Source organism: Hemicordylus capensis, chromosome 7 (assembly GCF_027244095.1).
Source record: "Hemicordylus capensis ecotype Gifberg chromosome 7, rHemCap1.1.pri, whole genome shotgun sequence".
NCBI lineage: Eukaryota > Metazoa > Chordata > Lepidosauria > Squamata > Cordylidae > Hemicordylus > Hemicordylus capensis.
The window spans coordinates 12361461-12504780 of record NC_069663.1 but is presented as its reverse complement, the minus strand read 5'-3'; the positions used below and the strand labels follow the sequence as shown (position 1 = coordinate 12504780).

At 47.4% G+C, this 143320-nt stretch overlaps 2 protein-coding genes across 4 annotated transcripts; one reads left to right on the top strand and one right to left on the bottom strand.

Moving 5' to 3' along the window:
* The first annotated feature begins 48365 nt into the window (after window positions 1-48365).
* Window positions 48366-110696, top strand: WASF2 (WASP family member 2). 2 transcript variants are annotated; one of them, XM_053268390.1, is made up of 9 exons: window positions 48366-48515; window positions 81792-81945; window positions 93220-93354; window positions 96488-96641; window positions 99263-99380; window positions 100490-100620; window positions 102214-102369; window positions 104369-104871; window positions 105789-110696. In XM_053268390.1, the coding sequence occupies exons 2-9, from the start codon at window positions 81816-81818 to the stop codon at window positions 105944-105946; spliced, it is 1485 nt and encodes a 494-aa protein (XP_053124365.1). In that variant the 5' UTR covers window positions 48366-48515; window positions 81792-81815; the 3' UTR covers window positions 105947-110696. The 2 variants fall into 2 exon arrangements, with proteins under 2 accessions (XP_053124365.1, XP_053124364.1); XM_053268389.1 differs by having other exon boundaries at window positions 104366-104871.
* A 23531-nt stretch (window positions 110697-134227) lies between these two features.
* GPR3 (G protein-coupled receptor 3) lies at window positions 134228-137921 on the bottom strand. Of its 2 annotated transcripts, none has more exons than XM_053267930.1 (2): window positions 137630-137921; window positions 134228-136341 (listed from the first exon to the last, which is right to left on the bottom strand). In XM_053267930.1, exon 2 carries the CDS (start codon window positions 136323-136325, stop codon window positions 135342-135344), a length of 984 nt encoding a protein of 327 aa, XP_053123905.1. In that variant the 5' UTR covers window positions 136326-136341; window positions 137630-137921; the 3' UTR covers window positions 134228-135341. The 2 variants fall into 2 exon arrangements, with proteins under 2 accessions (XP_053123905.1, XP_053123906.1); XM_053267931.1 differs by lacking the exon at window positions 137630-137921 and adding an exon at window positions 137528-137576.
* Window positions 137922-143320: the final 5399 nt, after the last annotated feature.

The following is a 143320-nucleotide window of genomic DNA, read 5'->3' as shown; positions in this document are numbered from 1 at the left end:
AACCAAGAGGTTCACGTGGACGAGACAGTAAAGCTCTTCTGGAAAAGTTTGTATGGTTGTGTACAAAAAGATAAGTGTATCTCTTTTAAACAGCAATGGGACAAATTATAGAAATGGACGTTGGACATAACCCCCCCCCGATTACCTGATGTGCCTTGTAATCCCTCACCCCCTAGTACTGTATATGTACTGCCTGCATATCCTCTCTAATAAAACGCTTGGTGTCCGTCCGTGGACAGACACCAAGCATGTGTCCGTGCCTCCCTGCCCTGTTCTGGGCATGCGCGAAGCGCAGGCCCAGAACAGGGCAAGGGAGACACGCTCGCCGGTACCCGGCAGCCATCTTGGGCGGCCAGAAGCGGCCGCCCCGAAGAAGCCGGAAAACCGGCGCCGGGGTAAACTGAGCGAGGCAGCGGCAGAGCCGCTGCCTCGGCCAAAAGAGACGGAGGCCGGGGGCGGAGCGGAGGCCACTTAAATATATTAAAAAAGGCACCCGCAGCCGACGCCGCCGGCCCTCCCTCCCAGCTGACCACCCCCCCATTAAGGGCCAAATCGGCCCAGCCACTTGCCCCCGCGGCTTCTGCTGCCGACCAACCGCCCGCCCACCCAGCTGCCGATACCTCCTTACCGCCAGCACACGTCCTCCGCTTGATCCGCTGATCAATTAACAGAAGGAGAGAGGTGCTCACATGCAGAGCTCTACTCTCTTTAAAGTCTCTTCCCGAACTGGCGGTTTGGGCGGCAAGGACGCAAAGCGCCAGTTCGGGAAGAGACTTTAAAGAGAGTGGAGCTGTGCATGCGAGCACCTCTCTCCTTCTGTTAATTGATCAGCGGATCAAGCGGAGGACGTGTGCCAGCGGTAAGGAGCTATCGGCAGCTGGGTGGGCGGGCGGTTGGTCAGCGGCAGAAGCTGCAGGGGCAAGTGGCTGGGCCGATTTGGCCCTTAATGGGGGGGGTCAGCTGGGAGGGAGGGGGAATGGCAGTGGGGGGACAGGAGAGCCGTTACTAGGGCCCGTTGTTCAACGGGCCAAAATTAACTAGTACTTTATAACTCTGTGGGTTTCCAAATCCTTGTTTGTAAATATTTGTAGATATATGATGTACAAACAACCACTTTGTATATGTGTTCTTTGGCAACATACTGTATGCTTTGGTAGTTGTTTGGTTCAATAACAAAATCTTGTCCTATTAAAAAAAAAAATCTCGTCCTATCTTGGAGAAGCCAGGGAGGGAACTTGGAACCTTCTGCTCTTCCCAGAGCGGCTCCATCCCCTGAGGGGAATATCTTGCAGTGCTCACACTTTTAGTCTCCCATGCAAATGCAACCAGGGCAGACCCTGCTTAGCTATGGGGACAAGTCATGCTTGCTACCACAAGACCAGCAATCCTCTCCTACATTGAAATTCTCAGCTGTAAAACAAGAAGGTAGTCTGAGCATATGGCTAGGTGAGGCAGGGACCTCTTGCGTAACCTGCCATTAAAACCAGTCCTCTCTCTGAGCCAAGCACTGCCTGCATCTGATGGATGGGTGCTAATGGGTTCCAGCTGCAGTCTGTCTTGATCTTTTAAAGCTTTTACCCTGGTTTTGGGATGGCCTCTTGGTGCTACCCTAATAGCCAGAATTAACAGTATTGATTTTAATTCCGGCCCATACATTTCACATTTTTACGTTAAAGGCCAACCACAGCCTCCTCCTTCGTAGGAGTAGGGTGGCAAACTATTGGAATTAAAAATGATTAAGGCCTGGGGGAGGAGTCTAAAGCAGGTCCCGGGAATGGAGGTGGGTCTGGGGGAGGAGACTACTAGTTGGGGTGGGCTCAAGAGTGGCTCTGAGGGAGGAGTCTAAAGCAGTGTTTCTCAACCACCGGTCCGTGGACCGGTGCCGGTCCATGATTTGTGTCCATGAGGCATCACTAATAAAAATCACCCCCCCAAAAAAAGAATTTTGGGCCAGCAGGGGCCAGCGGGAGCTCTCCGGAGCTCATTTCCAGGCAGCCCTCGCTGCTGGATAACATTCATTTCATTTCCTCGAAATGAGCATGATCCAGCAGTGAGGACTGCCTGGAAATGAGCTCTAGAGAGTGGCCTGAAATTGTTTTTTGGGGGGTGCCTGAGGTGGGGTTGGGGTCGAGGCGGGTGGCCCCCTTACTAACTGCTGGTCCAGGAAACTGTGCATGAATAATGTACTGGTCCATGACTCCAAAAACGTTGAGAAGCACTGGTCTAAAGCCCTTTGGGGTGGGCCTGGGAGGGAGTCTCTAAAGCAGATCTGGGCTGGGTGGGGGTGTCTAGCAGAGGTAGCCCAAGATCTTCAAGCACTTAATGTGGGACATCGAATGCTGCCTAACGTCCCTGCTGCTGCTGCCTGGCTCAGCAGCATGTGACTCCAGTTACCCACCCCTGCTGCCCTGAGTGCCCACCCCATCACCTCCACCTTGCTTGCATTTCAAGAGGAGGAGAGAGACAGGCTGGAAAAGGAAGGAGGAGAACTGGGGGGCTAGAGCAGTTTCCCCCCCCTGCACCCCTCTTTTCTCCCCTCACCCACCCTGTCTCCTTCCACGCAGTGGGGTGGGTGTTCTCATCGTGGTAGTAGCAGGCAAGTGGGCCGATGCTTATTGCTCACTCAGACTGCCATTGAGTCAGGTGGTCACGCAATAATGACCGCCTTTACAGGGACCTCTGCCGCCCCTGATGATCCACCGCCTGAGGCAACTGCCTCCCTGTGCCTCATAAGAAGGCCAGCCCTGGACCGTCTTGGGGAAACCAGGGGACTGAGCCACCCCTAATTTATTTTGGAGGTCCAAGCAAGGGTAGAGCCCAGGGCAAAAGCAGTTATTGTCTTACAGCCAGCCGCTGAAAAGATAGCTGAAGGGGCAACTGTCTCTAAAACAAAACAGCTCCAAAAAGACAGTCAGGTCAGTTTGTTTTTCCCCCAGCCGGCTGGCAGCCTTACAGAGCAATGCTTCCCACAGGCGAGGTTCATACCACATGGGGAAACATGTCTCTGTTTTGTTTTGCTTTTTCCAGTGGCAGAGCCAGGATGTGATTTAGAGCGAGGAGGAAATGACTCAGCAGTGGTGTGGTGGGGGGGGTAAGGATCCTGGGATGTGGGAGAATGTCAGGGAGATCGTGACTTCCCTTTCTCCACTCCTTCAGTGGAAAGTGGCGCTCAAGGACAGCTGCGAAGCAACAAGGGAGCAGGAGTTGGACGTCCTACCATAGGCAGGCATTACACAGAGATGTCTGAATCCTCTGTGTGCATCTTAACGTTCTTCTGAGCCAGCAGTAGCTGCCTCCTCCAAGGGGGAAAAGGGAAAAAATCTGGAGGGCTGAAGGGTTGGAATCATAATTGGAATGGACCTTGGAAAACTTCCAGTCCAGAGGTGTGCAAGCTTGGCCCTCCCGCTGTTGTTGGGCTACAATTCCTATCATCCCCAGCTGGAATTTATTGAGTTGTGGTCCAGCAACAGCTGGAAGGCCAAAGTTATATAGTCCTGCTGTGCTCTGACTGGCAGCAGCTCTCCAGTGATTTCCCAGCCCTGAGCTGGGACTTTCTGCATGGTTAGTGGATGTTCTGCCACTGAGCTATGGCCCCATCCCCTGATTTGGTATAGGTTTCCTTATAACAAATCAGTTGCCAAAGATTAAAAGGGGAGATAAAAAGTTGGTCCTCAAAATCTTTGCCGACACCATGTCCACAAACAGGAGGGATGAAAACAATGGTAACATGGGCCCGATCTAGCAAGACAACAGCTGCATGTTCTTTATTCCAAATATGTTTCAATCAATGTACAACCCTTTTCAAGGGGAAAAAGCCCCAGATAAACAGCAAGTATAAACTCTCATTTCTCCAAATATGTATGTGTTATTCCTAAGGCATTGTAGGGAAGTGCTCAGAAATCCTCCCTGGCTGCATCTGACTTGGGAAAACTGGACTATACACCAAAACGCAGCGGGAATGAAGAAGCCCAGCTGCTACGCACACATCCACCAGAATAAATATCATAGGCTACCAGGTGGAATATAAAAAAGAGATACTGGATTCTGACCTTACAAGTGCAATAGTAAATCAATCATAAATAACAAAGTGAAATGTGAAGACAAGTCATCCAGCTTTAAATACTCTTGTACAGGAGCTCAGCCTTGGGTCCTCAGATGTGGTTGGACTACAACTCCCATCATCCGCAGTCACAATGGCCAAAGAGGTGTTCAACCTTGGGCTGCCTAAATTAGGGCTGCACAACATCGGCCCTCTTATCAACCCTGGATATTGACTGCTATGGCCAGGGATGATGGGCACTGTAATCCAGCAAAAGCTGGAAGGCTTGTGCAGCCCTGCCCTAAATCTTTATACTCCCTTCTTTTTGGTATTGAAATTTGTCACCCTGAACTACATTGGGTGTGTGTGTGTGTGTGTGAGTGAGAGAGAGAGAGAGAGAGAGAGAGATGAAGGAGACTTGTGCACAGCTGGGAGCAAAGCATGCTGAAAGGTCTCAGTTCGTCAGGATTTTGAAAATCTGTGATGGCACTGAGCTCAGCAGTGGTGCAGGAACCCTGGAACTATGGCAGAATAGAAGGAAGGCTCTTTGAAATTCCACTGATGAAAACTGACCAGGTGCCCTGTCCAACAGGGAGGGGGAAACGGGGAGTAACTGAGCGACAAAGCACATGCTGTGCATGCAGATGGTCCCGGCTTCAGTCTCTGGAATCTCCAGCTTAAAAAATGATCAGGTACCAGGCGACGAGGGAGATCTTATAGCAGGGCCAAACAACTTTGGCCCTCCTGCTGTTGTTGGACTACAACTCCCATCATCCCTAGCCACAGCGGCCAGTAGGGGTGGGCATTGTAGTCCAACAACAGCTGGGGGGCAGGGGCAGAGTTATGCAGCCCTCACTTAGTCTGGAGAGCTGCTGCCAGTCAGAGCAGGTAAACTAGACCAGGTGGACCAATGGTTTGACTCGGTATTAGACATAGGAAGCGGACTTATACTGAGTCAAACCATTAGTCCAGTATTGTCGACAATGACTGGCAGTGACTCTCCAAGGTAACAGGCAGAAGTCTCTCCCAGCCCTACCTGGAGATGCTGCTAAGGGGTGAACCTGAGACCTTCACTGAGCTATGGCCCCATTCCCAAAGTGGAATATCTTACAGCAGGCAGCACTCATTTGCAGTGCTCACATGTAGTCACCCATCCAAATGCAAGCCAAGGCAGACCCTGCTTAGCAAACAGGACCAGTCATGCTTGCTACCACAAGACCAGTTGCCCTCCCATATGAAGGCGGTTGCAGATCAGGGCCGTGGTGCTCAGGGCAGGTTTTTAGCCCTTTCGCCCATGCTGTTTTCTTGATCCAAGCACCCTCACAAATGCTATTTGCGAAGTGATACACAACAGACAGGTCCCAAATGGGCACTTGTAGGTTTCCCTCTTCAGGGCAAATAGCAGCAGGAGAGTCTGTGTAGACAGTACTGATGAGCTAGGTGGACCAAGGGTCCGACTCAGTAGAAGGCAGCCTCCTATGTTCCTAAGGAAAACAGGTGTCTCTTAGACAGAACTGCTTTATGCACATAAAAACAGCCCTGCTGGATCAGGCCCAAGGAAGCCCATCCTGCTTGGAGAAGCAGCATGCCGCCCAGCACCCCCTGCAGCGGGGGATAACCTCCGCCACTCACCTGGCGGCAGGTGGGGGATCGGCTCCGTAGAAGCCAGGTGCGTGGCGGAAGCGACCCCCCGCCGCAGAGGGTGCTGAGCAGCACGCTGCTTCTCCAAGCAGTGTTCAGATGCGGCGAGAGCAGAGGTAAGCACCGACTCCTTTACTCTCCAAGGTGCCTCTCGCCGCCCCTCCACTGGGACCCTCACTGGCCGCTGCTGAGCAAGAGCTGAGGGCCTGCTCTTTCTCCTGCCGTTGCTCCCCTGCAACTGGTATTTAGAGGCTTCTTGTCTCCAGAGCTGGAGGTGGTCTATAGCCCTTGGACTAGGATCCATTCATGGATGGACTAGTATCCATTCATAGACCTGTCCAGGGGCGGACCCACCATCGGGTGGACAGGTGCAAAGAACCCGGGCTGCGCCCAATCAGGGGCCGTGCTTCGCGGCCCCGACACGCCCCCCCCCGTCTGACGTCAGACGTCAGGGTGCTGGTTTAGCTCCCGAGTGGGGGCTGCACAGCCCCCGTTCAGGAGTTAAAGGGCTGCTGCATTCGCGGCGTGGCCAGGAACGGCTCTTCCTCCCCCCCACCCCAGCTTTCAGTGAATGCACGTAAGAAGAGGGGAGTATTCTGTTAGCGACTGTGCGTATGGCAGACTAGGTTATCCTGGTTTATAAATGAATGCAAAGCAAAGTAGTGTGATCTTGTGTTTGCAGTTTCAACGGCCTAGATTTCACTCTTGAATCTGAATGACAGCATGGACTCGATATCTGGGGAGGAGGCAGTCAGAGCTGGGAATCTGGCCGTTGATGGAATTGCTGGCATGCATCCATGTCTATGTGCCTGCCCAGATGGGGAATGTCGAACTAGAGTCATGGAACTAATTGGAATGTGGAACTAATTCAGCTCTGTAGACAGTGTGACCTGCCATTCTGAAGGCAGCCCACCAGGCAAGTCTAGTGACCACACACATCTGGGTTCCTGGGGAGGAGAGCTGCTCTTCTGGTAGTAAACATGACTTGTCCGCTTTGCTAAGCAGGGTCTACCCTGGTTTGCATTTGAACAGGAGACTGTGTGTGTGAGCACTGTAAGGTAGTCCCCTTAGGGCATAGGGCTGCTCTTGGAAGAGCATCTGTTCCTTCCACGTAAGGCTCTCTAAGGTTACAGGCTGGAGTCTCTCTCAGCCCTGTCTGGAGCTGCCATGGAGGGAACTTGGAACCTTCTGCATGCAAGCAGGCAGGTGTTCTTCCCAGAGTGGCCCCATCCCCTAAGGAGAATATCTTACAGTGCTCACACATGTCGTCTCCCATTCAAATGCAAACCAGGGTGGACCCTGCTTAGCAAAGGGGACAATTCACGCTTGCTACCACAAGACCAGCTCTCCTACATGTGTGAGCCACACCATTGTCAAAAGAACCAGGAAACTTGACGACAGCAAGCAAATATCTGGTAAAGACAAGGTCGGATGAGAAAATGGGCACCAGCGTACAAGACGGACTCATGGATTTCTTAAGGACTTGTGGGTATCCTTGCTGGGAGAAGCAAACACAGTTTGTTTCCTCTCTTGGAAGGTACTGGGGTGGCACATTCTGTGCCAACGAGCTTGACGGAGTGGGCGATGTCTGGGAAAGGGTAGGTAGGTGGCAGTGAAGTGAGAGTAGCCATCCAGGGCCAGAGCACATAATTGCTCTATGGAAACCGTACGAATGATTCAGCGGTGAGTGGGACAGGGCTATCGCTGGTTCAAGCCAGCTCCCTGGCATGTTGTCCTGCTGAGGCTAAGGAAGATGGGAGAAGGAGGAGGCAGAAAGCAACCCAATGCCATTCATTTGCCACGCACCCCCCCCCCCAATGTCCGAGTTATCAGCCGAGGCAGAAGCTCGCCACCATTTCCTGTCTGTGTGTGAAATGCAGGCTCCTAAGGGAAGGGATTAGGAGGATTATATTATTATTGGTTATCGCTGCACGGAGGTGGGGGACAGTGAAGAAGAAACCTCGGTTGCTGGGAATTCTGCCTAATCAGAGCAATTATTAGCTCTCCTCGCCCGGCTCGCTCGGCAGTGCTGGGAGGCTGTCGCGGGCAGGCACTCACAAGCCTGTCTGCCTCCCGTTTTCCTCTCTCTGCTGAGGGCTTATCAGCATGGGAGCGAGAAACCCCCGAAAAATCAGAGGTGGAGGATGTCTCCTAGCAGCTGCAGATACCATCAAGCGGCTGTCGATGTTGCAACCTGATTGATCCAATGTCATAAGTAATAGGATGGAAATCTGTGCTGCAGACCACACTGAGCTGGGCGTCTGGACCTATCCTGTAGCACTGTGGTGATGCCGTCATGAACATAAGAACAGCCCAGCTGGATCAGGCCCAAGGCCTGCCCTACTCCAGCATCCTGTTTCACACAGTGGCCCACCAGATGCCTCTGGGGAACCCACAGGCAAGAGGTGAGGGCATGCCCTCTCTCTCTCTCTCGCTGTTGCTCCCCTGCAACTGGGATTGAGGGGCATGTGGGTGGCTGACCAACAGGCATGTTATTGGACCCAGGCAATACCCTATTGCTGTTATGTGGGATCCCCATTTCTCCAAGCAGTGAAAAGCTCCAGGGGGACAAAGTTTCTAGGATTCAGACTTTCTTTGGAGGAGAGATCACAGGAGGCTTATGGTGCTTCTGTAATACTCAATTTATTTATGAACTATCCACAACAAAATATTGAAGTATATCCATAGTGTGCATGTGTTACCTGAGCCTGTGTGAGCACAGTGAAAGTTTTAGACACCTTGAAGCAGGGATAAACAACCTTGGCTCTCCATCTGTTACTGAACTACAACTCCAATCATCCCCAGCCACAATAAATTGTTATTCCCTGATGTTGTTGACTACAACTCCCAGAATCCCCAGCTGCAGTGGCCTTTGGGCATTATGGGAGTTGTAGTCAACAACATCTGGGAATCTGTGTTAGAGGGAACATTGCTGCCTCCCTCTGCTCTAAAGTGCCATACAATTTTTGCCTCAGTCCCTGTGCTCGTGCTTCTGTGGAAGAAGACACCCCTCATTACCTCTTTCACTGCACCATTTCTTCAGCAGCTGGTTTAAAACCTCTAACCTCCGTTTATGGAGGGGAAAGTCTTCTGATCCAACAGACAAAAGATAGACTTCCTAATGGCCCCTCATGATAAGGCCTCTAGTTTGTGGAGGGTGGCAGGCTTTGGCTAAGAGCAGAGTAAACTGCTTAAGTGATCTTGACGCTACTGAGTAAGGGCTTTTCTTTCGTAATATGTAATTCATTATTTTACTATCTCATATATGTATATATTCCATTTTGTTTGCCCTTAAACATATATATTTTATCTGTTGCAAGCATTTCAAAACCTTTTTTAGCCTACTTTCCTTAAGGAGATCACCCAGCTTATGAGATCGTGTGTGTGTGTGTGTGTGTGTGTGTGTGTGTGTGTGTGTGTGTGTGTGTGTCCCTATCAACTTTGCAATAGCCTGGACCAATTTGGACCAAATTTGGTACAGTTGTAGGGACACATGGGAAGATGGCAGGTGTGTGAACATTTGAGGCAGAAGTGGGCTATTTTGTGAAGATGGTAACTATCATTTTAGATTATAGTGAAAAGAAAGTAGGCAGATTAATTCAGGAGCGTAGCAAGGGGAGAGCCAGGCTGTGTTTACTCCACTCCCCGGCAGCCCCTCAGAGCGAGGGAGATAATGAAAAAAATAGGGAGGGGTGGAGCCAGAGGGCCCTCAGGAACTGCCCCCACCCCCCAGTTCTTTGAACCCATCCACTCAATTATAGCTACACCCCTGAATTAGTTCTTACCAGAATTTCTTGTTCTGGGGTGTGTGTGTGTGTGTGTGTGTATGCATTGTTTATTACCTATAAATTGTGGCTGGGGCAGCAGCAGCACGAGAGCCAAGGTTGCCTACCCCTGTTCTAAAAGTCCACCCACTCGAGTACGTTGCCAAAGAAGGGGTCATTTGGGACCAGATGGTAGTTGTTACAATCCTTGAGGGCCAAGGAAGGTTTCTTTAAGAGTAGACTCACATGTACCTCTTTCAAGGCAATTGGGACCACCTGCAGGGCAGTGTGGCCCGTAACAGGGATTCCTAGAAGTGGTTGACTACAACCCCCACCATCCCCAGTCAAAGGTCATTGCAGCTGGGGATGCTGGGAGTTGTAGTCAACCACATCTGGGGATCCCTGTTGTGGGCAGCACTGCCCCAGGGACAGTCAAAGACACTTTGCTGCCTGAAGTGAAGGACAGTATGGGGCTCCTGCCCCTTGTAGGTGGGTGCTCAGCATTCTTAGGCCATGCTGCTAAAGGGGAGGTACCTAAGCATGCTCAGACTATGCCTCCAAACCAGACAGTGATGGGAGGGGCATTCATTGTTTGTATCGGGCAGTGACGAAGGTAAAGAAGAGGTGCGCCCCAGAGGTGGGAGGAGGAGAAAATCAACAGTATGGCTCCGTTGGATAAGGAAAGGTATTGGCAGCAGGTGGCATGGAGTGGCACCTGTGGCGGTGGGTGTAATGTATAGTATAGTTAGAAGTTGCATTGCATTCTCTCAGGCTACCACAGGGGGCAGTAGAGTGCACCCTACACACTCTTTCCCTTTTCCAGACTCCAGAATGGAGGACGGAATAAAAGTTTTTTTGTTCTCAATATCAAATGGGTGTCTGCCTGTTCCTGAAAGGCCAGAACATCATAACAATGCCACCCCCTGTGCTCCTCCTCAGACCTGCACCTGAGATGACCACCTCACCCTGCCTCATGGAAGAACTCCCCTGTCCGTATGGCTCCCCTGCTACCTGGGTGTTTTCCCTTAGCTTCGTGGTGGGACTTGCCTTAGCAGATGACAGGGGCATAGCAATCATTGAGCAAGGAGGGACAATTGTCCCCAGGCCCCAAGGGTCTGGGGGGCAAGGCTTCCCCCTCACCCTCGGCACCCCCTCCCACACCCAGCCAGTGAGCAAAACACTCACTGGCTGGAAGCGTGTGGCATGCCCCTCTCCTCTCCAACCAGCATTTCAACACTGGCTGGGGAGGGATGGACCCCCCCCCATGGCTTTGAACCCTCCCCTGCATCTGATATCAGATGCAAGGGGGGGCGTGGCCAGTGCAGAGACCAGGGCTTCCACAGCCCTGGCATAGTTTCATTTCTCCTGTCAGCGATTGGTGGAATAACCCTGTTCTCTGCCCTGGCCCCACCCCCTTGCGCCTGATGTCAGATGCAGAGGCTGTGACTTGGGGCATGTGCTTTAAGCACATGAAAGAACACCCAGGGGCAGGGGAGCTGCCAATCAGACTTTGTCTCCCGGCCCCACAGATGAGATGGGAGATTGGAAGGTGATGATGGGGAGAGTCACTCCACCACTACCTCATTAAGGTTATGGGCACAGAGGTGGTTTCTGGGATCACCAGTGACCCTCAATAGCTGCCCAGCAATGCTGGTTCCTGATGCCAGCCCTGGAGAAGCTGCTTTCATACCACTGTATGTGTAGAGAGCCAGCGTAGAATAGGGGTTTAGAGTGTTGGACTGGAACTGAGGAGACCTGAGTTCAAATCCCCGTTTTGGCCCTGAAACTCACTGGGCAGGTTGCTTCTCTCTCCGCCTGTTCAGAGGGTTGTTGTGGGGATGAAGCTAAGCGTGTCTACCACTTTGAGCTCCTTGGACAAAGAGCAGGATATAAATCTAAAAAGACATAAAGGGAGTTTGCAAATGGCCTAGCGTATGGCCCAACGTCTTCTGATAACACTGCTTGCAAATACTGTGGTGCTTTGCTCCATGAGGTCTGCAAGCTCCATGAGGTGGCTTTTCATGGTGTTACTGACCACTCAAGATGGTGTCCACACATGCGCGGATGCCATTTACGTTCCGACGCCGCCCACAGGCTTCTGGAAACAGGGAACTTCCTGTTCCCAAGTGGCGTGGCTTTTCAAAACAGACCCTGGCTGTTTAATATGGACAGAACCATATGGGGGCGACAGAGCAGCAACAGAGGGGCAGGTAATATCTGCCTTCCTCCTTTTAAAATGTTCACTTGCCTCCTGCTGAAATGATTCAGCTGGTGCAGCACGAAGCGTTTCAGCACCTCGAATTGGAGGTACCAAAATGCTTCATGCACATCCATTCCGGACAGGACAGCGCATTTCTATCCAGCTCTCGTATCCAGCATTTTAACAAGGTAGGAGGAAAAGGCATCCTACCCAGCTCCATAGGAACATAGGAAGCTGCCATATACTGAGTCAGACCATTGGTCTATCTAGCTCAGGATTGTCTACACAGACTGGCAGCGGCTTTTCCAAGGTTGCAGGCAGGAATCTTTCTCAGCCCTATCATGGAGAAGCCAGGGAAGGAACTTGGAACCTTCTGCTCTTCCCAGAGCGGCTCCATCCCCTGAGAAGAATATCTTTCAGTGCTCACACTTCTAGTCTCCCTTTCATGTGCAACCAGGGCAGACCCTGCTTAGCTAAGGGGACAAGTCATGCTTGCTGCCACAAGACCAGCTCTCCTCTCCAATCTCATACATGATCAATTCTCCCACTCCTACCTAGTTTTTGCTTGCACATTATCAGAAACTGGAACTGTGCACAGCTCCCGAAGCTGGATAGGATGCTTGCCCTATCCCATTAACGGTCGTGTGAACAGCCTTAGTAGAGAACCAGTTCTGGGTAGAATCAGTTGGCCCTGCCTTCCCATCAGACTCAGAGTTGTCATGGTTTGGCCTGGTTTCTTCACGAAAGAGCTGCTGTCCTCATGTGTGATAGGCAGCATAACACAACAGGTGAAGCCTTCCCCATTGTTACATATCTCTGTGCCACAAAAACTTGGATTTCTGCACAGCTGTCAGGAGTGGAAGAGCTGTGCTGGGGCACATGAGAATCCTAAAAAGTGCAATTTCATCCTTCCTTTCTGGGAATACAGGGGAGAGAGCCATCTGCAGCCTGACATACAAGAAAGGAGAAATCAGTGCCAGTGAGATGAGGCATGAAATGGTTCTGTATTTGACAAAAAGGTGTGTCTGCAGCCAGAGAACAGAGCTAGAATTTCAACAGCTCTCTGTACCCCCAGAAGAACTCTGCAAATGTGAAGTAATTGCATAGGAAGCCTGTGGACAAAGGGCAGGCAAAGTCATCCTTGCAGAGATTGCTGCTGGAGTTAAGTATGATGTAATGAAAAGTGCCAGTAAAACATTTTCATTGTGCAGGAAAAGAACAGAATAAAATACATTTTTTAAAAAAATTATTTGATTGTTTATATCTATGTAAACTGCTTCAGGAACTTCTGTTGAGAAGTGGTATAGAGATATCCGCCGTATTCATATTTAGGTATTCCCCTCTCCCTTCCTTCAAACCCCACCTCAAAATCCACTCCTTTTGGGAAGCCTGTAGTTTTAATCCTCATCCCCCTATCCTACGTCCCCCTATATGAGGGAAATGAAACCTACATATGTGTAACTCAGGTGTAGGATCCCCTTGGGTCTCCAGATTTTCTTGGACAAGGATGCCTGTCATCCCATCTTTGGCCATTATGAAGAGCCAACATGGTGTCGTGATCGATGTGATGGGCTAGGATTGGGGAGACCCAGGTTTGAATATCCATTCAGCCATGGAAAAGCCCAGGTGACTCTGGGCCAGTCACATACCTTTCAGCCTAACCTACCTCTCAGGGTTGTTGTGAGGATAAACATAACCATGTACACTCCTCTGAGCACCTCAGAAGAAGTGTGGGATATAAATATCATAAACCAGGCCTGCTCAACTTAGGCCCCCCAGCTGTTTTTGGACTACAACTCCCATAATTCTCAGCCACAGCAGCCAATAGCCAGGGATTATGGGAATTGTAGGCCAACATCTGCAGGAGGGCCGAAGTTGAGCAGGCCTGTCATAAACCAATAAACATGATGGGTTGCCCCAAAACACAGCCTCTTGAATTTGCTCTCCAATACATTGCTGCCAAATGGAGAAGTTTCACAGTGCAAGTGTGGAGCTCTTGTATTAACCTGAGGTTCTGAACCTTGGCCCTCAGATGATGCTGGACTACAACTTTTATCATCCCCATCCCCAATGGCCAAAGGCTGGATGATGAGAGTTGTAGTCCAACAGCTAGGGACCCATGGTTGCGAACCCCTGGAGTAACTGAATTTGTAGCTCTTCCTGTCTCTCTCTGGTGTGTTGTTGTTTTTTTGCCCTGCTCTCCACCTGTTAACTTTTCCCTTCATCTCCTTCTAAATAAGATTGTACGTTTTGGGGGACTTAGGTTATTATTTATTTATTTATTTATTTATTTATTTATTTATTTATTTATTTAGTAACTATTATTATTATGTAGTAACTATTTAGAGTTTTAGAGTGTTTATCTCTTTTGTATACCTATACACTTTTATTTTATTTGTTTGTTTATTTATTTATTTACATTTATATCCCGCTCTTCCTCCAAGGAGCCCAGAGCAGTGTACTACATACTTAAGTTTCTCCTCACAACAACCCTATGAAGTAGTTTTATGTCACCTTTCTGCTTTAAAAAGGCAGCGGGGGGGGGGGCAAGGCAGCCTCAAACAGCCACGGGGTGGGGTGGAGGGACAGCTCAAAATGAAAATTGCATTAAAAGCACGCCAAACTGAAAATGGAAAAGAGAAGGGAGGGAGCAAAGAGGAAAGGGGAAACAAAACAAAACACCATTCAGCAAGTTTCACATGTGCTGTCACAGCAACCCCCTGCTAACTGAGCATGGAAGTTTTTCTCTTTGTTTGCATCTCCTCTGGAATGGAGGGCCGTTCACATATCGGCCAAATATACCCCAAAGTCCCTGCGAGATGTCAGGGAGCGATGCAAAAAGTGGATATTTTTTTACCCTGGACATTGGGCTACACCCTAAAGCGCAATGAAAAATCTGAATCGTGTCTGGAGTGCTCCCTGATAGCTCCCAGGGACTTCAGGGTAAATCTGGCTGATATGTGGATGCACACCCTCCATTCCAGAGGAGATGCGAGCTAAAAAACCCCACCACGTGAGGAAAAAAACACCCAAGTGAGGTTTCAAAATGCATATCTGCCTCTTCAGAGAGAGACGTCTACGTGCAAAGCTGCTGAATACTGAATCAGAGGGTCGATTTCATCTAGCCCACTGTTTTCTACTCTGGCTGGCAGTGGCTCTCCAGGGTCACAAACAGAAAACATTTCTTTTAGCTAGAGACGCCAGGGACTGGGTCTGTGCTGTCTCACTGAGTGGTGGTCCCTTCCTCACTTGGAGACGACTCTTTGGACTGATGGTGGGTGGGGAAAGACAAGCAGGCTAAGCACTCCTTTGTCTTTGCACCCAATCACCTTCTGCAGCAGGATAACGGAGATATAACGGAGATAAGGGATAACGGAGGGATGTCTTTGCCCTGAGAGGTGGCTGCTGCAGAGGTGATGTGTTTTAAGCCAGTGGTTTCCTGGTTCACATCTCAGTCCATCTCCGCGGCACTAAGACCCTGTATGCTGATGTGAATGAGAAGAAGTGAATAATAGTCATAAAATACCTCTTAAAGGTATTTCAATCAATCAATCAATCAATCAATCAAAGTTTATTACGGTCTATGACCAGCACAACAAGGGGGAAAAATACAATTAAAATATAAATAATTTTTAAAACAACAACAACAAAAGTCAACAGTCTAACCCATCAACAATGTTCTAACTGAAAGGTTATAGAGCAGCACTAGAACTGTTAATTAAAAACTGGCGCACTCTTCGAGCTGCTGCACAAAAACCCTCCACTTTCCGAGTGATGGCAGGTATGCTGTCCTCAAGCAGGAAAGCCACTTGTCGGCTAGGCGAATTTCCTGGGAAACGAGGCAGCCGTGGAGATATTCGTTCTAAACGTAAGTCCCTATAAAAGGAGCAATGAAGCAAAACATGTTCGATGGTTTCAACTTCCCCATCGCCACAGGGGCATAGACGCTCCGCATAAGGAGTCCCTAAAGGTATTTAAGAGAAGGAAGGTCTTCTTTGCCATGAGCCCCATCACCCATTGAGATCCGAGAGGTCCGTCTGCAGCTGCCACCGGCCCGTCTGTTCTCTGTTGCCTTCTCTGTTGCTGCCCCAAGTCTCTGGGATGCACTCTCTGTTGAGGTGAGAGCTTCCCCATCTCTGACAACTTTTAAAAAGTCCTCAAAGACTAACTTTTTTAATGGTGGTTTCAAATTGTTTTTAAGGTTTTTACTTTGGTGTGTTAACTTGTTTTATGTTGCTGTAAGCCACCCAGAGTCAAATGTTTGAGGCAGCGTACAAATCTGATAAATAACATAAAATAAATAATGGAGTGGACACACTGTGTGGGGCCGTAGCTCAGTGGGAGAGCATCTGCTTTGCATGCAGAAGGTCTCAGGTTCAATCCCTGGCAGCATTTCTAAGTAGGGCTGGGAAAGACTCCTGCCTGAAACCTTGGAGAGCTACTGCCAGTCAGTGTCGGCAATACTGAGCTAGATGGACCAGCTGACTTGCTATAAATCAGCTTTTGAAGGGTGCGCTCTCACAAGGATCTGGCTGACAGGAAAGCAGGAGTCCTAGATCTAAGCGATGTGCATGCTCCTGACTTTGCCTAGTGAGAACCTCAAAATGTAGGACTTGTAATCACACCCAGCCTGCATTGACCCGTGATCTAGGATTTGATCTGGGGTGGCTGTTCTGGGCTCAATGTGGGCTGGGCATGACTGCAACTGCAAGCCCTATGTTTCTAGGTTCTGATGTCGCAAGACGGGGAATGGGCATGCCATTCTCATCTAGGATTCCCACTTTCTCGTCAGCCTGGATCATTGTGAGAATGTGCCCTATGTTCCCCGTATCAGATGAGCTACTGTTCTGAGTGTTTGTGTGTGGCATTGTATGTGCATGGCTTGACACCCTCAAGGGAAGTGTCTACCTGAGATATCTGCTTAGCAGATGCTATGTTCTCCTCTGCAATCTACGGACTGCGATTTTGTGGGCTCAGCTCTAGGAGGAGCCATAGCTTAATGGCAGAGAGCACCTTGCATTGCGTGCAGAAGGCTCTGGGTTCCATCCCTGGCAGCATTTCCAGGTAGGGCTGGGAGAGACCCCTTCCTGAAACCAAGAGAGCTGCTGCCAGTCAGTGGAGACAATACTGAGCTAGATGGATCATGAGGCAGCCTCCTGTGTTTCTAAGCTGATTTTCACCTTCAGGAGTCATATAACCAGGAAAACAGAAGCTTGTGAGAACCTTGAAATGTGCATAGGAGACCGAGGGTTGCCTGTGTTTAGTCTGCAAGGCCTTTGAAGGCTGGGTGTGGAGTGGTTCTCTCTGCCAGGGAGGGCTTGTAAGGGGATGCATCTCCCTTCTGCCCCCTCCATCTGCATTGCCAGGCCAGGATCATCGGAATCTGCTCCCTCCCTCCCGCCCGAGCCCCTTTTCCTGACCTGTTTTCGACTGGGCTGCTCTGAAGCTGGCAATGTTGCTTCCGCCCGGGCTGGGGGGCCGCAGGGGGCCATTTGGTTTGTTTGTGCTTACAGCTGCCTCTGACCATAATGAATGACCTGCCTAGCCAGAGGACTTCCAGGGCGGCAGCAGGAATCTTGTGCTGCGTTCGCAAGCACGGGCCAGTCATACTGATCAGGCAAGGCAGGGGCGGCTTTGATGCTGCCCGAGAAGCCTCCTGCCTGTGCAGACAAAGGCGTTTTGGCTGCAAGGAAGGCACTGCCTGTCTCAAGCTCTCATCTGCTGGAGATTTTCCATGCGATCCATTTATTTGGGCAAAAAATCAGGACAAAAGAAAGCCCGACTTTCTGGAACATAGAGAGCTGCTTTCTACCGAGTCAGACCATTGGCTGAGCTAGCTCAGTGTTGTCTGCTCTGACTGGTAGCAGCTCTCCAAGGCTTCAGGCAGGGGTCTCTCCAGCCCTATCTGGAGATTCTACCAGGGATTGAACCTGGGACCTTCTGCATGCAAATGCAGTAGTAGCTCCCTACTGCTGAGTTCCAGCTCCATCTCTAAATTAGGAACATAGGAAGCTGCCTTATGCAGAGTCAGACTCTTGGTCCATCTAGCTCAGTATTGTCTGCACTAACTGGCAGCAGACTCAGGCAGGAGTCTCTCTCAGCCCTACCTGGAGATGCTGCCAGGGATTAAACCTGGGACCTTCTGCATTCCATGCAGATGCTCTAGCACTAAACTACCCCTAAGATTATCCTGGGGGGCTCAATCCTATTCCCTTAAGAGGGCTCAACTTTGGCCCTCCTGCAGATGTTGGCCTACAGCTCCCATAATCCCTGGCTATTGGCCACTGTGGCTAGGCATCATGGGAGTTGTAGTTCAAAGACAGCTGGGGGCACCTAAGTTGAACAGGCCTGTCTTAGGGCATGAGGTCTCAACCTGGGGTCCCCAGATGCTGTGCATTCATTCATTCAATTTCTATACCACCCTTCCAAAAATGGCTCAGGGCGGTTTACACAGGGAAATAACAAACAAATAAATAAGAAACAAAATGGATCCCTGTCCCCAAAGGGCTCACAATCTAAAAAGAAAAACAAGAGAGACACCAGCATCAGTTGCTGGAAGTACTATGCTGTTGGATGACAACTCCATATCTCGCAGCAGACAGTGCTCACACGTGGTAACTCATCCAAATGCAAACCAGGACATACTCTGCTTAGCAAAGGGGACAAGACCAGCTCTCCTCCCCATTTGGATTGAACCAAAGTTCCATTTAGCCCCACATTCTGTTTCCCTAGCCAAAAGCTTCCAAGAAGCTCACCAGCCACCTGGAGTGGTTGATAACTCGGGACAGGGGCAGAATGGAAGCTCATTTTGATTTCTCACCAGGCCTACACCCCTAGAGATGGAAAAGAGGTCAGACCCTGGCAATCCCTTCCAGATTCAGTGTGGTGCTTTGATTGCCCTGACCATCGGGCCTGTAGTGGCCAAATTTGCAATGGTGTTTTAAAAGGTTTTATTCCTTTTAAGAATTAAAAGAGTAAAATTCCATGACATTTAGAGGCCCGCAGAGAGTGGGAGGAAATCCTCAGCTCTGGGAGTTTGACAGCTGTATTGAAGACGAGTGTTCTATTCATTGGGGAAGATTCTGTGGGGAGTAGCAGTGGAGTCTGTGGGAAGCGTGGGCAGGGGAGGAGAAACAGGGACACTGGATCAGGATCCGGGTTCTAGAAGTGCCTTTCTCATTTTTATCAGTCCCTCTTAACATCACCATACGACTTCTGCATGACTCGAATGTTCAAACTGCACAAATGTTCTTTTGGAGCTGCTTTGAAAATGTTTAAAATGTTAGAAATGCTTTTAAAAAGGTTTTTTGTATTTTATAGTTTTGCTTTTGATGTGCTTTTAATTGTACGTTTTATTCCATTGTTCTTTGTCAGCCGCCCAGAGGACAATTTTTACGGGACAGCCAAGAAATAAGATGATTGTTATTATTAACTGCACTTTTAAAAAGTTTCGTGACTGAGTGCATGCTTTCAAAAATCCTGCCGTTTGGCAAATCTCGGGGGCAGAGTTCTCGCGCACTGGCCCTCTCTTCCCGGGCAATTAAACCCTTGGCTGTTTGGGAAGGCTTCTTAATGCATTGGCTTGCAGACCTCGGATGCTCTGTGGCTCCGGCTGCTGCTTCCCCCAGCATCCGTTAATGCCAGACGTACTGCGTACTTGGTTTTTTTTGCCAGTGACCTTAGAAAACCCCAGCAAGATGCACCCCCTCTGTAGCCCTGGGCCTATGACAGCCAGTCTCTGGAGCACTTGTGTACGTTTGCACCCTGCAGGTAGGACACACTTGGTGCAGTCTGCCTCTCCTTTCTCCAGCCAATCGCCAGCCAGAGAGCAAAATGTAGAGGGGGCATCGAGTGGATGTGGGGGAGAGCCTCCGGGAGAGAAATGGCCCAAAGAAAGAGCAGGGATGGCTGAACACAGACTGCCAAGGCCTACGAACTGGCGTGTCCCTCCCCGCTTTGATCTCCCCAGTTGCCTCCTTCCTCACCTGCCTTTTCCTTCCACTCGCTTGGCCAGAGCAGAAAGCCAAATGCCTGTCAACACAAATGCATGTGTGTGTGTGCGCGCACACACACACACACACACATCCTGCTTTGTCCCTGTGCTATGCTGGCCAGGCAGAGAGCAAGGAGAAGCTTCTAGCACTGGAACAAAAGCAGGCATTTCAACAGTAGACCTTCAAAGCAAGATCTTTAAATGGCATTTCAAAATGGGGTCTTAAAAAGCAAGGACTTTTAACAGATCTTGAAAAGCAAAGAGGGCACGATCTTTCAACGGATCTTAACCAGATCTTAAAAGCATCATAAAAGCTAAAAGATTTTAAAAGCAAGATCTTCCTACGGATCTTAAAAAGCAAGAGCTTGAAATGGCATTTAAACAGCAGATCCTAACTGGAGCTTTCCCCTGGAGATGGGTGGGGCCACCATTGGACAAGGTGGCACAGTTGTCCCTGGGCCACCAGAGTTGGGGGGCCGTCATGGTGCCCCTTGCCTCTTCCCAAGGGCACCCCCTTGTCCCCCTCCTGCACCCAGCCAGTGAACAAAGCATCTGCTGGCTGGGATCACAAGGCACAGCCCTTTCCTTCCCAGTCAATGCTTTGCTCCAAGCGAGGCAGAGAAAGAAGCACACAGCTGGTGCTTGGACAAAGCATTTGCTGAGAAGGCGAGGGAGAGGGGCTGCACAATCTCTCTTCTCACGCCTGGCCACACCTCCTGTGTATGATGTCATGGCCAGTGAATGCACACTAGCCTACACATGCGGATGTAATGGGGAGAAGTGGGCAGCCACCGGTGAGTTCCCTATGCCTTTCTTTTGGTACTGATGACATTCTTGCAAAACAGGTAGAAGCAATGGAAGATTTCGAATTCCGGAAATAAACAAACAAGCTTTTCCCACCCTGCTCCCTGAGATTTGTCTGCTGTTTGCTTCATCCTCCAAAAGGATGTCTTGTGTGAGAGAACGATATTCATCTTTTGTTGTTTTAGTTATTTATTTTTAAAGCGTGGCCTCTCCCAAGGGCTCGGAGAAGGAAATAATCACCCGCAACAAACACAGATAATAATTCAATTAAAACCAGACACACATGGCAAAATGCTGACATCCACAAACCGGGCCACTTGACCTTGCTCTCTGAGATGCCACTGGGAAGAGGCCATGCTTTACAGTGCTGCTGAAAGAGCCTCTCGTCTAGACCCGGGTTCCCAACCTTGACTCCCCAGACGTTGGCTGGGGCCATAGGGACTGGGGATGGGGCCGCAGCTCAGTGGAAGGGGGGCATCTGTTTTGTATGCAGAAAGTCCTAGGTTCAATCCCTGGCAGCATCTCCGGGTGGGGCTGGGAGAGACTTCTGCCTGAAACCTTGGAAAGCTGCTGCCAGTCAGTGTAGACCATACTGAGCTTGATGGGCCAAAGGTCTGACTCAGTATAAGGCAGCTTCCTGTGTTCCTATGGAGTTGTAATCCAACAACGAGTTTGGGAGACCCTGGTCTACAACAGGGATTCCCTACAGGGGGTCCTGAGAGCCCGCCTCCTGCCTCCCCACGCTGCAGCAGCCCTATTTATTTGCTCTCTGTCTGAGGATTGCTTGAAGGCTTGAAGACCCTCCTTTCTGCTCCTGATTGGCTGGCTACTTGTTGAACCTCAGCCTCACTGACAGACATCCAGAAATTAGCACTGAGTGCTCCCACTGAAATTAGCAGGGCAAGTAAACGTGTGCCATTAATTTCAGACTCATTCCGAGTAACTTAGTGTGGATGTGAGCCAGTGACTGTAGTAGCCCTCCACCCAATTTATTATTTATTTTTACATTTCTCTCCCGCTCTTTCTCTGAGGAGCTCAGAGTGGTGTACATGGTGATTTTTATCTCCACAACAACCCTGTGAGGTTGGTTAGGCTGAGACACACATGACTGGCCCAGAGTCACTCAGTGTGTTTCATGGTTGAATGGGGATCCGAACTCAGGTCTTCCTGTAGGAGCCCTCCAATAAGCCCTCCAGGTTAATTCAGGCTCCAGATTAGGGGCCTTTCCAGGTGGCAATAAAGTGTGGGGTGTTTGAAGTTTTTGTGCAAGTACCAAGTGTGATCTTACTTCTCCTATATACGCTACTACAAGCTTCTGCACCCCTTCCTAGCATGATCTTATCCTCTGTACACACACTGAGCAGGGACCTCACCCGATTTTCACACCTGCTGGCCAGCTGTCGCATTCTAAGAATAACCCACCCTTGTCCATTACCACTTTTGTGGTGACTTGGGGAAAGGGTGGGTTTTTCTCAGAATGTAAGAGCTAGCCAGCAGATGGCGCTGTGAAAATTGTGCATGGTCTTTGCTCAGCATGTGTACCAAGGGTTAGATCACGCTAGGAAATGATTCAGAAGCTCACAGTAATGGGTATATGAGAAGATCACTGTTGGATCTTGTATGAAAGCTTTGAACATCATGCACTTTTTTGCTGTCCGGAAAGACCCTAGGTCTAGAGGGTCTTTGCCATTACCCCTATTTTCTCTTTGCCATTACTCTCTTTGCCATTACCCCTATTTACAATAGTGGTTAGAGTGCTGGACTAGGACCGGGGAGACTCGAGTTCAAATCCCCATTCAGCCATAAAACTAGCTGGGTGACTCTGGGCCAGTCACTTCTCTCTCAGCATAACCTACTTCACAGGGTTGTTGTGAAAGATAAACTGAAGTATGTAGTACACCGCTCTGGGCTCTTTGGAGGAAGAGCGGGATATAAATGTAAAATAAATAAATAAATAAAAATTTGCACCCATGAAGGCTGACGCAGGGCGTGAAGCATGGTTGCACATATGGTGTGTGCCCAGGGAGTTTGGCATCATGAGAACTTGCCTCTCATGTTTCCTAGGTCCCCTGGACACATACAGCATATGAAAAGCCAGGTTTGGTGGAAATCACCAGCAATTCGACTTGTGTAGAAGATGAAATTTCAGCAGGTGCAGCTTTTCCGATTCCTGCTGCACTGCTGTGATAAACTGCTCTCATCAAAATTCCTTCTTCTGCACAACTGTTAAAGGGACAGAGGTCCCGTCCTCTGTTGTATCTGGCCCCTTGACTCGTGTGTGCATTGGATGCAAGCCATTTAGCTGTTTTAATCAGTCGATATATTGATTAACTGTTGTTGAAAAGGGGCAGACTCCGTTGACTCCAAATCTTTATTCAGCTGACAACCCAGAAAACTTTGCAGCTCGCTAAAGGGCAGGAGTGGAGGTTGCAGCAGAGTGTGAAACGGAGGGGAGGGGGACAACTACAAATCTATTTTCAGATGGGTGGGCTGGTTCTCCCCCTTGGAAACTCTCTCAGCCACATTGCGTGTGGGTGTATGTGTGTGTGTGTGGGGGGGTGTGCTCAGTGCAGGGTCATCAGCTCTGAATTGTGAGATGGGTCTGTTAGAATGGTGCTCATGAGAACATAGGAAGCTGCCTTATGCCGGGTCAGACCCTTGGTCCATCTAGCTCAGTACTGTCTACACAGACTGGCAGCAGCTCTCCAAGGTCTTAGGCAGGAGTCTCTCCCAGCCCTACCTAGAGATGCTGCCAGGGAGGGAACCTGGGACTTTCTGCATGCAAAGCAGATGCTCTATCACTATGCTAAGGTGCCATCCCCAAGAATTTACCAACATCTACTATCATTTAAATTCTTTGATTCATATTTACATTTCTCTGAAATCTCTCTCTGCCTCCCAAGGAGTAGAACCAACAGTTTGAAATTACAAGGAAGCAGATTCAGGCTAGACATCAGGAAGCATTTCCTCTGCAGGAGCGGTTTGACAGTGGGGCAGTCTGCCTTGTGAAGACGTAGGCTCTCTGTCCCTGGAGGATGCCCAACAGGGGTTGGACAGCCATCAGGACGCTGTAACAAACAGTGGCGCTCTTACCCATCGGCTTCAGGGCCAAAGTCCAGGGCCCCCACACCTCCTGAGGGCCCCCAAATCTGTCCTGGGTGATGTGGTTGTCACTGGCTCACACTGGGCCAGCTGGCCGGGTGAGATTGTGACCTGTGCCAGGTGCTTTAGAGACAGAAGGGGGAGTCAGGAAAGAAATATGTGGGGTGGGAATATGTTAAATTGCGTGTTGAGATGTTTCTGCTACTGCATATTTGCATAAGTAAACCTGTTTTATATTCTTACATTCTTGTGAGTCCGGTTGCTGCTTGTGCCTTCAAGAACCCATGTGTTTAAAATACTGTTTGTATCACCGTGTGTGTGCACATAGGGCAGGGTTTCTCAACGTGTGGGTCCTCAGATGTAATTGGACTTCAGCTCCCATAATTCCCAACCAAAGGCCACTGGGGCTGGGGATTATGGGAGTTGAAGTCGAATAACATCTGGGGACCCACATGTTGAGAAACCCTGGGGGGATAATGCTTAACTTGCAGTGGGGGGGGGGGCGGAATCCAGCAAGGGGGGATCCAATCCAAAGGCCTTTAGATCCAGGCTCCAAGATTATACATCCAGGCCCCAGACCGAACATGTGAGATTGGAAGAACTGGGGCCACTTTTATTAATTAAATTTCCAATTAACCTGCAACGAGGAATTGTGCAGGAGGCTCCAAGTTCCCTGGCAGCATCTCCAAAATAGGGCTGTGAGAGCCTACGACCTGCAACCTTGGAGAAGCCGCTGCCAGTCTGGGTAGACAGTACAGAGCAAGATGGACTGATGGTTGGACTCGGTATATGGCAGCTCCCGGTGTACCTTCAAGGCCCCTTCTGACTCCATGACCCTGGAGCTCCAGAAGGTGGCAGCTCATTCTGAAGATTGGCAGCACTTACGTTCCGGGGTCCAGAGGGGGATGGAAAGGGACTTCAGATGTTATGCCCGAGTGCCTTACTTTTGCTGGCATAGGGAGAAATGGTGGAGAAATTTATATAAGTCAGGCTGTGGTTGAAGGCATAGGAATGGAGCCTGTCACACCAAGGAGCCTATGGGATGACTGCATTCGGGAAGAATAGTTGGGATGGCCTGTCGCAACAGTGGAGGCACTAGAAAAAATGGAGGGCGGGTGCACCAAACATGTATTTCTAGGTGGACAAGCAAGCAGCTACACCCCACAAGTTAGAGTTTCTAAATAGAAAGGAGGGGGTAGGTGAGGGACAAGCCACTTGTCTGAGGCGGTGCTTGCTTCCCCCCCACCTTGCCTCCCCTCTGAAGCCACCTTTGTTGGTACAGCAGGAAAGCGGGGAGGTGGGGGGGGGGTGCTGGGGGAAAGAATTCAATGATGTTATTTGGGTTTCATTGGTAGGTTATAGATAGCAAAAGACAGGGCCGGACTGGGGACACCGAGAGGGTGGTGGAATGTAGGTGGGGAGGGAGCTGGGTTTTGAGCAGAATGGGTCCTTAAGGGTAGTGCTAGGAGTATTCATTGCCAAGTGCGACGGGGTGCAGAGGGGCCCCGCGGGTGGAGCACACCGGGAACATGCCCTGTGGCCCTGTGGGCCAGTTCGAGCCTGGCAAAAAACCATTGGAGGGGGCTCTGCCTCTGCTCCCTCCACGTGCTGATGGTGAGAGAGGCTCGGCTGTTGAGCACGTGGGAGAGGAGAGCTGGTCTTGTGGGTAGCAAGCATGACTTGTCCCCATAGCTAAGCAGGGTCTGCCCTGGTTGCATCTGAATGGGAGACCTGATGTGTGAGCACTGCAAGATATTCCCCTCAGGGGATGAAGCTGCTCTGGGAAGAGCAGAAGGTTTCAAGTTCCCTCCCTGGCTTCTCCAAGATAGGGCTGAGAGAGATTCCTGCCTGCAACCTTGGAGAAGCCGCTGCGAGTCTGTGAAGACAATCCTGAGCTAGATAGACCAATGGTCTGACTCAGTATATGGCAGTTTCCTATGTTCCTATGTTTCCTACGTGGGGCCGGGTCTTCTCAGTCATTGCCTCCAAGCTTTGGGATACTCTCCCGGCTGGCATCTGCTCTTCAGACTCCATCACAGTTTTTAGAAACCAAGTAAAAACATGGCTTTGATTAGGGATGTGCACGAAGCTGTTTGGCGTTCTATTCTTAGAATGCTGAACAGGTTTAGAACCCCCGCCTTCAAACTGGTTCAAGCACAGGGGTGGGAGTGGCTTTAAGGACGGGGGGAGGGTGCCCTTAGAGCCCTACCTCCAACCCAGCGCTCTGTGCATAAATAGTCCACATAAATTGAGCCACAGCAGAAATTCCGCGTTCAAACCACTTTTTAAAAACCACCAAACTATTGTCTGCCATCTCCAGCCTGTATGAAGTTACTTCACAGCATCCTCTGAAGTAGTTCTTGCGTATAAGAAAGTACAGAATAGCTCAGGCTGCAGTACATTGGGTGTGTACGAGGTCCTCCAGAATGACATAAACCCAGGGCTTTTGATAGCCAATATTATGGCTTGCCAATTCCTTGACTGCCACCCTGATCACTCTTCCCTTCTTTCAGCTGCTGGTTTCTTCCCGCTGGAGTCCATATTTCAAGCACCAGCTCTGGAGGAGTTTGAAGAGCGTACTTGGTAGATGGATCGCATGTCTAGCCTCTCCCCAGAGCCCTGCCTTGCTTATCTCTCCAGGTGAATACTGCTGAAAGGGGCACCTCTGGGTGAAACTTTGGCAGCTCTGATGGAAGGAAGCTTTGGTGCCAGAGAAATAACATCTTCTGTGGGTGAAAGGTGTGCATTCTCTCTCTTTCTCTCTCTCTCTCTCTCTCTCTCTCTCTCTCTCTCTCTCTCTCTCTCTCTCTCTCTCTCTCTTTCTTCCAAGGCCCAGAGGCCCAGATTCATGGCCAGATGCGGAGAAACAAAATTAAATGTAAAATGACACAATACATTTCCTAACAGAAATAAACAGCGTAGGTGAAAACTGCTTAATGGTGTCTGCTGAATGCCCTCACCTGGCAATTTATTGTACCCAGTCCTGTCTCTGTTTACTCAAAAGTAAATCTCATTTGTTACAGTGGGGTCTGCCGCTCCAAAATAGTAGTTCACGGGTCTGCAGTTTCAATGGCCCAGTGGAATGTGCTCAGGTTTGTCATTTGAAGATGTGCCTGGAGATAGAAAATGATTTGAATCACATTGTCATAAGCACATAGTGTTGGAAGTTAAGGACTTTGTGCTGTCTCGTCTCAGACAGTGGAGGACAGACTAGTGAGTCAGAGGGCTAGAGGGTCAAGACATTGGTCATCCCTTCTCTACTGCTCTGACACGATCCCTTTTGAAATGTAGATTGGTACTCTTAGGGATTAACTTCCTCCTTCTCTTCTCTTCCTGTTCCTTCTACCTTGCAACATGGCAAGCTCCTCTCCCTGCACCATGTGTGCAGAGAAGATGCAGAATCCATCTGCATCCAGCTAGATAGATAGATTAGAGAGCCCAACTCTTCACTTTCCTATCTAGAATGGAGTACCTTACTAAATGCCATATATTGATTTGAAACTATGAATTGGCTCCAAGTTACTTTACTCTCAGCATACACACATGCCTAAGTAAATTCCACTGTGTTGTGCCTCTGTGCACTCTGCTATAATGAAAAAGGGATTATCTCACCAAAGAGAATTCCCAACACATAGGAACCTACCTTATACCGAGTCAGATCACTCCCTGCCCCCCACCTCCATTGGCTGGCTACAGGGGCGTATCTAGGGTAGGGCAGGCAGGGCATGTGCCCTGGGCACCACTTTCTAAAATTATTTTTTTAAAAAAAAATGGCAGCCAAAAACAAAATGGCCACCGCGCATGCTCAAATGGCCTCTGTGAGGCCCTGGGCCATGCCAGGGCTCACAGAGGCCATTTGAGCATGCCTGGTGGCCTCCAAAATGGCCATCATGCTGATCTTTGCAGGACAGAACAGGCGCGAAAATCAGCCCGGGATGGGCTGCAGTGGTGAATTAAGAGGCCAGCGGGGAGATGGGGAACCTTTTCAGACCCCCCCATGGCCTTTAGGAAGCCCCCCGAAGGGGCTACAGTTATTTTTTAAAAAATTCAATATAATATAAGTCACTGTACACATATTCAGTTTAGCACTGTGTACAGAATCAGGGATTGTGAATACTGAGCTGAAGGGTGAGTTTGTCTTTGAATCAGTGTGAAATCCTTAGTATTAAGGCCCACTGGGAGTTTCTTGCTCTCTTTCTCTTATTTTAACTGTCTTTCTGAAATACTAGAATATATTCCAAGCAGTGACACAGTTTACTCTGCATATCCTTTAATTATTTTCAGAGTATCTGGGAAAAGTCAAATTCTCCGTTTATTTTTAAAACTTACATAATAGTGATGCTACAATGCATAGTAGAGAATTAGACAGGCACTTCTGTTTAGTTTTCCAAGTACACCTCCACATAGTATTTGGGTATTTCATGAGCCCCAACATACTGAAATTTGTAGTTTTCTAGCATTTTTGGTCTGGCTACGTCCACTGCTAAATAGTTTTTGAAAGATTAAAAGATTAATGAGCTTGACTTGTATTTTTCAGCTGATATTATGGTAAAGTTATCTGAAAGATGGGTGTCAGATGTTTGGACAGGGGGCGCAATTTCAGTGCTTGCCCTAGGCGCTATTTTCCCTAGATACGCCTCTGGCTGGCTACTCACTTGAGGGCTCTTGTTGCTCCACCGGCTGGCCAGCAACTCCTGCTGCTGCCACAAGGTGTTTCCGAGCCACCTTGAAGGCCTCAATGGTACAAAGGTGGGATCTAAATCTGTTAAGGAGGTACATCAATAGCTAGCTTGTGAGACATCAGGATAGATCAGACCCGCACAATACAAGGCTCGGGGTCCAGAGCACTTAATGGCTCCTTCTGTTGCGGTTGGGTTGCTGTAGGATTTTCTACTTGTGGGCCAGCAGAAAAGTCCCCAAAGGCGGGATCTGGACCCCAAAGGCCGGATCTGGGGACTTTTCTGCTGGCCCACAAGTAGACAACCCTACAGCAACCCTACCGCAACAGGCATTAAGTGTTCTCGACCTGTCCTTCTACGAGCAGCTCAGTGCAGCTGGCTGCTTAGGACCAGATTTCCCACCCAATCCCTGGCTGCACCACCCTCTTTCCCCTCTCCTTTCTCCTTGACTCCAAATGTCTACCCCCTCACTTTCATTCATATTTTTAATAATTCCTTCTAACTTCATAGTTCATAGGCACACCAAGTCATGGTTGGTTTCGGCCCACCAGGGCATTTGAGTTGTGCACCCCTGGAATAGATCCAGTTGCCAAATTTAGCACATAGTTGCAGCTAACAATCAAAGGGTTAGGAACATAGGAACATAGGAAACTGCCATATACTGAGTCAGACCATTGGTCTATCTAGCTCAGGATTGTCTTCACAGACTCGCAGCGGCTTCTCCAAGGTTGCAGGCAGGAATCTCTCTCAACCCTACCTTGGAGAGGCCAGGGAGGGAACTTGAAACCTTCTGCTCTTCCCAGAGCGGCTCCATCCCCTGAGGGGAATATCTTGCAGTGCTCACACATCGAGTCTCCCATTCAGATGCAACCAGGGCAGACCTTGCTTAGCCATGGGGACAAGTCATGCTTGCTACCACAAGACCAGCTCTCCTCTCCCAATGTTCCTGAAACAAATGTGTTTAAGAGCCCACCTCAAGGCAGAGAGCAGTAGGCTGGTGAGGTTGGCGGTGGCCTGTTTCCAAAATTTTGCGACAGGCTTCCACTCACCACCACTGCTGGGGTCCGCCACCAATGACAGCTGCCGCTCACGAGCAGCTGCTGCTGGCCTCTGGCTCTGCCAGGCCCCACGGCCCCCTCCCATCAGCCCCGCCAGCAACTTCCTGTCCCTCCCCACCAGATCAGAAGGCCGGCTTAAGATGGCTGGAGTGCTGGTCTTGTGTAAATGAGCATTTCTGCGAGATGAGCCTGAGTGGAGAGGCATGGAAAGGGTGTCTCCGTTTCCTCTCACTTGCCATGGACAAGGTGGCGAGAAGGGTCTTTAAATCTGGACAGTTCCTGGCCAACTGCACAGCTGCAGTTCCCTACAGACAGACAGGCTGCTGGCACACCGTGGTGGCAGCATAATCCCATTGCCAGTGGCTAGGCTGGTGCTCGAGAGACAGAGGAACCTGCCCAGGCAGCTATAGCCAATTATTTAGGATCGGGACCACCAGCAGGTAAATGTAGTGTAATGGTGGTGTTAACACCATTTACAGATCCCGCTGGGAAGCTGCCAGCTGCGGGGACCTTTAGGCTAGAGAATAGAAGTCTCCACTGATTAAATGAAATTCTGGGCAGCCTTTACTGGCCAGGGAAGACACCTCTGCAGCTTCTCCTTTGTTTGGATAGCCATTCTGAGTGTGCCAATAGAAAAGCAGAATATATCAAACCCATTTAAAAATGTGTGTGTGTGTGTGTGTGTGTGAGAAACTGCTTGGACAAATCTTCTTAACCCTCTGGCACAGGGATGGGCAACATTGACTCTCCAGCTGTTGTTGTACTACAACTCCCATCACCCCCAGCCACAATACATTGAAGAGGGCAAAGACTTGTCCCAGAGGGCAGAGCTAGATCTAATGATTTCAAGTTACAGGAAGAGAGATTTTGGTGGAACGTTAGGAGAAACTTCTTAACGGTAAGAACAGCTAGGCAGTGAAACCAGCCTGCCTGGGCAGTGGGGTGGGTTCTCCCTCACTGAAGGTCTTCAGATCGAGACTGTGGACCCCACCTGGGGGATGCTGTAGCTCTGGATCTCCTGCACTGAATAGGAGGCTGGACTAGATGGCCTTCAGGACCCCTTCGACCTCATGATTCAAATGGATACCTTTTTTGTTAGGAGAGAATGGGGCGTGTGAATGGCATCTTTTGTCACTTTCACCAGGAGGCTTTTCAGACAGCAGGCTTTACTGTGGTACCATGAGGCTTTGGTGCAAAAAGAAAATTGTTCTACCCCAGACAAAATTCAGGCTAGGTCCCAATACAGAGGGGGAAACTCAAATTGTGTGTGAAGTGCTCTCTGAAATATCGCACAGACTTTGGGGTAAATCTGGCCACTTTTTATGTTGTGATTTTTAGGGGCAACTTTGAACTTGCAATAAAGCCTTGCAGAAAACCCATGGCAAAGCCTGCTGTCTGGGAAAGCTCCCACCTTGTGGAACTGATTAACTGCATGCCTTCTCTTTATTTTCCAGGGCACTGCAGCAGGAAAGCACGCAGCTTTCAAAAAGCAAGGTGGGGGAATGAAGAGGTCATTAAAATTGTAGAGTTATTACTATGGTGGGTGGTGTTGCAGGTGTTGGCATTAATTTTTTTGTCCACAGGGCGTGATGACTATTCCGATGCTTGAACAGTGCAATAGGGCAAGCTCAGTCTCGGAATATCTTTTAAATATATATATTCAGCTAAGAGGCATGGTGACACTTATTTCTTGAGCTACCATGGGATGGGGCTGTAGCTCAGTGGTGGAGCATCTGCTTAGGAATGTCCAAGGTTCAATCTCTGGCAGCTTCTCCAGGTAGGGCTGAGAAAAAATCCTGTCTGGAGAGCTGCTGCCAGTCAGAGTAGACAATTCTGAGCTAGGTGGAGCAATGGTCTGACTCAGTAGATGGTGTGGTGTGTTTGGTTAATCTATTCCTTGATCCAGGCTAGGGATGTGCATGGAACCAATTCGCGCACTGGAGGGTGGTGGTGGTGTAGCTTTAAGCAACAGGGAAGGCGCTGCCTTCTTGACAGGACCCGCCCTGCTGCTTTCCCCCCGCCGGTGCCCTCCTAAAAAGCGGGCGTGTTCCTGCTTACAGTCCCGATCAGCACCACCATGCTCATGGCTGATGCGCACATGCATGGCCAGAAAGGGAGCACCAAACTGGTTCTGTGCACATCCTTCATCCAGGCCAGCTCTTGAATGGTGCTTTAGTTACTTGTATCCCAGTCCTGGAGCAGAGGCAGGGCTAACAAGCAGCCAGCAGCAGGGCGTATCTAGGGTAGGGCAGGCAGGGCACGTGCCCCGGGCGCCACTTGAAGGGGGGCGCCATTAATTAAAATTAATTATTTTTTTTAAAGCCTGCCGAAAACAAAATAGCCACCACACATGCTCAAATGGCCTCTGTGAGGCCCTAGGCCATACCAGGCCTCACAGAGGCCATTTGAGCATGCGTGGTGGCCATTTTGTTTTCAGCTGCCATTTTTTTTAAAAAAAAAATTTTAATGGCCACCGCACATGCTCAAATGGTCCCTGTGAGGCCCTAGAGGCCAGCAGGGGGAAGGGGGAACCTTTGAAGACCCCCCCATGGCCTTTAGGAAGCCCCCCGAAGGGGCTACAAGTAAAAAAAATTTTTAAAACTAATATAATATGTCACTGTACACATATTCAGATATGTGACTTGTATGTGACCTTCAGACTTGTATCTTTCTGCTGATATTATGGTAAAGTTATCTGAAAGATGGGTGTCAGATGTTTGGACAGGGGGCGCAATTTCAATGCTTGCCCTAGGCGCTATTTTCCCTAGATACGCCTCTGGCCAGCAGCAAGAGCACTGAAAGCAGACTGCACTTGCCTTTCTGTACATAATATCTGTCTCATTAAACTGCTGATATTCCTCATTCAATCCATTGTCTTCTCCTTGCCTACCACAACTCTTTCCTCTGGATTCTACAGATGGCATCTTCTTATGTTCACTACCTAATAGATCCTTGATACTCCACAGAGCAGGGCTGCACAACTCAAATGCCCTGGTGGGCCGGAACCATCCACAACTTGGTGTGCAGGGGCTGAGGTCATTTTTAAAGCACATGATTACATTAAAATTAAAAACATTATTAGTTCCTTGTGGATCCCCTGTCAATGGACCCATTGTTTTAACCAAGGATAGTGGTTAGAAAATAGGTCTTGTCCCTGCTCAGTCAGTGGGGCCCCTGGAGTGCATGGAAGCCCCAAACAAATGCCAAGTCTTCTCCTCTCCCTAAATGGTTGTTGTTTTCAGGCTGCAATCCTAGGCCTGCTTAAACGGGAGTAAGTCTTGCTGGGTACACCGTGGAACATATTTCTGAGAAAACATGCATAGGATGGTGCTATAAGGCAGCTTCCAGCTCCTGTGTTGCTGCAGGATACCTGGGGGCCAGTAAAAAGCATTCAGCACTTACAAATGCACTAGAAATTCTGGAGGAGTTGAAGTTGGAAGGGCTGCATTGTCCCAGTAACATGATCTTGTGTTCTGAGTGCTGGAAAACATAATTTCCCCACCCCTCTAGTTCATAGAGGTGGGCTCTGGGCACGCATGTTCATGGTCTGCCAGATATTAATCGCTGCCATACAGAACCTGGCTATGGTTCTATAAGTGGCAGAAAGTTTGCTATCGGAGAGCAGCAAAGAGGTGTAAAACTGGTCCGTTCGCCCAGGATAGCCATGTAATAGTGGTAAGATGAGGGAGGCATGGATGTCTCTGTAGAACAGGCACTGCAGAAGAATGTGTCCTGCTGTTTCTACCTGCCCTGAGCCGCAAGAGCATTTGTGCTCTGAAATTGGGATCTTCCTGTAGCGACCTTCAAGCACGGCTGAAGGTGGGAAGCACATGGCAGCACACCAGTGTAACGGCCCTCCTATGCTTTGGGACCTCCAATTGGGTTAGGTTTGGCAAGCGGGTGCTGACATACCTGAGTCCTTCACTTACAGGGATGTTAGAGGCCTTGCCTATGTCAGATTGACACTATATCCTTAATACATTGTTTGATGAGTGTCTTAGCTAACTTACCCCAAGTTAACTAAGTGAAGCGGGGATAGGCCCAGGGACTTTATGAGGCATATGGGTCTCACTTTTGACATGCTCAGGAGCCTCACAGCATCATGAGCTCTCTGTTTGTTGGCATATTGGGGAACAGACACTCAGTAGGCAGTAGGACATTTACCCCTAGATTTAACAGCTGCAAATGAGCCAAACTGAAAGGGAGCTCGCCTTACACCTTGCCCATGCTTGGATACCTGAGTAGACTCCTGAAGTTAACTTGAAACAGTTAATTCTCCATCCAAAGTCTCTCTGTACGGCTGACCCTCCTTTGGTTTACCTCCCCTCCATAGATGCCTCAAAAGAGCGAAAAGCCAATTACCTCAGTGGGAAGTCAGATAAGGCTCCCGAATGCACATTCCCTCCTTATCAAAAGAAGGCTAGAAGGGGTGCTAGGAACTCAGAGATGTACCCATTAAAACATTGATTAGTTTACTAGGTGTTCCCAACCGAAAAGAGTTCCCATGTTTGCACATTCAATCACCCCATTTGCATTATCCTATTCACGCATTGTGTTGTAGTGCAGCACAGCAGAAAAAATAATGGGATCTTTTGAGATTCCCCAGAACTACCCTAGCCAAGAAAGAAGGTCAATTGGAATGTCCCCTCAGGACACATTTTGGGCTTTATCTGCCCCTGGATTCTTGAGCCAGTGTGCTCCCCTTGGTCCCCTGTGCTACCCACTTGGTTACCACCTTGTGGAGTCACCTGTTACTTAGACACTGCAGCGGACACTTGCTATAACGGCTGTGTTTTGCTCTGCGAGCCACCCTTGCTTCCAGGCCCTAGATTGGTTCCCTTGCTGGATCCAATCTGCACAGCCCTCCTCGCTACCATTTGGAGCTGGGTTCATGAGAACAAGCGCCCTTTGGATCCATCCCTGCTATCTAACTCCCTTGATTCTTCGTTGCTACATGCTGCTCACCAGTCCACCCTTGAGAAAAGAGGTCCTTCGATCGCTCCTGAGTCATGAGAGTCCATCTGAAGGAAGGAAGAAATGGAGGAAGAACTGAAGGAAGAAAGGGAGTTGTATGATAACTGCTGCGCCCCAATCTGGGCTCCCTCTATCCCTGTCTCTTTGCTCCTAAATCCAAGAACCTGTTTCTCTGAACCTCCGTTCTCTAGCCAGCCTAGAAGCTACTTTAATTCAGACATTAAGCTAAATTTCCTCTTAGCAGTTGTATGGTTAATCTTGTAACATATTTTTAGTAATAACATTGCTTTTAGTGACTCTGTTATTCCATTGTACCCCTTACCCTCAAATAAAACCTTCTCTGTTTTTGAACATCTCTCTCTGTCAGTCATTTTCCTGTAACCAACACTTTGCATTAAATTTATTCTAATGCGGAACTGCTCCACTCTGAGTTAATTTCCCCACACAAAGCACGAACACAATTTTTGGGGTGTTTACCAATCACCCTGGGGCAGTTTCATTAACAGCTGCTTTGGAGCTGCTAATAGCAACCTTTCCTCCTCCTCACTTCCAAAGCATGCAAAAGTTTTGAAAGGGGGCCGGCCCCACCAGGGCCATGGGGCAAGGAAGCATTTGATGCATCGTCTCAGGTGCCTCAATACCTTCACTTGCCCAAGGCTGCAAGGTTAGTCTGTGGCAGAGTTGAGATTTGGATGCACTTTCCCCAGATCTATTGCACTTTCATCCCTTTGCCTGCACTGCTTTGGGTCACATTGTATTGTGATGTGATGTGATGTGTAACAACACATTAATTAACATATGAAGAGAGGAAGCTGCTTTATACCAAGTCAGACCATTAGCCCATTTAGCTGGCAGAAGCTCTCCAGAGTTGCAGTCAGGAGTCTCTCTCCCAGCCCTACCTGGAGTTGGATGCTGGATTGAAGTTGAACCTCAGACCCTTTGCATGTACGCAGATGCTGTACCACTGAGCTATAACCCCATCCCTGACCCCAGCAAATGTAGCGGCCTTATATTGCATCAGACCCTTGAACCACGTAGTTCAGTATTGTCCACACTGACTGGCAGTGCCTTCTCCAAGGTTTCAACAGGAATCTTTCCCAGTCCTACCTGGAGATACTAGGGAGTAAACCTGTCTCTAACACTGAGCTTTGGCCCCATTCCCTAAGATGGGGCTGCACAACTTTGGCCATCCTGTGGATGTTGGACTACAGCTCCCATAATCCCTGACTATTCCCATTGTGACTGGGGATGATGAGAGTTACATAAGAACATAAGAACAGCCCTGCTGGATCAGGCTCAAGGCCCATCTAGTCCAGCATCCTGTTTCGCACAGTGGCCCACCAGATGCCGCTGGAAGCCACAGGCAGGAGTTGAGGGCGTGCCCTCTCTCCTGCCATTGCTCCCCTGCAACTGGTACTCAGAAGCACACCCTTGAGGCTGGAGGTGGCCCACAGTCCTCTGACTAGTAGCCATTGATAGACCTCTCCTCCATGAAGTCATCCAAACCCCTCTTAAAGCCATCCAGGTTGTTGGCCATTGTAGTCTAAAAACAGCTGGAGGGCTGAGGTCATGCAGCCCTGCCCTAAGGGGAATATCTTACAGCACTCACACATGTAGTCTCCCATCCAAATACAAACCAAGGCAGACCCTGCTTAGCAAAGGTGCCATTCATGCTTGCTACCACAAGACCAGCTCTCCTCCCGCTGAACTATCAGCAAATCTGACATTTATTCTGCTTGGAAAACTCCCCTTCCCTCTCCAGGATCCTGTTCACACTTGGGATAAAATGCAGGGTGGGTTGAGTGCCTTTCAGCTCCACTTCTCTAATGCAGAGTCCTGCTGCAGAAGATAATCAAAGCCCTTTCAGCTTGTGCCCTTTCCAGGCAGCCACTGCTGTTTTCCAAAGTCTTTTATTTACACTTTTATTGCTCTTGTTTTTGCAGCGGAAGACTCTGCTGGAGTGCGGAGCCATCCTTCAGATCTTGGCTGGTGGCTGAGATCCTCCTAATCATAGTCATTATCTGAGAGCAGGTAATGGGCATCTTTCCCATGTTAATTTGGAGAGAGACGAGATGAGGGGAGGACACTTCTGGAAGCAGAGGATGCTTCTAGCCCTCCCTGGGGCTGGAATTGCTTATCCTCTCCACCGTCTTCCTCCCCACCCCGCAAAGTTACAAATAAAAAGAATGTCTTCTATCAAGGCTATTGTGAAAGATGTGGACCTTATCCTCCTTAGCATTACATTTGCCCCTAGCTAGGTGTTTCTGAAACTACTTAAATTCTGGCACCTTACCTTTCTCCCTGAGTGCATTCCAGAAACCCTTATGCTGGTCATAAGCACAGCTCTGCTGCATCAGGTGAGAGTTTGTGCGCAGTTTGGGTGTGAATTTTTCATGTGTCTCTTTCCACGTGGGATATCTGCATTACATGCCTATGGTGTAGCTGTGAGTCCGTGCTCTCATACTCCAGATGATTCTGTTCCTTTCCTCCATGAATGCAGCACATTCCTCTTTTTGTGTGTACACATGTGTATTTTTTAAAATAGGTTCCAGGCGCATGCTTCTCCATGCATCTGTGTGCGTGGCTCTGTGTCTAGGCAGTGCTGGATTCATGCACAAACCTAATAAACTACAGCTTAGGACCTCAGATTATGAGGGGCCTCAGAATACAAAACAAGACTAAATTTCGATATAATGGCCTGGTTCACACGATCAAAAGAACAGCCCTGCTGGACCAGGCCCACGGCCTATCTAGTCCAGGATCCTGGTTCACACAGTGGCCCACCAGATGCCCCCGAGGAGCCCACAGGCAAGAGGTATGTGCATGCTCTCTTTCCTGCTGTTGCTCCTCTGTAACTGGTAATGGGAGGCATTGTGCCTTTGAGGCTGGAGGTGGCCTATAACCATCAGACTAGTAGCTATTGTTAGACTTGTCCTCCATGAATTTGTCTAAGCCCCTTTTAAAGCCATCCAAGCTAGTGGCCATCACCAATCCCATGGCAGATAATGCCATAGATTAATTATGTGCTGTGTGAAAAAGTACATCTTTCTCCTGGTCCTAAATTTCCCAACCTTCGGTTTCAGCCCCTGATTCAAGTATTGTGAAAGAGGGACAAAATTTTCTCTGTCCTCTCTTTCTACTCCTTGAATAATTTTATACACCTCTATCGGGTCCCCCCATAGTAGCCTCTCTTCCAAACTAAAAAGCCCCAGATGCTGTAGCCTTGCCTCATAAGAAGGTGCTCCAGGCCCCTGATCATCTTGGTTGCCCTCCTCTGCATCTTTTCCCGTTCTACAATGTCCTTCTTAAAAAATGGTGACCAGAACTGTACACAGTGCTCCAAATGTGTCTGCACCATAGATTTAAATAAGGGCATTATAATATTAGCATTTTCCCCCCAATCCCCTTGCTAATGATGCCTTAGCATGGAATTTGCCTGTTTCACAGCTGCCATGCACTCAGTTGACACTTTCAACAATATGACCACCACAACCCCAAGATCTCTCTCCTGGTCAGTCACTGACAGCTCAGACCCCATTAGTGTATATGTGAAGTTGGGTGTGTGTGTTGTTTGCCCCAATGTTCATCACTTTACACTTGCTTACATTGAACCACATTTGCCATTTTGTCACCCACTCCCTCAGTTTGGAGAGATCCTTTTGGAGCTCATCACAATCTGTTGTGGATTTCACTACCCTAAATAGTTTAGTGTCATCTGTAAATTTGGCCATGTTGCTGGTTACCCCAACTTCTAGATCTTTTATGAACAAGTTAAAGAGCACTGCTCCCAATGGGGGCCTGGGGGACCCCACTTCTTACTTCCGTCCATTGTGAAAACTGTCCATTTATTCCTACCCTCTGTTTCCTGTCCTTTAACCAGTTACCAATCCACACATGAACCTTCCCCTTATTCCACGACTGCTACATTTACTCATGAGCCTTTGGTGGGGAACTTTGTCAAATGTTTTTTGGAAGTCCAAGTGTACTATGTCAACCAAATCACCTTTATCCACATCCCTGTTGACACTCTCAGAGAAGACCAAAAGTTTAGTGAGGCAAGACTTGCCCTTGCGGAAACCATGCTGGTTCTCTTTAACTATTTTGTCCTTAAGTATTGTTCCTGGATCCCTTTTTGAAAATCAGAGTTATATTAGCTACTTTCTGGTCCTCTGGTATAGAGCCTTATTGTAGGGGTAAGTTACATATTTTTGCTAGGAGATCAGCAATTTAACATTTGAGTTCCTTCAGGACTCTTGGGTGGACGCCATCTGGCCTTGGTGATCTGTTAACTTTTAGTTTTTCAAGACGATTTAGAACATAGTCTCTCATCTTCTCAAATTGGCCCGGATCTTCAGCATCCAAGCCTGAGATGCTCAGTTCCTGAGTGGGTATATGGTCAGTATCCTCTGCCCTGAAGATAGATGCAAAGAACTCATTCAGCTTCTCTGCAATCTTCTTAATCCCTTTCATGCCCTCATCATCTAAGACCAACTGTCTCCCTGGAAGGTTCCTGGCTCTGAGGTTTTCTGCTTTTGGTCCGTATTCTGCTTTTGGTCAGAGACCAAAATAAAGATTTACTTACTTCCTAAGCCCCAAACCTATCAGCAGCCATCTTTTGGGCCGACTGGCAGACACTTTACTCACAGCTGCATGGATGCAGCCCACTGCTGTGTGTGTAAGGATTTGTGGATTGGTGCACTAATTCAACACTGGTGCTAGAGGAGGATTAGAAAAGGCACATCTGACTCTCTGCAAAAGAGAAGTAGCCAGGGAATCAGGAGGGAGGAGGATATTGTACCTCTTGTATTTCATAATCCCATTGTTTATCATGTTTTGCTCTATACCCATGGATACATATATCTGCTAATGCCCTGCATCTCATGTGGGAATCCGCAAAGTGTCCTATTATGCTTTATACAGGTTGAGCACTGACCCAGCGCAATTTTCACAGCACCACCTGCTGGCCAACCCTTGCATAACTCCATCCTTCAATAAAGATATTCGTCTTTGAGGCATCAGCCAAAGGCCATTGTGGCTGTGGGTGAAGGGAGTTGTAGTTAACATCTGAGGAGCCAAGTTTGAGGACCCCTGATAATATCCTCTACCACTGTAACGTTTTGTCTTTCATTAAAACCTTTGAAAATGGCTGAAATCTTGGGGAATAATGATCATGACAGCCTTGTGCTTCAGGGGTCAGCAGTCTCTAATATTCTAGTGTAGCACCTAAGAAGGTGGAAGCAGCAGAGAGCTAGGTGAGGCCAGGAGCTTTCTGTCATGCTGTGTGCAGTTGCCTCCCTTCTAGAAGAGATCATGAAAGTGGCTGATGAAATTTGGGGCTCCAAGCAATGGGGGGGGGCGTGTCCCATCCCTGCTTGCACTGTGCCTTGCAAAGACTGATCCTGTTGCTCCCATAAGCCCATGCAAGATATCATTGGCCTAGTTGACACAATTACTGACTGTGTGAACTCACACCAAGGCAGGAATCACAAATTCATTGTAGGTTATAAACCACCTTGCCACAGGTTCATACAATCACTCTAATTTTGGTAACCCACATTAAACCTGGATTTGAACAATTGTGTGAACCAGCCTAATGTCTTGCTCTGTCATAACTTTTGAGACCTCAACTGCTTCCCCTGGCATCTTTCTATCCCTATAGAATAAACCATGGTCTAATGGGTGCAACCTCATTCACCAAGCGGGTGCTACCTCATTTCCCTGGTTTCCAAAGGACTGACGATGCGATTTTCCTCCCTCTGGCCTCGGTTGGGCAAAATTCCCCTACCCACCTGGCCCTGATAGAGAGGAAGGAAGGAGTGGGCTTTTGCTTTCTGTAGTACCATTAGCTTGTGAGCAAAGGTTGCCGCATGTCTCCATGGAGACAAGACAGCAAGCCAGACAGTGCGTGTGTAGATCTAAGGTTAAAGCTGATTAGCAAATGTCAGCAGGATCACAGCAGTGGTGTTTCTAGGACTGCCCTCCATCAACGTTGGCATGGATCCCTGTCAGAAAGGAAAACGCAGCAGGCTGGAGCAGGCTGAAAAGAAAGAAGGTGGGGGACAGAGAGAGAGGAGAGAATGAAGATTTCTTCCTCTTTCCAGAGCTATTCATTACAGAATTAAGGCACAGAGATCCTTCTTGCAGGTTTCATTGTTGTGATCACGATTTTCTCCTGCACAACTATAAACAGAACTAATCCTTTATGAGTAGGATGCTCAAGTGATTTAAAACATTATTTAGTTGCTTCCCCATTTTCTTTTCAGTGAGCCGAAATCAATTGAATTTAGAACAGGTGCATTGTAACAAAATCTCAATTTAGTTGAAACACTGAAGGCGCAGGACATAACTTAAAATTGTATTTTAAAAGATGATGGTCATAATTGGACAGGAAAGGATATCCTTGTTTCCTTTGCATTGCTCCTGCGAGAAAGGTATATTTTATACTTAAACAAATGAATCGAAACTGCCCAATGGGCGTGACTTCAGATCATAGCTCCTCCGGTTAAAATCTGCCTGCTCTGATTATAATTGGTCCCTGCCAACTAAAACATTAGTTGATTAAGGTGCTGATTTAAAAGCAATACAAATGTTCAGTCCGGCTGTCTCATTTAGATGTCTGAAGGATCTGGAGAGACACCACTCAGAGGCCCTGCAGTAATGCTCTTATTATGGGTGTCAAAGCTACAAAAGCAAAATCCTTTGATGACATTTCCGTGATTAGTTTCTCCAATACTCCTCCTCCTATGGAATTCACTGAGGGAAAAGTGATTTAATAAAACAATCGCCTTTAACTTAGCACCCAAAGTGAAAGAGATGACAAGGGTGGAAGTTGAGGCCGAAGGTGGATTTGTTGTTCTTCACCACCCCAAACGGCAACTCACAAAGGAGCTTTGGAAGCTGCCTTATGGAGAATCCAGAGGAAAGAGTTGTGATATGCAAGGACAATGCAGTGGAGTGGAATCAGGAATATTAATAGTTTAATGGGACAGATATTATGTACAGAGTGGCAAGTACAGGCTGCTTTTTCAGTGCTCTTGCTGCTGGTTTGTTTGCCTCGCCTCTGCTCTGGGACTGAAATACAAGTAACTAAAGCCCCATTCAAAAGCTGGCCTGGATCAAGGAGTGGATTCACCAAAAACATCACATCTTATTGTGAGTCAGACCACTCTTGTCTGCACTGACCGGTAGTGACTCTCCAGCGTTCCAGGCAGGAGCTTTCGCAGACAGCAGGCTTTACCGTGGGTTTTCTGCAAGGCTGTACTGCAGGTTTGAAGTCTCCACAAAAAACCAATGGAAAAAGTGGATTTTTTTTACCCTGGTTATAAATAAGCCTACACTTTATCACGCAATGAAAAACCTAAATTGTGTGTGCATTGCTCCCCGATAGCTCGCAGAGACTTCGGGATAAATTTGGCTGATATGTGAACGCACACCCTCCATTCCGGAGGAGATCCAAGCTCAGAGCCTGGTGTGGAAAACTTCCAGGAGTCTTTCTAATCCTAGCCCTACCTGGAGATGCTTCTAGAGCACAGGGAGTGAACCAACCTGGGACTTCAGATGTTCTTCCACTAAGCTATGGCCCGATTCCCTAAGGGGAATAGCTTACAGCCCTTACATGTAACCACCCACCCAAATGCAAACCAAGGCAGACTCTTCTTAGCAAAGGGGACAATCCATGCTTGCTGCCACAAGACCAGCTCTCCTCCCCATGTCCAGAGCCTCCTGTTGCTCTGTAACATTTGAAACATGTGGCATGACATCACCACCTTGTGCACCCCCCCCTCCCCGTTCCATCTCATTAATTGGCAATCACTGGGCAGAGGCGGGGGGAACCCGTAATGTAATGATGCCACTTTACAAGTGACAGGAACTAAATGTTAGGGAGAAAGGAGGGGAAATGTCTTTAATTTTAAGGCTGCAAGTTTTAATCGATTAACCATTAGATTAGTCTAACAATTAGATGATTACAATAATTAGCTTTTTAAAAAGGAAAAGTGCTATACAGTTCATCAGGGATGGCTTTTTAGCCAGTTTGAAGGTTATTAATCATCAGGCTAATTAAGAACCTTTTACATTGGCTAAAAAGGCGTTCCTGCTTGTAGAATTCATTTTTAAAAAACAAGTTAATTATCATATCTGCAGTTTTTGAAAGTACTTAAATTGCAGATATGAGAGAAGAGGCATCCCCAGGGGTGACTCAAAGGGGCAGCAAGCTGTAGCAGTTGCTCCCTCTCCCCAATACTTCCTGCTCCCTCTTTTGCCCATACACCAGACTGGAATTTTACAGTAGAGTGTCAGTCATACTATATTATGGCCATAGAGCCTGAATTTATTGTTTTAAAAAGCCTTTTTTTGTTGTTTAAAGAAACCTTATTCATTCACTGTCTCAGAACAAGCAAGAGAAACCAGTTGCTGGGTAGGTGGGAGACTCCTCCAGCCTCCCAGGAGCCAGGCCAACCCCTTCGCTTCCTTCCTGGCCAGGAACTGGGCGGGGTGTATAGGAACATAGGAAACTGCCATATACTGAGTCAGACCATTGGTCTATCTAGCTCAGGATTGTCTTCACAGACTGGCAGCAGCTTCTCCAAGGTTGCAGGCAGGAATCTCTCTCAGCCCTATCTTGGAGAAGCCAGGGAGAGAACTTGGAACCTTCTGCTCTTCCCAGAGCGGCAACTCCATCCCCTGAGGGGAATATCTTGCAGTGCTCACACATCAAGTCTCCCATTCAGATGCAACCAGGGCAGACCCTGCTTAGCTATGGGGACAAGTCATGTTTGCTACCACAAGACCAGCTCTCCTCCCATGAGACCATGTGTGCAGGGGGTGGTGGTGCAGGGTCATCTTTGCAGATTTCAGCTAGTCTAGTACTGAGCTCTCTTTCCATCCCAGTCTTTCAGCCACATGGTTTTGGCCAGGAAGAGAAAACTAGCCTGGAAAGCAGACTGGAAGATTTAGCCTAATCCAGAAAGGCAGCATTTTCCTAAGAGGAATCTGGCCCATTTTCTGAATCTGTTGGAAAATATCAAGTAAGCTTCATTAAGAAGGTAAATAAACTAGCCACATTAATTACTGCATTGCCATAAATATTTAATGCATAGGAAAATCCTTGCTCCTCTAATAACCTTCTTTGCTACCCCTTTGCTCCCCCAGACTAGTGGCTCCAGAGTTCCCCTTGGCCATCATCCCTTCTCTCATATACAGGAAGAAATGCATCTTCTAAGATGGCACCTCTTGCAACTTATCAAACAAAGAAAATATTTTTGCTTCTGGATGGATTCAAGATTATTACTTTAGTCATATGCAGCAGGGATCTATTAACAACATGGGTTCCATCCTGATTCAGGTTTATCAGTGTTTTTTAAACTTTTATTCAGTTATGGATCAGACACTAACTTGAAAAAACACTAACTTGAAAAAAAAGTCTTTTCAAGACACTAACTTGAAAAAAAGATGATTGCAGGGCTGTTCAACTTCGGCCCTTTTGCAGATGTTGGCCTCCAATCCCCCATAATCCCTGGCTATTGGCTGCTGTGACTGGGGATTATGGGAGTTGTCGTCTGAAAACAGATGGAGCTGAGCAACCCTGGTAGGCACTCCGAAGTGTCTTTGAACTAGTTGTGATCCATTTACTAGGAATGCAGGAAGATGCCTTATACCGAGTCAGACCTGGTCTATCTATCTCAGTATTGTCTACACTGATTGGTGGCAGCTTGTTTGGGGTTTTAGCCCAAGAGTCTTCAACCTGGAGATGCTGCCAGGGATTGAACCTGACATCTTCTGAATGCAAAGCAGATGCTTTACCCCTGAGCTACGGCCCCATCCCCCAAGGGGAATAGCTTACAGCAGGCAGTGCTCGCATGTAGTCTTCCATCCAAATCCAAACCAAGGCATACTCTACTTAGCGAAGGAGACAATTTACGCTCGCTAGCACCAGATCAGCTCTCCGCTGCTGCAGAATATCATCCTCTTTACCTTGCAATCCAATGCTATGCAAAAGAACACCACTATTTCACTTGTTTTCATTTCATTTCCACTGTTTTATTTTAATTTTTTTTTTAAAAAAAAAGGTTTGTTTTAATAAAATAAACCGCTGCGCTGCTCCTGCCTCCAAGCCGGGCTGTGTCCCCCGCCACGTGCCAAATGGGGCCAGTATGCTCCACTGCTCCTGTGGATGGTGTGCTCTTGACCATCGCGGAGAACTCGACATTCCTCCCTGTAGAAGATGCTCTGCTTTGCGTATCATGTGATTGCAAACACATTTGTGACCCAGAGCAGTGACCATTCCTGGCTCTGCCTCCACTGCATGTGTACCTGAGAGGGGAAATGGCATGACGACAGATTCAAGATCCCCCAGCACCACCTGAGGGAGAAAGTGGGCAATCAGCGGATGGAACAGGGTGGAAAGAACCCACGACACAAACTGAAGGTGACACAATGTTTCTGGACCCCCTACACACACACACACACACCAGGAGAACTGAGGGAAGCTATGCCACAGCACCTCCCCCACGACCCAGCCCTGTCTTTGTCTTCTGAATCGGAGGAATCGCAGAAGGACCTACCAAAATTTGCATAGGCCCCCCACAGCGTTGCGGGAACCATCACTTACAAGTTCAGACAAGGACCCTTTAAAAAAATGGATCCTTCCCTGACTGGGATGTCTGTACATGTGTACATGCTTTTATGTGAACAACTGGATCTGCATTCAAGGCAGGATACTAATAGGACTTGCATTGCTGGACCTGTGCTCAATATAACATATCAATAACTCTACCTCTGCACATACGGGTTGTGTGAGGGTTCAGCATGTCTGAATAGGGCTAGTGAGTCCTGCTTAATTCTAGCTCAGTATTAGTTCTTCAGCAGTTTTCAAGTGGAGGCCGCTTTGGCAAAAAAAACTTCCATGTGAGAGCCATTTCCCACAGAGCTGACCTCAGTTTTGGGAGGGCCCCTTAAGAGAGAAGGAGCTCCCACTTCAGAGCTCTAGGAGGAAAGCCCTGGGAAGGGCTACAGTCCCCAGCGCTCTGTGCATGCTCGAGGGGGCTCAGTTTCCCTTAAACGATGGGGGCCGCCACTGATGGCAGTGATGTTACTGTGAAGATCACAAACTCCACCTGGTTTTGCTGGGGGTCATTCTCATGTCTTGTATGACAGAGAAGGGAAATCTGGAGACTAACATTGGAAAGTGAGCGTTTTAGGGAGCCCATGCTAGTTGTTTAGAAAAATTAATATTATTTAATGCTGGAATCAGTCAGACAGGTACAGAAATGGAAATGATGTTACGGAAGAGGAGATTGGGAGTAGCAGGTGGCTAGAAATACTTGGGCTTGCTAAGGTGCAGAATATTGCATGTGGCTTTTTAATCTGTTCAAAAGTTGATTCAAGCATCTACACCTGCAGTTTGTCTCTTGAAAGCATCTGGATTCCAGCTCTTCAGCTCCCCACGTCTCCTAATTTCACAACAGATTCTTGGTGTGGTTGACATACTAAATCTATCTTGCACAAACATCCCTTCTCAACTCTACACTTGAGCAAACGCTTCTGCAGATGGAAGGGACTGCAGGAGGACCAGAGGACATTTTATTTCTGCCTCTCTGAAAGAGGAGAGCTGGTCTTGTGGTAGCAAGCATGACTTGTCCCTTTAGCTAAGCAGGGTCTGCCCTGGTTGCATATGAATGGGAGACTACAAGTGTGAGCACTGTACAATATTCCCCTCAGGGGATGGAGCCACTCTGGGAAGAGCAGAAGGTTCATAAGAACATAAGAACAGCCCTGCTGGATCAGGCCCAAGGCCCATCTAGTCCAGCATCCTGTTTCACACAGTGGCCCACCAGATGCCACTGGAAGCCACAGGCAGGAGTTGAGGGCATTCCCTTTCTCCTGCTGTTACTCCCCTGTAACTGGTACTCAGCGGCATCCTGCCTTTGAGGCTGGAGGTGGCCTATAGTTCCCTCCCTCCCTGGCTTCTCCAAGATAGTGCTGAGAGAGACTCCTGCCTGCAACCTTGGAGAAGCCGCTGCCATTCTGTGAAGACAATACTGAGCTAGACAGACTAATGGTCTGACTCAGTATATGGCAGCTTCCTATGTTTCTATGGATTACTCCAAGCGTTAGTAGGCACTCTCCCTGAAAAAATATTTCCCACTTCCCCTTTCGTTCCCCTATTAACTAGAGTGGATTTTTTCTGCAAAGTGGCAGACAATACAGGCACAGTATATTACACAGCATGAATTAATTATTTTTAAAGGATTCTGTTGTTTCAAGATGCCACTCCTTTTCCCCAAACAAGTAGAAGCCAGTGTAGCCAGGTAGGTGGGAGACTCCTCCAGCCTCCCAGGAGCCAAGCCGACCCCCTCACTTCCTTTCTGGCCAGGAAGTGGGCTGGGTGAGACCATGTGTGCAGCAGGGTGCAAGAGGATGCTGGTCATCTCTCTACCATCGACCATGGTATCCTTCTCTTGAGTATGGGAATCGGAGGTACTGCGTTGCAGTGGTTCCGGTCCTTTCTTGGGGAGAAAGTTTGGAAAATCTAAGGCTCTGAAAACTAAATCGCCTGCAAATTAATATTATTCTCTTTAATACTTCACATGTATGTATTTATTTTTACATTTATATCCCACTTTTCCTCCAAGGAGCTCTGAGCAGTGTACAGGGGAGTAGCTAGAGGAGAGGGGTCTGTGTTCGCCGCCCTCCCTGGCGGGCCCTTGGAGTGAAAGACATAATGAAGAAAAAAATGGAGAGGTGGAGCTGCAGGGGCCCTCTGGAGCTGGGGGCCTGTGTTCTTTGAACCCATCTGTTCAATTATAGCTACACCCTTGGCAGTGTACATGGTTATGTTTATCCTCACAACCCTGTGATGTAGGTCAGGCTGAGAGAAGCAACTGGACCAGAGTTACCCAGTGAGTTTCATTGCTCAACAGGGATTTGAACTCAAGTCTTCCCGGTCCTAGTCCAACTCTAAACACTGCATCACATTGGCCCTCAGTGCTTTTGAGTGTTGAAACCGCATCATATATACAACTTGTAATTCGGCCACAGGCTGGGGATGATGGGAACTGTAGTCCAACAACCCAAAGTTGGGTACCCCTGATATAAAGTGGGAAGGTTGTATGCATACAAGCCAGGAAGAGAGTGAAGGTTAATAAGAAGGTGCTTGTTTGATGTAGCACTTTTGTTGAAAAGCAGTATATAAATATTCAAATCCCCGCTGATACTCTATCCAGCAGCGATATAGGAAGATGCTGAAAGGCATCATACTGCGTGGAGGAGGCAAGGGTAAACCCCTCCTGTATTCTACCAAAGAAAACCACAGGGCTCTGTGGGAGCCAGGAGTTTAAATCGACTTGACGGCACACTTTACCTTTATGAATACAAGGGCTGGGGACGTCTTTGTAAAAAGCGCGTGTATTTTTAAAATTTACGCCGATCAGAGAAACTGAGTTTAATGCCGTTTTCTTTAAAGTTTACACTAAGTAACAACCCCGGGATTTGCTGCTATGTAACGTGTTAAAGGCTCGACATCAACCGGGCTCCTACGTTCTTCTAAGTCCTACACGCCTCGCCCCACTTTTCATCTCTTGCGATCGAACTTCTCGCTTTGCATTACCATCTCCACAACACCAGGGGGAGCATTCCTTTCAGCTTGATGACCATAGAGCAGCTGGCTAGGCCGCAGCTGCACAACTCTATGGCGCCAATAGCCATTAAGCCGTAACAGGAAGGAAGGAGAAACCATAAGAGAAAAATCTCCCCGCATTCCTTCTCATCAAATTCTGACACAACACATCAACTGTTCTTTTTTCTAAAGCAAAAAACAACAACAACGCCCTGTGCCTTTAATTCTAAACCTACTACTATCCCGATATGACGTGGCTCGACCCACTGTACCTCCCCTGCCAACCTAACCACATGGTATCTCCCACGTTGTTTACCCCCCCTCCTTTTGAGCGTCTTTGGGTGCGGTCTTGGGGGGGAGGGGGTTGTGGGGGGTTTTTTTTGGAAGGTATCTGGGTGCGTACGCAAATCACGTAAGGTAACATTTGGCAGACAGGGCTGGCAGCCAATGGTGTGAGGGCGGGAAGGTGCCCGGGAGCCAATGAGAACGCGGACCGGCGGAGGAGGAGGCGGGGTCAGCTGCGACCAGGGCGGGCTGAAGGGAAGAGCCGTGGAATGGCGGACGGCCGGGACGGTCCGCTTCGAGGGTGACGAGCTGAGGGGAGGAAAAGGATAGTGGAGCCCACCAATAAGGCGGTTGTGTGAGGGTAAGTCCTTTAGCTGGGTGGGGGCTGGGAGTGGAGGAGCCGCCCCTCTAGGTGCTCGCTGGAGGGCTGAGGTGGGGGGGGGCGTCCTGAAAAGGAAGCCAGGGAGGGGCGTGGCCTCGAGGGGGGAGTTTCGCACCTGAAGTCTCAGGGCTGCGGGAGTGGCGCACAGGAAGCTGCTTCCTACCGAGTCAGACCCTTGCTCCACCTAGCTCAGCATTGCCTGCACTGACTGGCAGGAGTTTTCCCAGTCCCACCTGGCGATGCCAGAGATGAACCTGGGAGCTTCTACATTCAAAACAGGTGCTCTGCCTCCATCCATGGGGTTGACGTGGAGGAGCTTCTGAGCCAGAGGGCTTCCATGGGTGGGATTCTTAAGGCTTGTGCCTAGGATGGTAGGAGACATGCTGTGAGCTAGGTGGGGTGGTGGTGATGACCAGAACACTGGTTGCCACTGACACCGTTTTATATTTTTGGTACCGGTCTGCTCCTGTGCAAGTTGTCCTCATCTCCAAGGGATATCTGCAGGCCTTTCCCCCTGATCCTTGCCAGCTGCTGCCTTTTTGTGTATTGTTGCTGAAATAGAGTTTGTCTTTGGGTGCGCTCATACTCAAAGTGCTCTCAAATTGCAGTTGTTGAATCTAGGGCTGACTTCAGCAGCAGTCAAATGCTTTTATTCCTGCATCTGTGTGCACTGTTAGTCTGATGGGGAGTAAACTGGCTTAGCAATTTAACCTCCAGGCTCAGAGGCAAAATGCTCTTAAAAAATGCAGGGGAGCAACAGCAGGAGAAGGGGAATGCCTTCATTTCTTGCCTCTGGGCTTCTCAGAGGCATCTGGTGGGCTACTGTGGGAAACAGGATGCTGGACTAGATGGGCTTGGACCTGATCCAGCAGGGCTAAAGGTAAAGTCAAGTGTGCCATCAAGTTGGTGTCAGCTCCTGACAACCGCAGAGCCCTGTGGTTGTCTTTGGTAGAATTCACTGGCGGGGTGCGGGGTATGTGTGTTACCATTGCCATCTCCTGTGCAGTATGAGATGATGCCTTTCATCATCTTCCTATATCTCTGCTGCCCGATATTAGGGATGTGCATGGAGGCTGAGGGGGCGCAGGGGAGGCTTGAGGGGGTGGAGGATGTCACTTTAAGGGCGGAGGAGGGTGTGCTAACTTCTCACCCTGCTCGGTGTCTGTAAAAGCCTTCAGGGTGGCAGTGTACCTCTCTGCTCCCTTCCCCTTCTGTGGCTGGAAGTATCGGGTGCACGTCTCATGCATGCAACCGGTACTTCTGGCCACTTCCGGCCAAAGAGGGAGAAGGTGTGGCAGGGAGGTACACTGCCGCCTCAAAGGCTTTTACGGACCCTGAGCACCAGCAGGGGGAAAGTTGGGGGAGGGGTAAGTGTGCCCTCCCCTGCCCCTAAAGTGACTGACACACACACGGCTTTGAACTTTGACCCCCCCACTCCCGTGTTCGAACCTGTTCGGAGGCTCTTAAAAGGGGCTCCAAATAGGTTCATGCACATCCCCACCCGATATAGGTGTTTCCCATAGTCTTGCTTCCCATAGTCTGGGAAACTTCCCATAGTCTGGGAAACAGTGTCTTATATTAATTTTAGCCCCCAAAAATGCACTAGGGCAATTGGCGGTACATCAGAAATTACTGCTAGGTCTTACTTTCGGGGAAACAGGGTACCAGCTAATCAGTTCATTTCCCCACTGTGCCATTAGGTGGCTCCAGCAGGGCTACTCAGGCAATAAAGAATTCTTAATTTAATGAAGGTATTATTTTGCTGCAGCATCTCCCGCGATGGCTAATAATAAAGTAAGAAGAAAAGTGTGTTTGCTTCTCAAATGAACTTCTGGTATTTGAGAGGAGGAAGTGTGAACACACTTCCTCTCTCAAGTCAGCTGTTTCAGCAGCACTATTAGTGGCAGAGTGTTTCACTTTTGCGGGGTGAAAAAGTTGTCAACTCTGTGGGGAGTAAATTGAGTTGGCTGTCGAGTCTGTACAAAAGTGAAATACGTTATTACTGAAATCACTGCTAAAGTAAACTGCTGCTGTCTGAGAGCAGTAGATGTGAAGATACCCATTGTGCACTTCTAACTTTTGGCAGGTAGGAGCCTCCCCCCCCCCCGCTCCCGATGAGCTTGCTCCCGAGCACTGCATGCCACCTTATGCAGCTTTATTACTTACTTGGAAAGCTGGTTTTAGAATTTTATCCCTCCCCTGTCCATTAGGGCATTATGGGGAAGGATGGAAGAAGCTTGTGATGTGTGAGGCGTCTTCCTTTTGTGAGTAGTGCGGCAGAAAGGGTGTGGGTATCTTGGGAGTGGAAGAGGAAAAGGGTGTGGTTGTGATTGTGACAGCTGAAGAAAAGGCAAGCAGGGCACTGTACGTGGAGGAGCTAGAGGTGGCCGTGGGTCACCTCCAGCATCAGAGGCACGATGCCTCTCAAAAGCAGTTGCAGGGGAGCAACAGCAGGAGAGAGGGCATGCCCTCACCTCATGCCTGTGTGAGTACATCACACTTGTGAGTACACATGTTGGACACGCACATGAGCGCGACGCACACACTCGCACCCGGCACTTCCGGCCAAAGAGGGAACAGGGTGGCAAGGAGGTATGCTGCTACCCCGATGGAGCCTTTCCTAACAGAGCACTGGTGCGGGGGAAGCGGAGGGATAGGTAAGTGCATCCTTCCCTGCCCTTAAAGTTGTCCCATCCCCGCCAATTCTGTGCACATCCCTAGCCTGTGGACTCCCCAGAGGCATCTGGTGGTGGGCCACTGTGTGAAACAGGATGCTGGACTAGAGAGGACCTCCATCCAGCAGGGCTGTTCTTAAGCTGGTGGGACAGGAAAGGAAATCTTGATTTGGCTAAGGATGGAAACATAGAAAGCTGACTTCTGCTGAGTCCGACTACTGGTCATTTTCACTCAGTATTGTCCACACAGACTAGCAGTGGCGCTCCAAGGTTTTACATAGGAGTCTTTCCCAGCTCCAGCTGGAGATCCCAGGGATTGATTATGAGACCTTCAGCATTCAGTGCAGGTGCTCTACCACTGAACCATGACCTCACCCCTGCACATGACTGAGGGGCCCCCACTCCTGCTGCTGACAGAGTGTAGGGCCGGGTGTGCCTGTCATGTGAAACTGAAGTTGATGCTGTGGTATTAAAGATGATTTGTAATAGGAGAGAAGAAGGCTTCTGACTGTGTTCCATAGGGATGGAAGGTGCCATGTTCTGGTACAGGAGGGAGAGGAGGAATGGGTTGAGCCTAAGGGCTGCAGTCTATCTCGAGTATATAGGGTTCTAGGGTGAGGGGACTCCTGGCGTTAGTCCATAGTACAGCGGGAAGCCTGGGGTGAGAGATGGGGTTATGAAGAAGTTCTTGTCTTGGGTAGCAGAGCGTCCAAAATGGGACATAAAGAAGGTGTGTGTTTCGGGAAGTGGTCTGTAGCAGATAGGCAGTCCTTGTCTTGATGCCTGTGGAGAGAACTTGCCCCTCCAGAGAAAGGAAGTGGGGCTAAAGGGGTGGCAGCTAGGAAGCAGTCTGCCTGCAATGCAGGTGAGGTGTCCAAATTGTGGCAGTATAGTGGAGAGTAATGCTTGCCCTGGGTGCGGCTGGGTGGTGTGATGAAGATGAGGATGGTGTGATGAAGATGAGGGTGTCTTGGGGCAGGGGTGGAGATATAGCAGAGAAAGTGAGTGTTTCCACTGGTCTGTTGGCTAGATTTTCTATAATAAGGAAGAGTTCCATACTCTTTATTTGTTCTCTGACCTTCCTAGTCACTGCCTTTGGGATAGATGTGAATGTTTGTCTACTTAAGCGGCCACTTTGAATGTAAATTCTGGACCAAACAGAGAAATCTGTGTGTGCTAGGCTGGGATTGCCAGCAGAATTGTGCAGTTGGAGCCTGTGTATATGCAGAAGCTTGGGGCTTTGGAAGGGCGTGGGGTACGTTTGTGTGTCTGTATTATATTTATATCCCAGTCTTCTTCAAGGAACTCAGAATAGCTATCATTATCCCCCGCCCATCCCCATTTTTATCTTCAAGGACTCTGTGAGGTAAGTTAGGCTGAGAGATTAATGACTGACTGGTCCAAGGTTACACAATGAGCTTTGTAACTGAGCAGGATTTGAATCCATTTCTCCTCAGTCAAAGTAGTTGCTACACCACAATACGACAGCAAATATCAGAGTGCAGGCAAAGGAGCAGGTTTGAAAAGGCATCTCTCATTTGAAAAGATAGGTCCTTAAAGGCTACCTGTGCACTAGAAACATGTTGGCCTTATATATAAACACTGGATCTGATAGGTTCACTGCACAAATAGGGATCATATTAGCTTGTGTCCCATTTATGTGGAATCTTTTTAAAAATATATATACACAGCTATAATTTGTCTCTGTAAAACTTGCTTTGCTTGTGGAAATCTTGTCCTCTATGTGTTTGGGCATGCAGTAGGTTGCCCTTACTTGTAAAATCTATTGTAAGTGGAATAGTTCTGGAATCTTAGCTTGCATATTAACCTCTTAAAAATGCATATCTGATTTCTGTGGTGTGAGCTATTGGCTGCGCAGTTGCCAGCTAATCTTACTCAACAGAGAGTTGCAGTTTGGATGCGTACATGTATAAAAATGTGGTTGTACTGAGAAGTACTGAATAATCAGCTAATGTGTGCTTATGCATGTTTGTGCATTGCATAAAGTGCAAACATAGGAATGTAAGAAGCTGCCTGAGTCAGACCATTGGTTCAACTAGCTCAGTATTGTCTATACTGACTGGCAGGGGCTCTCCAAAGTTTCAGGCAGAATCTTTCCCAGCCCATACCTGGAGATGCCAGGGACTGGACCTTCTGTTTGCAAAACAGATATTCTACCACTGAGCTATGACGGCTTCTCTCTGTGGCCAATACCACTTGATTGAACTTCTCTTGTACTCCTTCCTCAGAGTGACTACTGCTTTACAGTAATTTTCTCCTTTATCCTAACTCCATATGATACAATAGTAATTCCACTTTTTGGTTAGGCTGAGGCTTAGGGTGGCACACCCAGAATAGTTGATGGCCAGACAGGAGCATGAATCAGAGTTCTCCAGTCAAAACCCAATTCTTCCCATTAAAGCACACTGCCTATTAAATAATTTGGGGCCAGAAAAGACATAGCAAGGGACCCTCAAGTGTAATGTGCAGTTAGCCAGACTGATACAGAGTAGGCCCCTTTTAAAGGTCACTGTGTGTGACTTTGCGTGTTAAAGCATTCCTGGGCAGATTCTCTGCAGCTTTATCTTTGCAAATGTGAAGTAGCTATTCACTAATTTCTTGGAAGTTGCTTCACAGTCTTTCCAAAGAGTCCTTTTGAGGATGCCGGAATACAAAATCATGAAATAGGTGAGTCTGGTTTTCTTTCCATATGTGGTTGTGGGCAGTGGTTATGACTGACTGACTTACAGGCTATCCCAAAATACTTTTGTATCTGGATATACAGTTCCTTGATCTGCTGTGGAGTGCTTTATAAGGGAACAATCTTCTATGGGCCTGGTCATGTCTGGTCTTGGTCTACAAATATCAGGTTGATATCTTTTATTTGTTTTAAAAGTATTTCAGAGTGCTGTTCAAAAAAACGATATTAAGCAAAACATCAAGCAGTTGAACATTTTCCTTGTCTTTTGTTTTTCCCCTGTGTAGGAGCTCATCAGGTAGGGTTGTATACTGAGCATGCTCGAGACAGAACTGTATCATGTGATGGAGGCGCCTCCCAGTTCCAATTCTGTCTCGCTCGTGATAGGACTCTGTGGAGAGAGCTCTTGCTTTTTCAGCGTTTTTTCGGCCTTCACTATTGGAATTTTCTGACTGACTCTACTCTTTCCTCCTCTAACACCTTTAGGTTGTGCAAGGGTTGGAGGAGAGCTGTTCTCAATTCAGCTTCATAACATTTTACCTAGAAATTACCTTCTTTCTTTGGATTTGATTCAGTTGGCGCCAACTAAAAAGTTTATTTTAATTTCTGCCTTTTTTGCGTCCAAGCACTGCTCTCATGGAGCTTGCTCATGCCGAAGAACTATTACAGGGCTCTTTATCAGAAGGATTGCGGCTACCGCAAGACCTGGGTAGCCCGCTACATGCAGTCCCTGCCTGCATGGCATCAGCCTCCTCAGCGCCTGTTGTGACAGCGATTCAGACTGTGGAGGCTAGGACTTTGGAGCAGCTATTCACAAAAACTCCCAAGAAGTCCAAACACTGTGGGGGCCAGCCTTTGCCCAAGAAGAAGAAGCAGTGTGGAGAAATGCTTTCAAGGGCAGAAAGCCTGAGGCTAAGCGAGAGCGCCTTTAATTAAGGCGGTATGCATGCACTCGGAAATGACACCAGCCAAAACCGGAAGCAAAGCGCACAGCAAAATGCTGCCTCATGAGGGGGGTGACATTCTGGTGCCCTATGTCTCGCCCGATGTGAGCTCAGTGGTTAAGGGGGAACTGGCTAGCCCGCGCATTCCCTCCCCACTGCCCAGGCAATACCCGACGCCTGTGTCATACTCGGAGGAGCCACCAGTCTTGCCGGGAGATGTGAGTAACATGCCTCCCCCAGAGCCACCCACCTGCGGCTCTGCGTCTAGAGCAGGGCTGCTCAACTTCAGCCCTCCTGCAGATGTTGGCCAACTCCCATAATTCTTGGCTATTGTCCACAGTGGCTGGGGATTATGGGAGTTGTCGTCCAAAAACAGTTGGGGGGCCTAAGTTGAGCAGACCTGGTCTAGAGCCACCTGTGGCTCTGTTAACTGTCTCAGACCCAAGCCTTCAGAGGCCTGCACGCATTCTGTCCACCCCTCTTCTGACGGGCCCACCTCATGAGCCACCTGCGGCTCCGGTTGTCCCTCCGACAGCCCCCACCCCTCTGGCGCCCGGGCCTAACTGTAGGCGCCCGCCTGGCAGAAGGGGCAGCGACTGGCTCTCCTCCTCTCCTGATTCGAGCCCCTGCGGGAGGGCCATCCCCGTCTCAGAGCAGGGACTATTTGCACCGAGACCTCTACCACCTAGGCGCAAGAGGCGGCGTAGAAATTCCTCTACTTCCTCCCCCACTCGGGGCGACAGGAGGCCCAAGCACCCTAGGCCCCCCACCAACCCCCCTGTTTTGACCCCCATGCTTCCTATTCTACCTCCACCTGCAGACAGATCTCTTCATCACGACGTTTTCCTTCCGATGTCTCAGGTCTTTGACCACCTGCAGGTGGACCTATTCGCCTCCCCGATCAACCACCAACTCCCTTGGTATTTCACCAGATACCAAGCCCATCAAGCGGAAGCGATGGACACACTCAACTTGCCATAGCTGAACATTCTCCTCTACTCCTTTCCCCCCATGGCCATCATCACAAAGGTTCTCCGGAAACTGGTTCAGGAGAGGGCGGTAATGATCCTCGTTGCTCCCCACTGGCCCTACAGGCTGTGGTTCTCCGACCTCCACGACCTAGCTGTAGGATCTCCCTGGCATCTTCGCAATCGCTCAGACCTCCTTCACCAGGGACCTCTTCTACATCCCGATCCTGCATGGCTACAGCTCTCCATTTGGAAGTTGAGCGCTCAAAATTAGCGTCCCAGGGTTACTCCAGACAGGTCCCAAACACCATCTTTGCCTCTTGCAGACAGTCTACTAATAGGGTATATCAAGCTACATGGGCCGCCTTTCTGAGGTGGGAACATACCAACAAGAAAGACCCTCTGTTCATGAGAGTTCCGGAAGTCCTCACCTTTTTACAATCTGGCCTAGATCTGCACCTTAAGCCCAGTACACTAAGACGTCAAGCTTCAGTCCTGCAGATCTCTTCATTGGTCGTGGGCCAGGGGTCCCTCTATCCTCATATCTCCAGATTTTTGAGGGGGCCTGCAAACCTGGCACCTCCACCTCTTAAATGGTTCCCCTCTTGGAATCTCAGTAAGGTGCTTTGTGCCCTGACTAAAGCACCATTTGAACCTATATATCTTCAATTCCTCTAAAGACCTTAACCTTTAAGGTTCTCTTCCTGGTGGCCAGCACCTCTGCATGAAGGGTATCAGAGCTAGGTGGTCTCTTGGTATGCAGAGAATTTTGCACTTTTCAGTCAGATTCAGTTAACCTCCAATTAGACCCTACCTTCCTCCTGAAGGTAAATTCCACCTTCCATAGGTCCCAAGTTATCATTCTACCCCCCTTCTGCCCTTCCCCAGTCCACCCCAAAGAAAAGCTCTGGCACAAATTGGATGTGCACAGAGCTCTTGGCACCTATATTTGACGGACTAGGGATATTCACAAGTCAGACTCCCTCTTGTTTCTTTTCACACCCCGTCCCTAGGTAACAGGGTCTCTAAGCTTACCCTAGCCAGCTGGATTAAATCCTGCATTCTTCTGGCATATGCCTCCTTTAATCTCCCTCCTCCGGAAGGCATCACAGCCCATTCCACCAGGAGTGTGGCTGCTTCCGCGGCTTTTTCAGCGCACACACTACTCTCAGAGATCTGCCAGGCAGCTACCTGGTTGTCCGTTAACGCCATTCATTCGGCATTACAAAGTGTCCTTTTCTACGGCCCAGGCCGCCTTCAGTCGCACAGTACTCCAACAGATGGTCTAATCTCTAATATGTCCTCCCTCCCGTGGGCCTATCTCTCTTTCTAGCTTGGGTACATCTCTACCTGATGAGCTCCTCCTACACAGGGGGAAAAGGAACATTGGCTTACCATGAAGGGTTCTTTTTCCCTGTGTTAGGAGCTCATCAGCCCCTCCTGGATGTATTGTATCGGCTCTCCTGGGCAGGGTACCTGGGCAGCAGGCTTTATTGTTCTAGCCTGAAACACTGTGGGAGATGGCTCTCAGGGTTACAGTTACTAGGTTTTCTGTCTCCTTCTGAGCTGTTCTGGTTTCTGGGATTCAATCTTGATATAACTACCTTTTCTCTTCCTACATGTCTAACGACCTCTTAGCTATATTTCTCATACAGATTTCATCAAACTGCAGCAGTACTCTATCCACCTGACATATCTCACTCCACTCAACAGCCCTGGAACTGAGGCTGGGAGGCGCCTCCGGCCACAAAACAAGTCATATGATCCAGTTCTGTCTCGAGCGTGCTCGGTATACAACCCTACCTGATGAGCTCCTAACACAGGGAAAAAGAACCCTCCACGGGAAGCCAGTGTTCCTTTACAAGGGTTCTTCAGCTTTGTGCTGCCCACTGTCTTGCTTACAAAAAGGTTTCTTAGTAATACAGTATGCAGGCAGCTGAATCTGATGCTTTAGAAAGAATTATCTAATGGTGATGTTTTATGCCAAGTAATGTGCCATATTTCATGAATGCCATAGGTATGAAAAATAGTTCAAAAACCTAAAAAAACATTAAAAATATGTAATTGAAAGCAGTAAGTGTTCTTACACAACTGCAGTGTTTTGTGGGAAGATACAAGGTACCCTAATGGCACAGTGGGGAAATAACTTGATTAGCAAGCCAGAGGTTGCTGGTTCGAATCTCTGTGACATGTTTCCCTGCAGACTATGGGAAACACTTATATCGGGCAGCAGTGATATAGGAAGATACTGAAAGGCATCATCTCATACTGCGCAGGAGTTGGCAATGGTAAACCCCTCCTGTATTCTACCAAAGACAACCACAGGGCTCTGTGGTCCCTAGGAGTCGACACCGACTCAACAGCATACTTTACTTTACAAGGCATGTCTGTATTAGAAAGCTATATTAGTTTTTATATCTGTTTAGGACCATCTTATTTATGTATTTTTCTATGTAAACCACTTTGAGAATTTTCTTGAAGAGCAATATATAAATGTAAATCGTCGTAAATATTTGTCATCATGGCTTCACCCCAAAGAATCGTTTGAGGGTATTGAGAGTTCTCTGTTGAAGCTACCTTTCAGATTTAAAGTTCCTATGGGAGACCTAAGCCAGTTTAAGTCTGTGTATGTCCTGACAAGAGACATAGGGATAAGCAGAATTGCCTTGCAGTTATTCAGATCCTTGCCATGCTGGACTTTGTGATCAGACCCAAGGCTTATCTAGTCCAGCATCCTGTTTCCTACAGTGGCCCACCAAATGCCTCTGGGAAGCCCACAGGCAAGAGGTGAGGACATGCTTTCTCTCCCATCACCAGGGTCCTCAAATGAGATTCCATGGTGAGCATTCCGTTGCCCTCTGGCAAGGGTGACAAGGAGTCCCAGTATTCCTTGTGAACTTGAAACTGAGGAGGGGGCAAGAATTAGTGCAAGGATCTTCAAGCTGGGGAGGAGGACTACAGCTGTCTGTTTTGGCTATGAACTGCAGAGGCACACAGGGCATTGCCAAAACAAGCCCCAGGCGTTCCTTCCAGGTCCAGAGGAGAAGATTGGGGCTGTTCACTTTGGTGGTTGGCTGCAGAAGCATTCTAGGTGTTGCTGCCCACCACCAAAACAAGCCCTTGCCTTAACATCCAGTTTCTAAGTTTGGAGGGAATTGTCTCTGCAGTTATGCTGGGCTTCGGGGTGCTCCGCAGTCCAGTGCCGCTTCAGGGGCAGCCCGTTGCTCCCATTTCCCCCGAGGGGCGTATGGGATTGTCATTTCCCTTTTGTGGAAGCACAGGTTGGGAACCAAGGCTTGAATCCTATGCACATGTACCTGGGAGGAAGCCCCAGTTAACATAGTATGCTTGCTTCCAAGTAAACATCCATAGGACTGCGTTGAAGATAAGTCATGGCGTCATTTGGTGTTGGAGCTTCTGGCTTGGCTACCAGGGCCCACCAAAACTTGTGGAAACTTTGATCAACACCTCGATGTTGTGTCCTACTTGCTGCCTTGCGTTTTCTGGATATAAAATGCTACATATCTGCATAAACCCAAACATGCTGTTTGATGCAAAACGTTATGGTTCATTGTGGTAGCAAATGCTTTGTGAATCTCTAGTGTTGACTTCTACTTGTTATGAGCATAACAAAAATGAGCATAACGTTTTTGTACAATTACTATTGAACTTCCCCCTTTATAGAAACTTGATTTTGTTCATGTGTATAAGGTAATAAGGGTTTGGATTTGGTGCTGCATATGGCACAAATGTGCACTAGCCTGGCTTCTAATGATACCTAGTTTTAATTTGCTTTTAAATGTGGGTTTGATTTTAATGTAAACTGCCCTGAGCTACTTTAGGAAGGGCAGGGTGTGTGTATTTATATATTTGAAATAAAATAAAATACAGGGCTCCCTAACATGTAACTTACCTGGATGTCTCTGACTGAGTGGACATTCAGGCCCTGAGTAATTCATTACAGTGCTACCTTAGCTTCCCAGAATGTAAAATCACATTCTGGGCGTAAAGCACAGTCTTATGTGATTGTCACACAGAAGGTGACACAACCATTTAGCAGAAGCATATGAATATGTGATTGATGTGAACTGGAGTTAAAAGCTTGGGTAGCTGAACGCCTGGGGTGTGTGGGTGTGTGCGTTTTGTGTGTGCGTTTTGCTTAGTTGATTTAAAAACCAAAAAAGCCTATGTCATTTTTCTGCAGTAATGGAGTCCATCCTAGAATATAGGTGGTTGTGTACCTAGCATGCCTCGGGACAGATAGATCTTTATCCAAGCAAATTTCCAGTAGTCAGATAGGAGGAGCCAAACCTCCAATTCTGTTCCTGTCTTGCCTCAGGGAACAGCGTTCATAGAGAGCTCCTTCTATTTTCTAATTCAGGCTAGTTTTTTCTCTTTCTTTCCTCCTCTTTCTCTCTCCTTGTGTGCCAGGGTGGGAATGGAGTCTATTCATTATTATTTTTAACCAAATTCCAAACATTTTTAAGTATTGGTGACTTGCTTACTTCATTTTCTATTGTTTGCTTTATCCCCTCTCCCTCATGGAGCCATCCCATACAGCCGATTTCCTTGTTGGATCCCTCTCGGAGGGACTGTATTCCGAAACCCCAGCAGCCTTGCAGGTTCTTTTACCCCTGAAGCCAAAGCGCTCTTACTCAGCGTCTCCGCCCTACAAGGGTGCGATTCACTCCTCCTCCATGCTGGCTGGGAGCACTGATCGCACTAAAAATGTGCATTAAAAATCAAAGGGGGAAAAATCAAAGCACATGCTCCCTATAGCAGTGCAAGAGAAACCCAAGCCCCAGAGGAAGAACAACAAAGTCCAGGTGGCTCGTCTCAGCAAACACTTGCTTCTGCAAGTGGTTTGTCAGCAGCGCCAACCGTCACGGCTTACCTCCAGCCCTCCTTGTTCATGAGGGTGCTCCCAACAAAGCGGTAATAATGGGTGCCATTTTATTGCCCATGAACAACAATTCTGGCCCCGCAGTAGGGGAGTGGGGACTGGCAATGCCGCTCCCCCCCCATCCCCGCCAGCAACGTGTACCACACATTTGGAGGACCAAGAACAAGGGCTGCTACTCCGCCAAACCTACCACCAGCAATGGATCCCTCAGACATAGAGATGACCACCATAACCATGCAGCTGATAACTGTGAGTAACAACCGCATGGAACAGCCCAGTAGCAATCCTCCTATCTCTGAGGATACCTCCAGTTGGCTTAAGGAGTTTATAGCGAAGGAGTTCAAACTGCTCCTGCCTTCCATTCCTGCTGCTGCTGCTCCTCCATTTTTCCCTATTTTAAAACAGCCCAAAGCCCCTGACAAACCCTTCCTATTCTCCTCTCCTGACTCAAGCCCTGCAAGGAAATCCATCCTATTGGGGGGAAAGGGGACAATTCATGCTACACGTCCTCATTTGTCACCATAAAAGGCACCCCGATCCTTCTTCTTCCTCATCTGAAACTACCCCAGCAAAGAAATCCTGTCCCCAGGATCACCCAGAGAACCCTTCTGTACCTTCCCAACCTTCTCCTCTGTCTCATCCTCCCACTATTCCTAAGCCTGGGCACCCCCAATCTTACCCAAAGAGCCAGACTCCTCTCATCTTCTGAATCAGCAGAAGGTGAAATTTCAGATGAGGAGACCTCTCTCCACAGGTCCCCGATTCAAACTGCAGCAGAATTTGATATCTTAATGACTAAAGCTAGGAGAACGATCAATGCAGTTTCACCCTCGGATGCCCCTGCTACCACACAAGGATGGGATGAAAAGGATTTTCTCTCATCTTCATCATTGCCTCCCTTGGTTCCACCCCCCTGCCCATTTCGCAACACTATGATGGCAGAATGACCATTTCCACACAAACCTGCCATTCCTCTTCCATATAAACTATACTCACTTCCACAAGATATCTCTGGAAGACCTCATGCTACTGGCGCAAGTCCTGGGTTCCATTATTGCTTGCCTAGAGTGCACTCCATGAGCCAGATGGCACTCTTGCACCCTCCTGTGGTACCTCCTTCCCTTTCAGGACCTAATCATCTCACAAACTCACAGGGCGAGTTCTCCCTCCACAGGTCCCTACCACTCTCCCTCCGCAGGTCCCTCGAGTGGTGGCTTCCACTGATCCCTCCATCACGCATCACCACTGATGCCAGTCTTTCCAGATGGGGAGTACACTGCCTCAGCTGCTATGCTCAAGGCACTTGGAATACTCTGGAGAAGAAAAAGAGCACCAGCTGGTTAGAGCTTTGAGCAATTCACCTAGCATTCCTACAGTTTCTACCATCCATCAAAAACCACCATGTCCTGATCAGAACAGATGACGTGACAGCCAAATCTCACGTAAACAATCAGGGAGGCACAAGGTCATGAGCCCTCATGATGGAGTCCTCCCTCTTATTCACTTCGGCGGAAAAGAATCTCTGCTTGGTTGTGGCGGAACACCTCAGAGGGATCTCCAATGTGAGAGTGGACTGGCTCAATTGTCAGAATGTCGTCCCAGCAGAATGGTCCCTCAACCCAAAAGTTGTCTTTCAGATGACCAAGGAATTATTCACACCAGTGGTAGATCTATTTGCAACCGCTCTCAACAGCCAGCTATGTAGGTTCTTCCCCAGGTTCATTGCACCCCAGGCCAAAGCCATAGACACTCTATCAGGCTACTTTATGCCTTTCCCCCACTGGCCATCATAGCCAAAGTCCTACAAAAGCTATTACAGGAGAGGGCACTACTCATCCTCATAGCCCCACATTGGCCAAGAAGACCTTGGTTTGCAGACCTGGTCTCTCTGTCCATACAACCACCTTGGCCCCGAAGCCCGGACCTCCTATCGCAGGGACCGGTCCTTCGCTCAGACCCAGACTGTCTAAAACTCAACGCATGGACATTGAGTGGACAATGTTAGCCCAATAGGGCTGTTCCTCGACTGTACAAGATACCATTTTAGCCTCCAGGAATCCAGCCACTAAAATAACTTACCAGATCATGTGGTTGGATTTTTCCCGCTGAATGCGAAGGAAACAGTTCTCTCCAACATCAGTGGGCGTATCTGAGGTCCTGGCCTTTCTACAGTCGGGTCTGGACTTGGGGTTGCGACCTAGCACCCTCCACAGACAAACATCAGCCCTCGCCTCTGTTCTGGATATTAATTCCCCAGGATTGACCCTGTTCTACCTTCACATTCAGCGTTTTCTTAGGGGCACAAAAAACATGGTTCCTCCTTGAGTACATAGTTTCCCCTCATGGAACCTCAACAAAGTGCTCTAACACAACCTCCGTTTGAACCACTCTGCACAGCTTCACTGAAGGCCCTTTTCTACAAGGTCCTATTCCTCTTAGCTATCACTTTGGCTTGCTGGATTTCAGAGTTTGGTGCTCTGTCCGCTTGCAAAGAACTGTCTGTTTTTCAGCAGGATTCAGTAATCTTTAAGCTCAATCCGACCTCCATACCCAAGGTTAATTCTACATTCCATTGCTCACAACCAGTAGTACTGCCTTCTTTCTGTCCATCGCTGGTTCACACGAAAGAAAAGAGTTGGCACACTCTAGATGTCACTGCAAATCATCTGCAGCAACGTGTTCTTCTATAATGCCCTTTGTTAAACACTTCAAAATCTCGTCCTTCTACTCAGCCCAGGCAGCACTTGGCTGTACTGTTCTGCAGCAACTGGTCTAGACCACTGTTTCTCAACCACCAGTCTGTGGACCAGTGCCGGTCTGTGCTGGTCCATGAGGAATTAATCCCCCCATAAAACAATTTCAAGCCGGTGGGGCCCACCACTTCTGGGAGCTCTCCAGAGCTCATTTCTAGGCAGGCAGCCCTTGCTGCTGGGATAACGTTCATTTCAAGGAAGCTAAATGAGTGTTATCCCAGCAGCAATTGCTGCCTGCCTAGAAATGAGCTCTAGAGAGCTCCCAGTGGCAGTGCCCCCTCCCGCTTGAAATTGTTCTGGGGGATGCCTGGGGGTGGGACCAAGGTGGGGGTGACCCCATTACTAACTGCTGGTCCAGGAAACTGCACACAAAGACTGTACTGGTCCATGATTCCAAAAATATTGAGAAACCCTGGTCTAGACATCCTCTTCCCAGCCTGTACATTGATCTCTGCTTGGGTATGTCCTTATGTTCTAGGATGACCTCCATTACTGTGGAAAAAGAAACTTTGGTCTTACCTGTGAAGCTTCCCCCCCCCCCCCCCCCCGCAGTAATCGGAGGCCATCCGGCCCATTCGCAGATGTAATTTCACGAGGTTTGGATGCCACTTGCCTGTTCCTTGTTCACACATTTATGACAATCTTGGGGATTTGCCAGTTTGGGTGGCAGACGACTGCTGGGGTTTATAGCTTCTTCTTTCTTTACATGTTTCGTCCACAACCTATATTTGAGCCCATTGCTTTCTCTCTCTCTCTCTTATGTTTTGTCTTTTGGCAGTATATAGCTCTCTCTAACTTACACTGTACACTTCTGCGCGGGTTTTGCTCCTCCTGACTACTGGAAATTTGTTTGGATAAATATCTGTCTGTCCCAAGTTATGCTGGGTACACAACCCATATTCTAGGATGGCCTCTGATTACTGCAAACAAGAACCCTTCACAGGTAAGACCAATGTTTCTTACTCAGTGTTTAGAAGGAGTCATGTTCTTCAAAACTGGACACTTCCTTTTTCCCTCTCCACACTTAGAATACTGGAATATGATTGTGCGGGCTTTTTTGTGGGCATGCTGACTGAAGCTTGATGTTCATTTTATATAATAAACTAAACTGTCCCCTTCATTTGTCATCCTTAATACTGGAATTGTAGTTATCCTTCTAATGGATTTTTGTTGTCATTGGATATTGTCTGCCTTTTGCATGCTGTAGTGAAGGGGGTTTTTTTTCTTATCAGACTTTCACTGCAGCCTTCATTGATTACTGCTCTGTCTGGTGAAACAGGTATGTAGTTAAACAAAGGGACCTAGATTTCCTTTTGATGTTGACCTTTCTACTAGACTGCTTGTTCTGTATTTTGAAGGTCTTCACTCTCCCTGGACTTCTATACGTCTTTCTGCTTTTGGGGGCTGTAGCTGGGAAGTAGAGCATCTCCTTTGCAAGCAGAAGGTCTCAGGTTAAATTCCTGGCATCTCCAAGTAGTGTGGGAAAATACTCTTGCATGAAATCTTGGAGAACCACTGCCAGTCAGTGTAGACAGGACTGAGCTGGAAGGACCAATGACTTGACTTGGTGTAAGGCAACTTCCTATGTTCCATTTTGGCTTCCTGTTTTTTCTTTTTCCAAGAGCCTGAATGGGTCTGCACAGTCCACTTTAACCCTGTATACGACCATGCATAATGAGGATTCCCAGGTTTCAGAACAGGAGAATCCAGAAACAGGTGGATGTTTGGGATTAGCTGTTCATTTCAAACTTTGTCCTGTAACTGAAACCTCTTCAGCCTCTCTGCTGCATTGTTTTCAGCTCTTGCTGCTGGCATTTTGATGACAAACTCATCTGTGAACGACTATTGATTTCAGTCAAAAAGATTCCTATTATGAGCAAAGTTTGCTTGCTTTTGAAAGATGACATTGATGCTACTCTCTCTTCCCCCTTTACATGCCAAATACAGAACTTCCCTTTGGTGGTGTCTCCTGTGATAGGAGAGTGTGTGTGTGTGTGTGTGTGTGTGTGTGTGTGTGTGTGTGTGTGTGTCTAAACAGATTACTCATAAAACTAAGATCTGTTTTTAGCTGAGACATGAGGAGACAGGGTTGTGGTATTGTGTGTGTGTGTGTGTGTGTGTGTGTGTGTGTGTGTGTGTGTGAGAGAGAGAGAGAGCTCAATTTTGCTGCATGTTGTAATCTTCCCTTTAGTGAGTTTAGGATGTCTGAAATGCTGAAATGGGTGAGCATATTTTAGTCTAAAAGATTGGGGGCAGGGAGAAGGACACGTCACAGCTCTTAAACATCCAAAAGGCTGCTGTAAAAATAAAATTGTGTAGGGAATCCTTGGTTGCGTTCAAAACTTCATCCTTCATCTGTTTCAGTTTCACCATCTGTATCTATTTAGAAAATAATATTCATCTTTTGTTGAACAATGGTCCCTCTAACATCCAGTCTCATGACAATGGCAGGATCAATATAGTTCTAGAAAGGATGAACGACCACCCTGTTCCTTCTATCAGTGCTCAGACTTGGCTTCGTAGGAACATAGGAAGCTGCCTTAAGCAAAGTCAGACCATTGGTATGTCTACTTCAGTATTGTCCACACTGACTGGCAGCAGTCTCTCCTAGCCCTATCTGGAGATGCCCGGGGTTTAACCTGGAACCTCTTGCGTGCAGGCAGATGCTCGACTACCAAGCTAGGGCCCCATCTCCTAAGGGGAATACCTTACAGCAGACAGTGCTCACATGTAGTTGTGCATCCAAATGCAACCCAGGGTCGATCCTGTCTAGCAAAGGGCAGAATTCATGGTCACGATGCCTAATGGCACAGCGGGGAAATACTTGACTAACAAGCAGAAGGTTGTAGGTTCAAATCCCCACTGGTACTATATCTGGCAGCAGCGATATAGGAAGATGCTGAAAGGCACCATTTCATACTATGTGGGAGGAGGCAATGGTAAACCCCTCCTGTATTTTACCAAAAGAAAACCACAGGGCTCTGTGGGTGTCAGGAGTCGAAATCGACGTTACGGCACACTTTACTGCAAGACTAGCTCTCCGAGCCATTGGGTTTCTTTATAATTTTATTTATTTAGACTTGACTTGTCCACAATGTAGCTGTTTTTAAGGGTCTGGTGGAAACTCCACTTTTACCTTGGGATAGTCTGTGTGGCTGAGATAACTGAGCTTCTATATCGGCTGTTTACCTCACAGGTTGCATGACTTTGGTGCCTCAGCAGACCTACTTATGTTCACTCTCTCATTGCCTTTTAGTGCAATTCTACATGTGTTCTCAGACAGTCCCATTGTGTTCAGTGGTGCTTACTCTCAGAGCACTGTGCATAGGATAGCAGCTTCTGTCTTGGTTCTCTGGTTGTCTGAAATAACTTTCCCTGGCAGGACTTGACCTTCAGGCAGGTTTTGGCCCATGAATGCCATTTAGAATGACTCACAGTGAGGGACTCAAAATAGCATTAATGGGCCCAAAGTACTAATTAGGGCTGTTCATCCAATCAAAAATAACACATATTTAGGCTTAACTAGCCAGCCATTATTTGTGGTTGCCCCCAATCCCCCCTCTTTCCTTAGATGCTTTGCTAGCACACAAGCGGAGGGCTTAGAAGAGATCTTCTGTCATTGGAGATGGTAAGAAGCAGATGGAGCCCCCTCCTACTACACAGAAAGTGTTCTTGCTCTTTCTTACCTTCTCAGAAATGGCAGTGGAGGAGATCTGTGTGGTGTTGGGTTCCCTGCTCCCCAGAAGGCTTGAGGAACTTAGGAACATAGGAAGCTGCCATATACCGAGTCATACCATAGGTCCATCTAGCTCAATATTGTCTACACATACTGGCAGCGGCTTCTCCAAGGTTGCAGGCAGGAGTCTCTCTCAGCCCTATCTTGGTGATGCTGCCAGGAAGGGAACTTGGAACCTTCTGCTCTTCCCAGAGTGGCTCCATCCCCTGAGGGGAATATCTTAACAGTGCTCACACATCAAGTCTTCCATTCATATGCAACCGAGGCGGACCCTGCTTAGCTAAGAGGACTAGTCATGCTTGCTACCAAAAGACAGCTCTCCTCTCCTAAGGTTGCTTTGCAGGTGTATTTGAAAATGCCTATAATAATATAAAAATTGTCTGGAATTTGACCAAGCTAATTCAGCACTCGTTCTCCCAAATGTAGCTGCTGTATACTCCATGCAGCTCTAAGCAGGGTATGATGAAGCTAGCCATTCCTTGCCGTTTGTCCACATATTGTCCATTTTCATAGAAGTTCTATTCTTAGCTATAATTGCTGTAATAAGCAGTGCTCATGAACTTGTCTAATCCTTTTAAAAAATACATCAGTGCTAGTGACCTTTGCAACTTTATGGCAATGAATTACAGACTATATACTTGTATTTCGGCAATCATGAGGGCTAGAAATTTTTCTTGTTGCAGGATTCTAAATTCAGGATCCAAATCCTGTGCTAGATGTTCGATTCTGTGCAGAACCTGTGTGCTTAGAATAGGAAGCAGAAATCAAAAGGCCTTGTAGGTCAGGGAACTAACCTAACTTTCCCCCAGCCTAGCCAGTAACTGACAGCAGTGGAGGCATATAAATTTGTCTCCTTAATTCCATTGGCACTTGAGGCTGGTTCTTGAAGAGAGATTATGGAAGCAGTTTGTATGAATGCTTTACTGTGCCTCTGAGTGTGCAAAATAACTGTCTGCTTTCCTCAGAGAAATGCGCTTGACCTACCTATTTGGACAAGGCAGCACTTTTGGTCACTGAGAAACTGAAACTGCATCAAGGGCATTCCTTTAAAGCCTTATACAACACAAGAGACTCTTGGGAAGCAGCTTCAGTGAGCCTCATTTCCTGAGCAAGATGGATATTGTAAAGCCTTTGCACGTAAAGAGTTAGTGTTTGTGTGTGTTGATATTCGTATAATATGAGAAACATACATAGTTGTACAACCAAAGAAAAAACCAGGCAAGCTGTATTGGGGTTAGTAGTACTATTGTAAACCTAAGATCTTATTTGTACAGGAGGATACCCCGACCTTGGCATATGTGGAAAAAAGCGGGGAAACAGATCAGGTTGGCTGGAAATGACCACAGAGGTCATTTCCAGCTGCCATTTTTGTTCCAGAGACTCAAAATGGCTCCATTTCAAAAAAGGAAGAGAAAATTGCACTTTGGGGACAAATTTTGGCTAATTTGGGGGCATTCCAGGGCACAGCACAACTCAGGGGGAGCAGCTAAGTACAGTAGGCAGTTTCCCCCACAAAAATTGTTTTTCCCTGACCAGGAACCTAACCCCCAATTCTTCATTGCTGCAATGCCTCAATATTTGCGGTTTCTGTGTCCGCATTTGAACCGTGGAATGGAACCCCTATGAATGTCAAGGTCCTCCTGTATAGACAGGGGTGAAGAAATGTTGGCTCTGTTCACCTGCCAGAAACAGATTTTACTCATTGAGCTATGTTGGTACACTACTTGTCAGGATTTTTTTCACTCGGGCATCATTTTTCATTCATCACATACAAGTAGACCAGTGGATTTCCTTAGCCCTGTATATAAATATGTCCAGTGTTCCTTGTCCAGCCCCTAAATTGCCTGAAACAAATTTACACCAAGGCCTGATGTAAAACCATCAGTGTATTCTTCTGTATTTGTACAACATGCCACACTTATCGATGTAGACTGGACTGTGGGGAATAAGCCTAAGATGGTAGAGAAAGGGACCTCAGGCTGCACACCTTCACATTGAACTTGGCTGTATTGGTGCTTGTAGTCAAAGACATTCAGAGTCCTTTTTGCTCACTTGTGTGTTTAGTTTATGGTGGTTCTCGCATGTAGCCTGATCTGATTAATAATCTGCTTGGTAACAGCGTTAAGAATGCAAATTCTGAATCTGCATGGCTATCATGAGGGAATAAAACCTGAGTTTGCAGTATACATAGTTAAAATAAATCACATTGCCCATACCCTTTCTTGAACTCGGTGCAATTTATAGATTGCTTAGTTCAAATTCTTGTGACACTTCCTCTACAAGTTTTTTTTTTTTTGGAGAATGAAATCCCAACAGCTATCTGTAAAACATTTAAGAAAAAGAAATTGCCTGCCATAAATTTTGTAAAGTCAAAGGTTGACTTATATATGAAAGTGACAATGATTAATTTAAGATATTAAATCTATTCAGGCAAGAATGCGTGTACATATTGTAATGACTTCCTTTTCTTACAATTAAAGTAATTGGATTATATTTAATGAGCTATTTACATTTAATAATTAAGAAAAGACTTATCTTTCCAGTATTCCCCAAGTGCAACAAACGGAAGGGTGTGTGTGCGGGAATTCAGTACTGGGTTATAATTAACAAGCCATAAGTAGAAACCGAGAGATCTATTGAGCTGCTGAGGAAAAGCCTGCTTTATTTCAGCAATTTAGAATTGCCATTGAAAGAGCAATTTTAAAATCTAAATTAAAGGGCTGATTTCTAGGGGCTTGCTTGTATGACACTTTTGGGCACACATCCTGGAGGATGCTAGCAATTTTTTTGTTATAGCTTGAGAGGAAGGAAAAAGTCTGTAAAGGGAATATAAATCCTCTTTTCTTTATAGTATACAGTAACCCATGGTTTTTACAGTCTACCAGTTCATGTAAATTTTAAGAGGGGAAAACTGAATTTCCCAGGTGGAGATAGTAATGTGCTAGCCCTAACAAGGAGAGAGAATGACTCATCTCTAGATAGGTTTAGATACTGGCAATAATTCGGTTTGTGAAAGTTTGTTCCCTGCCCAGGCACGAGTATGGAAGTGACTTTTGGAATGTCGCTGAGCATGAAAGGAATGGGAAAGAGCCAACTTCCTGTTTACGAGCACTTCCATATCTGGTTTCACAGAGGGGATTCTTACCTGTTGCAGGCATGTGTCTTGTAATAGCGAGCATGAATTTGTACCCCTTGCTAAGCAGGGTCTTCCCTGGATTGCATTTGTATGGGTTACTACCTATGAGCACTGTCTGCTGTAAGATATTCCCCTTGGGGTATGGAGGATGTAGCTCAGTGGTAAAGCATCTGCTTTGCATGCAGAAGGTCCCAGGCTCACACCCTGGCATCTCCAGGTAGGGTTGGGAAAGACCCCTGCCTGGAACCTTGGATGGCTTCTTCCAGTCAATGTAGACAATACTGAGCTAGATGGATCAGTGGTCTGACTCTGCATAAGGGGCTGATCCCTATGCTCCTAAGTGACTGTTTACAAGCATTTCTTAATGTCTTCAAACTGCTGCTGTGGTTATCTAAGAGGAAGGATTTATAAATGAGCAGTTCTTCCACCCTGTGTACAGCAGTCCTGTGCAGTAGCCCACATTCATGGCTCTGGACTAGAGATCATTGCACTTGAGGAGACTTGAATATTGTTTTCCCCTCTTGATTGTGCAAGACTCACAGCTGAAAGTATTTCTTGCATCCATGGAGCCTGTAGCCTTGCTTTTGTCCTGGCAGGACAAAACAGGAGAGTGCTGCTGTCCTCATAAGTCAAATGGGCAAGTGAAGGGTAGAACTGAGTAATCATTCCCCAGTAGGATGACTGTGGTAGTAAGGTGGCTTTAATCTCTGGTGGAGTAGAAATGAGATCACTGGCCAGAGGCTGAAGTAGCTCTCCTGTTTGGTATTCAGCCTCAGCATCTAGCCACGGTCGCTGCATGGCTAAGGGTGGGATGGGCTAGACATGTGCCTGTATCTCCTGGAGCAGATTGTGGGTGATGCTAAGAAAAATAACTGTCATGTCACAAGAGCACCAATCTGTGTGTGTCTCCTTTCCCTGGCTAAAATAGGGATGGCTGTGTATGTTGTCTGTAATAAATTAATTGTTAGTTTGATTTTGGTACTAGTAAAACAGTTTCCTTTAAGTTGGCTGAGTTCAGTATGACTGGACTGTGCAATATGTTGCCAAAAAGCAGACATTCAGTTAAAAATGAGGAACCTAAAGTATATACAAGAGCATTTTTGCTATGCACAAGATGCTGGAGGTATGTCTTTGTCACTAGCCATCCACTAAGTGATAAGTGAAACTTGCTTCATGCTTCGCATTCTTGTGCTTGCTTTTCTCTCTTAAAACATACTCTCACATTGCTTTTAAAGATATGCGTGTTAATTAATCATTATCATCAACAGAGACACATGCATCAAAATGTGAGGGTGGGGAAATGAATGCTCTTTTATTCCAGGTACATCTTTTGAGAAGCTGGCATTGCAGTTGTGCAAGCCAATGTATCTGAGGAAAGAATAGTTAATTTTGTCATTACCCATTTTAGGGTACATGCTTTTTTGATGCAAGAGTTGATGTCCAAAAATAACATGTGATGGGTCTGCTAATCACTGTTTGATCCAGTCAGCCGACTAGTTTGTTGGCTGTGAATCCTATGGAAACCAAGCTCATTGTGATAGCTTTAATCCATTTCCACAGAAACAAATCCTTACTCTTTCACATGCTATATTCTAGAACCAGCGCATGCAGAAACCAAGGATTTTGAACAGAAAAGCATTATGTCCTATTATCAGTCCCCTTATCCATCTTTTCTTGTGTGCAATACAATACGTCTACTTTTGTGTTGGTAGCTCTAACAGGGACTTCTTTTTTCCTGCATTCAACAAGGATAAAAAAGAATGGAGTAAAAATGGGCATTGTGAAGTTGTGCTACGTTCCACACCCATTTCAAGCAAAAACAGGACAGGCTTCCCTACAGGGCAAAAATCTTAACAGGCTAGTGATCATTTGTTGTTGCAGTTATCCATTTTAATGTGTAGGATTGTGTTCTGGGAATTCAACACATATTATGAGAGTAGTTATAAGTTTAGCTAAATCGGCTTTTGTCCTTGCATGCATGTAAATCAGGGCTGCACAACTTTGGCCTTCCACCTGTTGTATAAATCCCGTCATCCCTGACCACTGGCCACTGTAGCTGGGGATGATGGGCATTATAGTCCAACGGCAGCTGGAAGGCTAAAGTTGTACAGTCCTGATATAAACTGTCCAGTTCTCTTAAACAAATGGTTTTGTGAAATTAATTGAATAGTTAGATGCCTAAGTGCACAGTGTTGACAAGAGTTTCTGTATAATGGAAGTAAAATTCTGTGTCCTGGATTTTAAAAAGTACAGTAAATCCCATTCTGAATTTTTGATCGGCAAGAATTGAAGTTGTAGTGGTCAAGGCAAGAGGGGTTAGGGCAGGTGGGGCAGCAGGGAACTGTAGAGATGGTGTCGCTGGGCACAGATGCCTGCTCCTCTGAACTTACTGGAAACACTATCTAAGGTTCTTAAGGTTCTACTTCCTAAAGATAGATAGATGAAAATACTATACAGTTTCAGGTCATTTCTGTATATGCTCTGGCAATGGCTTATAGAACTTGTTTCTGATTGCATTTGAAATAGCTGGTACTTGCATGTAATAGGTGTATTGCTAAAAAAAAAAGAGTCATTTTTATTTCTGTGATCCTCCTCCATAAGAAACCTTCGAAGAGCCAGCAGCTCAGTAACACTTGCATAAAATCCCACCCCCTGCCCCACAAAAAAGGCTCAAAATTTGAAAATGGTTGAGGAAAGCCTTTTGGTGTATTCAAATTTTGCAGCAAGTTTTCGCTTTAAAAAGCATCATGTATACTTCATGACATTAAACATGGAACTCCCTGCTGTTTCATCTAAACTAATGCAAATATAATTGAAAAAGTTAATGTAATATATCGGGATGTATCCCTGCTTCATAGTGTGAGTGTTCCTGCTTCTTTGAAGTTCATCCTCTGCATAATTATATTGAGCCCTGCTCCCACTGTTAAAAGGTTGCTACAGATACCATTTCAACTAGGAAGAAAAGACAAGCGGGCGGGGTGGGGAGCTGGGAGACTCTGATAATGGCCACAATAGATAAGGTATCTGTAGCGGGATTTCCGCATAGGACTTGCACATCCACAGAACCATGTGTAAAAATGTGCAATAAAATAATCTGAGAGCCAGTGTGGTGTAGTGGTTAGAGTTGGACTAGGACTAAGGAGATGCGAATTCAGATCCCTTTTTAGCCATAAAACTCTGAGCCCTGAGCCAATCACCTATTTTGCAGCCTAATCTGCCTCACAGGGTTGTGAGGATAAAAGTAATCATGAACATCAGTTTGGGCTCCTTGGCGGAAGAGTAGAATATAAATGTAAAAAAATCTGGCATCTTAACATTCTCTCCTCCCCTCTCTCCTGTTTCATATTTTCCCACAGCTGTGAGGGCAAAATTGTTCTGTGCAGTTCCCTATGCCTTCCCATGGTTACTATTCTGTGTTCTTCCCTTCTATTATTCTAGTTGCCCCCCAAAACCTTTTTTTTAAAAAAACACCCTTGAAAATAGAATGAATATTGCATCCATTATTTAAGCTAGCAACCTTTTAGCTGCCAGATCTGCACTGGGCTGGGAAAACCTAATTTGTAGGCAGTGTTCCCTGTATCAGGGCCTCCCAGATGCTGTTAACTACAACTCCCTTAATCCCTAGCCAAAGACCATCACAGCTGGGGATGCTGGGAGTTGTAGTCAACAGCATCTGGGGATCCATGTTACAGGGAACCCTGCGGGGAACAAGATGAAGAGTAAGCCTAGCATTTTTCCATCCTTGCATTTAAGTGTGTTGAGTTGAGCTATGAGAGCATTACTCTGTTCTTGGTTCTCTGTTTCGCTGGAGATAAGTAAAACCTGTTAGGGTGTGGCACAGATGATACATATGTATATTATGCTCCTTATGAATGGGCAGTGAGTGCTTAGGGTTGTCTTGTTTGCAGTGGATTTACCTGAGGAATCTGTTAAAACCCCGTAGCTGCCCTTTCCTAGCAGTAGTGGTGTTTGTCTAGCTGGATTATTAACAGAGGAATCCATGCTGCTTTGGGGTGGGGTGGGGAGCGAATGAGTGCTCATTACAGCTGGCCAAATGGAACGTGTCACATGGCGGTTGCTTTGTAATGATCACTCCCCTGCTGCTTGCTGAAATGCCTCCCTTAGGTTGGTCTGTAACTGCCATGCCCCATATTTACATCATCGCCTTCATTGTGGCCACATTGTGAATATTGCTCTGAGCCCCCAGCAGAACTTTCTGCTGAACATCCTTTTTTCATTTTCTGCTTTCTGCATGCTGCTTTGTTTTTTCCCCTCTCTCTCTCTCTCTCTTTTTTTTGCTGGCCTTTCAGTTACATAAAGTCAGTCCCTCTTTCTGCCTGTTTCATAGAGGAACTGTGACTGCTGAGAAGCTTGAAAATCCTAAGCGAGTTGTCTTCAACGTTGGAACAGTTGGCCTGTGTTGGCAGAATGAGAAGAGACTTCTAACTCGATGGCCTGATGGGAATTTCAGATGCTATTATCTCCTTCCTCCCTTGCTTCCAGATCTTCTGGTGTGTCGAATTCACCAATGGGCATTTGTAAAAGCTGTCCCTGAGGAGCTTATGCTAGGAGCCAGTTCCTCGCAGTGTTGCTGCATGGGTCTGACAAGTGGGTCTAACAAGAATTGTTCATAGCCAGGCCTGCAAATTTTGACCATAGGTACCATCTCGGGGGATGAACACAAATAGTGATTTTGGGCCACATCTACCCCCTTCGAGAGGGAAAATGGGTGAGAGCATTGTTGCACTTACAGCTTTCTCTGTTATCACCCCTTCTTTATCTCCACCCCAAAACCATTATGGCAAAATTGCAGTCATCTTTGCACAGAAGGGGCTAGAGTCAGGGTAACAGTGAACAGATAGTTGTATATTCTCCATGGAGTAAATCTTTAGAGGACATTCCTGCCAATCTTCATTTCTGTTCCTCTAACAACATAGTAGTTCTTATGCTTTTAAAACTTTTTGAAGCTTCTGTGGCTCATGTACTAAAGTTTGCAAGAATTCTTACCCTGAGTACACATCTAGAGTCCAAAAAGGGCTCGATCTTGAGAGATGGTGTACCACTATCTAGCAGCTCTTCTGGTAATGCTACTTCTAAGTTTTTTGCACAAATCAAACTTTGGTTGACAAGCAGTATGTAAATATTTATAGTATTAGTATTTAGGGGCAATTTCTCACAAATAACCTAAAGTGGTAACTTGGATGCATTCCTCTCTCCTTCTCCCTTCCCCTTCTCTTTAAATATCACTGGTGAAACAGGTTCCAGATTTCCTAAAAAACAACAAAACCCACAAAAAAACCCCTCCTTATCTGAAGTCTGTCTTGCTGTTAGGTTACAGGAGGGTGGAGCATGTGTTGGCTTCCTTCCTCTCTGTGTTCACTGATTTACTTTGAGCAAAGTAAGGGTATTGTTGACGACTGACCATGAGAACAGACTGGTTTGCGTACATTTCTGTAAGCTAAGAGATTGTGTGAGTGAGTGAGAGAGAGAGAGACACACGATGTATCCATATGTGTTACCTCACTGGTTGAGTAAACTCATTAAGAAAGAGTTGTCTGAACTATACTTGGAGTCCTAATCTTCTACAATTCCAGGATCCCCTCTTTGATACAAGTGATGTTGCTGGAGCCCTTACCTGCTTGTTTTTTTTATTTTCTTAAGTAGATTTGAAATTTTAGTGGCTGCATAGCAGTTTGGCTATAGGGAGCATTCTGTCTTTGGGTGCTGCTGTCTCTGATATAGCTATTTTTAGGTGCTAGATACAGCCCGTAGTCCATGAAGTCCTCATGCATGGCTTGCTGCACAGCCATTTCTGCTTTCTGCAGCCCAAAATAACCACTTTTGGAGAGACTCAAAATTAGGGTGTGGCCTACTGCTACAGGGAAGGAAGGCTGCTATTTTAGGATCTGGGGTCAAAATGTGTAATCTGGGGAAAGCTCCTCCATCAGCAGGGGGCAGGGAGGCGTATATGCACATGTGTCCATTCTACAAATAGTCCAGGTGGTTCTGGGGCTGCTTTTCCTCAATACTTCTATGGGAAACATGAATTTGCAACGAGGTCTGTATAGTGACTGTACCCCTGGCAGAAAAGTAAGTGGTTATCCTTGAAATGCTTTTAAAATTGCCTTTTAATATTTTCAAATACAAGAGAGATTTCCTTGCATGTTTTTCCTCAGAGCAAAACTATGCAAAACCCCCAAACTCATGAAGCAGTGCATTCTTCTCTGTAGCGCTGTTTCGGTATGACAGGTGGGGTGGTTCTCCCTGTCTCAACCTCCCCCCCCCCCCCGGACCTTTTTTGTTGCTTGCATTTGTGCTTTTGTTTCCTCTTTCTTTTTTTGCATTGTTTTTAAAGAAAATAAACTCTTAGAATGGGGTGTTCAGTATTAAGTTCATTCCATCTCTAATGAATGGACTGCAGTCAGCATCTCTGTGCTGTAGCCGTTTAATAGGATATATGTGACTGGATGTCCAAGTGTGTAATATTTAGGCAGCCATTGTACAGGGGTTTGTGGCTTTGTACTGGAGCCAATGTGGGAGGGGACATTCAGCACTCCCCCCCCCCTGCTCTTTTCCCAGGATAAATTGCCCTGATCCCAAAGCTCCCATGAAAGCCCCCAAGTGAAAAAATACAAGTGCCAGTATTTGTCCCCATTAGGGCAGATTTCAGCTTCGGTGGAGCACTTTCAATTGGAAAAGGGTTAAACTCCACCGGTGCCACTGTTACACCGAAACATAGCTCAGTATCATCTATACCAGACCTGATCAGCTTACGCCCCCAGCTGTTTTTGGACTACAGCTCCCTTATCCCCAGCCACATTAGCCAATAGCCAGGGATTATGGGAGTTGTAGGCCAACATCTTCAGGAGGGCCAAAGTTGAGTAGGCCTGATCTACACTGACCGACAGTGGCTCTCAAGGTTTCAGGCAGGAGTCTCTCTCAGCCCTACCGTTTACATACAAGCATGTAGGTCCTCTTCCACTGAGCTATGGCTCTGTCCCCAAAAGGGAATAACGTGCAGTGCTCACATGTAGTCTCCCATCCAAATGGAAACCGAGGGAGACTCTGATTAGTAACAATTCATTCTCATGGCCACAAGACCAGCTCTCTTCCCCAAGAAAGTGCCTGGATGTGTTCAGATCTAACTTGCAACCCCTGGTGTGGGGAGTGGAGATGGTGGTGGCAGTTGCAGGGTGTGATTTGGCCCTAGAAATATCATCACAGTAGGAAGCTTAAGGTTGCGTTAGATCTTTAGAGCCTTCTTCTTCTTCTTTTGACAATGTATTTTATGGTTGGTGAGTTGGCAACTACAGTACTATCAGAAAATGTCTGGACTGGAAAGTATGTGACTTTGAACATATAATCCTCCAGTTGATATTTTGCTTTTTAATGCTTATGAATTTACTTCCTGTTGCACAAAAACTGTAAAACGATAATAAAACATTAATTATAACTTTCAGATTTTGCAATAAAAATTCAGAACAAGAAAACACTTTGGGTACATCCTGTAGTGGGGGAAGTGGGATATAATACTTAAAATAAATGTTGCCACAGTTCTGACTACTTAGAAATAGTGGTGGGATGCTGCAAAGAAGCTGTGCCTTTTTGTCTAGTGACTCTTGAAATTATGTACAGGATGGTGTTCAGGCTTTTCTTTGCTTTTTCTTCTCTAGTGGATTCCTAGTACTCCTGAATGTTTCATATTGTCTGTTGGTGACTCAACAGGGCCCATTAAGCATTTATATGTCCAGAATCCTGTGGTGTTGGACTTGATCGTTGCCTTGGTCTCCAGCCACGTAGCAGTGGTACAAGGGAAGCTTCAGTACTGACAACTTAGCGTGGAACTCTGCATTCTGTATGAGGGGCTGCTGCCAGAAGTGCTATCCTGAAGTCAAATCGTTCTCTCCCTTGTAGCATTTAGGACTACTTGACCCATCTTATGTTGTGAGATAGTCATATTACTCGTATTTACACAAATAGAAGATGACTCTGAATTTAAGATGACTCCTTTAAAAAAAATAAAGCTTAAATACAGGTTCAACCTGTATTTATCTAAAAGAAAGAGGACTATAAGAGAACCTCCCAATTCCTGGCATCAGTGAACTTGGAGAAAGCCTTGTCTTGGGTCCAGGTAGATTAAAGTATATGCCCACCCCCCCAGCAGCAGTGTGAGTGTGTGAGAGGGCAGGGGGAGGGGAGATGTCGCAGCACTGTCTAAGTAATTTTCAGTGGTGGTGGTTACAATATAAATAGGGGTTACAACATAAATTGCGAGGAGAGAGGAGCAGTCTTTTCTGGTCCCCGCCAGTTGGTGATACAGTGTAGGTTCTTGGCTCTTCTCTCCAGAAGGAGTGGTTGATGGTAAAGATGTAAACCCATGTTATAGGGAAGGGTGGGAGAACTTGACACAGGGTTGCCATTTTCAGCAACAGCGCAGTGTTGAGTACACACCCAGGATGAAACAGGAAGTTACATTTACAACCAATTTCCTACACAGAGGTAATCTCTGCAGGGAAAGCCATACTTATGAAGCTGCCTTGAAGAGTTAGGTTGAGATCCAGGTTCAGTGAAGAACATACTGAATGTAAGGATGGCTTCAGGCTAATTTTCCTTAGCCTCAGTTTTATACCTGCAGTAGAGGAAAAACTAACTGCAGGACAGATTAACTTGGAGTGAGCGAAATACCACTTTGACCATTGAGAAATGCACTAACAAATTCTGCCTCTATAAATATGTTTTGGTTAAAAGTCTCTCCTTATCCATTGTTGTGATTATGGATACAGCAAGCCGGCAGACTTGGGCAATATTCAGGCACAGCAAGACCTTTAAAGTGGAGAAACCTATTCCTGTCAAGATTTCCTGCCTCTTCTTGGTGTAGGCTGTTAATTTCTTGAGGCTTTTGTAACCTCGTGTTCCACATGAAACCTTGGCTGCTGTGCTGTGCCCTCTAGATCTTGAACTCCTCTGCAGTGGCAGGTCACATTTGGAAATTCAGATTTTTGGCTTGGGAGGTAATTAGCAAAAGCTAATATCGGCTCCAGTCTCTTAACACCCTGATAGAAAAGCATCCAGGAATGACTCCTGGACCTCCGAGATAAGCTGCCAGCTGCCACAGAGACTATAAAAGGGTGGTTCAAAGTCAAGCACAAACAGCTGACTTTTAAAAAAATGATTCTTGGTTTGTTGCTGTTGGTGACAGGAAGCCATGTTCCCCAAGCTGTCAGCTTCCTGCTTTTATTTTTTCCATTCCATCCACAGCAGATCAGAGTCTTTGTCATGAGACAGCTGTCTCCTCTGGCAGAACTGTTCGCCACCTGACCTAGAGGGGGTCTTCTTTTTTCCTTCCAAGATTAGTCAAGGAATTGCAATGTGCTTTATTTTCATTTGTTGGATCTCATAAAAAACTTGATGGTGGTCTCCATCAGAGCTTTGAGTCCTCTTTATAAATATGAGAGTGTGTGTTGAGGCAAATATACTGCTTTCTGAAGACGAGCTGGCTATATGAGCATTGTAAAAGTCATCATGTTTGCTGAAAATTGGTTGTTTTTGTGAGGGGGATGGCAAGAAGACTTATTGAAAGAAGAGCAAAGGCTACAATTTTGGGCCTTTTTAGTTTAGAAAGGAGGATAAAGCAAGGGGACATGATAGAAGTGTATAAAAGCATGCATGTCTGTCCCATAATATTAGAACCCACGGTCATCGGTTGAAGCTAAATGCTGGGAGACTCAGGACAGACACATTGTGTAATTGTGTAATTCGCTACCACCGGATGTAGTAAGGGCCATCAATCTAGGCTTCCCCAACCTGCGGCCCTCTAGATGTTGCTGAACTACAACTCCCAGCATCCCTAGCCACAATTTACTGTGACTGGGTATGCTGGGAGTTGTAGTTCAGCAAAATCTGGAGGAGCCACAGGTTGGGCAAGCCTGAATTAGAAAATTCATGGAAGACAGGACTATCAGCGGCTACTAGCCTGGATCGCTGAAAATTTCCCTCGGGATCAGAGGGGGCATGCCCCTGAACACCAAGGGAGGGGGCAGTCTCCCTCTTTCTCCCACTTGTGGGCTTCCCAAGTGTGCCTGGTTGGCTGCTGCATGCTGGGCTGGATGGCCTTGGCCTGACCCAGCAGGGCTTTTCTTATGCTCACTCTTGCTTATTTGAAGGTGTAGATTTGATCATTCTATAACTAAACTCTAACAGAGAAAAATGCTGCCTCCTTTCTTCAAGTATCGGGTTAACATAACGACAGGTGCTTTGGTAGTATAACTTTTGAGACTGCAAATGAGCAAGATTATCCAGCAATTCTTCTGAAAGCCCATGTTTTAATGCCCGTTTTATGTCTTTGTAAAAGTGTGTGTGTGTGTGTGTATACTACAGCATCTTTGAAGCCACAGCTGCCTTACTGGGAAAGCCTTCCATCACAAGGGAATTTGGGGAAAATGGTGCAGCCCTCTGGCTAAGAAGCAGTTGTTCGCGAGCTTCCTGGTCGGCTAAAAGCGCTTCCTGTTTTCTCATGAGAGGCCAGCCTGTCTGGCATGACAGAAAGATTTAACCCTTTCCCAGCTTCATTTTTTGTTTTTCTTGCTGTTTAGATAATCAGCAGTATCTGAAAGAGAGCTCAGCTAGATGCTTCACTTGAAGGGCAGATGGGTTCTGGCCACTTTGCTATATTCCAGTGTTCTTCATTGTAAGGCCCAGGGGCCAGTGGTGGCCCCCATCAACCCTAAGTGTGACTCCCTGACTAATTGTTTATCTGGCCTGTGTGAAGCTTTGGCTGCAGCCGAATTCTCTGCACAGTCGCCCTGGCACCGTGTGGAGATGACCATTCTCATTGTGCAGTGCTAGGCTTTGCACATTAAGGGAAATGGAGCCCTCTTGAGCCCCTGCACCATCTTGGAAGGTATGCACAGAGTTCTGGTACGTGTAGCCCTTCCCAGCACTTTCCTCCAATAACTTGGGCTCTGTTTCACTTAACGGCCCTCCCAGAACTGAGAAAAGCACAGTACTGTGCAGAGGTCAGCACAGTGGGAAACGGCTCACAAATTGAAGGCTTTTTGCTTCAACGTTCAAGTGACCCCGGCTTGAAAAAGTGGTGAAGGTCACTGGGCTAGGTGTTCAGCAGCATTTGAAAAGAATGCTGGGCTGGATGGTTCACTTGAAAGGCAGACTGGATACAGCAGCTTTGGGTATATTCTCCTGTTCGCCCGGGGTTGGTAGCATCCTGTTGCTGGCCCTGGCTTCTCTGCAGCAAGCCTTACTATTTCAGCCCTTTCATTGAAAGCCTTCTGATTTCTGAAAGGTTGGGGGTTTGGCGGAAGGGAGGCAGTGACTTGGAGAAAGGTGGTTCTGAGCGGGCTGATGAATGCTGCACCTCTGGCTTTGCCAGGATCTGTGGCTGAGTAATCCTTTTCCTGTTTGGGGCGTGTGTTTTTTATCTTTCAGAACACTGCCTGAAACCAGTCCACCATGCCATTAGTAACAAGAAACATCGAGCCAAGGCACCTGTGCCGTCAGACATTGCCTAGTGTCCGGAATGAGCTGGAATGCGTGACCAACATCACCCTGGCAAATGTCATTCGACAGCTGGGCAGCCTGAGTGAGTACCATGGCAAGCCTGTGCTCTGCCCTCCGGAGCTGCTGAACGCTTCTTGATTCAGCTGCCTTCTCTCTTCTTGTGTTCCTATTTCTCCCCCATCTGTCTTCCATGGGTAGTGCTAAAAGTAAGCCTCTTTGAACCTTGATCTCTCTCACTCACTCCACTCTCTCTCCACCCCCACCCCTGCTCTCTTGTTCATTTCTTCCCTGCCCCCCATCAAAGCTGGGTGGGGAGTGTGTGTGGTTAGGGGGATGGTAGGAATCATGGCAGCAGAAGTACAGTTGGAATGAACACGAGAAAGCTTTCTAAAATGGCAGGCACATGGAGCCCTGGGCTGAGAACCTCCTGGAAGCTGTGCACATGCTGTTGAAGGTAGCTCACCTCTTTCCAAAATCCAGTGTGGATTCATTTATTAGAAGCTAGTCAAGATGCAACTGCAGTAATTTTCCGATTTGAACTTTAAGTGTACTGCATTGCATGCCCGAGGATTGAACTGCACATTATGTTAAGTGTGTCATTAGAATAGACATGCTTGCTTTTGTTTTAAAAGCTGCAGGTGGGCCTGATCCAAATCGGAATTGCGGCAAACAAGGGAGAAGGATTTCAACTCTCTGCCCTAGCTATGGTCCTAATCTGGTTCAGGGACCCCACACAGCCTGCTATTTTGCCCTCGGCCGAAAGCTCCCATTGGCCCAGACTTAATAAGGAGAGAGAGTTGCTAAAGGTCTTTGTTTATCCATTTTAAAAAGAGTTACAGAATTGGAATAGTATGTTTATCCTGATAACAATCCTGTAAGTTTGGTTAGGCTGGGAGATAAATGACTAGCCCAGAGTCACCCACTGAGTTTCATGGCTGAAAGGGGATTTGAACTGGGATCTCTCTGGTCCTAGTCTAACTACAAACACCATACTGGCTTTCAATTTAAGGACTTAAAGGTCAGGACCCATGCTTTTGAGCTGGGCCTGGAAACATTGGTTACCCATGAACATAACATAAAATAGGCCCAAGGCCTAGACCAGCAAGTCTAGACCAGCAAGTCTAGACCAGCAAGTCTAGACCAGCAAGTCTAGACCAGGATTTCACACAGTGGCCCAGCAGATTGCTCTGAGAAGCCTACAGGCGAGGGCATGCCTTCTCTCCTGCTGTTGCTCTCCTGCCACTGGTGTTTAGAGGCATCTTGCCTCTGAGGCTGGAGGTGGCCTATAGCCACCAGACTAATAGCCATTGATAGACCTGTCCTCCATGAATTTGTCTAAGCCCCATTTAAGCCATCCAAGCTAGTGGCCATCATCACATCAAGTGGCAGAGAATTCCATAGATTAATTATGCCGTGTGTGAAAAAGTCCTTCCTTTTGTTGGTCCTAAATGTTCTGGCCACCAGTTTAATGGGATGACCGCTGGGTCTAGTGTTGTCAGAGGGGGAGAAAAATTTCTCTCTGTCTTCTCCCTCCATTCCATGTATAATTTTATACACATCTCTCCCCATAGTCACCTGTTTTCAAAAAGCTGCAAATGCTGTAGCCTTGCCTCCATAAGCAAGTTTCCCTGATCTTCTTGGCTGCCCTCTTCTGCACCTTTTCCAGTTCTACAATGTCTTCATTAGGTATAGCTTAGGTATGAAGGTAGTATAGTGATTGATTACATGCCATCAAGTTGGTGTTGACTCTTAGTGACCACATAGATAGATTCTCTCCAGGGTGATCTGTCTTCAGTTTAGCATTTAAGGTCTCTCAGTGGTGCATTCATTGCTGTCATCATAATGCTCCATATGTTTCACCCCAGTCAAAGGCCACCCCATGTAATCCTAGTCGCTGCTGCCACCCAAGCATCAAATTGCAGCTTTGGATACAAGAAAATCTCCAAGCTCTAACGAGTTAAAATAGTTTTATAACTAAATGTGTTTGAGATGGTTGTGACTCAGTTCAGAGCATGATAATTTGGCTGCTAAAAATCGATACGATGCGTCCTTTATTCTGTCACTGACCAGGAAAAACAAACAAAAACAATACATCAAAATATCATAAAACATCAAAGCCTAACAAATTACATCCGACAACTACAGAGAGATTAAGAGGCTGTAGAAGATACCATAATGCTAAAAATCATAAATTCTGCAGAAAATAGTAAGATACTAGCAGAGCATCTGCAAGGTACCGTTTGGTTTGCACATCTGTTGCATATTCAGTATTCCGAGTATTTTAGTCCTCATTACAGTGCAGCCAGACTCCTTTCACAGGCAGCTACTGAAGGAAACTTGCTCTGGGGCTTGCTGTAAGGCTGATCAGCCAAGCAGTCTGGCTACTACTGTAGGGTGAAACTTATGAAAGATGGACACGCCAGTTCGCATTTCTTGATGCCAGTTCGCATTTCTAAGGGGGCAGGGAAGCAGGAGTGGGGGGGGGGGAATAGAGTGACTTCCCACGTTCACACCTGCAGCTTTTGTATCACTGCTGCCTGGAAATTGATGAGGGGCCAGTAGGAGGCTTTGTCCTGCTCATATTGAATTGTTTTGAAGTGGAGCAGGCCATGCAGCTGCAGTTAATCCCAGAGAAGTGTGTGTGCACAGCTGGAATCTTTCTCCTTGGCCACCTTTGTTGCCATGTCATTGGAGCCTACTTGTGGTTTGCTGCCTTCATCTTGCAAGGAGCTAAGCTTTGCAGGTTGTGCTACCGTAGTGGCTCATAGGAAGCTGCCTAATATTGAGGTAGACGATTGGTCCCTCTAGCTCAGTATTGCCTACACTGAAGGCAGTGGCTTTCCAGGGCTTCAGGCAGGAGAATGGATTTAGGGGCCTTCTGTATGCAAGCAGATGCTCTTCCACTGAGCTGTGTCCCCATCCCCAAAGCAAGCTGCCTTATAGTCAGACCATCTAGCTCAGTATTTCCTACACTGACTGGCTACAGCTTTCCAAGGTTTCAGGCAGAAGTCTCTCCCAGCTCTACCTGGAGATGCCAGGGAGTGAACCTGGGACCTCAATATTCTTCCACTGAGCTACAGCCCCAACCACTAAGGGGAATATCTTACAGTGCTCACATGTAGATTTCCATCCACATGCAAATGAAGGCAAACCCTGCTTAGCAAAGGAACAATTCATGTCAGACCATAAGTCCATCTAGCTCAGTATTGTCTACTACACAGACTGGCAGTAGCTTCTCCAAGGTTGCAGGCAGGAATCTCTCTTGGAGATGCCAGGGAATTTGGAACCTAGATGCTCTTCCCAGAGTGGCTCCATTCCCTAAGGGGAATATCTTACAGTGCTCACACTTCTAGTCTCCCATTCATATGCAACCAGGGCGGACCCTGTTTAACTAAGGAGACAAGTCATGCTTACTGCCACAAGACCAGCTTCCTTCCCCCATCTGCAACTTGCACAGCCATAGAACATGCAACATTTTGTCTTGACAGGTCTATCCTAGATTAGTCGAAAAGCAACATTGTTCAGTTGCTAGTAGGGGTGTGCAGAAAATTGGTTTGCCAGACCTCGGCACGCAAATATCCAGTGTCCATGCGCGGCAGTCTTCAAATTAGCGGCTGTGAGCCAGGAGAGGGCCGGAAAGGCCCGAAATGAGGCCAAGACCCGAGGAGTGGGGGCTGGCGGGGGGAGGGGGAAGCTTTATACGCTCGCTCTCTCTCTCTCTCTCTCTCTCTCGTGCGGAAGCACACACCCCGGAGGTGGCAGAACGACTCAGGCAGTGAGTTTAAAAAAATATATGTTTTAAAACATTTCAAACCCTGAACCGGCTCCAAACCAGCTGGTGGGGGGGGGGGCTTAAGGTCAAGCCAAACCAGGCCCAGACTGGTTCGAAGGTGAACCCTCAAGCTGGCCCAGCTCGATGGTGAACCAGCTTGACCTCGAACCAGTTCACACATGCCTAGTTCCTAGGTCATCTCTTTTATGTTGGAGAAATATGCAGATAAAGGAATGTATCTCCAGGGGTAGATCAGTTCCCCAAGGGGTACTGACACCATGGGGAATGAAGCATGAGTCACAATGAGAGCAGGGGTTGCAATGTCATCGAAGGAACATATACTAAAAGCAATGGGAGGGACAGGATTGCAGGAGAATAAATCACAATTCTTCGACGTGGTCTCTGTGCTTTACACAAATGGGCTTTGCGCCTGCGCAGAGACCTCGTCAGAGCTTTCCAAGCTAGAATCCAGACTTTTGGTGGTAACCCCGCCCCCCACACTATATATGCGTCTGTACGGGCTTCCCTCCTCAGTCTTTCTTCGTCCGCAGACAGATCGACATCGACAGAGCTTTCTCCTTGCTAGAACTGATAAGTACAGATTTTCACCTTTTTACCCACTATTTTAAGTTTGTTTCCCCTTCGTTAGCTTCCCCCCCCCCTCACTGAGGCCCTTGGGCCCAGCGCCTCCCTTTCTCTTTTGTGGCCTACGGCCAAAACAACCAACTTCAAACAGTGCCTCCATTGTCGGGCTAAAATCCCTTCAACGGATGGCCATAAACATTGTCTCTTTTGCCTCTGAGAGTCACATAAAGTTGAATCCTGCTCCCATTGTGCCCCCTTTACCAAGCAAGTGAGAAAAAAATTGTGCCTCTCAGCTAAAATCTTGGCTCTGGGAACAGGCCTTGAAATCTTCGACTTCAGCAAGGTTGAACCCGTTGCCTAAACCGACCATGCAAGCGTCGGCGAGCGCTTCCACTCCAGCTAGGGATTCACATCCCATTACCTCCCCTACGGGGATTGCCGTCTCGACGCCCGAGGTCAACTTACCAGTCGATACCGCAGCTCAATATTCGACCTCGAGAATGCTGCCGAAACCCAAGACGTCGACATCGACAACGGCCCTGGTTTCAACAGACCAACCTGCAAGGAAAAAGAAGAAAAAGAAAAGAGTCCATGTTAAGGAGGAAGAGGAATCACCGCGATCTCGACATCCGTCGATACTGACGCAAGCCCTCGATACTGAGTCTTCTTGGCGCTCGATTGAAACAGAAATGGTCCTCAATACTGAAGTGGTCTATCTCTCCAGCCCTTGTGATCCGGTCTACAAATCCGAACACGGTTCAGACTGAGAAGCTCCTGAAGCACCCCATCACTGGACTACACGAGAGTTGGAGGTGGCGCTCGATGAATGCTATGCGAGACAACTTGCCCAAGACGCCAGCGCCCAGGAACGAGACCAACGCTCTCTTCATACCCAGTGGCCCTCAACTGGACATACCTCAACGTTGGAGGCAAGGCACGACTCGATACCAAGAGACCTCTCTCAGTTCTCTCTCTACTTGACATTGACTTCGATACCGATGCACTCTGCACCGCCACCACCTCCTCATCAAACCACTTCGCTTCTACCTCCTAGAGTTCCATCATGGAGCTACCCCACTCAGGCAGCCATGGCCACAGTAACGCCAGGTGCCTGACTGGAATGCCCTCATAGATCGTTGCAAAACCCACCATCCCCCATCTCCAGGGAGGATGACAACTCTTCCTCTGAGGGGAGATGTTTCAGACTCATCACACTCTAATCCAATATCTCTGGGCTCGTCGCCACCCGCCCTTCTCGCAGACCTGCGACCTAGTTCCCCATCAGAGGATTCTAAGATCTACATCGATTTTATTTCCCGTATGGCGTCTTCTTTGGGGGTCCAACTATCCCAAGACGATGGTACTGAGCCTGACACCCTCTTCCAGCTTATCGAAGAGGACACTCGCCCTCCAGTATCTCTACCTCTTAATGGCTCAATACTCAAAAGTCACCAAGGCCGCTTGGCAAAAGCCTTCTTCTCTTCCACAAACCTCTAAGAAGCTGGACAACTTCTATAAGGTTCATGCCACGGGTGAACAGGATAAATTCTTTCTCAAGAAACATCCCTCCACTAATTCAGTGGTGGTAGAATCATCATTAGCTCAGGCCCGCGGCTATACCTTCTCCTCATCTCCAGACAAAGAGGGCAGGAAATTGTATGCCTTTGAACGTCTCCTATATTCTATTTCGTCTCTTTTGACCCGCATTGCTAATTACCAAGTGTATTATGCGCGTTATCAGTCTTTCCTTTGGAACCAAATAGCTCCCTTCCTGGATCACCTTCCTCAAGACCAACAAGGACCGACGAAGGTTTCTTCCGTGAAGCTACACAGGTCTCCAAACAAGAACTCCATGCCATCTGCCATTCCACAGAAGGCGCATCAAAGGTTATTGGCAACCTCGGTCGCCCTGCAAGGCTGCAGTCCTCCAGACTTGCCCCGGATGCCAGGGCAGGCATAGAAGACCTTCCCTTTGAAGGCGACCCCCTATTCAGCGAGAAAATGGACAATACTCTCCAGGAAGTCCAAAAACAACTCAACACATCTCGTTATATGAGCACACCTCACACATCAATCTTCTTTTCGCCCTTACAAGTCTCAAAAATGGCAACAACAACAATATCCTCCACACATTCAACACTAACAACCCCAAGACTGCTCCTTTCGTTCCTCTTGCTTCCAGCCATACAAGAAACGATCTTCCTTCCCCACCAACCGACAGCCACAACACTCTAGACAATCTCAACTGGTCTCCATGCAACAATGACTCTTATCACCCCCCAGCCATGGGGCACCAGGCTGTCTCTCTTCCTTCAAACTTGGGAATGAATCACCACAGACTCTTGGGCTGACAGTAATCTGCATAGGTTGTGCCATTGAGTTCTACTCCCCTCCACTCTCCACACCGGCCCTTCTCGATGAAGTCCAGTCCCTCCTTTCGAAATCCTCAATACAACCTGTTCGGAACCCCCTCACACCGGGCTTCCACTCCCGCTATTTTACAGTCCCAAAGTCGGATGGCTCCCTTCGTCCAATCCTGGATCTACACGACCTCAACAAACACGTCACTTACAGTCGCTTCCGCATGGTCACAATTCCCACCATCATCACCCTGCTTCGCAAAAACCATTGGTTCATGTCCATAGATTTACGTGACACATACTGCCATATCATCATATGGCCCCAACATCACCGTTTCCTTCACTTCCAAATCGGCAACTCCACCTACCAGTTCCGAGCTCTCCCATTTGGACTCGCATCAGGGTCTTTACCAAATGCATGGCCCCGGTGGTGGCATACCTCCAACAGGAGAACATTCAGGTATTTCCATACCTCTACGGCTGGCTCCTGGTAGCAGACAACCCTCACTCTTTGCTGGCAGACCTGAGGATGGTCACCACCCTCCTCTCCTCTCTTGGACTTCAGCTCAATCCTGAAAAGTCAAAATTGACTCCTTCCAGAACTATAGAATTTCTGGGAATCCTGTTCAACTCTGTTCAAACATGGATATTCCTTCCAGAATGCAGGATCCAGGCCATCCTGGATCTCGCTTCCCACGTGATCTCGTTCCCACGTCAACCTGCTCAGATAGTTCAACAGTTGCTGGATCACATGACCTCCACCACCTATGTTCTTCCACACGCTCACCTGCGAACCAGGACTCTTCAGCACTGGTTCCTCTCTGTATTCTGCCCTCAAATGGACTCTATCCTGTGTCCCCGGCACATTCCTCCTCACGTGCTAGACTCTCTCATGCTAGACATGCTAGACTGGTAGGTAGGTGGTCTAGTAGTCGACATGCTAGACTGGTAGGTGGACAGTACCAAGCAACCTGCAGGTCGAATCCATGTTCCATGCCCCCCAACTTACTCTAGTGCTCACCACGGATGCCTCCGTGTACGGCTGGGGTGCACATGCTCAGGGTTGCCATATTCACGGTCTATGGTCCCCAGAGGAGTCAGCAAAACCCATAAATTACCTGGAGTTCCTGGCCATCTTTAAAGCTCTCAGGAGCTTCCTCCCACTTCATCACTCACTCATCTGTTCTCATCTAAACAGACAATATGACCGTGAAAGCTTACCTGAACCACCAAGGCGGCACCTCCTCTGAGAAATTGCTCCACCTCTCCATGAACCTTTGGTTCTTGTGCATTCAGCACATCACACCCTTAGCAGTGCACATTCAAGGAGCAGCCAACATCACAGCAGACGCCTTGAGCGGAACAGGGGTGTCCTCCCACGAGTGGCCAATCCACCCGCCAACTCTACAATCCCTCTTCAACCTCTGGTTCATTCCCGATCTAGATCTATTTGCCTCAACAGACAATGCGCAAAGCCGCCGATTTTGCTCCAAATTGGGAGCTGGTCGGAACTCCCTTGGAGATGCGTTCACCATATCCTGGACTAACCGCTCGACCTATGCGTTTCCACCCATACCTCTCATCCCCCGCGTTCTCCAAAAGATCTCGCATGAAGAGCCTCGTCCCATCCTACTTGCCCTTTGGTGGCCCAGGAGGCTTTGGTTCCCCCGCCTCCTTCACATCTCCAAGCACCAATACAGGCGCCTGCCGTACCTTTCCCACCTCCTCACCCAACAGGACAGCCGCCTTTTTCACCCGGACCTGCCTCGCCTCCATCTTACAGCTTGGCTCCTCATTCCTCCTTTCCGATGAACCTCCAACACATTCTCGACGCAGCCCGTAAGCCGTCCACCATGTGCTCATATTCTTATAAATGGACTCATTTTCAGCAGTTCCTTCATAACTGTGCAACTCCACTACCATCTCTCACTGCAGAGCATATATGTGCCTACCTTCTTATGCTCAAAGAATCAGGACTAAAACTGTCCTCTCTGAGGGTAGATCTAGTGGCAATTGTGGCCCACTCTACACCTTCTACTCAGTTCTGGTTCCATGCAGCCTCTCATACATAGGATCTAGAAGTCCTTTACATCACAAACATGATGTGCAAATGCGTAACTAGAGGTGTGAGCACACTTTTTTTCATTGTGGTGAAATATCCTGCAATATGAAAAAAATGACCCCAACAGTACAGATGGGCTGATTCAGTGATGTGAGGGGAGGAATAAACATACCTCCAAGCAGTGGTCTCTCTAATTTTTTTCATCTCCGTGTGTATTCTGGGCAGCAGTATCAAGTCAGTGTGTGTGCACCTGCATTCAGAATGGGGCCTTCCTGATTTAACCTGAGCAAGATCTAAAATGAACTGAGAGCAGACATCCAAAAACTTGTGAGCGCACACACGTGCTCATGCCTTGGAGGGAACAGTGCCTCCAAGCATTGTACATGATAGGATGTGGCATCTCTGGCTTTCTGAGTTTGTCTGTTGTAAAATTTAGAACAGCTTCCCGTGACAGAAGCCCGCTTGCAACTTTTTGTGTAAGGTGTGTCCATATTAAACTGTGTGAGCTATTGTAAATGGGGAGGTAGCATCCACAGCTTTATGGGATACTTGCTTTTATGGGGACCTTTGCTCTGCATCAAGATCTAACTATGAGAGCATGAGTAATCCCCTGCTAACTGAGCAAAGAGGAACCTTCTTAAAGTGGTGCCTCCACAAGGGGAGACCAACTGGCCCTGTCCATCCCCAGCACAGCATCCCTCCAGTGGCTGTTGCTGGTGTCTGTCTTTTTTAGATTTTGAGTCCTTTGGGGACAGGGAGCCATCTATGTTTGGTTTGTTTGGTTTGTTTTGTTTTGTAAACCACTTTGGGAACTTGTGTTGGAAAGCAGTATATAAATATTTGTCATATTCTCTGGATCTGCTCTAGGCATGCTGGCAAGAACTGACTTGCAAGAGCTGGGAAATCCTTCCAAGTAACTAGTGGTGCCCACCCAGATAGCTCTTACAGAAAGGCTTTGGGAGGGCTTTGTGGGTGGTAGATCTTCAGAGTTTAGAATCATGCATGTTCTGTAGCTGTTCAGAGGGGTAGCCAAGGTTTGGTCAGGGCTGGTGGCCATGGACTGAAATTTTCCCAGAGATCCCCGACTCCTAAAATATTCTATGTTGCCATCTTCTGGCAACCCATTTATTTCCTTATTTAAAGTATTTATACACCACTCCTCCAGTACACTACTCAGAGCAGTTAACAAAATCAGCAAAACCAATACATCGGTTTTTTTAGAAAGAAACTTAAAAGCCACAGTTAAAACAAAAATTTAAACATTGGAAGTTAACATGTTGAAAGTTAAAAACCTCTGCTAACTTGGCAAAGAGGCACCTTTTTAATGTGGTGATTCTCTTTATTTAGCAGGGGGAGAGTAACTGGCCCTATCCACCCCCAGCACAGTACCTCCAGTGACTGTTGCTGGTGTCTGTCTTATGCTTCTTTTTAGACTGTGAGCCATCTTATTTATCACCATCAGCCAATTACAAAAAGCAACTTTACTGGAAAAAGCCTGTATTTTGTGACGATATCGATAATAACCAACAGTATTGATGATAAAATTCAGCCATCCCAGGTCCTTGGGAAGGACTCGATGTCTGGATAAAACAAACCAGTCAGTAACACCTGTCTGACTGTGTAAACAAGAAATAATAAACCTACTCAGTGTAGTTCCAGCTAAAAAGTTAAAATGCCTCTCTAAAGAGATGGGCCTACAACAATTTCTTAAAGACCCTGAGGAAGAGATCATGGTGGAGCTCTTCCAGGAGGGTGCCCCAAAGTTGAGGGGCCACAACCAAAAATGCCCTGTCTCTAGTCCCAGCCATTCATATCACTGGTGGTGGTGGGGCCATGAACTGAATAGCTGTTTCTGTTGCACGACAGAAACCTACACCTTGCTGTTGCTTCCACCCTGGATGTGATCTTTACTTTGTTCATGAACAAAGATGAGAGCTTCTTACTTTCATACTTGCACCCTGCCTTTAAGCCCACCAAGCCTTTCAAGGCAGCTCATTAGCTGTGGAACCACTTGACCGTGGGGATCTGCCACCTTCTTTCTGCCCCTCTCCTCCCTCTTTTCATAGTGTTGCATGCTTAAGGTTTGCATAACCAGCTATGCTCTCGCGATGGGAGTGGCCCATGGATTATTTTTTTTTTTAAATGCTGAATTATTTCATATTGCTGGCTTCTCAGAAGTCCTGGATGCTTTTTAGATGCTAGTGGGAATGCCAGGCTGTGCTCCTCTAAGTCATTCTACTTAGATGCATTCTGCTTCACTTCCTTATTTTAAAGATGCTCCTGAAGGGTCACGTTTAGTGGTACTTTCCCTACATGACTCTTTTGTTGTGAATGTCACAGTTGTGAGAACAGATGTGCTGCTTTAATTACACAGCCACCCCCCTGCAAGTATGAGTAATGACAATATTTCTGTATGCATTGTTCATACTTACACAATTTATTGGAGGCATCTTGCAAAATATAAGGAACAAGAATGCATCTGCTGGTTAGTGATAGGTGAAGAATAAGAGGCTGTGTGTCTTGAGTAGCTGATACCATTTAGACATTTAATGTCCTGCTGTTCTTTCTTTTCTTCAGGTAAATTTGCTGAGGACATCTTTGGAGAGCTTTTTACTCAGGCAACCACCTTTTCCTTTCGCGTGAGCTCTCTGGCAGAGCGAGTCGACCGCCTTCAAGTCAAAGTCACTCAGCTGGATCCCAAAGAGGAAGAAGGTAGTGTTCCAAGAGATGCACTTTAAGGCCATTTGCACTCTAAGGAGCCCCAAGAGCAACTTTGGAGTGCTTTTGGCCTTGGAGTCAACTGGGATTGGGACACTGGTCAGTTGGCCACATACTTACTTAAGGTCAGATGTTGGATATTCCATCTATAGTCAGGAATGCCCTTGCGTAAGGGGTAGCCTATCTTCTTACTGCATTGTTGCAGAGAAGGGTTTGTAAGAGGCTTAGAACGATGCATGGTGTGGAGAGAATGGATAGAGAAATTTTTCTCCCTCTCACAACACTAAAGCCAGGGACCATCCTATGAAACGGATTGCCAGGAAACTTAGGAGCAACCAAAAGAAGCACTTTTTCACACCATGTAGGATTAATCTGTGGAATTCTCTGCCACGATGTGGTGATGGCCACCAGCTTGGAAGGCTTTAAAAGGGGCTTAGACAATTTCATGGAGGACAGGTCTATCAATGGCTACTAGTCTGGTGGCTATAGGCTAACTCTGTGTTCAGAGGCACGCTGCCTCTGAATACCAGTTACAGAGGAGCCAGCACATGCCCTTGCCTCTTGCCTGTGGGCTTCTCAGAGGCATCCAGTGGGCCACTGTGGGAAAGAGAATGCTGGACTAGTTGGGCCTTGGGCCTGATCCATTGGGGCTGTTCTTATGTAGGGTGGCAATCAACAAATCTGCTGATCTGGAAAACTATTGACCATCTCTTTGTTGAGGGGAGAGGGGGAGCAGTGTGCTCAAGGCTGGTATCTGGTTGGCTCCAGGCGCTCTTGGATGAAGCTAATTAACTGGTTTGAGGCTGCTTTTGGAATCAAGACTGACTAGGTTGCCCTAATTGACAACTTTTGCTTGGAGGTTGTCAGGGCAAGCGGGAGTGTGACCTTGTTGGTTTTTTCCTAGACTTCTCAGCAGCTTTCATGCCATCATCCATGGTATGCTTCTGGTCTGCCGTTTGGGGCTGGGGGCAATACTTTGCAATAGTTGCAAAGTATTTGCAGCTTTTTTCTGGAGGATAGGTTCTAGAAGGTGGTGCTAGATGACCAGTTTTACTCCTTGCGGGAATTCTCCTGCTGTGTGCCTTGGGATTCAGTATTTTCTCCCATGCTGCATGAAATGGATGGAGGTGGGAATTGTTAAGGCACCCAGCTCTATATTTGTGTTCCTTTCCATCAAGTCCAGGGAAGGCATTGCTGTCATTGACTATGTGCCCTCATTCATTTTGGGTTGGGAAAGAGTGAATGTTGTTTTTGTAAACCATATGCTAAACATTCTCTAATAAAAGTCAAGTTTAGTCCAGTTAAGACAGAGTGGATGAGCGTGGAGGACTTGGTAGACTAGTTGATCATGATCATGTCTGTTCTGGACATGGTCACACTAAAGACCAGTTTGATAGCTTGTGTGCTGTTTAAACCATAGTTGCAGCCTGGGGATCTGGGAGTGCCTTAGCAGTGGGCATAGCCTGGACATAGTGGCATAGTGCCTTTGTCCACTGCTGGACGTTGGAGACATGACTGTCATTCATGCGTTAGTGTCTGCCAGATGATATTATTGTAATGCACTCTCTATGGGGCTTCCTTTGAAGATCAGCTTCAAACTTCAGCTGATGGAGAATGTGTCAGCCAGCCAGTTAACACAGACTAAGCAAGTAACTGTGGCTGGGGGTGATGGGAGTTCAACAACAACTGGAGAGCCAAGGTTGCCTATCCCTGAGTTAACAGGTGTTGGGTAGAAGTTTCCCTATATCACCTGTTGCTAAGCATCTGCCTTGACTCCCAGCTTGCTTTGGGGCCCATTTTAGGTGCTGGTGACAGTATCTAAAAATCCTCCGAGGCCCTGCTCTAGCTCCCCCATAACATGGAAACTAGATTAACTTCAACCAGGGGCAAGACCTTTTCTGTAGTACCCTCAATGCTATGGGACTCTCTACCAAGGGAGGCTTGTATGGCATCCTCCCTTTGGGCCTTTTTGGAGTCAGGTGTGTACTTTTTTCTCCCTTCCAGGTGACTTTTGTAAACTAAGCATTAAGAACTGACTGCTGTTGTGCCGCCTTCTTACTACCTTTGCTGGTTCTGTTTCACCACCACTTCCTTTGTTGTGTGTTTAATTCCTTACCAGCATTGCTTTATTGGTTGTTTGTGATAAGGTGGTAATGTACTGTGAAATATATATTTTGTGAATAGCAGTATAAAACTATTTTTTGGGAAAAGTAAAATGGTGGGATGAATGAGGTCTCCTTGTGCCCCAGCCCCACAGGAGTTAGGGACCCACATGCTGGGAGCAGGTGTTTCTTGACCTGGAGTTGTCTCTGGAGAACTTCTGCTCTCTTCTCTTCTGATCAAGCTGTACGGTCTAGCTTCTCCTGCTGGCAGTGTGAGTTAATTGCAGAGGTTTCTGAGAGAGGCAGAGGAACACAAGGTTCAGGAGGATTTATGAAGGAAATACACACGCAGGCTATTATCACAGTGGCTCAAGTCCCCAAGTCTCAGAATTGCCACAGCGTCCATGGCATTTTTTGTGGAGGGGGCTTCTATGTTGCCAGATCAGTGTGCTCTATTAAGCTTTTAGACTTTACTGCCTCTCAAGATTTCTAGAAGGCAACAGCAATTGTAGGTTTTTTGTTGTAATAAATCAGTGTTTTAAATAAAGTTTAAAATACAATATTTGACTACTCAAGTAACCAAAGGGGGAATATGTTCCTCCCCCCACTTTGTGTGTGGTTGGGGAGGGTTTGGTCATATGCCAACCCTACTTGAAATTCTTTTGAAGGCTAATAGATCTTTTTAACTGAAGGGGGTTTCCATTGTCCCCATTTTTTTAAGAGCTCTTGGTAGAAGAAATGATTCCATAACAGTCCAGTGCCTTAGCCAGTACGTGTATACATATTCTCTCCCTCTCCCTCTCCCCTCACACCCCAACTCTATTGGGCAGTTAATCCTTTTTTAAGGAAACAAGGTTCAAATTTAGTTTCTGATTATATTGTGACAATGTCTTGAAAGGCCTCCTTAGAGGTGTGATTAAGGATCTATACTGTAGCTGCAAATTGCATTGAGAACCGGGCAAACAGTTGCTTAGTCTGTATTTGAGGTGGATTCTCAGTCTCCTTCTTCCTTTCTTTCCTCTTAGTGTCCTTGCAAGGTATTAACACCAGGAAAGCCTTCAGAAGCTCCACAACTCAGGACCAAAAGCTCTTTGACAGAGACTCTCTCCCAGTGCCTGTCCTTGAAACGTACAGTGTCTGCAACACGCCACCACCTCTTAACATTCTCTCCCCCTACAGGTAATATGCCTTGAGTTCACAACGAAGCACAAAAGCTGCCCACCTGATTGAGAAGGTCATGAGGCTTCTCGGAAATGACCTTCTTTCCTAACAGCAATGGAGCGGCCCAGCTAATCCAAAAGAGAATCTACTGTGTGATCAAGGGGTTGGCATACCTTCCCTAGAAAGAGAGGCTAACAGGTTTAAGACTTTTTTAGCTGAGGAAAAAAGATGTGAAAGACAGTGATAAAAGTATGAACAGTAAGAGGATATTATTCTCCCACCCCCACCCCAATACTAGAACATGACTTCATTTAATTAACTTGGCAGTTGGTTCAGGGTAGAGAAAAGCAAATCGCAAAGCTTATCCTGGGATATCACTCCCATGAGGAGTTGTGATGGCTGCTAAACCTATTGGAAGACATCGTGAATGCATGGAACAGAAGCATGTGTGGGACTTTCATGTTCAGAGGCAGCATAGTCAATGAAGGGGGCGATGGGGATCGATGTCTGTAAACTGGCTAGTTGCTGTTGTGCGTGAAAGGTTATAGGCGAGTCCTTGGTCTAATTGAACAAAATGGGCTATCTGTTCCAAACATAGGTAATCTGCTTTAAGAACATTTAAAGCCTTTGGGCTGGATGCTCCCAGCAATGACTTTTTGAATTTATTTGCTTTTAATATGTGTACATACTGTATTTATCTGAATCCAAGATGAGGTTCCCCCCAGTTCTTTCCTGTTAAATTAGGGGTGGAGGGTTTCGTCTTAAATTTGGAGTCCCCTTTCTTTTGGGTAAATACAGTTTTTTAACTGTAATAATAATACAGTTATTTAACCTCTCTCTTAAGGCATCGTCTTAAATTCAGAGTCACCTTCTGTTTGGGTAAATATGGTACTGTTTTTCAACAGCAACAAAAAGTCACAAGCAAAATAAATGGAAAATGTGGTTCCTGGTCCCAAAGGGGCTCCGAATCTTAAGATACAAATAATGTCAGCAAACAACCACTGGCAGTGATGTTGTGCTGGAATGAATAGGGACACGTGCTTTCCCCTTTCTAAATATAAGGGAACCACCACTTAAATGGTGCCTCTTTGCCCAGTTACCATCTCTACCCTCTAAGAGGTTGAGAGGGAAGACCACCTGCCAAGTGGTAAGCAGAGCAGTGCCACCTGGCGGTACCCATTCCACTGGGAATGGGCTGCCCTAGAGGCCTCTGGGTCATGGCAGAGTTGAAAGTAGCATGTGATTCCTGTTCTCCCCCCCCCCACACACACACACTCTTCATCCCACAGGCTTATATAGGCAAGGCACGGCACTGCTGCTTACCTGGCCAGCATCCATCCCATCAGGCAGTTACAGCAGAACATGCAATTTAACAGCAGTGTGGGTCACAATCCTAGCCTAGTGTCAGGAGGACAAATACGGGCTGCAGGACTCCAGTTGGCCACCTGTAATTTTCTTTTGGGTTTATTCAAACCTCTGTGTTTGGGGAAATGCCCACTTTTCTTTGGTCGAGCTTTTGTAGTCATGCCATAGGAACCTGCCTTCTATCTTTGGTCCATCTAGCTCAGTATTGTCTACACAGACTGGCAGCTTCTCCAAGGTTGCAGGCAACTTGTCTCTCGGCCCTGTCCTGGAGATGCCAGGGAGGGAACTAGGAACCTTCTGCATGCAAGCGTACAGGTCTTTCCAGAGCATGGGGCTGCTCTGTAGTACATGTGTGAGCACTGTAAAATAGTCCTCCTAGGGGATGGGGCTGCTCTGTGAAGAGCATTTGCATACAGAAGGTTCCAGGTTCCCTCACTGGAATCTCCAAGATAGGGCCAAGAGAGACGCCTGCCTGAAGCCTTGGAGAGGCTGCTGCCAGCCTGTGTAAGCAATACTGAGCGATATGGACCAATGGCCTGAGTCAGTATAAGGCAGCTTCCTGTGTTCATTCTTTGTGTTGGGCACGTTCAGTATTGTAAATAGACCGCCTCTCCTTAGGATGGTGGAATTCCAACAGCTTCCATCATAGCAAGCTTAGCGTGTGTGTGCGTGTGTGTTGGTCTCTGTGTAATCTTGTCCCTCCCCAACTGCCTCTGTGCAATTTACAGTGCATTCATTTGCACGTACAGCTGTCTAAAGTAGGTGCAAGCCGCTCTTTGGGAAAGTGTGAGTCACTCTGCTTCTTGTCTTGGGAGACGGTGGCAACCTAGGTTAGAATAAGGCGGTAGAACCAGACAGCTTCTCCCCTTACCATCTGTGTTGAGTCATCCAGTTGGACAGCAGGCAGAGTGGGGCCAAGGGAAAGGGTCAGGAATACAAATATTTCCTCCACCTGCATCCATAAATATCTTTTGAACAGGTGAAAAATAATTACAGATAGCTGGAGGCAGCTGTCTTCTGTGAGATGTGGCTTCACGACAGAGGAGGGAGTGCACATCTGTCCGCTGTATAATCTCTTAGATTCCACATCTTGAAGACATGGCAAGTGCCCTCCTGAGTTTAGCAGAGGATAGAAATCTTTAGTCCTTCTGTGCCTGGTTCAGTGTTTGTTTTAAAGGGGCTGTGGGGTGGGAATCTTTTAGGTAAGGGGGCACAATGTTTGCACCTAGTATCTGATCCATGTTTGACGATCCTTTTCTGTCTCTCTTTTCTAGGGATGATGGCAAAGAAGCACTTAAATTCTACACAGATCCATCATATTTCTTTGATCTTTGGAAGGAGAAAATGCTCCAGGACACCAAGGATATCATGAAAGAAAAGCGGAAGCATAGGGTGAGAGGATGGAACCACTGCTAGGTTTACTTTATAGGTTTTGCATTTTTATTTTTTTGAACTTAAAGAAGGCAAGAGAAAAATGAATCTGTCATTGCCTGAATTGAGGCAAACTTTTAAAGAGTGGACATGGAAACTTTTGTCACAAGCATCTATCTTCTGTTATGATTTCAGACAGTGTTGAAAGCTCCATCTTCTCTGTTTCATGTGGGCTTTGGGGCTGGCGTAGTGACAAGTGTTTAGTCTAGCGTTGTCTGGGGCCCACAGTTGGGAACCCCCGCGTTAATGGGAGTTGTTAAATGATCATTGTGTTCAGTAAAGATGCTACTTTGTAAGCTGTTCCCCCTACACCAGTGTGTGTAGCCCTGAGTGTAAACTCTTTCTTGCATTCCCACAATCTTATAATTTGTATGTGCCAGTGAATAGTTGTCCATGTATAAAGTGAGTGGAAGGGGACCCTTGTCCTCCTTTGATTCATTTCAGATGTGTCAGTTTTCTTAGTTACACACTATACATGATCTTAGCCAAAAGGCTGAGAGGTCCTACCCCCATGTAGGGAATGCATAATGCCAAAAGCAGTCCTTGCCGCACGAGTCCCCCTGTCACAGATTATCCTGGATCAATACAGTGTGAGGTGAAAGGGGTAGATTTGCTTAGTCCTTTGCTACCTTGGAGGCTTTACATAGATATGGGGGTTCCAGCCTGGTCCTCTAGTGTCTTTCCACCCACCCCGTTTTAACCAGTGGGCTTTAAACTGTGTTCCAAGGAAGTCTACAATTCCTTGGAAACTACTGAGCTGCTCATTCTGCTGAGGAATAGAAATAGTGGACAAGCTTGTTGACCATTACTGATCTCTTCCCTGCAGTGTGGGAGGATGGCTACTATTATATTAGTATTATACTACTGATAGTGATAGGTGGCTAAATAGTAGGGTAATTACTATTTTGTCCTATGCTGTGTCTTGACCTAAGATCTGCTCCAACAACATCATGAAAGGCACCTTGTATGCTTTCTGAGAGAGTGGTTGGGACCATCTTTGCACTTGTCGATGCTATAAAATTGGACAGATCTAGCACATTAATCTTAGAAAAATGTGTTTATCTCACTAGAAAGAGAAGAAGGATAATCCAAACAGAGGAAATGTGAATCCACGTAAAATCAAAACCCGGAAGGAAGAATGGGAGAAAATGAAAATGGGCCAAGAGTTTGTTGAGTCAAGAGAAAAACTTGGACCAGGAGGGTAAGAAAGGCTGTAACAGTTCGTTTAGTAAAAGCTGAACATGCTTGGTCTGAATCCTCCCAATAATCCACTTGGCAATGATACAATTAGCTAACTAAAATTAGGAGCTAAATAGTGCATATCTGCATCATGCTATGTGTCCTTGGGACCAGTGTTCCCTAAATAGGGATTCCCAGATGTTGACTACATCCACAGCCAACGGTCACTGGAGCTGGGAGTTGTAGTGAACATCTGAAAATCTCTGTTTTCAGAAAACACTGCCTGGAACTCAGAGGATGTTACACTTGGTGTGGATCTTCTAAAGAGGATCTTCTCATAAGAGGGGATCTTTTACACAGAACTCAGCATTTGATTTGTGGGGGTGACTTTGGTTTAAACACAGTGTTGCAAATAATGGCTGAAAGAAAACTCTGCAAGCACAGGGCTTTGGGCTAAACCCGTCCCCCCCACCCCCCACATACACACACAGCGACCTACTTTGAAACTGTAGGGGCTCTCAAAACCAGTGTGTGATAGGGCATGGCGGTCTGTCTTAGCACTGTTTCTGTAGTGCCTAAAGGAGATGATTGAGAAATCAGAATTATTTTTCTTATTACATTTCTGTATTGTCCAATCCAAATGGTTCTTGGCCGCACATCAGTATAAAAACAAGCAAAAACAATTAAGATAACCAACTAAACCCATTTAAAAGCCACACCACATTAAATGTTTGTTTAGGGGCTCTTTTGAAGGCCATTAAACATTTTAGGCCACTGGTTATGGGCCTAGAAAATGCCTGAAGACCTAATCCAGCCATCTTCCTTGAATTATCTCAAGTGTGGCAGCATAATTCATGCATTATGCGTTATGCTTTCCTTTATGCTTTTGTTTTAAATTTTTAATCAGATTTGTTTAATTTTTCCCCACTTAATATTTTAATTGTGTCTTTTTTACCATCTTGTGTTTAATTTTTTGCTGTAAACCGCCTTGGGATTGCTTTAATGAAAGGTGGTATATAAATTTAGCAATAAATAATCTCATATCTACACCATGTGTTAACCATGCCTCCTTATGCGCATACTGATTAGCACACATACTGATCATCATTCATCACAAAAAGCGAAGGAATGTGAATCTTAGTCTTCCAGAAATGCCTACACAAGAAGGCTTAGTAGTCTAAGCCAGTGATTCCCTACCTGTGGCCCTCCAGATGTTGCTGAATCACAGTCTGGGGGTGGTGGGAGTTGTAGTTCAGCAGCAACTGGAGGACCACAGATGGGGGACCACTGGTCTAAGCAAATAGCCAACCCCTGTATCTCAGGATGGATGGATGGATGGATGGATGGATGGATGGATGGATGGATGGATGGATGGATGGATGGATAGGCAGACACCTGTACCCATTGCAAATGTTAATTGATGTTTAGACGTGTAGAAGAGAAGGCAGCCCCTGTTCAAAAGGCTTGCAATCCACATCCTGAGGTGAGCTGATGCAGTATCAGTACCAGAGTGCTATTGTTATTCATTGTACTTCTTCTTGACCCTACTGTGGGGGTCCTGTGAAATTCTGGAAGGAGAAGCTCTGGTCTGATGTGGGTCTCTGGTGTTTCTTAGGTATCCGTCTAACATGGTGTATCAGAATGGTAGTATTGGTTCCAACGAGAGCGTAGACACCAGCTATTACCCACCACCTCCGCAGCCAGACTCCATTTCACCATCGACACCTTCGTTCACAGATGACAACCTTCCACCACCACCAGCGGAATTCAGGTAAGTGCTCCTGAAACTAGAGTAGATGCAGCATATGCAACATGTTCAGCAGTCTTCTAAAATATGTATTCAAGACCGTAATAAGCCTATTCCAGATGATTCATCTGGAGTTGCAAAAGTATTTTGGCAGGAGCACCTAAGTTGAAAGCAATCTATAAAACACTGTGCAAACAAGGGTGTTGCCACACGCTCAGCTTGCCGGATATTCCTTCCCCTTTGACTTAAGGTGCTGATTGGGGTTCTTCTGTACAGGTGGCCCTCATTATCCGAGGGGGTTACGTTCCTGCCAATTTCTGTAGGTAACAGAACCGTGGGTAATGAGAGCTTGAGGTGAGTGGGTTGGGTTAAGTTCCTGGAGGTACAAAAAGGCAGAAATAATAGAAATAAAGTAGTGTGCCATGCTCTGCAGGTCTCCAGCTGTCCAGCAATGCCTCCCAAAACCCCGAATTTGGCCAGTTCTCCCCCCCCCCCCGCCGTTGATACAAAATGGCTCCATTTAGCATAATAGTGCTAAATGAGGTCATTTCTGGCCACCCTGAAAAGGGCAGATAGGTGAATTTTAAGTGTTTTTGGAAGCACGTGTACCATTGGTTAGGCTCCATTGCCTAACCGTGCGTGTCAGGACTGCGAGTGACGAGGTTCACCTGTACTTACACGTAGAGAGCCTCTATGGAGGAGAACGCAGCATTTTCTGTTCTCTGAAGATGACAGAAACGTCTCTCGCCCCGATTACAAACAGGAGAGGAACAGTTGTAGTTTAAATCTTTCAAGTGGTAAAGCATTTTACTGCTGAAACTAAAGGCCTGGGACCAGAGTTTAGGCATAGAGCATCTGACTCTATGCCTGAACTCATTATTGCATGCATAAAGTTCCAGATTCACTTCCTGGCAGTAGGGTGTGCACAAAAACAGTTTGCCCAATTTGGTTCGAGACTGGATTCGAACTGCAATGGCTTGGCTTAAATTTGAGCTGGTTCAGGGGTAACCTGCATTAAACCAAGATTTGAATGATAGTGGGGACCAGACCAGCATGTTGGACATGGTATTTGAGCAAGCTGTGCTCATGGCATGCTTTGATTGTAAAATCCTTTTCACGTGGGTGGATCCCAAGGAATCCTGCCAAAAGCCTGCCTCTGGATGCAAAATAGAAGATCAGAATATGACTCATTGGTCTCTTGGTCTTTAGGGCAAGAAAGATCTTGCCCAAAGGGAGCCATCCCATGAAACTGAAGGCCAGGAAACCTAGGACCAACAAAAGAAAGTACTTGTTCACATAGCACATAATTAATCTATGGAATTCTCTGCCATGGGATGGCTACTAAATTCTCTGCCACTTGGATAGCTTTAAAAGGGGATTAGACAGTTTCATGGAGAACAAATTTGTCAAAATTCCCTAGTCCTGATGGTTATAGGTTACCTCCAGCCTCAGAGACAAGATGCCTCTGAATACCACTTGCAAGGGAGCAACAGCAGAATTTATTTATGCAAGGGAGCAACAGCAGAATTTATTTATTTTTACATTTATATCCCACTTTTCCTCCGAGGAGCTCAGTACATGCTGATGCTTATCATCACAACAACCCTGTGAGGTAGGTTAGGCTGAGAGATACGTGACTGGTCCAGAGTCATCCAATGAGTTTCATGGCTGAATGGGGATTTGAACTCGGGTCTTCTCAGTCCTAGTCCAACACTCTGTGCTGTGCTGGCTCAGCTCTTGCCTGTGAGCTGTTCAGAGGCATTGGGTGGGCCACTATGTGAAACAGGATGCTGAACGGGATGGGCCTTGAGCCTGATCCAACAGGACTGCCAAACAAATCAAAAACTGTTTGTGCTGGCTCTTGGGTGGGGATATTGGCAGAATCGGGGAGGGGGAGCTAAGAAACGCTGCTTTCCTGTGCCCCACAGGAGAGGATGTTCACCAAAGTCGGTCTGTGGCACCTGCAAAGCTAATAGTGTGCTCTCTCTCTCCCTCTTCCTTCTTCCCATTCTCACTCCAGCAGCTATCCAGCGCACAACCAGAGTGGTTCAGGAGGGCTGAAGAAGCCCAACCTCGTCAGCCCGAGCCACCCCCCACCAGCTCCCCCTATTGGTTCGCCGCAGGGGGCCAGGCCAGGCTTTGCCCCGCCTCCTGCTCCACCCCCTCCCCCACCGATTCCCGGCGTTCCTCCACCGCCTCCACCTCCGGGCTTCCCAGCAGCAGGGATGCCACCCCCACCGTCCCCATCCTCATTCCCCCCTCACCCCGATTTTGCTGCCCCTCCACCGCCACCCCCTCCAGCAGCAGATTATGTCATTGTGCCCCCTCCCCTGCTCCCCCAGCCCGGAGGAGCAGCCCCGCCCCCTCCTCCACCCCCACCCCCTCCTGGTCCCCCTCCCCTGTCTTTTGATGGCATGAATGGTCCAGAAGCTCCTCTTTCTCAGCCAGACTCTGTCTCCAAGCCCAGCTCCTCCCTGCCTTCGGTTAGTGAGGCCAGAAGCGATTTGCTTTCCGCTATCCGTCAAGGTAAGTCTGTCTTATTTTGCCTCCCTCGCTTTTCCTCTTGCACCCGGGTCCTTGGAATGGGGTTCTCTGGGATGCAGTGGGCCATGGAGGCCTTCAGCGACCAGCCCACATCCCCGCCCCCCTTTGATTCAGCCGTACAATTTGGCCTGGGCATTTCTTTGGACCCTAAGCAAGGAGCACTTCAGAAGACAGTAGACTGCTCTTTGACTGCCTTTTGGTTATGGCTGCTTTGGGTGATTGAGTGCTGTTGGTAATTTGACCTCTGTTGGGGACATAGTTACAATTGAACGGCGGGGGGGGGGATGTCCCTAGGCCCTAGGGAGGGGACCCACCTTTGCTCTTCCCCTCATGCCTCTCTAAAGACAAAGGTGCATGGGAACAGGGGCCTAGCTTCAGTTCTTGTCCATCTTTCTTGCTTAATATCTAGCCTGAAACTTGAAAGCTAGTTCATTTTGTGACTCTTATTTGATTCTTATAAAGAGTTAAAGCCCAGGGCAAGGGCTGCTCAGTGATGGTATGCAAACATTCCCGTTCACGCATGCACGCACACTTTCTTTGATTCTCTCTCTATCACCCCCATCATCCAAACAACAGCTTCAATCATCCCCATCCACAATTTGTGGCTGAGGATGATGGGAGTTGTAGTTCAGCGACAGTTGGCGAGCCAAAGTTTCCTATCCCTGCACTACTTCTATTGGATGCTTTTCTAATGGACCAGTATGGCTTTTGTAAGTGAGAACCTGATCCAGCAATTTTCTCATTCGTGTGTGTGTGTGAGAGAGAGAGATTCGCTTTGCGTACCATCACTGAGCAGGCCTTGCACTGGGCTTTCCACAAGGCAGCAGCCAGTGTCATTGCTCTCTGGAAAAATCTTTGGTGCCCCATTCACCCCTTGCTTCCTTCCTCTTCCTCAACAGGATTCCAGCTCCGTAAAGTAGAAGAGGAACGTGAACAAGAGAAGCGCGACACTGTGGGCAACGACGTGGCCACCATCCTCTCGCGCCGCATTGCAGTGGAATACAGCGATTCCGAGGATGATTCTTCAGAGTTTGATGAGGATGACTGGTCTGATTAAACACCTGCCTACCTTCCAGTCTCTTCTTAAAAAGCAAAAACCCACAACTTTCCAGATTGCCAAACCTTGTTTTGCTTTTCTCTCACTCGGTAACCAAAGATTGATGTACCAAGCATTTCCAGTTAACCGCCAGCTCTTGTATTCCATTGAGGGGATTGTGTTCCTCCTTCCTGTCGAGAGGGGGAAATGAAACTAACCCCAAATCTCCAGATTCTCGAGGCCCCAGAACAAAGTCTAGTTAAAGATTTCTCTTGGGTTAGAAAGAGACTTAAAATAGCTCAACACTTCATGCACACACAGCCTGCCATTTTAAGATGGCAGGCATTTTGAAGAGCAATAAATCTGCAGGTAGCACTCTTTCTTTCATAGCTGTATGTTGGGCATTTCAGTGAGTTGGTGACTCGCCTTCCTATCCGGTCCAACTGTGAAATACGAAAAGAAAATGGTCTTAAATTTCTGTGCGCTACTCACCCAATTCCCACAATCTTTTAAAATGCTTTTTAAAAGTTTGTTGCATTATATTCAGAACTGTTAGACTCTCTTGAAAAGAAGCTCCTTCTCCCCTCCCTCCCAGTTCTATTTTGGCACTGTGCCTCCCCCTCCACAAAAATCCTGCCTAAATGGGAAGCAAATGAAAGGATACCTGCCCTGGTTACCCAGTTTATACATTGCCCAGCTGTTCTCTCTGATGATGGAACTGGGATCTGCTGAACTGGGTAGAACAGAGGTTCCTGTGCTTTGATCCCCAGATGTTAGACCAACTCCCATATTCCCCAGCCACAATAGAAGCTGAAGTCCAGCCACATCTGGGGACCCATGTTTGAGAACCCCTGGGCTAAAAGCTTCTGCCATCTGCCTAGAACAGGACCTTGAACATGGCTCTATGGACTCTGACCCTGTGTTGTAGTGGAGTTACATAAATTGGTTTTTGCATAGGCCATAAGTAAGTTAAGACTGACTATCAGTGCTTTTTGAAATGATCTGGATAGAGTGCTTCTATGCCAGAAGATGAGTAGCAGCAAATTCAGGCCTTCCTCGTGCCGGAGCTCTGAAGACCAAAAGGGTGTGTTCATGGATCATGTCAGTCAATCTGTAATATACACCCAGTCTGCCTTAACTGGCCTGTTTCAACCATCCAGGATTAATTTTAGGATGTTTGAACATCTTTGAAAACTCTTTGATTCCTAACTCAGTTACGGGAGTGATTTACTGAGAGCGAGGGAAGTGCACTAGCTGGCTTGGAACTGGCCGGTTCCTTTTAAAAGGAGGAATGCAGGTGCTTACCTGCTCCACCTCCTTGTTCCCAGCAGCCTGTGTGTGGCATAGGCACACACATGTCTGGGAACAAGGAAACAGCCATTTGTGGTCTTTTGCACGCCAGTTCCTCCCTTTTTAAAGGAACTGATCCCCATTCAGCTTGGGTGCACCTGCCCGAACCAGTTCGGGCACCAGGCACATCCCTTCTGAGGGCAACTGGTACTGATGGACGTCTTAATTTAGGTTTTTCTTTTAAGTCAAACACAGCAGCTGCTCTGGGTTCTATTGGCCAAAAACTGTTTTGCAGAGTGTCGAATATGGGTCCTGGTAAGGGTATTCTGATCACTAGACAGATACCAGTTTTTTCTATCATGCAGGTGCTGGTTCTGGGTGACAGTAGGGATGTTCTGCCATTTTTAGTGGTCTGAAGTTGCTCCACGTGCCTGCCCACCTGTCCTTTCTCTCTCTGACATGACTTTTAATAGCTTTCATATCCCAGAGGTAATCTTTTTTCTTTTTTGCTGGTAGAATTCTAATTGGAAAGCAAACCCATCCTTTTCCTTTGCTTTTTCTGTTGTGTGTTTCCAAACCCTGATTACATGTGTTTTTTAAAAAAGTCTCGATGCCAGGAATTGTTACAGTTACCCAGAACATAGTGGTATTTGGCCAAGGGATCAGAGTGTCTAAAGCAGGCATGGATTTGTTTTAACTGAACCCCAGATCCCAGTGAGAGAATGAGGGGAGTTTATGGGGAAATTCTGTTCTGATCTGGTGCTTTGCTTGTGGCACAAAACAGCCATAAGCACATTATTCTAGTGTACTGTGGGGAAGGTTACAGACACTCTTTGGTGGATTAAAAAGCCTTAAAAGCACTCTAAATGTTAGCATGTGCAGTGCTTTAAAAAAATAATTCTGGTCAGTGTAGCTTCTCTCCTTTCCACCCCTCCCCCTAAAAGAGGAAACTCGTCTTAAAGGACATTGGAAGGCAGGATGCTTCTGTCATGTCGCTCTTGAATCCTGGAAGGTTAGAGCTCACATTCCGGCACAGAACCACTGGCTTACAATGAGGTGAAATGACCCGCGTCTCTCTTGTAATGTGCGATGTAACTCCTCCTAGTCTGTACTCTCAATCTGTGCAAACTTTACACTTCTTTACACCCACCCCCATCTTTGCCGTTCCAGTCAAGCAGTGAAAACAACACTTACCAAGCCCCTGGTGGGCTGCATTCTCCTTAATGGAACACCAGTTGTTCCGACCTGATGTAGGATGTCGGGCAGTCACCACTGTTTGTTTCTTAGAGGACCAGGGCAGAGGGAAAACTGGAAATATAACACAAATGGAACTTGCCCTGAGAGATCCGTTAGTGTCTGCTGAAAGCCAAATTGAAACAGATGCAAGGGACGATCTCCACAAGCTGTCTGACTTCTCCTCTCCTAACTGTGGAACCTGTGTGTGTGTGTGTGTGTGTGTGTGTGTGTGTGTGTGTGTGTGAGAGAGAGAGAGAGAGAGAGAGAGAGAGAGAGAGAGAGAGAGAGAGAGAGAGAGAGAGAGAGAGAGAGAATCTTCCTTGCATTTCTGCTTAAGCCTTCATTCCAGGATTCAAAGTTCAGTAGTACCACTGCTTGAGTTTAGCAGAAATCTACCAACGATGCAGCCTGCATTTTGTTGTTGTTAGCACATAAAGTAGCAGGTGGAGTATCTTTTCCTCTCTGTGATTCTCTGGCTCTGTTTAAATAGTCTCTCTCCCTGGCTGCATTCCTGGGTGGACACACACCCTCCCCCAGTACGCATGCTCCCACATGCACAGAGATGCAAAATGCTGGTTCCAAAACCACCTACAGTAATTTGAGTGGGTTCCTTCCCTTCCCTTCTCCATTACAGCCAACCAAATCCAAGGGAAGGGAATGTTGAATGTCCCAGAGGCCTCAGAACTTTCAGGAGAACTAGGATTCTAAAATGTGCCCACTTGTGACCTACCTGTCTGGGGAAAGGGGGCTGTGGTGTCGCTTTTTAACAGGCTGCCCTGCTTTCAGAGACTTTCAAACTCTGCTGTGCTTGATTTTCTTCTATGTGGTTTTTTAAAAAGCCATCATGAAATGGGGGAGGGGGAGGGATAGGGGTCTGATTCATTTTTTAAAAAAATATTGCAGCTTTTAATGTGCTTCATTTTAATTGATTTCCAAAATTAACCAATGTTTTGTTTCCTGTCTAGAATGATAGATAACCTATATAAGTGCCTTATGTCCTATGACATAAATATATTTATAAGAGAAATTATTTCAGATGTATTGCAGGGGCTAACCTAAACAAACAAACAAACAAAATGAATGTGGAAGGGAAGCCACCTCTTTTTATTTTCATTTTCCTAAATGGTTGATTTATAGCAAAGACCTCTGCAGATGTGCCTTGGTTTTGGCTGAGGAAACGGTTAGGACTGGCCTTCTTGATCAGTAGTGGGAAAGACTGCAGTCTCTGATCTGGCTCACACGCACTTCTCAAAACAAGGTGATTACCAGCACGACAAACTCCCAGACAGATGGGCATGTGAGTTTTCACATGCTGGTGAGGAGGTACGTGGCCAGGCAGATTTATTCATTCAGAACATACTGGTCTGGTTCTCATGACTGACAGCTGGTGGGGGAGGGGGAAGTGGTGGTGTGCCAACCGCAGTCTGGTCAGTACAGCATGGGACGTGCTCCTCATCAGAACAGCCCTGCTGGATCAGGCCCAAGGAAGCCCATCCAGTCCAGCACCCTGTTTCCCACAGTGGCCCATCTGATGCCTCTGGGAAGCCCACAGGCAAGAGATGAAGGCATGCCCTCTCTCCTGGTGTTGCTCCCCTGCAGATGGTATTCAGAGGCATCCTCAATGCACAATGTGTATTGGGAACACAATGTGGGTTGGCAGCTGACATCTTACCAGGATTGTGGCCAGCACACAATCACTTCCTCCTCCCTTGATTTTTCTTAGAAGTACATACAGGACTTGTAGCCTGGCTGGATGCTCCTCTGTATCCAGTTGTCTGTCATGAGAATTGGCCCACTGTGTGCCCAGAAATTAGCTGTCACCAAAGACCCGGTGGTTGTATGAACTGGCCTTAAGTGCAGATCCAAGCTGAGCTAGCTGATCTTACAGAAAATGCTGTCGTGACCGCACCCTTGTTTAAGAAGGAGGCCAGTAGCGCACACGTTTCTCCACAGCGTGACTGTCGGGTGCCAAGTTCTAGTTCATCTTTTGTGAGGAGGGAGTAGCGCCATTCGTATCAGTAAGATACTCTCCTTTTGGCACCCTCCTGCAGAATTTGGCCCTCCTTGTTTGTATGTTTAATGTTTCTTGATGGTTGCAGTTTTTAATCCAAACTTTTAATATTGCTTTTGTAATCTCTTCAGTCTCTTTCTTTCTTGAGGGACGTTTTGTAATGTACATGTTTCTTAAAGATAATTTTTACCATGTAAACGTCAAAGATATGATAAATTCTTTCTAGCCAATCAACAGTTGTCTTCATATTACTTTGAAATAATGGGTACCTTGCAGTGTGTGTGGGGGAAGTGACACTGCAGCGTGAGGATTGGGAAGACTCTTTGTTCTTAGATGGGGCCAGGCTGTCCATGTGCAAATCACACACACACCCCTTTTCTCACTCAAGGTCTGTGCACATAAGCCCTCCCTTGGATCAGGGCTGCACAACTTTGGCCCTCCTGCAGATGTTGGGCTGGGCTGACTATTGGCCACCATGGCTGAGGATGATGGGAGTGGTAATCCAACACCACCTAGGGCTAAAGTTGTGCAGCCCTGCCTTGGATGGTGTTCCTTCAAGTGAGCTAGTCTAGGGAAGAGCAACACAGGGTCTTAGTGAGCAAGGAAGCTCTTGATGGTGCATCAGTCTCTAGCACATTTTCTGTAAGAAATTGTAAACTGGCTTGTCCAGTGGCTAGCCTGGCTCCTTGAACAGCTGACAGGCAGGATGCCAGGTCTTTGAAGCTGTGTTCTCATTTGGCCATTGGTGTATGCTGCCTTCAAGCAGAGGCTCTGTCTAACCCCTCTCAGGGCTCCAGGTAGCATTGGGAAAGACCCCTGCATGAAACCGTGGAGAGCTGCTGCCAGCCAGTGTATGCAAAACTGAACTGGATGGACCAAGGGCCTCGCTCGGTAAAAGGCAGCTTCCTGTGACCTTAAGTATGTATCCATCTTATTTATTTATTATTTCTCTGTGTAAACTGCCCTGAGCCATTTTTTGAAGGGCGGTATAGAAATCGAATTATGAAGAAGTAGTAGTAGAAGTAGTAGAAGTAGAAGAAGTAGAAGTAGTAGTATGTCCATATTGCAGATGCGGGGCTGAGAGGAAGTGGCTTGCCTAAGGCTACCCAGGAAGTATATGACACAGGCAAGACTTGAACTGGGACACTGTCAATCCAGAGCTCAGTCTCCTAATCACTGTGCTACACGGCCTCTCTGAACATGGGGAGGAGAGCTGGTCTTGTGGTGTTGAGCATCAATTGTCTTACTTTGCATTTGGATGGGAGACTACATGTGAGCACTGTAAGACATTCCCCTTGCTCTGGAAGAGCATCTGCATGCTTGCATGCTAGGGATGTGCATGGAACCAGGTCGGGGTGGTTCAGCGGTGGGGGGGGGCATCTTTAAGGGTGGTGGAGGGTGCATTTCTCCTGCCTACGCTCAGTTTTGTTAAAGCCCTTCGGTGTGGCAGCATACCTCCCTGCCGCCCCGTCGCCGTGTCTACTGGATGTGACCGGAAGTAACACACGCCTGTGTGTGCCGGCACGGGATGTGCACCCTCCCCCGCCCTTAAAGATGCACACACACCCCGCTATCAAACCAGCAGACCTGCCCGTCGATGGAACCGGTTCTGTGCACATCCCTACTGCATACCTGTCATCTCCCAGGGAGGGCTGGGAGAAATTCCAACCTGTAACCTTGGAGAGGGACTACATTATAGACAATACTGACGTAGATGGACCATTGGTCTGACTTGGTATCAGTCAGCTTTCTGTGCCTGGAAACTTCTGACTTGTTCTAGGAAAGAGGTGGCCAACCTAAGGTTCTCCAGCTGTTGGACTACAGCTCCCATCATCCCCAGCTGCAATGGCCAACTGCAAAAAGAAACACAATAGGCAAAGTGAGGCTGCAGGTCCATCTGTCCACCACTGCTGACAAGATGGTGGCAGCTAAGAGTTAATCGGATGCACTCGGCAGTCCTTGAAAAGAGAGTGTTTAAATAGAAAAGTTTAAATAGAAAAATAGGAGCAGGTGGACCCCACACATCCATTAAAGGTTTACAGGGATTCAGGTCCAAGAGCCCCCCTCATCAAGGTATCTTTCATAGGACTCCTGTTTCATGGATGCCCCCCTCCCCGCGCCAAGATTTGTGATGGATCTCTCCTTGGCCTGTAGGGACAACTTCCCATTTTGCAGGCAGGACTGATGGAAGGGAGGCAACGATAGTCAAGTGAGCTGTAGGAAGGTGGCCTCTTGAGGCATCCTCAGTGGGTCCTCTGAGGCCCTGGAGCTCAGGGGTGCCACTCTAGGACAGGGATGTGCACGGAACTGGGCGGGGGAGCCTGTGCACACTTGCAAGTGCAACTTGTGCGCGCCAACACGCACAGGAGTATCGGGTACTTCCGGTGACGTAGGGACTGAGGAGGCAACGGGGTGGCAGGGAGGTAAGCTGCTGCCCCACAATCCCTTTGCAAATGGAGCACCAGCAGAGGGAGGGGCAAGTGCATCCTCCCCTGCCCTTAAAGTCAACTGCCTTCAAACCGGCGGAACCCCCAGTTCGAACCAGTTCAGAGGCCATAAAGGGCCTCCGAACCAGTTCTGTGCACATCCCTACTCTAGGACGCTGATCCTGCAGGGGCTGCAGTCACAGGGGCATTCTCATCCGAGACACACACACAGGCCTCTGCACGAGACTGCCCTAACCACGCAGAAGCCTAAGCCAGAGCCAGAAGGGCCACACAGCCCTTCACAAGGCAGCAGATGGTACTCATGCAGGGTGACTCGGACGGCTCCCAAGGGGTGCTCCAAGCCCTCCTGCCAGCCCAGAGTCCAGTCTTCTTGAAATCAGTGAGGGAAACTTACTTCAGGTGAGAGTAACTTCAAAAAGTTTGTTTCTGGGTGTGTGTGTGTGTGTCTGTGTCTGTGTCTGTGAAATTAAAATAATGCACAATTAAAATATAAATTAAAAGTACAACTATTAAACATAAAAACCAGATATTTCCATTTAAAAGTTTAAACCCTTATCTGAAACAGTCACACACAAAAACGGCCTCATACCGAGTCATACCACCGGTCCGACTAGCTCAGTCTTGTCTGCACTGACTGGCAGCAGCTCTCCAAGGTTGCAGGCAGGAGTCTCTGAAAGCCCTACTGGGAGATGCTGCCGCCAAGGATTGAACCCGGGACCTTCTGCGTGCAAAGCAGATGTTCTACCACTGAGCTATGTTAAATGAGAGGACTGTTGTAAAAGATCACAAGACAGAACTACATGTGAGAAGAAGCACTCCAAACACCCCATAGCATTGTGCTACGCGCCGTTCGGCTTTGCCAGGCCTGGATGGTTTTATGACTCGTTGATGCCAAGGACAGATAGTGCATCCGTCACATCTGGCAGGAGATTTCTTTTCACAGCAGCCTCTTACTGTGTGTGTTTTTGCTGCTTGGAAACGGGAAGGCCAGAGGAAAGATGGAGAGTCTGATGGCAGCCTACAGCATCAGGAGGGGTGGAGGGACATTTGAAGATTTGAAGGTGCCATCATTCGTGTTTTCTGTTTTGAATGGAAAGGGCCGAAGGCTGGTTTTAAAACTCCTGTATTGGTTTGGACTCTTCGCCTGTGTCAGCCTGTCATAGCACTGTGAACTTTAAGAGTCTCTGCTGTGTGTGTGCCCCTGCCCCCATGATAAATGATAGGCGAGGTTGTGCCTTTGAGTCAGTATTGACTCCTGGCGACTACAGAGCCCTGTGGTTTCCTTGGTAGAATACAGGAGTGGTTTACCATTACTTCCTCCCATGCAGTAGAAGACAATGCCTTTCAGCACCTTCCTATATCGCTGCTGCCTGATATGGGTGTTCCCCATAGTCTGGGAAACATACCAGCGGGGATTCGAACTGGCAATCTCTGGCTTGCTAATCAAGTCATTCCCCTGCTGTGCCATTAGGTGGCTTCCATAATAAACAGGGACATAGAAAGCAGCCTTGTACTGTGTCAGACCTCTGGTCCTTCTAGCTTAGTTGTCTACACTGATTGGCAGCAGCTCTCTGAGGTTCCAGGCGGGCGTCTCTCCCAGCCCTACCTGGAGATGCTGCCAGGGATTGAACCTGGGGCCTTCTGCATGCAAGCAAGTGCTCTACCCCTGAGCAACCCAGACCAGAACTAGAAGAATCTCTGATGCTGTGCTGGAGCATGGAGCCTTTGGCAATGCCCCCGCCCGTCCTTTAGACAGCCCAGCTTGTATCTCTTAGCTGCTGTCACAGGAAGCATGAAATTGGGACACCAGTTGCAACATTAGACTCTCTTGCTCCTGACATCTGTTCCTGGAAGTCTAGCAACCCCCCAGAAGGCTAGTGAGGCCTTCTCTTTAAGCGAGAGTCATAGTGGCTGGGGGAGGCCATTTTACCCTTTGGCTCATAAGTAGCTGGACAGGAACAGAGGAAGCTGCCTTATATTGAGTCAGGCCATTGGTCTGTGTCGATCAGTACTGTCTACTCCGACCGGCAGCAGTTCTCCAGGGTTTCAGGCAGCAGTCAATCCCAGACCTACCTGGAGATGCTGCCAAGGATTGAACCTGGGACCTTCTGCATGCAAAGCAGATGCTCTACCACTCCAGCCCCATCTGAATGCCCCATTCTCTTTTAAGGAGAGCACCTTAAAAACACCTGATTTCAAGTTATTTTCCAGTTACTCCTACGCATAATCCAGTTCTTTGTTCAATTTCTTATGATGATGGTTTTCAATCTGCCTTCTGATTGTGTTATGTGCTAATCTTACTGATTGTTGGCTTAAGTTATGTTGGTTAACAGTAACCACGGTTTTCAACTGATGTCCGCCACCCTGGATCTTCAAAGAAGAGCAGGGTAGACCTCTTTTAAAACAGATAGATACTCTCTTAAACAGAGCAATGTTAGAGCTGAAACAAAAACTTGAAAACAGGTAAGTGCTACACCTGCTCAGGTCTACTGATTTGGCTCTTGATCCCAGAACTCAGCATCAGAATCGGAAACTCATAAGAAAAGTCCTGCTGGATCAGACATAAGACCTGTCTAGTCCAGCATCCTGTTTCACACACTAGGTTTCACCACAGAGCTGGTATAGTGGTAGCAAGCATGAATTGTCTCCTTTTCTAAGCAAGTTGCATTTCCACTTTGGTTGCACTTGAATGGGAGACTACATCTGTGAGCACTGCAAGATATCCCCCTTTGGGGCTGCTCTGGGAAGAGCACCTGCTTGCTTGCTTGCAAAAGGTTTCCAGTTCCCTCCCTGACATCTCCCAGATAGGACAAGATTTTTTTTTTTTTTTTAATAGGACAAGATTTTTTTTATTGAACCAGAAGGACCAAGAGTCTGACTCAGTATATGGCAGCTCCCTATATTCACACAGTGGCCCACCAGATGCCTCTGGGAAGCCCACTGGCAAGAACCAAAACTCACCTGTTGTCGTTCTTTTACCTGTTCCAGGGATATTTCAGCTATTGCAAGTCAATTGTTAGGCTCTGTAAAATAGTGACTGCTCTTGAATGACAGCTGTCCAGTATTAGCAAATGTTGGTTGCTGGATGTCTGAGGCTATCAGATATTGACTGCTGCTGTGTGACAGCTTTCACATATGGCCAGATGCTGAGAAATGCATGTTGGGTGCTGTCCACAATGCTCCTGCAAAATGATTGGATATTAAATGTGGATGTTGAAATCCCAAATATTATTCACAATCCATATCCACAGAGGAAAACTGGGGCAGAGGTAATTCCTTTCAGCTCCAAAGAATGATGTCCTGTACTATTGTAGTTTCCCTGGGAACTTAGTGCTTCATCCTCTACTGAACTGCACCTGGTTGTCATTTGATGGTTAATTTAGATTGAAGTACCACTGGAACATCCAGCAGTAATTCCAAGCATCTCCAGGAAAAATGATACTGTACTGATACTGGCAAAAAAATGATACTGGCAAAACTTCAGTGTAGGTGCCCGAGGTGTAATGAAATGTGCTTGTTATAACCAGCTGCCATTTTGAAAATACTCGGCTCCATTTTGGGAGAATGGCAAAGCAGAGGATCTTGCATGTGGCGTTAGCAGTGTTCCCTGTAAGAGTTTTTCCTAGCTGTTGTTGACTACAACTCCCATAATCCCCAGCTGCAGTGGTCTTTGGCTGGGGATTACGGCGGGGGGCTGTAGCCAACAACAGCTGAGAATCCCTCTTACAGGAAACACTGACTGTTAGTTGTACAGCAGCACCCGGCTCTCCCTGGCTTTGCAGCCATGTTTACATCAAATAGCAAATGGTTGTCCATTTATGCTTTAAAGTACTTTTACATCGGTGATCTTCATTGTAAGGCACGGGGGCTGGTGGTGGCCTCCGTGAATCCTAAGGGCAGCTCCCTGACTAATTGTTGGACTGTGTGAAGCGGAGAAGAGAGCTGGTCTTGTGGTAGCAAGCATGACTTGTCCCCTTAGCTAAGCAGGGTCCACCCTGGTTGCATATGAAAGGGAGACTAGAAGTGTGAGCACTGTGAGAGATTCCCCTCAGGGGATGGAGCCTCCGCTCTGAGACCAGCAGAAGGTTCCAAGTTCCCTCCCTGGCAGCATCTCCAAGAGAGGGCTGAGAGAGATCCCTGCCTGCAACCTTGGAGAAGCCGCGGCCAGTCTGTGAAGACAATACTGAGCTAGATAGACAAATGGTCTGACTCAGTATATGGCAGCTTCCTATGTTCCTAAGCTTCAGTTGAAACTGAATACTCTGTACAGTCCCCCTAGTACAGGCCTTTATGACCAGATCTGGCCCACAGGGATTCCTCCCACTCTGCAGCAGCAGCCGCCCAGAAAGGCGGAGGATCACTCTTTGGGTGAGCATCCTCTTCTCCAAGGGGGCCCGTCTTCTGTTCTTTCTGAAACTGCCTTAGAGCGCCATCCTGTGCATGGAAATATGTCCACAGTACTTCCAGTGAGGCAGGCAGGGCTGCGAAAGACTCCTGCCTGTAACCTAGAAGAGCTTCTGCCCTTCAGTGTAGACAACACTGAGCACTGCAAGATGGATTCTACCTAGACTGGCTTGGCATAAAGCAGCTTCTTGTGTTGCGGATTATCCTCCTCAGTTGACAGATCCCTGCACACCAGGATAGAGAAAGGGGGAAATGGCAAACGTGGGGTCAGAGGGCTGTGAGAATGGAAGGGTCACAGTGTCTGCAGCCATTATTATGTAAAAGCTATAAGGCTCTATTCAGTTAATTAACGCAGCATAGCCAAGAAGGCTGCTTTTCCCATCACTGCTATTGCAAATCATCACTGTGCTTCTTGCTTACGTTTCAGCTTTATATAATCACCCTGGCTCCAACTCTCCCTGTTCGCCAGAGGCAGTCTGTATTTTCTGGAATCTGTTCCTGTCCCTCTTTTTGTCCCTACTTCTGCCTCATGGGGATGCCCCCCCCCCACCGCTCCTTCATGGGAGCTGGTTGTGTCGACATTCTTTAGGATTCGGCTTCCTCCCCAGAGTCTCTAGAAATCAAATCTCCAAGTGGGTGGACGCAATGGGTGTCTAGTGCCCTTGCATGTGGATCGGTGCACCATAAAAGGGCAGTGTGTGCCATGCACAGCACAGAGCTGGTGGAATCCAGTCTTCAGCAAGGTGTCAAGTATGTGTATGTTTTGCAGGGGAGTCATTCTTCGGATGAGGATGGATGTCATCAGTCTATCCCTGGTTTAATTTGTGAAATGTAAGAGTGTATGAACTTGGCTTATCTGCTTTGGACATCTGGAATCATGTGTTCTCCATGCTCTCTGGTATCTGCTTTTCCATCTTATATTTTTCTTTATTACATTTGTATAATAATAATAATAATTATTATTATTATTATTATTATTATTATTATTATTATTATTATTATTATTTCAATTTCTATACTGCCCTTCCAAAAATAGAAACAATAAAAAAGAGAAACAACAAATAAATAAGATGGCTCCCTGTCCCCAAAGGGCTCACATTCTAAAACGAAACATAAGATAGACACCAGCAACAGTCACTGGAAGTACTGTGCTGGGGGTGGATAGGGCCAGTTACTCTCCCCCTGCTAAAATAAAGAGAATCACCATGGTAAAAGGTGCCTCTTTGCCCAGTTAGCATCAATGAGTCTTGCAGTGGTGTGCAACACAATAATATATTATTGGCATTCCTGGCATGCTTGTAGTAAAAACTGTGTGCCATGCCCCTACATATTCTATGCCCCCACTCCCAGATTGTTTGGCCACTCCCTTACATGTTTGTGCCATGCTTCCCTACACATTGGCCACACCCCCTATGCATTGTATGCCACGCCTCTTAGGTTGCTTGGCCACACCCGTTACACGCTCACAGGAGGCAAGTCCCTGTTTTCATTCGGTGAAATGTTGGAGGGCAGATGCTGTGGTGGTTGGGACTGTACCATTCCCATCTCATAGCTTGTGGAGCCATTTCTGGACAGTGGTGGGGCCCCGAGGGAAAGAGTGAGTAGGTGAGGAGGTGGAAGAACCGCAGTATCTGGGGCTTCCAGTTGGTCAGGTTGGTGATGCATTTCCAGCAGCTGGCTGACTTTTGATGCTGGGTCTGCTTATGCTGAGGTGGCTAGTGACCTGCCTGCAAATTGGTGGCTGCAAATTATATAAGCCTCCCAGGGCCATGGCGAGGACGAGGTGGCCGGGGGACAGAGTTAAGCCAGGGGATCACCATCGTGCGTGCAAAGCGCTTGTGTGCCCCAGAGCCCCAAGCCACGCCCCCTGTGTCTGATGTCAGAGGCAAGGGGTGGGGCAACCTAACCCGCCCCCCAAGCCGCCTTCTCCCCATTTCTTGAACTCACTGTTCATTGAGCCTTTCAGTGCAGAAGGGTGGCCGCTACTGTGGCCAGCAACAGCACAGCGCTGGACCAGATGCAGGGCTGCCAGGGGTCACCGTCCTCCGGCAGGAGTGGTGGTGGATCAGGGCCAGGCAGCCCCTCCTCCGGTGGCTCCTGCGTGGTGGCCAGGGGGCAGAGCAGTGGCAAGGAGCGGTCTACTGGCAGGAGGAAGCAAGCCCTGGAGCAGAAAGTGCCACACGCCCCAGCTGCAGGACACCAGCGCCTGGCACGGCAAGGGCGGCGGCGGCAGGGCACACCCCGAGCCTTGTGGGCCCCCTGTCCCTCTGGGACAAGGACATTTGGCCCCCCTTGCCCAATGGCCCATGCCTCCGTTATACCCAAAGCACAAATGCCTGGCTGCTGTTCTGTCCAGTGGGGGCTTCCAAAGCGCCTCTCGCTGGATGCTGCTCTTAACAGGTCCAGCTTGGTCTCCCTGCACTTGCTTACCGGAGCCAAGAGGACCGGAGGGAAAGCCTAATTGCCTGCCTGTGTTAACAGGTCCCCACATTTCCTTCCATTAGCCCCGGATTTTCTGGGGGGAGGAACTGCTCACAGCTGCAGCTGCAGGGGACTCTCAGAGGGTGGGAGGCCGGGAGGGTCGGTGCCTTCCTAGCCAGGCAATGGCCTGAACCTTTGAGAGCAGCAGAGTGTGTGTCTGCACACACTAGGCCTGTGCATTTCCAGATGCTGCTTTCACAGGCACTCTGGTCTCCAAAGACCGGCTTAATTTTCTCCTTCCAAGGTGGTGTGAGCACCACCCGCCAGCTCCGGACAAGGGGGGATTGTCTGTCCTCTCCATCGTTGACGTCATGTTCCTTTTCTCCCCCTTTAATTCTTCCTCTGGGATCGAGGCGAGAGGAGGTGCTGCCAGCTCCGATCAGTGTTGACAGAGCTGCCTCTCCCCAGCACACGTGGGTTGCCAGTGTCACTTCTGCTGTTGGCAGGATGCGGTCTTCAGGCGTCCAGGGGTGCAAGCCGGACAGTGGCTGTTGTGAAGCAGAAAGCAATGTTGGTTCCCCCTTCAAAGGCCCAAATGATCCCCCAAATAATCCCCACTTCCTGCCCTGTTGTGATGTTGTAGACCTTTGAGGCAAGCCGGGCTGAGCGCTCAGAAATGGCTGACATTTTTACTGTTGACTCCACAGCTGGTGAGGAAGCAGAAAGGGCCGTTAAGCCAAGGGTGGCTTTGTTTCTGGCTCGCCCCCTCCCGCCCCCAACCTGCCTGCAAATAGCCACAGGCTGCCAGAGGAAATACAAACTCCAGCTTTTGCTGTCTGGCAGCACCGTGCCTTGGCAGAAGGCTCCAGTGCTTAACAAAGGCCAGCTCCTCTGTGCCGAAGGCTTAGAGCCGAGAGCTTGTCAGAGGCCGCTTGCATGCGGAAGGGTCAGATCCATCCAGCGGCATCGCAATTAGGCAAGCCCTCAACTCCTTTCCCTCCCTACTACTTCCAAGGCAAGCTTTTTGCTTGGAGCTGGAATAGGGCCTTTTCGTCCCCAAAGAAAGGCCTGATGATCCACTCCCACGGCTGCCCAGAATAGTCTAATCAGTCAGGGGGCTAATATTCGAAACTCCAGATCAGACCTACATTTGCGGATGTGTTTCTCACTTGAGCATGGCTGTAAGATTTAAGATTCCTTCTGTTGCTTCCTTTTCAGCTTGTACATATGAAATATTTCACCAGCAACCAGAGTTCTGTTAAATGTTCTAGTTCAAGGATTCCTGACCTTTTTTAAAACAGGTGTATCCCTTCTTTTGCATACTTTGTGTACACACAATTTTAAATGTTACAGTTATGAAACAGGCTATTCCAGACACTGGCTCACATCGAGACTAAGTTACTCATAAGGATGGATGGATGGATTGATTAATTGATTGCCGTCAAGTCAGTGTCGACTTTAGTGACTACATAGATAGATTCTCTCCAGGATGATCTGTCCAACTTTGCCTTTAAGGTCTCTCCGTGGTGCATTCTTTGCTTTCGTAATCAAGTCCATCCACCTTGCTGCTGGTCGTCCTCTTCTCTTTCCTTCAACTTTCCCCAGCATTATGGACTTCTTGAGGGAGCTGGGTCTTCGCATAGTGTCTCCAAAGTATGATAGTTTGAGCCTGGTCATTTGTGCCTCGAGTGAAAATTCTGGATTGATTTGTTCTATGATCCATTTGTTTGTTTTCCTGGCTGTCCATGGTATCCTCAAAAGTCTTCTCCAGCACCAAAGTTCAAAAGCGTCAATACTTTCCCCATCTCGCTTCTTCTAATCTGAATGGTTCTAATTTTTGTAGGTATAGACACGCCATGTCATCTAAATATCCTTTCCAAGGCCTTCATTGCAACCCTACCAAGTGCTAGTCTTCAGCGTGTTTCTTGACTGCTGGATCCTTTACTGTTGATGATCCCTAAAAGACAGAAGCTATCCACCTCTTCAATGTCTTCATTATTAATTCTGAGGCTGGTTGCTATACCCATTGTCATTAGTTTAGTCTTGTTTACATTTAGTCATAGTCCAGTTTTTACACTGTGCTCCTTGACTTTCATTACTAGAGCTTGTAGATCATCTGCATTCTCACCTATCAAAGTAGCATAAGTAGCATAAGTTAGCATAACTATCAACGTAGCATAAGTTATTGATGTTTCTTCCTCCAACTTGAAAATCATGCTCATCTTCTTCCAGTCCAGCTTCTCACAGTATATGTTCAGCATATACACTGAATAAATAAGGAGAAAGTATACAGCCGTGTCTTGGACTGTGGCTTCCTGTTCTGTTTATAGGTTTCTCATGAGAACAATGGGAATTTCTCATTGTTTCTCATGAGAACAATGAGATGTTCTGGGACGCCCATTTTCCTAAGGATATTCCACAACTTGACATGGTTAACTCAATCGAAGGTTTTTATGTAGTCAATAAAGCACATATTGACTTCTTTCTGGTATTCTTTGGCTTTCTCAATTATCCAGCGTGCATCAGTAATGATGTCACTTGTTCCTTGGTCTTTTCTGAAACCAGCTTGAACACCAGGCATTTCCCTTTCCACATAGGGCTCTAATCTGTGTTGGATGATCCTGATAATTATTTTGCTACATGTATGTATATACCTTTTCAACAAAAGTTCCCAAAGCAGTTTACAAATAAATGAATGAATGAATGAATAAAGACAGCTCTCTGTCCCCAAAGGGCTCACAATCTAAAAAATAAACATAAGATAGACACCAGCAACAGCCGCTGGAGGAAGAGGCACCTTTTTAAAAAGTGGTGATTTGCTTTATTTAGCAGGGGGAGAGCAACTGGCCTTATCCATCCCCTGGGAATGGATAGGGCCAGTTGCTCTCCCCCTGCTAAATAAAGAGAATTGCCACTTTTTAAAAGGTGCCTCTTTGCTCATTATTAGTACTTGCACTATCATTAATTGGACAAGTAAAGTTATCCCATTCAATTCAATAAGACTGCTTATGAGTAACTTAAGCCTGATTCAGACATTATTCTGTACAAGTGTACAGATGTCTGTATACTTGCACATGTGTTTGTGTGAATGACTGTACCTGTGTTTTGTTGTGTTTTATTTTACATATTTTTATACCGCCCAAAACCTGCGTGTCTGGGCAGTTTACAACAAAGTTAAACCAGAAAAAGTAAAAAATTAGTTAAAAGAACAATAAAAAAGTTAAAATGTTACAACAGTTTCAAAAATTTAAAATAATATTTTAAAACAGTATTAAAACTATTAAAACAATATTTAATTAAAAGCCTGGGTGAGCAGATGCGTCTTTAAAGAGTTTTTAAAAGCTGTCCGAGATGAGGAGGCTCTTCTTTCAGCAGGGTGGACCTAGATCAGGGTTTCTCAATGTGTGGGTCCCCAGATGTAATTGGACTTCAACTCCCATAATCCCCAGCCCCAGTGGTCTTTGGTTGGGAATTATGGGAGTTGACGTCCAATTACATCTGGGGACCCACACGTTGAGAATCCCTGACCTAGATATTGGGCTTTCCCATGTATGGTGTAGATGGGAAGTTCTGTACCTGAGTTCAGCACAGTGTATGAACTTGTGTACAGCTCTGTACCTGTGTACATGGTACAAGCGTTGAACGTAATGCGTGAATGGGCCTCTAGTGTGGCCATGAGTGCTACTACAGTCACTGGCTCACATCTAGACTAAGCACCTCATAAACCGTCTTCTTGAAATTAATGGGACAAATTCACTCATCCTATCAATTTCAATGGGAGTACTCAGTGCTGATTTTCTGAAGATGGGCAGTCAGGCTGAGGGGAGGAGCACCCTGAGGTTCAGCATGCAACCAGCCAATCGGGTGCAGAGGAGGAGGAGGGTCACCTCAGAGGCATATCTAGCTAAAATAGCGCCTAGGGCAAGCACTGAAATTGCACCCCGTGTCCAAACATCTGACACTCATCTTTCAGATAACTTTACCATAATATCAGCTGAAAAATACAAGTCTGAAGGTCACATGCAAGTCACATATATGAATATGTGTACAGTGACTTATATTATATTAATTTTTTTTAAAAAAATTACCTGTAGCCCCTTTGGGGGGCTTCCTAAAGGCCATGGAGGGGTATACAAAGGTTCCCCCTCCCTCGCTGGCCTCTAGGGCCTCACAGGGACCATTTGGGCATGTGCGGTGGCCATTTTAAAAAATATATATATTTTTTAAATGGCCATTGAAAACAAAATGGTCACTGCGCATGCTCAAATGGCCTCTGTGAGGCCTGGCATGGCCTAGGGCCTTACAGAGGCCATTTGAGCATGCACTGTGGCCATTTTGTTTTTGGCAGCCATTTTTTTTAAAAAAAATTTAATGTTAAAAATGGCGCCCCCTTTCAAGTGGCGCCTGGGGCAGGTGCCCTGCCTGCCCCACCCTAGATACACCCCTGGGTCACCTCCTCCCTCCCCTTCTGAAGCAGACATATCGCTGAGGACACAGCTCCAAGCTGGTGATCCTCAGACAGAGCACAAATGGTGAAGAGGCAGAAGGACTCTTGAGTACCCCCTGGAAGCCCTTCAAGTACCCCTGATGGGAACCGCTGTTCTGGATGCTTGAGAGCTAGGGTTGCCAAATCTCCGAGACTCACTTGGAGTCTCCAGCAAATGGCACCAATCTCCCAGTGATTGCAGTTCAAGGTTCTGGCTATTACCTTTAAAGCCCTTAACAACTCGGGCCCCGGTACCTTAAGCACCACCTGATTTCAGCTTCATCTATATGCCTTACTAGGCCAGCTGGGAGGTCTCTGTTCCACATGCCATCACCCGCTGAAGCCTGCTTGTCTAGCATGCAAGACAGGGCCTTCTTGGTGGTTGCCCCCAGGCTGTGGAACTCCCGCTCAGATGAGATCCTCTTGGTTCCCTCACTCCCATTCTTTCAGAGGACATTGAAGACTGTCTTTTTTATTCAGACTTTTGGTTAAGGACTAGCTCCCCTCTGATTCCCCTGCTTGTTGTCAGTGATTTGTTATTTTAGTGGGGTTTTTTTAAAAAAAATGTTTATGGTGGTTTTATCTGCTGTTTTTAATGGGGGGCGGATATAATCTGCTGTTTTTAATTTGTTGCTCACCACCCTGGGACAAAGGGCAGTACAGAAATGGAGAATAAATATTGAACACAATCCTGGAGATTTTGATGACTCGATATGGTGAAAAATATGGGAGGGAATATCTTTAGGAATAGTGCCAGTCAGAGTTGGCAAGCCAGGCACATAAACAAATCTGTCTTGCTGTCCATCTTCTCTTCCTGAAGTGCTTTAGGCAAGAAAGATATTGCCAGAAAACAAAAGAGAGGGCAGTATCATATTTACCTGAATCCAAGACTATTGGATCCAAGATGCCTTGTGATGTCATCTCAGGTGGGCCTTCTCAGAGTTCCGGGCCTGGGCTCGTGGGGGGGTCTTCTCTGTTGTAGCCCCCTCCTTATGGAACACTCTGCCTCCTGAGATTCGCAATGCCCCCTGTCCTTTAAGAAGCCCCTGAAAACCTCTATATTTTGCCAGGCTTTTAGTTTTTAACGTGTGTGTGTGGGGGGGGGAGAGTCTTTTTCTTTTTCCCTTTTCTTTCTCCTCCCCCCCCCTTGTCTTCTTTGTTTTGATTCATGTAAACCACCTCGAGTTTAAAGAAGTCAGGTGGTCAATCAATTTGCTAAATAAATTATAGTCTTATTTTCAAAGTGCTGTTCCTTTTGGGTAAATACAGATACAGTGAGGGAAATAAGTATTCGATCCCCTGCTGATTTTGTCCGTTTGCCCTCTGACACAGAAATGACCAGGCTATAATTGGAATGGTAGGTTTATTGTAGCTGTGAGAAACAGAATAACAACAAGCAAACCCTCAAAAGCCCAGTGCCCAAAAGTCAGCGATGGATTTGCATTGTAGTGAGGGAAATAAGTATTCGATCCCCTATCAACCAGCAAGATTTCAGGCTCCCAGGTGTCTTTTCACTATATGCAGGTAACGAGCTGAGATGAGGAACACCCTCTGTAAGGGAGTGCTCCTAATCCCAGCTTGTTACAGTACCTGTATAAAAGACACCTGTCCATAGAAGCAAGCAATCACTCAGCTTCCAAACTCACCACCATGTCCAAGACCAAAGAGCTGTCGAAGGATGTCAGGGACAAGGTTGTAGACCTGCACAAGGCTGGACTGGGCTACAAGACTATCACCAAGCAGCTTGGTGAGAAGGTGACTACTGTTCAGTTGGCACGATAACTCACAAATGGAAGAAACACAAAACAACTGTCAATCTCCCTCGGTCTGGGGCTCCATGCAAGATCTCACCTCGTGCAGTTGCAATGATCATGAGAACGGTGACAAAGCAGCCCAGAACTACACGGGGGGAACTTGTCAATGATCTCAGGGCAGCTGGGACCATAGTCACCAAGAAAACAATTGGTAACACACTACGCCGTGAAGGACTGAAATCTTGCAGTGCCCGCAAGGTCCCCTTGCTCAAGGCAGCACATGTACAGGCCCATCTGCAGTTTGCCAATGCACATCTGAATGATCCAGAGGAGATCTGGGAGAAAGTGTTGTGGTCAGATGAGACCAAAATCGAGCTCTTTGGCATCAACTCAACTCACCATGTGTGGAGGAGGAGGAATGCTGCCTATGAGCCCAAGAACACCATCCCCACCGTCAAACATGGAGGTGGACACATTATGCTTTGGGGGTGTTTTTCTGCTAAGGGTACAGGACACCTTCACCGCATCGAAGGGACGATGGATGGGACCATGTACCGTCAGATCTTGGGTGAGCACCTCCTTCCTTCAGCCAGGGCATTGAGAATGGGTCGTGGATGGGTATTCCAGCATGACAATGACCCAAAACACACAGCCAAGGCAACAAAGGAGTGGCTCAAGAAGAAGCACATGAAGGTCCTGGAGTGGCCTAGCCAGTCTCCAGACCTTAATCCCATAGAAAATCTGTGGAGGGAGCTGAAGGTTCGGGTTGCCAAACATCAGCCTCGAAACCTTTCTGACTTGGAGAGGATCTGCAAAGAGGAGTGGGACAACATCCCTCCTGGGTTGTGTGCAAACCTGGTGGGCAACTACAAGAAACGTCTGACCTCTGTGATTGCCAACAAGGGTTTTGCCACCAAGTACTAAGACATCTTTTGTGAAGGGATCGAATACTTATTTCCCTCACTACACTGCAAATCCATCGCTGACTTTTGGGCACTGGGCTTTTGAGGGTTTGTTTGTTGTTATTCTGTCTCTCACAGCTACAATAAACCTACCATTCCAATTATAGCCTGGTCATTTCTGTGTCAGAGGGCAAACGGACAAAATCAGCAGGGGATCAAATACTTATTTCCCTAACTGTATAACCTGTATCTAGCCTCTATTTTATAAGGGGGTCATCTTCTATTTAGGCAAATACAGGTGAAACTGTTGAAGTTCATAGTTGTTAGGGCTCTGAACTTTGCTTAGGAGCAGGCAGAGGGCTAGACATGCCTAAGACTCTTGATTTAAAAGGGGTGCAGGCCGAACTCCTCATCAGGGGAGCCGGCTGACAAGCTGCCTCCCCTTTAATTCAAAGAAAGAGAGAGAGGAAGAGGAAGAGGAAGAAATTTGTTTGGCATTTAGCATGCCTCTTCTTCGGGAAGTGCTGCTTTCTTTCTCTGCTTTTCTTCTCTCTTCCCATTGGAAAGTACTTTTTGAACACAGGGGTGGTGATTGGTTTCTAATCTAGCCCTGAACAGTTTGCTCTGATCTGAAGGACTGGAGCTTCTCCAACTTGGATCAGCTGTCCTGTCTGAAAAGAACAAAAAATACCCGACGTCCAGAGCACTGATGAAGGAGGAGGTCAGAAGAACCTGGTCTCCCTGCACTGAATTTTCGAGCACATGGCTTTCCAGGCTTTCTCCGCCATTTAGCCATGTTTGGACTGACTATTGTGTTCTTTGTGGGGGCATTTTTGAGATCCGAAATTGGGAAAGCAAGAATGATCATGTGTGATTTATTGATTTATTGTGTGATTTGTTGTTTTTAGACTGTGAGCCCTTTGGGGACAGGGAGCCGTCTTATTTATTTATTATTTCTCTGTGTAAACTGCCCTGAGCCATTTTTGGAAGGGCAGTATAGAAACTGAATGAATGAATGAATTTTAATTTTTTTAAAGGCTTTTGTCCAGAAGAGCAATGTGTTGATGATTCAGGGTGTAATAAGAGCTGGTGGTCACAAAGATAACACCACATAGTATAGCATTTTCCGGGAACCTATGAAGTCTTTGTCTGAGGTATTATCTCTCTTACTGTGGCCCATGAAGAAGAGGTCTTGCAGTGCTGGGTTCATTCCAGTTAATGGTTCCTCAGCCCCTGGCCTGACCAGACAACCTGACCTAGGGTTTTTAGTGCCCAGAGGCACTCTTACCCCTAGACTTCTGGGTGGAGGTCCAGGGCCTCCACACCCCCGGGCATCCCCAAATCCTCTTTAGTCTGTCTGGGATGGTGGGGTCCCCCCGAGCCGAGCATGACTGTGACCTGTGCTGGGCGGCCGCCGGAGTGTGACCTCTGCTTTAGAGACATCGAGGGTGGAGTGGGGAAAGAAATAGGTGGGGTGGGGAGTCATGTGTTAAATGAAGTTAAGTTGTGTGTTGAAATGTTTCTGCTACTGCATATCTGCATAAATATGCCTGTTTTATATTCTTACATTCTTGTGAGTTCCGTTGCTGTCTGTGCCCTCAGGAACCCACATGTTAAAAATACTGCGTGGGTCACGGGCTGCTCAATGTTTGCCCCCCCCCAGCTGCTTTTGGACTACAGCTCCCGTAATCCCCAGCCACAGTGGCCAATAGTGAAGGATTATGGGAGTTGTAAGCCAATATCTGCAGGAGGGCCGGAGCTGAGCAGCTGTGGTGTTGGGCGATTATGCTTAACTTGTGTGGGAGTGGGGGTGGGAGGGTAGGCTCCAAAGACCTTTAGGTCCAGGCTCCAAAATTACCTAGGTGCCCCTCTGTTAGTGCACTTTGCCTCCAAGATATGGTGCCTTTCCATGAAGTTCACCTGATGTCCTCCTTGCTCTTCTCAAAGACTTTCTTCTTTGCCCAGGCCTTTTATTTTGCAATGTAGCTTCTTTTATCTGGTGATTTGTACAGGCATAATTAAAAAGAAAAAATGCCCTGGTTCTGTTTTATTGCCTCTGCTGTATCCATTTTTAGAGACTAAGGCAGTTCACATGAGCATTAGCTGTGTAGGACAAGGGTCCTGGCCAGTTCTGGGACCTGAGCACGCTCTTGGTTTTTGATCGTGAGTGTGAAACAAGGTAGGAGGCAGCGAGCTTGCACATCTGTCCAGCCCCAGCTGTGGAGGACAAGCACGCCCCACCCAGATTCAGTCCGCAGCTTGGAACAAGGTAGGAAGAAAGCAGCCAGCACAGATGACCGGCAAATGACTAGCCTGTGCTGACCTGAGGATACAGTGGGAGAGAGTTCCCAGTCTGTTATGGGGGCAAAACTCTAACCCTTCAGAAATGAAAAGATGCTGCTGTTAATTTGGAGATCCAGCCTGTGACCATTTCTGTTTGGAAATGAACACTGAGGCAAGCAATTCACATTCAAGGCCAGGATGTAATGAGCTGAGAAGACTGTGTATTTTTGACTGCAGAATGTGGGGGCCCTTTGGGGAGCAGGGCACAGTATTGCATCTTCCATTCTTACCCCACTTTGTAGGACTTCAGGGGTGCAATACGAGAGGGAGAGAGAGACTAACTGGCAGTGCAAATATTCTGGCACTGCTAATGCCCCCCCACCCCAAGCATTGGCACCCTAAGCAACCACCTAGATCTGCCTAGTGGACAAGCTAGAGCTGCATGTAACCATGTTTCTTTGGATAATTAACCCTGAAATGCAGCCAAACATTTAATAAATGAGCACCAATTTTCACTATTGGTGTCTGGGCCATGTATAGAAAAACCTGGGGGGGGGAGTGGGGAAGAATGATAGAGGGGGAGGGAGGGAGAGCCAGCATATGGCCCATCTCTCCCTCTGCACACCAGATCAGCATTGTCTGTAATGCTCTGCAAACATCTGAAGAAGCACCAGTTCTGTGAGGCTCCTTTCACCTTTTCTTCTGTGTATTTGATTGATGTCTGTTATGATCACCTGAGGCTTATTTCCTCATCTTTCTCTGGAATCCAGAGCGCTGCCTCCCCTCCCCTTTCTTTTTTTGCTTCTTTTTCCTTGTCAGTAAGAAGCGGAAAGACCTTGTTGCCTTTCAAGCCTACAACAGGCCAAGACTAAAAAGCTCCCTCTCAGAGACCCGAGTGTGGCATCACCTGGCAGAGACAGTAACCTTTCCTTTCTCCTCCTTTGTCACGGTCATTTCCAGGGCTTTGCCTGGTGGGACCAAGGACCCCAAGGAAGCAGAGTCTTCTTTTCTTTGCTAGAGAAGTTATGGTTAGCCCTCTTTGGAGCTGTCGCCCTAGTGCGGAACAGTGAGGCGGGAGAGTGACTTTAGATGCTCCCTAAATACTTCCCACTCCCCCTTTTACTCTCCCACCCACCAGACTGGGACAGCAGACAAAATAGGCATCGAATATTAAAGTGAATTAATTATTTCAGAAGGCCTCTATTGGTTAAAGTCTCATGCACTCACTCCTCTACCCTACAACAAGCAGCAGAAGCCAGTGGCTCCAGGTAGATGGGAGACTCCTCCAGCCTCCCAGGAGCCAGGCCAACCCCTTTGCTTCCTTCCTGGCCAGGAACTGGGCAGGGTGAGACCATGTGTCATCTCCCCTGCAGAGTTCACCTGGCTTGCTACTGAGCTCTCCCCCCTCCCCAGCAGAAACTGGGCTGGGTGAGACGATGTGTGCATGGGGGTGCAGGGTCATCTCCTCAGCAGATTTCAGCTGGCCTGGTACTGACCTCTCTTCCCACACTAGAAGTACGAGCTTCCAGCCCAAAGAAAATCAGGAAGGGAAACATAAAACAAGGATAATGGGTTGCAGAGAGCAGGAGATGCAGACAGCATCAGTTTTTCTCCCTCCTTCCAATCTTTGATTGTACAAAAATGAGATGGCGTGGACATACCCCGAGGGCTCCTCTGGGCTCTCCAAGGCATGAAAAGTGGCACCTCCACGCATGCTTGCACAGTTGCTTTCCAGTGCTGCTTTAGAATGTGCCGCGAGAATCTGCATAGCCCACCAGAGATGGCCCCGGGTGTTTTGGTGCCTGGGGCAGTGAATCCAAATGGGTTTATCCCAGCCAGAGTGGGAAACATTTATAATTGGTAAACCACATTAACTCTCAATGTGCATCCTTTAGTGGAGGCCCAGAATCTGCAGTTTAAGGCAAGCTGTGGCACCCTCGTTCCACCCATGGAGGGAGACGTGTGACGCTCAAACAATGGTGCCACTCAAAGGGCTGCTACTCATGCACAGAGGCCAACAGAGCGGCGTGTGTGTGTGTGTGTGTGTGCGCAGCCTTCCTGCAGGCTGCTGGGTCAGGGAGCCCGCTGCTGCCACAGGAAAGAGGCTGCCGGTATCTGTGGCGGTAAGTAGCAAGCAGGGAGGAGAAGGGGCTGGCGAGGTGCTCCCAGAAGCCACCCAGGTGGCACTGGAGGCCTCCTTGACCACTTTTACAGCCATCAGAAGCTCGGCCCCTGAGCAGACGCTTTCCTCCACACCTCTGCTCCGTCCCCCTCCTTGTTTTCCATTTCAGGGAGTGTGGGGGAAGAGGTGGCAGCAGAGGTGAACGGTGGTGCACCTGTGTGTGTCTGTACCGTATCTATGCTGGTTATCATTGGGAAGCACAGCTTTCCTTTCTGATTAATATGCCCCAGTCACCAAGTTCTCCTTCGTTTGCAAAATCATAGAGCAGTCGTGTTCCAGAAGAATGCAACAGAGGTTCTCAAACGTGGGTGTTATTGGACTACCACTCCCATCAGGGGTGACTCCAAGGGGTGGCAGGTAATCCCCACAAAATATTACCCTCCCCCATCCACCAGACTGGAACTTCTTATCTGACACTTAATAATAATAATAATAATAATAATAATAATAATATTAATATAATTCGATTTCTATACCGCCCTTCCAAAAATGTCTCAGGGCGGTTTACAAAGAGAAATAACAAACAAATTACACTTGCTGTAAAGTTTATTTATTTTTCTTTTATAAATAAATAAAATTTACAGCAAAGTGCCAGATAACACAGTCATAGTATACTCTGGTCCTATAGCTTGGATTGATCATTTTAAAAGGCATTTATTGTTTCAAGAAGCCTCATTCACTCACTCCTCTGCCACAGAACAAGCAGCAGAAGCCAGTGTAGCCAGGTAGGTGGGAGACTCCTCCAGCCTCCCAAGAGCCAGGCCAACCCCTTCGCTTCCTTTCTGGCCAGGAAGTGGGCTGGGTGAGACCATGTGTGCAGAGGGGTGCTGGGTCATCTCCCCTGCAGATTTCAGCTGGCTTGGTACTGACTTTGTTCCCTACTCCTGTCTTTCATTCTACATGGTCTTGAACAGACCATGAGAGCTGGTCTTGTGGTAGCAAGCATGACTTGCCCCTTAGCTAAGCAGGGTCCGCCCTGGTTGCATATGAATGGGAGACTAGAAGTGTGAGCACTGGAAGATATTCCCCTCAGGGGATGGAGCCGCTCTGGGAAGAGCAGAAGGTTCCAAGTTCCCTCCCTGGCTTCTCCAAGATAGGGCTAAGAGAGACTCCTGACTGCAACCTGGGAGAAGCCGCTGCAAGTCTGTGTAGATAATACTGAGTTAGATGGACCAGTCGTCTGACTCAGTATATGGCAGCTTCCTCTGTTACGACAGTCAATGTAAACTAGCCTGGAAAGTGACTGGAAGGTTTGTCCTGACCCCAAAAGGCAATGTTTTCTAAACAGAATCTGGCTCACTGTCTGAATAAGTTTGAAAATGTCCAGCAAGCTTCATTAATAAAGGAAATAAGCAAACATCGTTAATGACCTTGCCTCTATAAGTATTTAATGCATAGCAAAATCCTCACTGCCCTAATCGTGTCCTTTACCACCCTTTCCATAGTTATTCTATATAGTCACCACTGTTTCCCATCATCCCCAGCCCAAATGGCCAAAAGCCATGGATGGGAGTCTGACCACATCTGGGGGCCCAAGTTATAGCCCGTTGCCCAAAAGACAGTGGCATTGCCCAAGGAATTCCCTCCATCTGTCCCGTAACAGTTTAGCCCAGGGTCAGCCTGGCTGCACAAGCAACCTTTTGTTATCCTATTTTAAATATTTCTACAGCTGATGATTGCCCATGTTGCCTTGCAGAATTATAGGACTCCTGTCCCAGGAGTTTGCAGCAATCTTAAATCTTAACTAAGCAGAGCAATATTGGGTGGGAAGGATGAGTGGTGCATAATCTGAGAGGTATATTTCAGACAAGGACAGACGGGGGGGGGGCGGGGGACAGTGTGGGCAAGTCCCTCCTCAACCCCCCCCCCACTGCCCCATTTCTGTTTCAGAAATCTAATATATGGGACACAGCTCACCCACCCACAAATGCACTTTGCCGTTTCTGTCCCCCTTAGGGTTGCCAACTGTCCCTCATTACACAGGATGTCCCTCATTTCAGGGCTGAAATGTTGGTCCCTCTGAGGACAGCATTTGTCCCTCATTTATTCAATAGCATATAATTCAATTACATATATGTCAATGATATCCAGGCTCTTGATTACCACTGCATTCACTTCCCAGCCCCCCAGCCAGCCCCCACAAACTTGTGTCCCTCATTCTGGCAATGAAATGTTGGCAACCCTAGTCCCCTTCCCTCAATCCCCCCCCCACCTCAAAATCCTTCACAATTGTCTGTCTTGGATGAGCCTTTGATCAGCATTCATAGGCAAAATAGCTTCTTTTCCCAAGGAGACTACAACCCAGGAACCAAGCACTGCAGTATTTTGAGTGGGATGATGAAGAACAGTGCATAGTCTTAGCTATACTTCAGGATGTCTGTTGCAGGTAGCTCCTGCATCAGTTAAAGGCTTATCTTTTTAGAGAGGCTTAAAAAAATATACGTTCTTGTGTGTAGAAGGCATTCTTCTAGTTGAGGGGTTCCCAACCTGTGATGCTCCAGACGTTGCTGAATTACAACTCCCATCACCCCCAGCCACAATTTTGCAGCTGGGGATTTTGGGAGTTGTCGTTCAGCAATATCTGGAGGGCCACAAGTTGAGAACCCCATTGCTGAACTACAACTCCCATCATCCCCAGCTGCAAAATTGTGGATTTTTGATGTGTAAATCTGTTATTAATTGAGTCTAGTTTTAATATGCATTTTATATTGTTTTATTGTTATGACTCACCCTGAGCACTATTGCAGTGGAGGGGTGCTATGATATTACTTAAGACTATGAATGTTTTTATAATGCCTTGTAACAAAAGTGCTCAAAGCAGGGTAGAGAGATATAAATATTTCAGACAGACAGATAAATATTCAGTGTACAAACCACACAATCACATGTATCACAAATTACCTTTATTAATTTTTTCCTGATGGGTGTAACCAAAAGTATACAGTACTTTTCAACCCATGTATCTCTCTGCAAATACAATAAAAACTTCAGATTTCCAAAGTGTCAGTTACATTCATATCCTGCCAGGATTGTGCAAATTTGAAAAGGAAAAAAAAAGATCTGGGATACTGACTACGAGATCCAGAGTGTTCATTGTCATCTGTTTCTTCATAGTCAGAAACCTCATTTAATTGGATAGTTCCTAGTGCAATCATTTAGACTGAGATCCTGAAATCACTTGTCCCAGAGTAGTACCACCAAGGTACTTTAGCATAAAAGTAATCTCTTCCCTACTCACATTGTTGATATCTTAATATAGCTATACATCCCATGTGTTAATACTGTCTAATGAACATGCAAAATAATCTTTCTTTTCCTCTCCTTTTCTTTCTATCTGTATTACAATAGAATGAACACCAGAGGGCAGCAAAATACAGAATAGATAAAATGTTGTTTTTTTAAGCTGGTGGATTTAAATAAATAAATAATGCCTACATTTATTGGGAAAGCTGGCATATTTCTGAACCAGAAATATGGTTCTCTCTTCTCTTCTTCCATCAGTGTAAAAAATAAAAGATGGAAGGGGATACAATGGATTTTTTCTTCAGTGTAGAAAAATATTTTCTGAAGATCTGAGGTAATTAAGGCTGTAGAAACTCAAAGGCAAGGTCAAAGGGTTTTGAGGTTTCTTCCCATTTATCTTAAGAAAATAACGCATTATAAATATTTCAAAACAAAATATTTACATCAGATCTCTGACATGTAACTAACACACATACACATATGCACACACACACTTTTTTAAAAGTATGGATTAAAAAAATATGAATTTTTCTCTTTTCTTCCATAAGTGAAAAAATTAATCAAAAGATAACAGCAGTTTCACACACAGAAAGGAAATTAGAAAGAGGTGTTGCGTAGTTGATGTCTCTCAAAATATTTTAGGGGGTTGTGCAAAATGAGAGAGAGAGAGAGAGAGAGAGAGAGAGAGAGAGATTGGAGGAGGAGGATATTTGCAAATGAGTCTTAGAGCAGGATAGGGTGGAGGGTGGGTGATGATTCATACATCACTGGGAGACCTGGATCGGAAAGGCATGGAGGAGGAGATGCACCCGCAGCAGATAGTCCATAATACTTTCTGGATTTCTTGGTTCCTGAAGGCATAGATCACAGGGTTAATCATGGAATTGTAGGTAGCGGGAAGTACTGTCATGTAGGTATAGAGGGCTGGGTAGGTATAATCTCCTAGGAGGCAGTAAATGGCAAAAGGCAACCAGCAAGAAGCAAAGGTCCCCAGGATGACAGCCAAGGTGGAGATCCCTTTCCTGGTGGTGACGTAGTGCGAAGTGGCCAAGAAGTGTCTCTGGAGGGCGATCTGATGGGCGTGCCGGCAAACAATCTTGCAGATCTGCACATACAGTTGCAGCATCAGGGCAAAGACCATGAAGAAGGAGATGGAGAGGATGATCAGGTTGTTCTTGGTCAAGGGCTTGACGATGCTGCAGGTAGAATCGTCCTTCAGGCAGTTCCAGCCCATCACAGGCAAGTGGCCGAAGCAGATGGAGACCCCCCAGGTGAGGATGAGCATGATGTATGTCCTGGTGAAGGTCCTTTCGGAATAGTAGGTCAGGGCATTGTAGAGGGACAGGTAGCGGTCTATGGTGATGGCCAGGAGGCTGCCCACGCTGGCTGTGAAGGAGGTCACCAGAAGTCCCACCGTGATCAGGTTGACCACCTCTGACTGGATGCAGTAGATGAAGGCAAAGTGGAAGATGAGGCCCAAGCCAGCTAGGAGGTCGGCTGTGGCCAGGCTCCCGATCAGCAGGAACATCGGAGTCCGGAAGGCAGGGGTGTAAAAGATGATGGCCACTACAATGGCATTCTCGCAGGAGATGATGGTCCCGGAAATGCAAAGTACTACATCCCAAGGATTCAAGGGAAGAGGAGGAGCCTCCGAGAGATACAAGGAGTTGCGGCTGACGTTGTCGGGAAGAAACCAGCCCTGACTCTCTTCGCTGGCATTTGAGGGCACTTCCTCTTTCATGGTGCCTGCCTGTGACCTGTGAGGACAACAAGAACACCCCTTAGCTCCCTTGGAGACAGGATGGGAACCTGCATGCATACATATGTGAGTGTCTGAGTGGCGGGGAGCTCACGGCCGGGCGAGGAGGGAGTCTTTGTTTTGACTTCAGCTTTTCTGGTGCTAGAATTCAAGGCAGAGGCAAATTGGCTGCCCCCCCCCCAAGCCCAAAGCTGGGGAGAACAATGGCAAGGTAGATTTCACACATTTGCCACATGATTGCTGTGTGCTTGTTATCAGTGGTCTCTGGGTAGGATATTTCTAGCTATGACTGCTATTGTTGGCCTGCTTTTTCTCAAATAAAGCCATTGATAAAGGATAGCAGACTACGTCCTACCGTTATCTCTTATCAACGTAAGCTTCTCAGGATTTCATCACTGTTTTTTATCTGGCAGGTCATTCTTTCTTTCCAACACATGCGCACACGGATGCGCGCGCACACACACACACACACACCCCTCTTAAATCTGGGTTTCAAAGTTTACAAGGAAAAACAGTCTCAGTAATGGAAATTGAAAGACAAGCATGACACCTTAAATGACCATTAGTCTGATTACTACTCTGGCATCTAAGGATGGCTTGCAGATTTCTGCCGGCTGGCACCTGCCCACGAAATCTCAGCCCTGGATGCTGATTGTTTTCAGAGCTGAAGCAAATATTGCTTGCTTTCCTTGATGTGTTTTTCCCCCTATATGAGGTCCTGCTACCCCATGATGAGCATAGAAAGATGCAAGCACTTGTCCCTTACAAACCAATGCCTAAGCACAGAGTTGGTTTGCTTCTTGAGGCAAGGTTTACAGTTGCCTAGCGGGAAGAGCTGGCTGGGGTGTGAATGGTGTGCTCCATCACTTCTCAACACCCCTTCCTCTCTTTTGCTTCTCCACAAAGATACAGATATAAGCTGCCTTACTGAGTCAGACAATGGGTCCATTTAGCTCAGTATTGTCCACACTGACCGGCAGCAGCTTCTCCAAGGTTTCAGGCAGGAGAGATGCTGCCCGGAGATGCTGCCAGCCAGGGAGTGAGCCTGCGACCTTCTGCATGCAAAGCAGATGCTCTCCCACTGCGCTGCGGTCCCGTCCCCAGGATGCTGGCTGAGGCTTCCTTCTGAAGAAGTGCTCTCTGCATGCCTCAAAGCAATCGATAAAAATGGGCTATACGGTCACCCTTGGAAAAGAGACGCGGATGCGGAGAAAGCCGGCTCCTGCGCGGGGATACCATACCAAGCGCGATCCTGCAGGGAAAGAAGCGGCGGCGGCACCACTCACCTTGCGCGGGGCTCCAGAGGAGGGGGCTGCTGCCCATCCAGTGGGGAGGGAGGCTCTTGCCTGGGGGGGCGGCGGCGGGTGGGGGGTCCTGCTGCCGCTGCTGTGTCCGATCGGGTGGCCGGAGGAGAGAGAAAGGCAGCCGCCTCCCTCAGCGCGGCGGCATCTGCTCCTCGGGTGGCTGCTCGGGAGGGCTCCGCGCTAGCTGCGGCGAGTGAAGCCGGCTGCTCCGCGAGAGGCAGAGTTATAGTGATCCAGCGTCGAGCCCCCTTTGGCGGCGGGTGACTCACGCGGGCGACCCCACTCTCCGCCCGCCGTTCTCCTGGGTGACGTCAATGGGCGGCGGCAGCCAATCACCTGGCGGCCCGGGACAAGCGCGCGCGCGCAGTGCTGCATAGTAATCGGGCCCCGACTGGAGAATTCCATTCATAAAAAAAGGAGGAGGCCGGCAAAAATGGCATCGCGAGCGCCGCTGAAGCTTTTGATGTGTAACCGCCCCGCCCCCCCCCAGGTGGTGCCTCCTCCGTCCCCCTCCGTCCTCCTGTTGCCCCCCCCCCACCCCACCCCTGTCCTTCCAAAGTCCTCTGCGGAGAAGGGGATGGAGGCGGGAAGGAGCTGCTGCCGCACGCGCGGATTCCCCAACAGGGGCGCATCTTGCGTCAAGGGCGCGCTGGGAGAGTGCGAGGCTAGTCTGCCTTCGGAGAGGCCGGCAGCAGAGGCGACCCCATGACGGTGGTGGGATAACAAGGAGACCCAACGAGTCCTTAGGGGACCTCCGGAGTCCCCCCCCCCCAAGCAGGGCGGCTGCAACCCCCCACTATGCATCTGAGGAGTTTCACGCCGCCCCCTCGAAACACACACACACATTAACAACACTAACAGTTTAACGAAGGACCTATTTTAGTCCTTTGTAACGTAGCAAGGCAACCCAGATTGCTTTTCAGTTCTGCTTATTCGCTGTCTACCAGCAGAAACCGATCGCCAGGAAGGCAAAGCATGCCCTCCAGTGGGCACCCCGTGGGCCACTCAGGGTTGCCCCGGCTTGAAAAACAGGGGAGACCCCTCATCTGTTTCGTCAAGGCGCGTGATGAAGCAGAGTCAGACTCGTTTATGCAACCTTCATGCCATAATAAATCTCTAGTTGTTATGCCAGCAGGGGTCCCCAGTCCCCAGATGTTGCTGGACTACAGCACCCATCATCCCCATCCCCTACACTCTTCTGTTTGGACCTTGCTCGGAATACTGTGCTCAGTACGGAAGATGGGAGGAGAGCTGGTCTTGTGATAGCAAGCCCGGCTTGTCCCCTTTGCTAAGCAGGGTCTGCCCTGGTTTGCATTTGAATGGGAAACCACATGTGAGCACCGCAAGCCATTCTCCTCCGGGGATGAGTGAGGCCACTTTGGGAAGGGCACCTACCCGCTTGCATACAGAACGTTCCAAATTCCCTTCCCACCCTGGCAGCATCTCCAGATAGAGACTCCTGCCTATATCCTTGGAGAAGCCACTGCCAGTTCTCTGTGGACAATACCGGAACAAGGGTCTGATTCAGTATATGGCAGCTTCCTGGGTTCACAAGGATATTGGCAAACTGGAACTTTATCCCAAAGGTGTTCACACTAAGGAGGAATACAAGAGAATGCCAGCACCAGACACAGGGAGCATGGGTATCCAGAGGAGGGGGGGGGAGAGGGCAGCCCCCCCCTTGAACCAGTCTCCATTGAATTCAATGGGGCATACTCCGGGGGGGGGGTATTGGCTCCCCAGAAAAGTCCCACAGACACCCATGACTGGGAGGGACATTGTGGTGGGCTAGATAGGGACTGTGGCTCTTTATCCACTGATACATGTAAGAGAGCCCCCCCTTCCAAAGATGTCTCTTTGTTTTGTGTGTGTGTGGGGGGGGGGTTATCGCCATAAAGGCCATTAGCAGGGGTTCTAGTGCTCTTATCACAGGGATCAACAGATGCCCTTTTGTTTCAGAGCCCTATGGCTCAGACTGGGGTTTTGGCTCTGCTTTGATTCCTGCGAATCCAGGGGTTCTCAAATATCCTCAGATAATGTTGGACTTCAACTCCCCTAACCCCACATTCCACATCTGGGGACCCACACTGGAGAACCCCTGTGAGCATCCGTCCTGCCGACATGGTGCCAGGCCATTATGCCACAGGTAGCCTGCACTTTGAGTCCCCTGCAGCCGTGGCCAAGCTGACCGGGGGGGAAAGGGGCCCTTCCCACTTGCCCTGCACACTCAAAGAGCTCATAAAGGGCTTGTGGAAATAAAAAATGGCCTCATGAGTCTGCTTTGACACCTGAGGGCATAGCAAGATTGGAGTGGGCCCTGGGCAGGGGTGTAGCTATAACTGAGTGGAGGGGTTCAAAGAACCCGGGCCCCCAGATCCACCCCACTCTATTTTCTTCATTATCTCCCCAAAGGTGGATACGGGCCCCCTCTCTCCTAGCTACGTCCCTGGCCCCAGGACCTAAAGTGAAGGTAGGCGTAGGCCCCTGCCCCACCCCATCTTCAGAGAGGCACAAGAAGGACAGCAAAATCAGCTGTCACCCAGCTGGTGGGGCTCCCTCCAGGACCCATGGACACTTGCCCTGCCTTGTTCAGTTGGAGATACATCTCTGCCAACACCTCCAGCTTCATAAGGATTTTTCTCCACCAATCTCCATAGGATTTGGCTCAAATACCACTTTTATTCCAGCCCTTTTGATTCCTTTGGAGGCCTCTTAAAACAACAACATGTTATGTCTGAGTAATTGGGAAAGAAGTCACCCTGGCTGGTTGTGGTGCTGTAATCGCTGTCCATTTATCAACACTGGCTCCGGGCCATTTGCTAGAGTTGCATCCCCCGTAATCAGTTGCATTACATCATTCGTGCAGCTAGAAGGGAGGCATTTGCTGGCTTGACTCTTCCTTTTGAGGGTCTCTCTCTGGCTAACACAGAAAGAGAAAAAGGATGGTGAAAAAGCAATCCTGGATACATGTGTAACACAAGGCCTTAGTGACATTCAGTCCTCATGGGGCTGGTATAGTCTTATGGGAAGAGCTGGTAATACCTGAGACAGAAAATATAAATATAAATTGTTGGAAAATCCTTCCCAATTCCCAAGTCAAGCCCTAAGCCACTGGGAGGTTTCCCTGCACAGGCCTAGTTGCTCCCATGTTCTTTTCATGAAGGCTTGTGCAGTTTCCTGGTGACCTATGACTCTGCCTTTTACTGATTGGTATGACCCTTGGTCCATCTAGTTTAATGAGTTTAATTATCAGCGGAGGGGGGGGGAGGCCCAGATCTTTTAAGTACCTAGCACACCCCTTTAAAGACCTTTCTGTTCACTCAGACCTTTGAAGTTTGATTTTTAGAAATGACTTTACAAAAAGTTTTTTTTAATTGTTCTCTACTGTATTTTGTATTTTTAGAAATGTGTTGTGATTTCATGTGTGTTATGCATTTTAATGCTGTGTTTTGAGCCTCCCAGAAAACAATTTGTTATGGGGTGGCTAACAAAGACGACAATGATGATGATTTTACTTTATTTTATTATATTTTATTTAGGTTATCCCTGTCCCACATCTAGAGCCTTTGGAGTCAGGTGGTATATAAAATAAATGAATAAATTAGACTCCTACAACAACCCTCTAAAGTAGGCCAAGCTGACAGATAACCCTCTCAGGATATCTAGTGAGGTTTGTAAGAACATAAGAAAAGCCCTGCTGGATGAGGCCAAGGCCCATCCAGTCCAGCATCCTACCTGACACCGTGGCCAACCAGGTACATCTGGGAAGCCAAAGAGGCAAGCCAAAGAGGGTAACCGCCCCTCTCTTGGTGCTCCCTAGTCCCTGGTGTTCAGGAGCATGGCCCTTCTGATTTAGATGCAAGCATATACCTTCCAAGGCTAGTGGCCATTGATGGCCCTATCCTCTGTGAATTTGTCTAATCCCCTTTTAAACCTGTCTAGATTGCCACATCTGGTGGCAGCGAATTCCATAGTTTAACTACACATTGTGTAAAGTACTTCCTACTTCCTCCCTTGAATCTCCCAGCATTTAGCTTCATCAGATGACCCCGGGGTTCTAATATTATGAGACAGAGAGAAAAACATCTCTCTCTTCACTTTATCCAGGCCATGCATAATGTTATACACTTCTGCCATGTTCCCTCTTGCCTTTATGACTTGGATCTGCATTTTCCCAACCCTAGCCTAACACTAACTGCTGGGCTAGGCTGCTTTTCCTTATGATGAAAGCAGAACTGAATGGAAACAAATTCTTCAGCGTAGGTGGAGTGAACAAAGTCACTCATTTCCCAAACTTTTCTCTGGGTATGGGGGAGATTTTTCAAAATAGAATGTCTTAATTGAGTTTGTGATGCATCATCTATCTCTGGCGTTCTTTATTTTAAACCAGCAGCCATACCACAGAAGCAAATGCAATGCATGCCTCTCCCCTTTCTCTGGCTGGTGCCTTTGCCAGCAGAATATCAAGCAGCACCCATTATATAATAGCCAACTGCAAGCCATACATGTGTAATTAGATCCCAACAGAGCAGGCGGGCAAGCAGTGGAAGGAATGCCCTTTGAAGTAGTGCAGGGTGATATCTGGAGTGCACCCATATGCATAATAGATATTATTTGGCCTTGAAAGAGCGCAAGGCATGTACACTTGATCCTGTGGGTAGGTGTCACCAGCAGGTCTGCTTAGAAGGCTGATGGTGACAAAAAGTCCTGGATCAGTACTGAAGACTAGAGATATGTTACACTGCAAGAGTGCTAGAGAGGGGAGCTGTCCACAGTGCTGAATATTCTTCCGTAATCAGACCATCTGATTATGCATTAGGACTAGTTTTTTTTAAAATTTAAATGAAATTCTGGACTTTATGAACAGTATACAAAGGATTTGGAGCCTCTACAATGTTTATATTCATTCTTTTAGTTGTTGTAGTGATTTTATAGTAATTACAGAGGAATATATCATGACTTGTTGCTGGTCTTGTGGTAGCAAGCATGAATTGTCCCCTTTGCTAAGCAGGGTCTGCCCTGGTTCACATCAGAATGGGAGACTACATGTGTGAGCCCTGTAAGAGATATTCCCCTCAGGGGATGGGGACATAGCTCAGTGGAAGAGCATCTGCATGCTTGCACGCAGAAGACCCCGGGTTCAATCCCTGGCAGCATCTCCAGGTTGGACTGGAAGACACTCAGCCTGAAACCTTGGAGAGCTGCTGCCAGTCAGTGCAGACAATACTGAGGTAGATGGACCTGTGGTCTGACTTAGTATAAGGTAGCTTCCAATGTTCCTAATTTAGGGATGGCACCGTAGCATGCAGAAAATCCCAGTTGCAATCCCTGGAATCTCATAATAGGGCTGATATGCTGGCCTTGGGCCGAAATAAACCAATACACACACACACATACATACATACATACATACATACATACATACATAATAGGGCTGGGGGAACTCTGCCTGAAATCTTCAAGAGCCACTGCCAATCAGTGTAGACAATACTGAGCCAGATCGACCAATGGTCTGATTCCGCATAAGGCTTCCTGAGCTCCTAAGTTCCACGCTTAGTGCAAGTAGCTAGTGCCACAGCTTTTTGCCAGCACTTTTTTAGGACGTCAGCCATTCTGTGCAATGCCAGCTCCCATGCAGAAACCTGTGGCAGCACCACAATGCACTGTGCAGGC

What these genes read in the sequence shown, in the direction of transcription:
- GPR3 (XM_053267930.1), bottom strand. Translation starts at nt 136,325, where the DNA reads ATGAAAGAGGAAGTGCCCTCAAATGCCAGCGAAGAGAGTCAGGGCTGG.
- WASF2 (XM_053268389.1), top strand. Translation starts at nt 81,816, where the DNA reads ATGCCATTAGTAACAAGAAACATCGAGCCAAGGCACCTGTGCCGTCAG. An exon ending in GGATCCCAAAGAGGAAGAAG is followed by an intron (nt 93,355 to 96,487) that starts GTAGTGTTCCAA and finishes CTTTCCTCTTAG; the next exon opens with TGTCCTTGCAAGGTATTAAC. An exon ending in AACATTCTCTCCCCCTACAG is followed by an intron (nt 96,642 to 99,262) that starts GTAATATGCCTT and finishes TCTCTTTTCTAG; the next exon opens with GGATGATGGCAAAGAAGCAC.